This window comes from Chlorocebus sabaeus, chromosome 21 (assembly GCF_047675955.1).
Source record: "Chlorocebus sabaeus isolate Y175 chromosome 21, mChlSab1.0.hap1, whole genome shotgun sequence".
Lineage (NCBI taxonomy): Eukaryota > Metazoa > Chordata > Mammalia > Primates > Cercopithecidae > Chlorocebus > Chlorocebus sabaeus.
The window spans coordinates 3183035-3327213 of NC_132924.1; the positions used below are offsets into that span (position 1 = coordinate 3183035).

The following is a 144179-nucleotide window of genomic DNA, read 5'->3' on the forward strand; positions in this document are numbered from 1 at the left end:
TGTATTTTTAGTAGAGACGGGGTTTCACCATGTTGGTCAGGTTGGTCTCGAACCCCTGACCTCGTGATCCACCCGCCTCGGCCTCCCAAAGTGCTGGGATTACAGCCAGGCCTGAGCCACCGCGCCCGGCAATAGTAGTCAAATTTTAAGAAGAAAGAAGCAACAGGTGGAATAAATGGCAACCATTTAACCCAATATATCCAAAATATTATCATTTTAATGTGTGAGCAATGTGTAATTATTAATGAAGTATATTTAATTTTCACTCTAACTTCCTAGCACATCGCAGTTCAGACCAGCCACATTCCAAGCACCCAGTAGCTACATATACCTAATAATTGTCACATTGAAGTGCAGCTGTGATGTCAGGGTGGGTGAAGGGCCTGAAAATCCCTTTTCTGCCAAAGGTGAAGGAAGAGCCTCTTCCTACCAGCATCTCTCTTTAGTTCCGAGGGTGCAACAGATAATGACCATAGAAAGGGCAGAAGGTGGCCGGGCACGGTGGCTCACACCTATAATCCCAGCACTTTGGGAGGCCAAGGCGGGCAGATCACTTGAGGTCAGGAGTTCAAGACCAGCCTGGCTATCACGGCAAAAACCCATCTCTACTAAAAATATTAAAATTAGATGGATGTGGTGGCTGGTGCCTGTAATCCCAATTCCTTGGGAGGCTGAGGCAGGAGAATGGCTTGAGCCCCAGAGGCGGAGGTTGCAGTGAGCGAGATCATGTCACTACACTTCAGCCCAGGCAACAGAGCAAGACTCTGCCTCAAAAAAAAAGAAAGAAAAGAAAAAAAAGAAAGAAAAGAAAAAAAAGAAAGAACAGAGGGCAGCAGAAATAAAATAACCCCAGGTAGACCACTGCTGGCCACCTGTTTCCCATTTTTGTTGCAGAGATCAAGCAGTGAACAAAGGATGATGGGTCCACAGCAGAAAAATACTCTGTGTCTTCAGATATGTTCACAGTCTTGACCTCTAATGTATAAATATAGAGAAAACAGATGAAAGGTAAACTTATTTTGCCATTTGGCCTTGGCCCTAATGGTCAGGCTGTGGTTATCTGTTTTCTCCTGTGGTTTGTGGGAATGTGTGAGTATAAGCACCAATCACATGCACATATGTCTACATGTATTTATTTATTTCTCAATATTACAAAACATCCAACTTTAAATCAAGAAAAAAAAGTCAGCACTTTTAGGGTACCCACTGTTAGAAGGTAACTAGTAATCAACCTGCCATTAAATTTTGGCATCCTATCTGCACTGGATACCTGTATTAGTTAGCTCTTAGAGCATAACAAACCATCCAAAACTTCTTAGATCATAATCGTGATGGTCAGCCATTTAGGCAGGGCTTGGTGGGGCCATTCTTCTGGCCTCAACTGAACTCCTTCAGACATGTATCATCAGCTGCCTGTCAACTAGGCAGCTGTGCTTCTGGGCATGAGCTTCTGCTTCTGGGATTGTCAACAAGGGGCACCTTGCTTCTCCTCCCCATTGTATCTTATCCTCTAGCTGGCAAACATGGGCTTTTTTCATGGAGATGGTAGCATTCTGAAAAACAATTAGAAGCATTTAAAACGATTTGAGCCTAGGCCTCAAACTAGCACACTGTCATGTTCACAGGTTTCTACCACCTTGAACAAATAAGGCCAGCCAGATCTGGAGTTTGGAAAACAGATCTGGATCTCGATGGGAACGCCTGTAAAAGCACCTGGCAATGGGCATAGAACAGGGAGAATAAAAAATTGCTACCACTTGTGCAATCAGAATCATTCTGTTTTTTGGTTTTTTGTTTTGTTTTGTTTTTGAGTATATGTGGCTTATAGAACTCTTCCACATCAACAAATTGCCCAAACACCCACAGCTATTAAGTGACTGGGCTGAGACTCACTCCCCAGGGCTCTAAATCCTGGAGAGTAACACTTCTAAAATAGAAGCCAGATTCCTTTTAGATTTGTGCCCAAATAGTACTATTTATTATTGGAAATAATCTCAATAAATTACATAAGCACATGGTGGCTCATACCTGTAATTGTAGCACTTTGGCAGACTGAGATGAGAGAATCATTTGATATCAGGAGTTAAAGTACAGCCTTGGTAACATGGTAAGATCCTGTCTCCATGAAAAATACATTATCCAGGAATGATAATGCATGCCTTTATTCCCAGCTACTCGGGTGGCGGGGGCAGGAGGATTGCTTGAGCCTGGAAAGTTAAGGCTGCAGTGAGCCATGATTGGTTACACCACTGCACATTAACCTTTTGAGACCTTGTCTCAAAAAAAAATTAAAATAGCCAGGCATGGTGGCTCAGGACCGTAATCCCAGAACTTTTGGAGGCTGAGGCAGGCAGATCACCTGAGGTTGGGAGTTCGAGACCAGCCTGACCAACATGGAGAAACTCCCTCTCTACTAAAAATAGAAAATTAGTCAGGTGTGGTGGCACATGCTTGTAATCCCAGCTACTCCGGAGGCTGGGGCAGGAGAATCGCTTGAACCCGGGAGGTGGAGGTTGCAGTGAGCCAAGATCGCGGCATTGCACTCCAGCCTGGGCAGCAAGAGCGAAACTCCATCTCAAAATTAATTAATTAAATTAAAAAGAAAATTACAGAAGATTTCCTTTTGTTTGTTTTTTTTTTTTTTTTTTTTTTTCCAGATGTAGTCTTGCTTTGTCACCAGGCTGGAATGCAGTGGCACGATCTCGGCTCATTGCCACCTGCGCCTCCCAGGTTCAAGCGATTCTCCTGCCTCAGTCTCCCAAGTAGCTGGGATTAGAGGTGCACACCACCACACCCAGCTAATTTTTGTATTTTTAGCAGAGATGAGGTTTCACCATGTTGGCGTAATCCCAGCACTTTGGGAGGCTGAACTTTTGACCTCAGGTGATCTGCCGACCTTGACTTCCCAAAGTGCTGAGATTACAGACCTGAGCCACCACGCCTGGCCAAATTTCTAAAAACTTCAAAAACATGCACAATCCTAGAGTATTATGTTTCTTTTTGAGTGTGTGTGTGTGTGTGTGACGGAGTCGCACTCTGTTGCCCAGGCTGGAGTGCAATGGTGCGATCTTGGCTCACTGCAACCACTGCCTCCCGGGTTCAAGCTATTCTCCTGCCTCAGCCTCCTGAGCAGTTGGGATTACAGGCATCCGCCACCATCCCCAACTAATTTTTGTATTTTTAGTAGAGATGGGTTTCACCATGTTGGTCAGGCTGGTCTCAAACTCGTGACCTTGTGATCCACCCGCCTCAACTTCCCAAAGTGCTGGAATTACAGGTGTGAGCCACTGTGTCTGGCCGAGTATTGTGTCTTTAAGAAGGTTCATGAAAAGATGGAAAAAGTCCAGACAAGGTGAGTACAGGTTTCTGATAATTTTAGGATTGTATTGTTTGGACCAGGTAGGAATCGTAAGAATTCTAAAGAAGAGATGGACTTATAAAACTACTAATTTAGGCAAAACAAAAATTAATTAAACATCAGGAAAATAGTCTGCCACAATTTTATGGTACAACTGAAATTTTTTAGATATGCTATTTGAATAAACTCTGTCATTCAAGTCAAATTACCTGTGAGAATCCCTCAGTTATCAGTGCTATGGACCTAAATTGGAGAATAAGTCTGGTATTAAACAGGACATAAATTCAATGTTAAGTGTGGATTCATGGAGAATCTAGACAATCAATAGCCACTGTTCATTAATGAGTTCTTAATGTTTCCATTATTGAAAACTCTGTATTCCATTAATCATCACAAAAGAGATAAAATAATATAAATTAAATAAAAATTAAAGGCTGGGCATGGGAAGCTGAGGCAGGAGAATAGCTTGAACCCGGGAGGCAGAGGTTGCAGTGAACCAATATCACACCATTGCACTCCAGCCTGGGTAACAAGTTATATATAAATTAGATGAGTGTGTGCGTGTGTGTGGTGACTATTCTAAATTACTAAAATACATTAATTTTTTTTGGTCGAACATAGTATCCTGAGAAGACAATCAAAACTTCATGTACTACTGAAGTACATTCTACTACCTGATGGGCCATTTAAACATTTACAGAGAAATTTTATTCAATTATCATTTATAATGCATATTTTATGGTAATAGTTTTCTCACACAAGAAGGCTGATGTTATAATACTAGCTAAAAGGATATGAGGAAATATGTATTCCTCATGGGACATTTCTAAAAAAGTCTTCAATAATAAAAATACTTATTTCACTAGACAAGCTGTAAATCTGTTAAATAAGGTATTACAGATACAATAGTATTGAGCAAAGCTAACTAAATTGACTGGATTGCTCTTGTAATTGCAGGTTGATGACAATCAGATCCACTTAGAGTGGGAAAAATTTGTTGACCCTTATAAAATAGTAATTGGAAGGCCTATGCACCCCATGATAGAACCTCATGCATCTTCTGCTACTGAAGTCTAATATGACTAAATGCAGCAAGGTTTTAATGCATTATGGCAAAATATATTGTCATAAGGTAACGAAAGCTTTTAATACTCTAATGACTAAGAACAGTGTAATCCTTTATAATCTAGAACCTAAAGATTGAGTCTGCTTGCCATCTACACTGCGGAAACACTTTAGGATCTTGAACCTTGGGATCATAATCGTACAACTCAGAAGGGCCCCACCAAACTGGAGATCTTAAGGTAAAGCTAACCAGCGAAGTTTCTCCTTAAAAGCAGACAGCAATCTTGATGTAGGTAGCTTTTTTTTCACAAGATCAAAAATAAAGCCATCTCTGCCATCATGACACTCTTAGTTCGAAGTGTTTTTCTCATGGCTGTACAAACAACAGAAATAAAAAAGGGTTCTTCACCAGGTCCCCTCCCTGGCAACCAAGGTGAAGTGCTGGGCGCCCTTAGGCATGCAGCTGGCCAGCGGGGAAACTCAGGACATCGTGGACCAGGTGAGGGCCCAGCTTGAAGAGAAAGAAAAGAAGTTCCCTGTGTTTAAGGCTGTGTCGTTCAAGAGGGTTGTGGGGACAAACTGCTTCATCAAGATGTACATTGGTGACGAGGACTTCATACATTTGGGAGTATTCAGAAGTCTCCCTCACAAAAACAAACCCTTGATCTTGTCTAACTACCAGACCAACAAAGTCAAGCTGACCTATTTCTTTTCTTTCTTTCTTTCTTTCTTTTTTTTTATTTGAGGCGGAGTCCTTCTGTCTCTCAGGCTGGAGTGCAGTGACAGGATCTCAGCTCACTGCAACCTCCGCCTCCTGGGTTCTCCTGCCTCAGCTTTCTGTGTAGCTGGGATTACAGGCACGCGCCACCTCGCCCCCGGTTAATTTTTGTATTTTTAGTGGAGACGGGGTTTCACCATGTTAGTCAGTGTGGTCCCGAATTCTGACCTCGTGATCCACCTGCCTTGGCCTCCCAAAGTGCTTAGATTACAGGAGTGAGTCACCGCGCCCGGCTAATTTTTGTATTTTTAGTAGAGACCAGGTTTCACCCTGTCGACCAAGTTGGTCTCAAACCCCCGGCCTTAAGTGATCCGCCTGCCTTGGGCTCCGAAAGGGCTGGGATTACAGGAATGAGCCACCGCGTCCCGCCCAGCTGACCTATTTCTAATCCTGATTTTGGACAGGGCCCTTCAGCCAGAAAACTGATACTTAAAATCATTCTTTTTTTTTTTTTTTTTGAGATGGAGTCTCACTCGTCACCAGGCTGGAGTGCAATGGCGCGATCTCGGCTCACTGCAACCTCTCAACCTCTGCCTACAGGTGAGGGCCACCACGCCTGGCTAAGTTTTGTATTTTTTAGTAGAGGCGGGGTTTCTCCATGTTGGTCAGGATGGTCTCTGTCTCTTGACCTCGTGACCTAGCAGCCTTGGCTTCGCAAAGTGCTGGGATTACAGGCCCGCGCAGAGAAGCGTTTTGAAAGGACAATAGGCCTGGCGCGGTGGCGCACGCCTGTAATCCCAGCACTTTGGGAGGCCGAGGCAGGCGGATCACGAGGTCAGGAGATAGAGACCATCCTGGCTAAGAAGGTGAAACCCCGTCTCTGCTAAAAATACAAAAAATGAGCCGGGCGTGGTGGCAGGCGTCTGTGATCCCAGTTACTGGAGGCTGAGGCAGGAGAATGGGGTGAACCCGGAAGGCCGAGCTTGCAGTGAGCGGAGATGGCGCTCACTGGGCGACAGAGTGAGACTCCCTCTCAAGAAAAAAAAAAAAGAAAAAAAAAAGGGACATAGAATAATGTGGAGAAAATAGCTGAGAGATGAGTTTAGAAATCAAAGCCCTAGGCCGGGCGCGGTGGCTCAAGCCTGTAATCCCAGCACTTTGGGAGGCCGAGACGGGCGGATCACGAGGTCAGGAGATCGAGACCATCCTGGCTAACACGGTGAAACCTCGTCTCTACTAAAAAATACAAAAAACTAGCCGGGCGTGGTGGCGGGCGCCTGTAGTCCCAGCTACTTGGGAGGCTGAGGCAGGAGAATGGCGTGAACCCGGGAGGCGGAGCTTGCAGTGAGCTGAGATCCGGCCACTGCACTCCAGCCTGGGCGACAGAGCGAGACTCTGTCTCCAAAAAAAAAAAAAAAAGAAAAGAAAAGAAATCAAAGTCCAAAACACAGTACTTATTTTTTTATAGAAAAAAATTTGAATACTTTTCAATAGAGAAATTGAATTTTACAGAGTTTAATTGAGCAAAGTATTATTTGCAAATCAGGCAATCTGCGGGCCCAGAGTAGGCTCTGAGACTTTAACACAGCCACACAGCCACATAGTACAAGAAGATTTATAGACAGAGCAAAGTAACATACAGAAAATGAAAGTGAGGTACAGAAACAGCCAGATTGATTACAGCTTGAGATATGTCTTATTTGAACATAGCTTGAAAAGTTGATGTCCTTTTATTGGCATAAACACAGTAGTTGGTACACAAATCACGAATGGGTTACAGTCTATTTACATATCCAGTTAAGTTTCAGTTTACTATGTACAGTTTACTGTGGTACTATGTACTATGGCAATTAGCAATTGCCATAACAGAATTAAATAAATATTTCTTATGGTCATCTGCTACAAGCTAATTAATTAGAAAAATTGGATAATGACTTTATGCTTTATGACATGTTAAGTGTAAATGGTTCCAATCAGTATAAACATACTAAAGTATTTTCGACTTTGAAAGATCCAAGAATGATTAAATCCTTCTGAACAAGTGTTTATAATAACTAAGATTATAGCCCTGTAGTTACAAAAATAATAGAAAAAATGAAGTTGTAATCTCTGAGAACAACGTTCTTCAAATTATTTGAAGTTTAAAGGCACTGGGAAAAGGGATTACTAGAGATGTCATTTTACTATGTTTCCCAATAATGTATTATTACCATTTGTTACCTGCAACCTTGATTAAGGTGGGATAGGTTACGGATGGTGGCAGGATATACTTCATTCAATGCACAATTATTTAAACACACTAAAGCCACTTTTGTTTGATTTAAAAAATTATGTTCATACGGACTAGGTGTGGCTTGCATTCCAATGGTTGGGACTCTTTCACCTAAGACTGAGACTTGGTGGTCTTCAGTTCACCATCTTCTAGTTGCAATGATAAGTGCACGAGTAAGATCAAGATTCAGAGGAAGAGGAGATAGTCAAGAGGAATCTGATTTGGTTGCATTCATGACTTCTCAGAAGCACCATCAATCTCAATAAAAGAAACCACTGCGGGACGCGGTTGCTCACGCCTGTAATCCCAGCACTTCGGAAGGCCGAGGTGGGCAGATCACCTGAGGTAAGGAGTTCGGGCCAGGCGCAGTGGCTCAAGCCTGTAATCCCAGCACTTTGGGAGGCCGAGACGGGTGGATCACGAGGTCAGGAGATCGAGACCATCCTGGCTAACCCGGTGAAACCCCGTCTCTACTAAAAAATACAAAAAGCTAGCTGGGTGAGGTGGCGGGCGCCTGTAGTCCCAGCTACTCCGGAGGCTGAGGCAGGAGAATGGCACAAACCCGGGAGGCGGAACTTGCAGTGAGCTGAGATCCGGCCACTGCACTCCAGCCTGGGCGACAGAGCAAGACTCCGTCTCAAAAAAAAAAAAAAAAAAAAAAAAGGAGTTCGAGACCAGCCTGAGCAACATGGAGAAACCCTGTCTCTACTAAAAATACACAAAAGAATTATCCGGGTGTGGTGGTGCATGCCTGTAATCCAAGTTACTTGGGAGGCTGAGGCAGGAGAATCCGTTGAACCCGGTAGGTGGAGGTTGTAGCGGGCTGAGATTACGCCATTGCACTTCAGCCTGGGCAACACGAGTGAAACTCAGTCTCAAAACAAAACAAAGCAAAAATCCACTAATTGAGAATTAGGATATTGAACTTGGACAAGAGAGAGAATACAATATACACCTGTGATTGAGCAACATAAATTAGAAGGTGATTGCCAGAAATTGGGTCTGGAAAAGACTGGGAGTGAGTGCAAAGATGGCCCTGATGTAAAAGGGAAGACTCCACCTAATCTGAAGCATGCTAAGATTACAGAAGCTTGAGATGGACAGCCATAAATTAAAAAGAAGACAAAGTGGTTGGTCACAGTGGCTCACGTCTGTAATCCCGCCACTTTGGGAGGCCAAGGCAGGTGGATTACAAGGTCAAGAGTTCAAGACCAGCCTGGTCAAGATGGTGAAACCCAGTCTCTACTAAAAATACAAAAATTAGCCTGGCATGGTGGCGGGCACTTGCAATCCCTGCTACTCAGGAGGCTGAGGCAGAGAATTGCTTAAATCCGTGAGGCAGAGGTAGCAGTGAGCGGAGATCATGCCATTGCACTCCAGCCTGGGTGACAGAGTAAGACTCCGCCTCAAAAAAAAAAAAAAAAAAAAAAGAAGCAGCACACACACGGATGACGTCACATTGAAAATTTGACTGAAATTTTGAAAATACTCTCAATTAAGTTTGAGTTTTCACTGAAGCAAAAAAAAAAAAACTAGTATCTTAAAATTAACTGTATTTTATTGTCCTAAAGTGCAATTGGTAAAACCAATTTACTTCTTTAAATTTCAAATTTTTCTGACTATAATGCAGTAGACTATGACTCTAAACATTTCCCTATGCATTTTGTGGGTATTATGACTTATTATAAAGTCAATCACAAAGAGAATCTACACTTAAATTTTCTCCTTGCATCTTAAATTTCAGTATCTATAATTCTCCATAAAAAAGAACATGATAGGCTGGGCGTGGTGGCTCAAGCCTGTAATCCCAGCACTTTGGGAGGCCGAGACGGGCAGATCACGAGGTCAGGAGATCGAGACCATCCTGGCTAACAAGGTGACACCCCGTCTCTACCAAAAAATACAAAAAACTACCCGGGCGAGGTGGCAGGCACCTGTAGTCCCAGCTACTCGGGAGGCTGAGGCAGGAGAATGGAGTAAACCCAGGAGGCGGAGCTTGCAGTGAGCTGAGATCGGAATACTGCACTCCAGCCTGGGCGACAGAGCGAGACTCCGTCTCAAAAAAAAAAAAAAAAAAAAAAAAAATGAGAGGCTGGGCATGGTGGCTCACGCCTGTAATCCCAGCACTTTGGAAGGCCAAGTCGGGTGGATCACCTGAGGTCAGGAGTTCAAGACAAGCCTGGCTAATGTAGTGAAATCCCGTCTCTAGTGAAAATACAAAACTTAGCCGGGCGTGGTGGCAGGCGCCTGTAATCCCCGCTACTCAGGAGGCTGAAGCAGGAGAATCTCTTGAATCCGGGAAGCGGAGGTTGCAGTGAGCTGAGATTGCGCAATTGTACTCCAGCCTGGACGGCAAGAGTGAAACTCCATCTCAAAAAAAAAAAAAAAGAGACTGGGCGCGGTGACTCAGATCTGCAATCCCAGCACTTTGGAAGGCCGAGGCAGATGGATCACCCGAAGTCAGGAGTTCAAGACCAGCCTAGCCAACATGGTGAAACCCAATCTGTACTGAAAATATAAAAATTAGCTGGGCATGGTAGCGTGCGCTTGTGGCCCCCAGCTACTCGGGATGCTGAGGCAGGAGAATTGCTTGAACCAGGGAGACAGAGGTTGCAGTGAGTCTAGAACACTCCGCTGCACTCCAGCCTGGGTAACTGAGCAAGACTCCATCTCATAAATAAATAAATAAAGCAAATCTAACAAAGAACTTTTCATAGTTTTAATGCAGCCAACAATTGATCAAATGTTTTTTTATAATGCCACAAATGACGGCATAACATCAAGTGATTTGAGAGTTAAATTACCTCAACATTCATATTTTAAAAATTTAAAATGCTTTTAAAGCAAAACAAGAAAAGTCAAATATAACTATAGCGCCTCAAAAGATCAAACTCTTGCTTCTTTTAGTCTTACATAAAAGTAAATGATATATTTTAACTTTGGATTACTCTGTATAATAAACACTGTTTAGAGTAATGTCTGAAAATGTTAGTGCCTTAGTGCTTTCTACTGAGAATTATCTGATGATTACTTCTACTTGATTTCTAATTTTTTTTTACATTTACTGAACTTGAAGAATATTATTTAATGTGAACACTCTGGTGTTTTCTAAGGTATGCTTCTCAGAACAAATGGTTTTTCTCTATTTATTAAATTATTCATAGGGTCTATCTAAAATACAAATTTCCTAAAGTTGAAGAAAGTGTCAACAACTGTTTGAGGGTTTCTCTCCAGTATAGATTCTCCTGTGTACAATAAGATATAAGTGAAGACATTAAACTCAACTTTTCAAAATCAGGAAATGTAACATTAAAAAATGAGATGAATCTTAACAACATAAATAAAGTATACAATCACAAAAAACAGATACTGTTTGAATCCACTTATATGAGATAGCTAGAAACAGAAACGAAAATGATATTTTGAAAAAGATAAATAATATGAAATTGGGCAGTTGTTTCAGGGGCATTGAGTTTGGTTTAGAAGATAAAAATGTTCGCCAGGCGCGGTGGCTCACGCCTGTAATCCCAGCACTTTGGAAGGCCGAGGCGGGTGGATCACCTGAGGTTGGGAGTTCGAGACCACCCTGACCAACATGGAGAAACCCCTTCTCTACTAAAAATACAAAATTAGCCAGGTTTGGTGGCACATGCCTGTAATCCCAGCTACTCCGGAGGCTGAGGCAGGAGAATGGCTTCAACCCAGGAGGCGGAGGTTGTGGTGAGCCGGAGATCGTGCCATTGCATTCCAGCCTGGGCAACAAGAGCGAAACTCCATCTCAAAAAAAAAAAAAAGACAAGTCTAGAACAAATGTTCTAGAAATATGTTGCATAATAATGTCACTATACTTAAAATGACTGAACTATACATTAAAAATATTTAAGACTGTAAAATTTATAGAGTTTTCATCACTATTGAAAATAAACAAAACCTAAAAAAATGCAGAATTATAAAACTTTTCTAAAATTACTCTGAATCACAAACTATTTTCTTCCCACAAAAATGATATGGATTCACCAATAAACAGATGTAGAAATTGGGACAACTTTTATTTCTACTAGTCTAGAGAGGATAAAACAACCATTGATCACCAACCAAAATCAATACACATAATAAAAAAAAAAAGGTGGGCCGAGCGTGGTGGCTCATGCCTGTAATCCCAGCACTTTGGGAGGCCGAGGAGGGCAGATCACAAGGTCAGGCATTTGAGACCACCCTGGCCGACATGGTAAAACTTTGTCTCTACTAAAAACACAAAAATTAGCCCGGCATGGTGGCATGTGCCTGTAATCCCAGCTACTCTGGATGCTGAGACACAATGGTCTCTTGAACCAGGGAGGTGGAAATCGCAGTGAACAAAGATGGTGCCACTGCACTCCAGTCTAGATGACAGAACAAGACTCCGTCTCAAGAAAAAAAAAAAAGGTGATATTTATACAGGCAAACAAACACATAGATAAACTGCCAACAGACAACTTGAGTCAAGCAACATATGTTAAGTGATATATGACATGCACATTTCACTTTTTTCACACTTTCTTAAAGTGTATAAAGTTGAATATTCCTATTAAAATTATAATACATAAATAAAAACTAAAACTCAATCAAATTATGTAAGTTGACCTATCCTGAAATTTGAAAAACAGAAATATAAAATTGCAAGACAAATTGAAAAGAAACTTTAACCTATAAAATCCTGAATAAAAATAATATACTACTAAACAAATATTTTTCTAGATAACTATAATTTTTTTTTTTTTTTTTTTTTTGAGATGGAGTCTTGCTCTATCACCCGGGCTGGAGTGCAGTGGCACGATCTCGGCTCACTGCAAGCTCCGCCTCCCGAGTTCACGCCATTCTCCTGCCTCAGCCTCCCCAGTAGCTGGGACTACAGGCGCCCGCCACTATGCCCTGCTAATTTTTTACATTTTTCGTAGAGACGGGGTTTCACCGTGTTAGCCAGAACGGCCTTGATCTCCTGACCTCGTGATCCACCTGCTTCAGCCTCCCAAAGTGCTGGGATTACAGGCGTGAGCCACCACGCCCCGGCCAATTTTCAACTATGACTGGAAATGCATAAAGAACACAAATTTTAAATCATTAATATTATAGTAATAGCAACAACATTTAACCAAAAACACATTCTAATAATAATTATTGTTCTTATTATTTTTTTGAGACAGAGTCTCATTCTGCCGCTCAGGCTAGAGTGCAGTGATCTTGGCTCACTGCAACCTCAGCCTCCTGAGTTCAAGGGAGTCCCCTGCTTTAGCCTCCTGAGTAGCTAGGATTACAGGAGCATGCCACCATGTCCGGCTAATTTTTTGTATTTTTGGTAGAGACGCGGTTTCACTGTGTTAGGATGATCTCAATCTCCTGAACTCATGATCCGCCCACCTTGGCCTCCCAAAGTGTGAGCCACAGCGCCCGGCTGCTTTATAATTATTTACTGAAAACTTTGATAAAAATATTTGGAATAGGCATTAAATAATACCAGAAAAACTTCTTTGTTATTAATATATTGCTGCTCTTCTTACACAAACTGGAAAGGCTATAATCCATCCTTAAAAAAGTAATTAAAACCCTTTTGTTTCTAAGTGCAGAAATACTATGAATATTATAAAATGTGGTGTGCCGGGCGCAGTGGCTCACGCCTGTAATCCCAGCACTTTGGGAGGCCAAGGCGGGCAGAGCACCCGAGGTCAGGAGTTCGAGACCAGCCTCAACATGGGAAAATCCCGTCTCTACTAAAAATACAAAATTAGCCAGGCGTGGTGGCGGGCGCCTGTAATCCCAGCTACTCGGGGAGCCTGAGGCAGGAGAATCGCTTGAACCTGGGAGGTGGAGGTTGCAGTGAGCCGAGATCGTGTCATCGCACTCCAGCCTGGGCAACAAGTGCGAAACTCCATTTCAAAAAAAAAAAAAAAAAAATGTGGTATGAAACACTGATATATTAAAGGAACAACTGGGGCCTGGGCACGCTTGCTTATGCCTGTAATCCCAGCACTTTGGGAGGCGGATGCAGGCGAATCACAAGGTCAGGAGTTCCAGACCAGCCTGACCTATATGGTTAAACCCCGTCTCTACAAAAAATACAAAAATTAGCTGGGTGTGGTGGCGGGTACCTGTAGCCCCAGCTACTTGGGAGGCTGAGGTGGAAGAATTGCTTGAACAGGGGAGGCAGAGGTTGCAGTGAACTGAGATTGGGCTGCTGCATTCAAGCCTGAGTGACAGAGTGACACTCCATCTAAAAAAACAAACATAAAAAACTTTCTTATTTTATGACCCCTAACTTTTGGATGTTACAGAGAGCCAATGCAGCATCCAAAAGAGTGATAAACAGGATTATATGCTATGTTAAATTAATAGGAAGCATTGTCAGATTAAAAACGATGTTTGGGCTGGGCGCGGCGCCTCATACCTGTAATCCCAGCACTTTGGGAAGCCGAGGTGGGCGGATCATGAGGTCAGGAGTTCAAGACCAGCCTGGGCAACATGGTGAAACCCCAGCTCTACAAACAATGCAAAAAAAAAGAATCAGCCAGGCATGGTGGTGGGCGCTTGTAATCTCAGCTACTCAGGAGGCTAAGGCAGAGAATTGCTTGAACCCGGGAGGCAGAGGTTGCAATGAGCTGGGATTGCGCCACTGCACTCCAGCCTGAACAACAGAGCAAGACTCCATCTCAAAAAAAAAAAAAAAAAAAAAGGCGCTTGACTGGGTGCGGTGGCTCACACCTGTAATCCTGGCACTTTGGGAGGCCAAGGCAGGTGGATTGTGTGAGCTCAGGAGTTCAAGACCAGCCTGAGAAACATGGTGCAACTTTGTCTCTACTAAAAATACAAAAAATTAGCCGGGCGTGGCAGCATGCACCTGTCAGCCCAGCTACTTGGGAGGCTGAGGCAGGAGAATCACTTGAACCTGGGAGGTGGAGGTTGCCGTGAGCCAAGATTGTGCCACTGTACTCCAGCCTGGGTGACAAGAGCGAAACTCCATCTCAAAAATAAATAAATAAATAAATAAAATAATGTTTGATCTTCTTTATCTTGTATTTTAATAAATGTTATTAATAATTATTCTAAAATTGTATGAAATGTCTGCAAATGTAATATATCTGAGTGTATGTTATTAATCATAATTATGGTTAGTATGATAAATTATTGTAGGCCGCAGATATAATCAGTTTCTTTTCATTTGTTCGTTTATCATCATTTAAAGCCATTCCCATAGCCAATGGTTTAATTATAATGTAGTTTGTTTGTTTGAGACAGAGTTTTGCTCTTGTTGCCCAAGAGTGCAGTGACATAATCTTGTCTCACTGCAACCTCTGCCCCCTGGGTTCAAGCGATTCTCCTGTCTCAGCCTCTTGAGTAGCTGGGACTACAGGTGCATGCCACCACGCCCAGCTAATTTTTGTATTTTTAGTAGAGATGGGGCTTCACCATGTTGTCCAGGATGGTCTCAATCTCTTGACCTTGTGATCTGCCCGCCTCGGCCTCCCAAAGTGCTGGGATTACAGGTGTGAGGCACCGTGCCCGGCCTTAAAATCATTCTTAGTCGACCAGAAGCATGTACTTGGGATCACAAAATAAATCGCATCTCTGTGCTGTGCCACTTGGGGTGGAAGGGGCAGGATTAAGCAGCTTCTCTTGCATTTTTGTTCCTAAATTTTATTGTATTCATTTTTTTTCTTCCCAGTGATCTTACTTTCAAAATATTTTTGAAATATATATATTTAAAAATTTTTTTAAAAGGGGGTTTCTTGTGTGCATTCATAGAGTATAGTTTTACATGCAGAGGATTTTGCAGCCAAGCTTATATATATGAACAAATTTATGCCTTGATAGGCAAAAGATGAAGGGCCAATGTGGGTGAGAAATTTTTATGAAATATTTGTTTTCTCATAATATCAGAAACAGAATATTCATCCACTGCTCTTACCTTACTTCACAAGTTAAAGAGAATTTATTCAGAATAGGTTAAAGAGCATTGTCAGGAGGCCATTACTCTTCTGAATGGGCATCATTTTATTATGGTTTAGAATAAATGAGGAAATGGTGAAAAATTTATCCCCCATAATAGACTCTATAGCAGATTCTACTGTAAAGGCTATGGTTACACAATAGACTTTAAATTTTCTTACTAAAGTTGTTCCAAATAGTAGAATTTCTCTAGATTACTTACTGGATAAACAGAAAAGCATTAGCAGTTGCTAATACTTGTAGTTGCACATGGAGAAATATATCAGATGTTACAGAGATTCCGTTGTAGGAGATTATTTAACAGGCTGCTTGGTTAAAATGAGTAGACCATTTATCTAGCTAATTATTTGATCTATTTAATTTTAGTTGGTTGGTTCATGGAGACACTGGCTTTTTAAAAAGCATACTTCAAACTCCTGTTATTATCCTCCCTGATAGTCAAAATAGGAGTCTCCCTACTACACTGTATTCTCTCAAAAGTTTTAAATGTTTGCATGTGGTCTCCTGTAGAATGTCAAATAGTCTCTCCTTAACTGGAATGACAAAAACTAAAAGACATACGTGACCATGAGGACATCATAACCTATGAATGACATGATAAGGAAAAAAACCAAAATAATAAAAACTTAAAGTTGCACTAAGGCCCTGAGTTTTGGTCACACTCTGACCTATATGAGAACTTAACCGAAAAGGGGATATTTTTTAACCAAAATTATTAGAGTCCACCATTCTGGACTGCACTTGTGCAATAGGTCCAAACAGACCAAATCAAACTAAAGTGGAGTCACTTATGCTAAAGTGACTCCATAATGAAGTAACATAATCAAAGTAAAAATTTAAATAAATAGATCCTAAAACAGACCAGATTTTTTTTTTTCTGTAAACAGCAGATTTCAACATGAAGAACTCCCCTTTACTGTAAGCCTTTTATTTTTTATTTTTTTATCTATTTTTATTTTTTGAGACGGAGTCTCGCTTTGTCGTCCAGGCTAGAGTGCAGTGGCACGATCTCGGCTCACTGCAAGCTCCACTTCCCGGGTTCATGCCATTCTCCTGGCTCTGCCTCCCGAGTAGCTGGGACTACAAGCGCCCGCCACCGCGCCTGGCTAATTTTTTTGTATTTTTAGTAAAGACAGGGTTTCACCACGTTAGCCAGGATGGTCTCGATCTCCTGAACTCATGATCCGCCCGCCTCGGCCTCCCAAAGTGCTGGGATTACAGGCGTGAGCCACCGCGCCTGGCCTACTGTAAGCCTTTTAAAAAAATAAGAACTTGACGTCTTTGTTTCCTTCCACTTTACAAACCCACAGTTCTGCTATTTTACAGTGGAATATGAGACTAATTAAGTAATTTTTTTTTTTTTTTGAGATGGAGTTTCACTCTTGTCACCCAAGCTGTAGTGCAGTGGCACGATTTCAAGACAAGGTTTCACCACGTTGACCAGGCTGGGCTCAAACTCCTGACCTCAGATGATCCACCTGCCTTGGCCTCCCTAAGTACTGAGATTATGGGCATGAACCACCACACCTGGGCAATAAGTACATTTTTGATGGTGCTAAATTGGTATCAATGCCTAAAATTTTGGTCTAACTTTCAAAATTGAGAAGATGAACAAATGAGAGAAATTGTTTAATTATAGCCTAAAGCTGCCCACTTCCATGATTAATTTTGGTCAGTAGGGCTTTTTGTACATAGTAAACTGAAACCTAACTAGATATATGTAATTAGGCTGTAACCCATTCTTGTACCAACCACTGTGTTTTTGACAATAAAATAACATAAACTGTTCCAATCATGTTCAAATTAGACAAATTCAAAGCTGTAATCAATCTGGCTGTTTCTGTATCTCACTTTCATTTTCTGTGTGTCACTTTGATTTTTCTGTCTATAAATCTTTTTCCAGCATGTGGCTGTACTGGAGTCTCTCTGAACCTACTCTGGATCCACAAATCATTCTTCGCTCAATTAAACTTTGTTAAATTTAATTTCTCTAACTTTTTCTAAGTTTTAGATTTGTTTTGTGATGAAAAACAAAGATGTGTTGTTGGGCATTGATTTTGAGAAGCAAGGTGTGCTTCAGCCCTACAAGTAGAAGAGCCCCCTAAGAATCACAGCTGCCCAGTCAACAAGCAGCTGATGACACATGTCTGAAGGAGCTCAGCTGAAAACAGAAGAATGGCCCACTGAACCTAGTCTAAATTGGTGATCATCTCAATTATGAGCTAAGAAGTTTTGGCTGGTTTGTTATGCTGCAATAGCTAATTAATACATGCACCCGGTGCAGACAGGATGCTAGGATTTAATGACAAGGTGGATTTCTAGTTACCTTCCAACAGTGGGCCCCATAAAGGTACTGATTTTTCTCCTTATTCAAAGTTGGATGTCTTGTAAGAGAATATTACATAATGCAGAAATACATGTAGACATGTATGCATGTGATTGGTGCTTATACTCACACAGTTCCCCACACCACAGGAGAAAACAGGTAACCACAGCTTGACAATTAGGGTCAAGGGCAAATAGCAGAATTAGTCTGTTTTTAATTCGAGGTAAAGACTAGGGACATGGCCTAGCATGGTGGTTCACGTCTGTAATTCCAGCACTTTGGAGGGCTGAGATGGGTGGATCACCTGAGGTCGGGAGTTCGAGACCAGCCTGACCAACACAGTGAAACCCCATCTCTACTAAAAATACAAAAATTAGCTGGGCATGGTGGCGGGCGCCTGTAATCCCAGCTACTCGGGAGGCTGAGGCACTAGAATCGCTTGAACCCGGGAGACAGAGGTTGCAGTGAGTTGAGATTATGCCATTGCACTCCAGCCTGGATGACAAGAGCAAAACTCTGTCTCAAAAAAGAAAAAGAAAAAAAAAAAAAAAAAAGAAAGACCAGGGAGGGATCTGTAGACATAGAGCTTTCTTATTCTGTGGCCCCATTGTCCTTTGTTCACTGTCTGATCTCTGGAAGAAAGGTGGACAACAGGTGGTCTTCCTGTTGTGATTTTATTCCTGCCGTCCTCTGCTCTTTCTATGGCCACTATCTGTTCTACCCTTGGAACTGAAGAGAGATGTTGGTAGGGAAAGACTTTCTCCTTATTTATGGCAGGAAAAGGATGTTCAAGCCCGGTGTGGTGGCTCATGCCTGTAATCCCAGCACTTTGGGAGGCTGAGACAGAAGGATTACTTAAGGTCAGGGGTTCAGCCTGGCTGACAAGGGAAAATTCCATCTCTACTAAAAATACAAAAATAAGCCAGGCATGGTGGCACATGCCTGTAATCACAGCTACTCTGGGGAGGATGAGGCAGGAGAATCGCTTGAATCCAGAAGGTAGAGATTGCAGTGAGCCGAGATTGCACCACTGCACTCCAGCCTGGGCCTAAGAGCGAGACTCTGAAAAGAAAAGAAGAGAAGAGAAAGGAAAAGAAAGAAAAAAAGAGAACAGAAAGGAAATAAAAATAAAAGAAAACAGCAAAGGGATGTTCAGGATTTCATCTTCTGCTGTCAGAGCTGCACTTCAATGTGGCAGCTATTGGCCACGTGTGGCTACTGGGTGCATGGAATGTGGCTGGTCCGAACTACGATGTGGTAAGAAAGGTAAAATACATAGTTTTAATGTTTTTTTCCCAAAATATATATAGTTTATTAATAATTACATACTGGTCACATATTAAAATAATATTTTGGATATATTGGGTTAATTAAATTCCTACAATGAATTCCTTCTGTTTATTTTTTCTTTTTAAAATTTTCCTTCTAGAAAATTTAGAATTCACATGTGGCTCACATTCAATTTCAGAGGATTGCCTTTTTAAAAAAAATGTCAGGCTACCCGCTCAAAGGACAAGAAGCCAGGGAGCTCATAAAATTGGAAAATTTTAAACAATTGTTATTGCATTATTTTTATGTGTGAATAGCCACATATTATTTATAAAGGCAAACGACCTTATACGCAAGGTTATATGCAAATACCCTCTGGGGTGGGCCTGGCTCCACTCAGGGAGGAAGCCCTGCATGAGAACGCTGCAGCTTGAATTTCACTCTTTCTTCGTTCAGCCCAGCAGCTGAGCACATATTCTGTCACTCAGGGCATTAGGGGGTGGAGCCCTAAACATTATCCAATCAGGGACGCTGGAATGGGACCCGTCCAATCAGGCACGCAGCTGGAGCGGACAGGACGGCTTCCGGGATTTGGCGGGGCCTTTGTCTCTAGCTGCAGCGGGAGCTCCAGGTCCAGTCTTCACTGCTCTGTGTCTTCTGCTCCTAGAGGCCCAGCCTCTGTGGCCCCGTTACCTGCAGGTATTGGGAGATGCACAGCTAAGATGCCAGGACCACCTGGAAGCCTAGAAATGGTGAGAGTGCCGGGTCCGACACCCCAGGAGAGGGGGAGGGGCTGGTTGGAACCGGTCGGAAGTGACTGTGGCAGGACTCCAGCCTCCCAGCACTGGGCTCCAAAATCCGCGGCCCGAGTTGTCCTTGGCGCAGCTCGGCCCTCGGTCCCCTTCAGCCATAAGATGGCGGCTGGGCTGACAGCCGGACCCCGGGCGTCCTGTCTCCTCCCTGTGCAGTGACTGTGCCTTGGCCTGTAGCCCTCGCTGGGCAGCTCTGCAGCCGCAGTGCCGCATCTCTGCCTGATAACTCGCAGTACCAGGTTCATAATGGGAAGAGCTTTGGTCCGTGGGGTCCCAGTCCCTCCTTTTTTCTATTAAAAATTCATGGAAGTCACCGCAAAAATATTTAAAAATGTAATAGAAGAGTGGTTCAAAAATCGTAGAGCACCCAGCTATGATTTGTAATTTGTGGTCCATGGGAGGGGCTTGAAGGAAAGACTTTTAAGTGGTATGTGATAAATAAAACCAAATTCAGTAATCGGTTAGGTACAGTTACATAGCTTCTTAATTTGTACGATCAAGGTGGAAATTTTCTGATTATGTAATCGGAGGGTACTTGGCAGTTTACAGTTGGTTAAGCATAAATTTTATTTCCCCCAATGTAACAATTTACAAAAAAAAAAAAAGGATTTGAGTTAGATTTTTTTTTTTTTTTTTTTTTTTTGAGGTGGAGTCTCGCTCTGTCGCCCAGGCTAGAGTGTGCAGTGGCGCGATCTCGGCTCACTGCAAACTCCGCCTCCCAGGTTCACGCTATTTCCTGCCTCAGCCTCCCGAGTAGCTGGGACTACAGGCGCCCGCCACCACGCCCAGCCAGTTTTTTGTATTTTTTTAGTAGAGACGGGGTTTCACCGTGTTAGCCAAGATGGTCTCAATCTCCTGACTTCGTGATCCGCCCGCTTCGTCCTCCCAAAGTGCTGGGATTACAGGCGTCAGCCACCGCACCCGGCCCTAGTGTACATTTTTGATACTGTATTTTAATTAATCATTGTTTGAGAAATCATTGGATGATACTTTTTAAAAGGTTTGTTTTCTGTTTGTAAAAATTTTCTATAAGAAGAAAGCAAAGAGTAATCCCCGGACACTAGTGTAAAAAACCTCTGTGCCTCTTTTCCTTTTATCTTCCCTAGTCACAGAGATCTTACCAGAATTTTGGGGGTCAGGGTTTCCCTTTGGAAACTTTATGGGGTGATGTGTCCTCGGCCACCCTTCAGATTTTTCCTGGTCCTGGGTTTCAGTACTGTCTGGGAATAAACCATGATACCCACTGTGGCTATGTCTGCCAGAGTGCCTAATGAATATCAGCTGGTGGGTCATTTTCTCCCGTAGGACTGCCTGAGGTACAAAGTGTAGCCTCTCCAGGGAGCAGGTGGACGCCCTGGGGCTGAGAGAAATCTGGTGTACACTTCCTTGGAAAAGCTGACCCCTTGAGACATTACGATTGTCTTCACCCAACTCAGCTTCTGTTTCTTTGGGACACATTGCTGGTCAATCAGATGCTGGTATTAAGGGAAAAACATAGAAATAATTTCTGCCTTTGGGATTCTCTAAAGGGGCAGAAAAATAGTGCAAAAATGATGAAAAAAGAGTGAAAGACAAATAGTGAAACATTTGTAGAGGAAATTAAAAAGTAAGAAAATATTTACAAATGGTATAGAAGAGGTGAGTTTCAGAAAAAAATTAATATCTACGTATATTCCATTTGTTAAAAATTCTCATGTACTATTTTGTTTTCCAGACCGAGTTTAGTAATTGTCACAGGTAGTTTTTTTTATGGCTGGATAATTTCTTTTCTTTTTCTTTCTTTCTTTTTTTTTTTTTTTTTTTTTTGGGAGACAGTCTCATTCTGTCACCCAGGCTGGATGGAGTGCAGTTGCACGATCTTGGCTTACTACAACCTCTGTCTCTCGGGTTCAAGCGATTCTCCTCCCTCAGCCTCCTGAGTAGCTGAGACTACAGGCGCCAGCCACCACGCTCAGCTAATTTTTGTATTTTTAGTAGAGATGGGGAGTTTCACCATGTTGGCCCGTCTGGTCTCAAACTCCTAGTCCTAATCAAGGTGCTCTACCCACCTTGGCCTCCCAAAGTGTTGGGTTCACAGGCGTGCCGCATCCAGCCTAGCTGGGTAATTTCACACAGAATTACAGGCCTTAACTTTTAGAATGCTAGCTATCTAGGGAAAAAAATAGAGAACATCTCTCTTCCATTTTGGCTTTAGAAAATGAATACATTTCCGGCCGAGTGGCCGGGTGCAGTGGCTCACGCCTGTAATCCTAGCACTTTGGGATGCCAAGCGGGGGGTGGAGCACTTGAGGTCAGGAGTTCGAGGCCAGCCTGGACAACATGGTGAAGCCTTGTCTCTACTAAAAATACAAAAATTAGCCGAGCATGGTGGCACATGCTTGTAATCCCAGCTACTTGGGAGGCTGAGGCAGGAGAATTGCTTGAACCTCGGGGGCAGAGGTTGCAGTGAGCCGAGATCGCACCACTGCAATCCAGCCTGGGCGAAAGAGTGAAACTTCGTCTCAAAAAAAAAACAGAAAAGAAAAGAAAATGAATACATTTCCACCAGAAAATGTGGTAGATAATTGGTGAAGGTACATAGATTCTTGAAAACATTAGTACCTCTTTTTGCAAGGTGAATTTGTGACATTGAATATTTCTAGTCTATACCCTGTTATCTTGATTTCTGAGTTTCATGCTAAATTTTATGAGATAAAACTTGGTACCTCCTAGAAGTGTTTCCATATGACTAATTGTTTACTACATAATTTTTAATGGAAATAATAAAATAATACATTTATTATCTAAAAGGAATACTTTTGCTTTTCCTATTGAGATGTAAAATGTAAGCATCTTCAGAAAAGTCCTCCCTGACCAGGCACAGTGGCTCAAGCCTGTAATCCCAGCACTTTGGGAGGCTGAGGTGGGTGGATCACCTGAGGTCAGGAGTTCAAGACCATCCTGGCCAACATGGCGAAACCCTGTCTCTACTAAAAAATAACAAAAATTGGCCAGGCGCGGTGGCTCACGCCTGTAATCCCAGCACTTTGGGAGACTGAGGCGGGCGGATCATGAGGTCAGGAGATTGAGACTATCCTGGCCAACATGGTGAAACCCCATCTCTACTAAAAAAAAATACAAAAAAATTAGCCGGGCGTGGTGGCAGGCGCCTGTAGTCCCAGCTACTGGGGAGGCTGAGGCAAAATGGTGTGAACCCGTGAGGCAGAGCTTGCAGTGAGCAGAGATTGCGCCACTGCGCTTCAGCCTGGGGGACAGAGTGAGACTCTGTCTCAAAAAAAAAAAAAAGAAAAAGAAAAAAATACAAAAATTAGCTGGGTGTGGTGGCAGGCGCCTGTAATCCCAGCTCTACTAGGGAGGCTGAAGCAGGGAGATTGCTTGAACCCAGGAGGTGGAGGTTTCAGTGAGCTGAGATCTTGCTACTGCACTCCAGCCTGGGTGAGAGTGTGAGACTTCGTCTCAAAAAAGAAAAAAAAAAATTCCTTCCCTTACTTGAGCACTGTGTTCAAGTAATTTTGCTGAATGTTCAAACTGTTAGTTTCAAAAGCGAAATGAATAACTCAGACATGAAAATTAAAGCTTGAGCCCAGTGACTCCAAGCTAAGGCTAATATTGACCCTGCAAAAGGCCTAGCTCTTTTTGGGGAGCCTCCCCTGCAGATGTCTCAGGCTGCTCACCCCAGCCACGGAAGAAGCCTTTATACTGAGAAAAGCTACAGAGCCCTGGAAAGCTGAGGAGGCACAGGCAGATGCAGTTAAGGTTAAGATGGAAGGGGATTGGGAGGGTCTTACTAAAGATGAAGTTGTTTTTTTGAGGCAGTTTCTGGACTTTGTAAAATAAAACGCAGATTTATGTAAAAAAAATTTATAATTTCAAAGGAGGAAGCACCAACTATAAATCTTTAAAGATTGCAAAGTTTAGGCAGACTAGAGCTTGCTTTCTTTCTTCTTTTTTTTTTTTTTTTCAGTCAATTTTGAGATTTATTTTGGTAATGTTGAGGACACACTGGGGAGAAAGAGAGACAAGTCACAATAGGATCTGTGTCCTGTGCTTTTTCCAAAGAGTGTTTTGGGAACTTCAGTATTTAAAGAGGAAAGAGCAAGTGGGAGGGCCGTGAGGCTCTGATTAGCACTCAGTGAATCTATATTTTACATGTGCAAAGAAAGGGTTCAGGGGAAGTCAATCATGCATTCCCCTTTCTCTCTCTCCCTCAGTAAATCTACATTTTATACAAGATAAAGTAAGCATGTGAAATTACAGCTATCTGTTTGGGAATAAAAGGAAGCCAATCTTTGCATGACCCAGTCCCCAGCTTAACTTTTGGCATAGTGAGTTCAGCGTCCCAAGAGTTTATTTTCCTTGCACATGTATCTATAATTTTTGATGTTACCAAAGTCAAGGGCAAAGTTTTCATTAGGAAGTTGGCAACTTCTAGAAAAGGCTTTATTCATTTGAGGGGCTGTAAGGTACATGGATGTGCTTTGGTCAGGAATAGGCCGAGGCAGACATCCGGGCCAGAGTGACTCAGCAAGTTTGGAGCACAGGCATATAAATCCACTTGGTTTTTTTGTTTGTTTAGATTTTTGTTGTTTTTGAGACGGAGTCTTGCCCTGTCGCCCAGGCTGGAATGCAGTGGTGCGATCTCAGCTCACTGCAACCTCTACTTCCTGGGTTCAAGCAATTCTCCCTCAGCCTCGTGAGTAGCTGGGATTACAGGCGCCCACTACCACACCTGGCTAATTTTTTATATTTCTGGTAGAGGCAGGGTTTCACCATGTTGTCCAGGCTGGTCTCAAACTCCTGACCTCAAGTGATCCACCCACCTTGGCCTCCCAAAGTGCTGGGATTACGGACTTGAGCCACTGTGCCCAGCCAGGGAGGACTTATTATATAGTCACAGTTATGTAGCCATAACATGGGAAGGTTCATCACCTGACTCAGAGCCACTGTTGTTTGTAAAAGGTATAACTGCCCTGGTGATACTGTACATACGCCTGACGTCCAAAGAGAGAGAGTGAAGTTTTTGACCCTGTAAGGGAGAGCCAGCCTTGCAGGCCAGGGAATGCAGCTGCAGGCATGGGAGCGGCAGGAGTCCCAGAGCCCGAGCAGGCAGAGACAGACGGTGTAAGAGAGCTGCTGAATAAAACCATATTTCATCTGCCTATGGCCCTCTGTCTGTTCTTTCAGCTATCTGCCACCCATCCACCCACACTCCCTTGGGACCTCAGCTTGGGCTGGACTCTGACTCTTGGCATGACAGGGGCTGGTGTTAGAGTGGGCATGCTTGCTCACTTTGATCCATCTCAGGTTGCAAAAGTACTTTTGTTTTTTCATTCAGCTTGATACATAATATGTTTAATCAAAAAGGCAGGCAGGCAAGGTGTCCACTGATTTTTCCGCAGACACCAAAACTACTGCATCATTTAAATGTGGGCTCAAGTCCTCAAAAGTCTCTTGTTTTCCAGGCTCTGTGCTCTCATGCTTCTGAGCCTTTTAGAGACCCTGAGGTTTTATTGTATCCTGGCATGACTGACTTAGTCCCTGCTTCTCTGCTGCATGTCACTTGGGCTTAGCGAAGAGAGGTCACAGAGACCTGCAGCCCTGGGAAGCCAGTGTTTGGTGGGGGAGGCAGAAAATTCCAGTTTGATATGGGCTGGCATCCTTGCACAAGATCATGTCAATTCCTTCCTGGAAACCATCCTACTGATTGAAGAATACAGTTAACCTGCCTGCTGGCCCCAGCCTCCAGTACCCACACAGTCTGGTTCCTGCCTCTCTGTCCAAATTCATTTCCCAACCCTCTCCCTCCACCTGCTAAGCCCCTGCCACAATGGTCTTTTTTCTTCAAACTTGACAAGCTCATTCCCACCTTAGAGCCTTTCTACTGGGTGTTCCTTTTACCTGGAATGTGCATTCCCAGATTTTCTCCCCACTTAAAAATCAGCTGAAATGTCCCCTTCTCAGGCAGGGCTTCCCTGACCACTCAACCAAATCACCGCCACTTTGCATGTTACTACCATGTTTTGTTTCCTTGTAATTATCCAAGCTTTCTTTGTTGTCTCCTCTCTCTGGAACATATGCTTCTTTAGGTTGGGAGCTCTGTCTGGTTTATCACTGTAGCTCTAGTGTACTTTTTGGCACATAGGAGATGCCCAGTGAATAACTGCTGAATGAAACAGTCACTGAGATGAGGGAGTGTGTCAGGAGAATGGTGCAGATGGCAGAACTGTCTCAGACTGTTTTCTGTGGGGAAGAGGCCCCAGCCAGAGGCTGCTGGGTATAGGGAGCAGGGAGAAAGCTGGAGAGATCCAGGCTTAGGTCAAGGATTTGACCCACTGCCTGGGGCTGGAAATAGTGTCTACATAGCACTGTCCTGTAGGACTTTCTGTGATAATGGCAATGTTCTGTGTCTGCACTGTCCAATAAAGCTACTTTTGGCTACTGACCCGCACTTGAATGTAGCTAGTGCAACTAGGGAACTGATTTAAATTAGATTTATGGGAAATTGAATTTATTTAACAAATGCACATTTAAACAGCCACATGAGACTAGGGGCTACTGTTGAACAATGCAGCACTAGAGACACTCACCTGGGACCCCTAAAGCCCTTTCATTCTGAGTCGTCAGCGTCTAAGTGCTGGAAGCTGGGTGGAACTCAAGAAGCAGCAAGTGGAGGCTCCATCCGGAAGGCCCTGGCTGCTCTGAGTGTCCTGAGAGGCAGCCCTGGTGTGCTGATCAGAATGGCCACTCCAGCCGCTTCAGCAGCAGCCCCCGTTACCTTCTAGGGCCTCAGGACAAGGGCTTTCTTTCATAGGGAGGAGGAAACAAGATTAAAAACAAGGTGGGAGGGGAATGGCAAATTGAAGGACAAAAAATTCAATTCTAGATGAGAGAATTGTTTTACCCTGAAGTCAGCATGTTCTTAGGAGGGACATAAAATGGGGTTCTGTGTTGGCTCAGACTGAAGGTAGCTCAATGTTCAGGAGCCTGTGGGAAGGAGAGAAACTTAAGTTTGATTAAAAAGTATTTTATTTTGAAAACTGAAGGCAAATTCAGCTAATTTTTTATAACGAAAATAATGTGCGGAGTCTGCTTCTGGCTACGTGTCAGGTAAGAAAAGAGAGCACCCACCATCTAAGTCATAATGGGAAGGGTGTTTCTTTTCATAAACTGTTCCTGGAGAACTCAAAGCATAAAAGAATTTTATTAATCACAACTTTTTACCAGGATTATCTATGTGCTTCATCCTTCCTCACCTTTATTCTTTGTCGTCCTGTACCTTTTTCCATGGACTTTTTTGGGCCTTTTGGTATCTTTTATAATAAACTGGTCAACATAACTACAGTGTTTTGTTTAGTTTTGTAAGTAGCTCTATCAAATTATGTAATTGGAGGGAGTTTATAAGAGTTGCCAATTTTTAAACAGTAGGTCAGAAGCATAGATGGACCCGTGAGGTTTGTGACTGGCCTCTGGAGTGAGGATAGTGTTGTGAGACTGAGCCCTGAATCAGGGTCTGTGCTGACTCTGGATGGTGTCAGAATTCAAATGTTAGACAATTAGTTGGTGTTGGAGAATTGCTTTGTGTTCAGCAAATACAGATTTGGTGCCAGAAGGAAAATATCACAGAGGCCTGGCCTGGAATGGAACTCTGGGTGTCTGGAAATGAGAAGCTCTGCTCTCCTGTACACAGGCTGTCACACTACGCCATTGTCCTGGAATTCCAGGTCTTTTCCCAGGGTGAGAGAGGACTGAAAACTTAGAGGAAATAAGCTGTGATAACAGGCCCCCTTTTCCCACAGCTGCCACCCCAGGATTCCTACCCACTCACAAACATACCCACTGGAAATTGATGTGTCCACACTCCTCCCAGGACTAGGCACCACCATCAGGAATTTCACCACAGCATTTTTGATCCTAGTGTTTTTTTTTTGCCAAAAATCCACAAAAGTGTTTACAGTCTCCTGCATATCCCCACCCCCAGACACTGAATCTGCAGCAGCAACCTGCTTCCTCCACAACCAATGGTTCTGTACCACCTGTTCATAATCTCATCTGCCTGCCCAGACACAGAAATAAACGAGTACAGCCCCACGTGGGCTACTATCTGTAGGACAAACCAGTCCTTCCACCTACATTGCACTCTCCCCCACCCATGGATTTTATTCCTTTTAACTTTTATTTTTGTTTCAGGGTCAGGGTAAACGTGCGAGTAGTTATATAAGCAAAATTGTGGCGTGGGGGTTTGGTGCAGATTATTTTGTTACTGAGGTACTATGCATAGCATAAACAGGTATTTTTTCTAGTCCTTTTCTATCCTCCCACCCACCACCCTCAACTCGGCCTGTGTCTGTTTTTCCTCTTCTTGTCCTCCGCCTCCTGGGTTCAAGTAATTCTCCTACCTCAGCCTCCTATACTACAGGTGCATGCATGCAACCATGGCCGGCTAATTTTTGTATTTTTAGTAGAGACGGAGTTTCACCACGTTGGCCAGGCTGGTCTTGACCTCCTGACCTTGTGATCTGCCCGCCTCGGCCTCCCAAAGTGCTGAGATTACAGACATGAGCCACCACACCTGGACAATTTTTATATTTTTAGTAGAGACAGGGTTTCACCATGTTTGCCAGGATAGTCTCAATCTCCTGATGTCGTGATCCGCCCACCTTGGCCTCCCAAAGTTCTGGGATTACAGGTGTGAGCCACCGTGCCCGGCCTGCCTTATGGTAAAATTTTTAAAATTCCTTACAAATTTTAAGTAGTAGACCTTTGTCATAAGCATATTTTGCATATATTTTCTTTTTATTGTGTAGGTAGGTTGTTTATTGATAGTTTGCTTTGCTGTGATAGTTTTAGTTTCTTTAGGTCTTATTAAGTTTTGCTTTTGTTGCAATTGCTTTTGGTATCTTCATCATAAACTCTTTGCCAGTTCCTATGTCAATAATATTTTCTTTATCCAATTGACATAGGTATTTTAGATTTTTCTTTCAGAATTTTTTTACCATTTTATGTTCTACATTTAGGTCTTCAATCACCTGGAGTCGATTTTTTTTTTTTTATATGGTGTAAGGAAGGCATCCAGTTTCAGTCTTTTACATAGTGCTAGCTGGTTTTTCCAGCACCATTTATTAAATAGGGAATTCTTCCTGCATTGCTCTTGTGAGATTTGTAGAAGATCAGATGGTTGTAGGTGTGTGGCATTTCTGGGCTCTCTATTCTGTTTCGTTGTTCTATGAGTCTGTGTTTGCACCAGTATCATGCTGCTTTGGTTACTGTACCTCTGTTGTATAGTTTGAAGTCAGGTAACGTAATGCCACCTGCTGTGTTCTTTTTGCTTGTAATTGCCTTGGCTATTCAGGTTTTTTTTCGGTTTCATATACATTTTAAAATACCTTTTTTTTTTTTTTAGTTCCATGAAGAATGGTTTTGGTAGTTTGATAGAAATAGCATTAATTCTGTAAATTTCATTTGGCCGTATGGCTATTTTAATGATATCAGTTTTTTCTATCCATGAGCATTAAATGGCTGCCCATTGGCTTGTGTCATCTCTGACTTCTTTAAGAAGCATTTTGTAATTTTTGTCATAGAGATTTTTCACCTCCCTGGTTAGCTGTATTCCTAAACATTTTATTATTTTTGTAGTTATTATGAATGGAATTTTTTTTGATTTGGCCTTTGGTTGAATGTTGTTGATGTTCAGGGATGTTACTGATTTTTGTACACTTATTTCGTATCCTGAAACTTCTACTTTCTATTTTGTGTGCATAGATTTTCTAGTTCATGTTCATAGAAGTGTTCATAGTCAATAGTTATTTGTATTTCTGTGGGGTCAGTGGTAGTGTCTTTTTTTGTCATTTCTAATTGTGTTTATTTGGACCTTATTTCTTTATTATTGCAGCTAGTGGTTTATCTTATTATTATTTTTTTTTTTTACAAAGATTTAACTCCTGGATTTTTTGGTCTTGTATATTTTTTTCTGTTTACATTTTCAGTTCAGATCTGATTTTGGTTATTTCTTGTCTTCTAGCTTAGGGGTTGGTTTGCTCTTGCTTTCTCTCCTTTTATTCATGGTGTTAGGTTGTTAAATTGAGATCTTTCTAACTTTTGGGTGCGAGCTTTTAGTGCTATAAATTTCTCCTTAACACTGCCTTAGCTGTGTTGCAGAGATTCTGGTATGTTGTATCTTTGTTCTCATTTTTTGCAATGAACTTGATTTCTGCTTTAATTTCATTATTTACTCAAAAGTCATTCAGGCCCAGGTGGCATAATTTCCATATACTTGTATCATTTCAAGTGGTTTTTTTTTTGTACTGAATTATATTTTTATCAAGCTGTGCTCTGTGTGTGTGGTTGGTGTAATTTTTGGAATTTGCTGAAGGTTGTTTTATTTCTGATTGCGTGATCAATGTTAGAGTGTATGTCACATGGTAATGAGAAGAATGTATAGTATGTTGTTTTTAGATTAAGAGTTCTGGGCCGGGCGCGGTGGCTCAAGCCTGTAATCCCAGCACTTTGGGAGGCCGAAGCGGGTGGATCACGAGGTCAGGAGATCGAGACCATCCTGGCTAACATGGTGAAACCCCGTCTCTACTAAAAAATACAAAAAACTAGCCGGGCGTGGTGGCGGGCACCTGTAGTCCCAGCTACTCGGAGGCTGAGGCAGGAGAATGGCGTAAACCCGGGAGGCGGAGCTTACAGTGAGCCGAGATCGCGCCACTGCACTCCAGCCTGGGTGACACAGCGAGACTCCGTCTCAAAAAAAAAAAAAAAAGAGTTCTGTAGGACTATTTGTCCAAGTGTTGAGTTTAGGTCCTGAGATCTTTGTAAAGTTTCTGCCCTAAGAATCTAAGAGTGTCTGTGGGGTGTTGTAGTCTCCCACTATTATTGTGTCAGAATCTAAGTCTCTTCATAGGTCTCTGAGAACTTGCTTTATTCATGGGCATCCATAGATTTTTTTTATGACACCTTTCTGTATTCTGCTTTTTCTCTCTGTAAACTTTCAAGGGCACACAGTGTGCCCAGGGCCACTCCTTAGATGCCTGAATCCAGTGTCTACTGAAATTCAGATATTCAAGAGCATGTCTAAAGACTTGGCTGTTATAGGAGAAAATAAAAATAAGAGGCTTTATTTTCCTGCCTGAAAATAAGGAAGGCTATTATCCTCATCTCTCTTTTCTTAAAGCATTTGGATTATATGTACTTTTTTCCTCTGCTTTATTGAAATATATGTCAATCATATAAATCATATTAACCTCGGTGTAGCTAAATAAACGGTTCAGTATATAACAGTGGAGTTGGAATTGAGCCTTGGTTTCTATTTATTACTTCAGAACAATTAGCATTGTCAGGTGAAGCATTTGTAGACAACCTATAATCATATACTTTTTTTTTTTTTGAGATAGAGTGTTGCTTTATCACTCAGGCTGGAGTGCAGTGGCAATCTCAGCTCACTGCAACTCCATCTCCCAGGTTCAAGCAGTTCTTCTGCCTCATCCTCCCGAGTAGCTGGGACTACCAGCATGTGCTACCACGCCTGGCTAATTTTTATATTTTTAGTAGAGACAGGATTTTGCCATGTTGGCCAGGCTGGTCTCAAACTCCTGACCTCAGGTAATCTGCCCATCTCGACCTCCCAAAGTGCTGGGATTACTGGCGTGAGCCACCACGTCTGGTCAACATTAATATAAATTAAAGAATATTTTCTACAATAATATAAATATAAGGCCACAATATTTACTTTGAACGAAACCCTTAGTCATTTTAATATTATTATTTCTACTTTTTGAATAAAAAGTGTTTTAACAGAATTATGGTTAAAGAAAATTTTCACGAATCTTACATTATGACCAGTACATTAAAATTATTTATATTTAGATACTTATCTCTAACATCCAAATAAAATTTAGTACCATATTGTTACAGTAGATGTTAGTCTTACATACTTATTACTTATCCAGTAGGGGTAACAGTAAGTAAGCATGATTTTAGTGTCTTTTTTTTTTTTTTTGAGACGGAGTTTTGCTCTTTTTGCCCAGGCTGGAGTGCAATGGCACGATCTCAGCTCACCGCAACCTCCGCCTCCTGGGTTCAAGCGATTCTCCTGCCTCAGCCTCCTTAGTAGCTGGGGTTACAGGCATGTGCCACCATGCCTGGCTAATTTTGTATTTTTAGTAGAGACGGGGTTTCTCCATGTTGGTCAGGCAGGTCTTGAACTCCCGACCTCAGGTGATCCACCTGCCTCGGCCTCCCAAAGTGCTGGGATTATAGGCGTGAGCCACTGCGCCCGGCCATTTTTGTGTCTTTATTTCAGTAAGTTAGAATGCTGCTATTAAAGAACAAATAAACACAAACGATCTGACCACCAAAAAACTATAATAGCTCTCCTCTTAACTGTGTTGCAAGCTCAAATATATTCTACTATATAAACAAAATCAGATTCTAATTTTTCATCAAAAAGTGCTGGTGGTGACCGGGCACAATGGCTCATGCCTGTAATCACAGCACTTAGGGAGACCAACACGGGTGGATCACTTACGGTCAGGAGTCCGAGACCAGAATGGCCAACATAGTGAAATCCCGTCTCTACTAAAAATACAAAAATTAGCCAGGTGTGGTGGCAGGTGCCTGTAATTCCACCTACTCTGGAGGCTGAGGCAGTAGAATTGCTTTAACCTGGGAGGCGGAGGTTGCAGTGAGCTGAGATCATGCCACTGCACTCTCGCCTGAGTGACAGAATGAGACTCCATCTCAGAAAAAAAAAAGTACTGGTGGATGTAGTCAGATGTATTCCAATAGAATCCCCATTTCAATGGCTAAAAGATGAGAGAGCAGCAGAGATGGAGGAATCTTATAAAATTCTACTGAGAATATGCTCCCTTCTTCATAATGCTCATGTTTCTCATGCTGAGAGTAGCTGTGTAATTTGGGTATTTAGAGATAAATATTTTATAGTGAAATATTTTCTGGCTGACTTCATCAATCTTACATATAATCTGAGTGTTTTCTCAAGATACATTTAACTTATTTTTTTCTCTCAATATAATCTTGCTGAGACTGAGAGCTGTTTTTTTCTCCAGTGCTTTGAGTGTCTGTTTCAGAAGCCATTTTAGCATTTCACAGTGTCCATGAATGAGGTGGGCTGTCACAGTGGAACTCTTGGAGCTATCTTTTTCCAGACTCATGCTGGAAATCCAGCAGAACGTTTTCCATGTCACCATTATAAATAGAAACAGCCTAAAACACTGTTCCCTTTCTCCTTATTGTGAAGGTGCGATCCTACCCAGGAAGCCTGCAGGCTCTCCTCCTGCAGCTCAGGCTTCATTCTTTGATGTGGTGCTGGAGTGCTGCTGTGGCAATTGGGGTTCATGTGAGATGTGACCTGCCAGCTGTTCACCCTGTATTGTGGGTTGTACCTCAGTGGCAGAGGGTAGGGATCAAGAGAAAACTCCAGCCACCAGGAGAGGGCATGCAGAAGTTCTGTAGTCCAACACTCGGGGAGTAGAGAGCCATTGCTTCAAAATGTAAATAGCCAAAATGATAGCACCCTTTTCAAATGTTTCTGTAGGAGACTGAGAGCCTACCTTCAGCAGGCACCTGGTTTTATATTGCAAAACTACCCTCTGTCATGAAGATCTTAAAAGTTTATTTTGTAATTATATGTAACAAATTGACATACACAGATGGCCTCCCCAATTACCAGGTGAATTCAGAAAGAACTATGCATGACATGGTGCTGTAAGTTTTTCTACTCTTGGGCTAATTATGGTGACCATCTTTCTGTCTTTGCAATCTGTTAAGCAGATTGACCTTGATGCATGTCAAATTCTGGATTATTGTGTAATGTAACAGTTTTATTTCTGTTCAGTCATTGTGGAGTTGCTCTAAGGCTGGAGAAAATTTGTCTTTTAATTATATTTCCCAAGAACGGTCTAGAATTACCAGACATGACATAAACATATAAGGTGCCAACCAAGCTTTATTCTAGAGGGTCCTTTCCCTCTCAGGCTTCCAGTCCATTCACAGTTGTGCTGCAGAATGCATGCTCTCCCCTAAATATGCAGGCAGAATTGTTTCTCTGCCTGTTTGATAATCTGTAGTCCTCTATAGTCACTTTTAAAGAGTCACTTTTAAAGAGGTTAGACCAAATTTCACAGGGCAGCAATCAACCATTTTACCTCTTTCAGTGACTCTTGTATCTTCAGACCTGAAACTGATTCAGAGACCATGAGGCTCACAAACTTAGTAACGTGTGCAGTGAGTAGAAATGAGAATCTCCGCTTTCTCTTTCCTCGTGTTGCTAAAATGTCCATAAATCTGCAGGTAACACCAGCCACTACTCCATTTATTCAGGACCTAAATCTGAACTCCAAATTCTGAATCTGGATCTTGAGATTTTGGGAAAAAATAAAACATTTTATCTGAAAAATGCATGTCCATTTACTTATAAGACTCAGAGACATTTAAATGAGACCACAATTATGTCTTTCTTGCTTCTTTTAGCAAGAAAGATTTATCTCTTAAAACTGCTTACTATAGCCATAAGTAGCTATAAATTAAACTAATAATTCCACGCTGGATACTATAACCCACACCCTATAGCTTAACAATGTATAGCCAATTAGTAATCAATTTTATTTTTGTAAATAAGAATTTCTAACAACTTTATATCAGTCAAGTCTCTATCCCTCTATTTTTGCCTGTACAAATCTACTTGTAACTGCTGCTAATCAAAGTGTAAATTTTGGACAATTTGAATCTTTACTCTCAAGTTACAGTCTTCAAGCTTGACCCAAATAAACTGTCTACTTATGTTCATGTTGCCTCAGTTTTTTTTTTTTTTTTTTTTTGTGACAGACTCTTGTTCTTATTGCCCAGGCTGGAGTGCAATGGTGCAATCCCTGCTCACTGCACCCTCTGCCTCCCAGGCTCAACCAATTCTCCTGCCTTAGCCTCACAAGTATCTGGGATTACAGGCACGTGCCACCACGCCCAGCTATTTTTTTTTTGCATTTTAAGTAGAGACGGGGTTTCACTTTGTTGGCCAGGCTGTTCTTGAACTCCTGACCTCAGGTGATCTACCTGCCTTGGCCTCCCAAAGTGCTGGGATTACAGATGTGAGCCACCATGTCCAGTGTCTCAGTTTTTTTTTTTTTAAATTAAAAAAAAATTTTTTTTAGGTAGACATACCATTTAGAATGTGCTAAAACAGCCTCCGTGAGGGGAAGTCTCCTTTGGTTGTACCCCATTTGCTGTAACACCCAAGAACGCAGAGAGCTAGGTTAATCCCACCTAGAATCTGCACGTAATAAGGTTTGGCCTCTGCCTGGGATTTACAATACAGGGCCAGACTTAGGATTGAGAATGTACAGAAAACCAACAGGAGGCATGTTCTGCATTGTGAGATGTCAACATAGACATTCTAAAGTTCCCTTCTGAGAGTATGGCTGCTTGAGCTTTTCTGATCTTATTCAGTGACCTGCTACAGTTTTGTGAGAGGCACCAGGTGTAAATAGAATCTCATGGGAGAATCCGTAAGTGTAAACAAGCATCTTAGGAGTGAGAGATCAAGGCCACAGAGTATCCAAAGCCATGACCACAACTATATCTACCTGTAAAATGTGGTACTGGAGTAGAGTATTCTTGTCCTTCCTCTAACCCAAGAGCTAGCTCATCAGGTGATCCAAATTCTGGAGCTCCACCAGGGCAGTTTCATTCTTTTTTTTTTTTTTTGAGACGGAGTCTCACTCCATTGCCCAGGCTGGAGTGCAATGACATGATCTCAGCTCACTGCAGCCTCTGCCTCTCAGGTTCAAGTGATTCTCCTCCCTCAGCCTCCCGAGTAGCTGGGATTACAGGCACATGCCACCATGCCACACTAATTTTTGTATTTTTAGTAGAGATGGGGTTTCACCATGTTGGCCAGTCTGGTCTCAAACTCCTGACCTTGTGATCCGCCCACCTCAGCCTCCTAAAGTGCTTGAATTACAGGCATGATGAGCCACCGCGCCCGGCTAGTTTCGTTTTTTACATAGGATCACCCTGAGTCTCTCCTGCCTGGCACATCATTGGGTCATCAGCCCAGGGTCATTGGGAACCCTCTTACAATCACCTGGGCATCTTTGAGACATTTGAGGTTGTCCAGAGCAGAACTGTGTCAGGCTGACAAGAGTGGTTAATTATGCTTCTGTCTCAGTGTAAGAGAAATGAGTCAGTCTGCATTTGTTCCTCCTCTCATACAAGAGATGTCTTGGTTGGTACCCAGATGAGAGTTTCTCAAGTTTCCTGGTACTTGGGTGAAAAAAAAAGAAAGGGTCTGGAGACTCAAATAGATAAACTAATTGCTTCCATTTTATATGGCCATTAGAAAATAGTTGAAGCAATCAGTGTTCCTACCATGCAGGAACTTTAAGTCTAGACTAGTAACTGGATAAATGGTTGAATGAAGCATTATATGGTTGGTACAATGTGTGGAAAAAAAAAAACTTGGCCTTTGGCCAGTTTCTTTATATTGTTGTGACTTCTGATGTCATCACCTGAAGGGATATTTATGAACAGAAGAGTTGTTATTGTTTGTATTCTTTTTTACTTTCCTGTTAATACATATTTATGTTCTAATAAAATTACTCTAGAAAACCTTAAGGAATTTGTTTAAATTACTTATTGACATGGCAGTGGCTAAAAGAAATTAGAGTTACACAAACTCTATAATGTAAGTTTCTCTTAGGTAAGCTAAAAAAAAATCAGAACTGGAAATACCTCAATGGCGTAGAGAGCAGAATTCTACATAGGGTCCACTCCCTCCCCCAGTTCTAAGATTCACTCTTTTTGGAGGCCTTATTTAGGTCTGGCCCCACTGTGGAGTCTTGCCTCACCAAACTGATTAGAAGAAATTAGTTTTGGCTGGTGAGTCCTGCAGCCTTTTTAGAACTGGTGCCCATAGCTCTTGGAAACTCAGAAGCAGATGAATGGGAAAAATAAAGTATTTATTTTGGGGCCTTAATTTTTTATTTTTTATTTTTTTTAATCAAAACCAGGACTTGCTGACATGTTCCATGTAACAACTTGTTTTCTGTTACTGCAGATTTAGTAGTTGCTCCATAAGCCACAAAAAAGTAAATATAAACACAATAAAAAATTTTTCTAAACTACATTAAGCTTTTCTGTATCCCTCTCATCTGTCTATATTTAGCTTTTATTTTATACATCTTCAAAAAAAAAATCAATGACAGAAACAGAAGAAATAAAAATCCTGGGCTCTTTATCCTGAGATTTATTGAACACCTCATACCAACTCCCAGGGTGTTATGAGGATTAAATCAAATAATGTATTTTTCCCAGCACAATGCTCTGTAACACTTGAGGACATAGCACTTGCTTAATAAACGTTACGTTAGTGCATGTGTACATGTTGTTTTCCGAATGCAGACTCATTCAAACGTTGCTCCCTTTTGTTTCCTCTGTAAACTTTAAAGGACCAGCAAAGAATATGATACTTGAGGATGGAGATTGGTTGTCTTTGTGTTGTGAGGAGAGTGCTGAGTTTAAGGGAGTCTGTGCTGTGCCTGCTTTCTCCAGCTAATGCTGATAATGAGCCCAGGAAGAGCAACATCAGCATTGACAGGGGATTTGTTTAAAACACCCATTCATGGACCCTTTCCAAACCTGCAGAATCACATTACATAGAGTGGGACCAAAACTATCAAGTGATTTATAAGCTCATTAAAGCTTGAGAGGCAATGCTTAGCTAAGTGGTTATCAGCCCAGGCTTCTAATTAGGATTACATGGCTAATTTAAAAAATCTTACTTGTGCCCTTTCCACAGGTTCTGTTAATTGTTCTTGGTGGAAGTATCCATATTGTTCTAAGTAAGGGCCTCATGTGACTCTTAAAATGAGGACAGAGTCAAGTATGAGGGGTTCAGGATACATTCATGAGAGATAAGTTCCACCTTTGCATTCAGGGTTGGTCACAGGGCCTGTTCTGTTCAGGTTTGGTAGAGACAGGTCAGTGTGGCCCATATTGCCATTATTGTAGCAGAAATTGGTGGTGTCTGTGCCAGGGGAGGGCACCTGAGAACAGGAAAAGGAAAAGGAAAATATATATATTTAAGAGACGGAGTCTCACTCTATCGCCCAGGCTGGAGTGCAGTGGCACTATCTCAGCTTACCGCAACCTCTGCCTTTCGGGTTCTAGCAATTCTCCTGCCTCAGCCTCCTGAATAGCTGGGATTACAGGCTCATGCTGCCATGCCCGCCTTATTTTTTTGTATTTTAGTAGAGATGGGGTTTCACCATGTTGCCCAGGCTGGTCTCGAACTCCTGAGCTCAGGCAATCCACCAGCCTTGGCCTCCCAGTGTGCTAGGATTACTGGCCTGAGCCACTGTGCCTGGCCGAGAAACTTATATTTTTATCTTCATGGAGTGTCTCATTGTTCCTGAATCCCTTCTTGTGTAAAGGACAGAAGTGGGTGAACTTTTTCTCCAGGTTTTGGTTTTTCTGCCTGTGAGTGTGGCGGTAGCAGGTAAACAGGGGGTGCTAATACCTTTAGAGGCATGTTCTCAAGATACGAGTGTAATTTGTCCAGAGAATCTCATCTGAGAAGGAATTCCAAAAAAGGAGAAAGAGGAAGAATTGGTTCTTTTTTTTACTTAAACCTGTCTCAGATCAAGAGCTGTGTCCACTCTTCCTCCTGGAATACCATGTGTTTAGTACTTGCAAACCTTTCTCTGCTTGATCTTTTCCTCCCTAATGAGCTAGTTTCAATTACTTTAAAAATTCATTATAATAGTCAAGTGTCTCTGAAAAATATTTTTCCTATGTACCAGAGCCGCCTTTATATTCTCTGCATCGTGGCTTCTTATGTGCCATGCAGAATTCTCATTATGAATTTATAATCTGCAATATTAAAAATATTTCCTTTGTAGCTGTTGAATTATGGGAATGTGTGGATACTCAAGATTTCTACGGGGGAAAAGCTGGGGTCCTTAGTAAAGAAAAAGAACACGTAATGTTGAGGATCCACCTGTGTTCTCCATTAGCTCTATACAGAAAAGGACCAAGAAAATGCTTATTTAAACAGAATGGCATTTATCACCCAGGAAGTTCTGAAAAAATTTTTAGGAGATTCCTGCTCTCTAGGGTGCTGAAGAAAGACTACTTAAAATCACTAACAGTACAGTAAATAGGAGACATCTCTATTTTGAACTTTGCATAAAATTGATGTTTCTTTATGGTTAAATTTAGATTATAATTTACTTTTCGGGAGCAGTATTCCAGCAGTGATGCTGTGTTCTTTGTGCATCAGCACATCATAAAAATTTGTTCCTAGTACAGTTGATTTAATGATTCACTTGGCTAAAGAGCTCTCTGACAAGTGTTTTTTTTTATAGAGTTAATTACTTTTCTCTTCATTAGTAAGTATCTTCATACAGCTCTTGTGCATAAATTATCACATTTGATTGGGCAGCTGCCTTTTTTTCTTAGGTTTTATTTGCATATATGTCTTTGGAAGATGAAGGCTCTCATCTTTATTTACAAGCCAGAAAAACTGGGAAAAACACAGGTTCTTTTTTGTTTGTTGGTTTTAGATGGAGTCTCACTCTGTTGCCCAGGCTGGAATGCACTGGTGCAATCTCAGCTCATTGCAACCTCCGCCTCCTGGGTTCAAGCGATTCTCCTGCCTCAGCCTCCCAAGTAGCTGGAATTACAGATGCACACCATCGTGCCCGGCTAATTTTTGCATTTTTTTTAGTAGAGATGGGGTTTTGCTATGTTGGGCAGGCTGGTTTCGAACTCGTGACCTCAGGAGATCTGTCTGGCTCGGCCTCCCAAAGTGCTGGGATTACAGGCGTGAGCCACTGTGCCCGGCCAACACAGACTCTTGTACTTAGTGGATGTTTGACAAAATATTCTTCTTGGGCCAAAAACATTGGCATTACTGGTGAGCTTGTTGGAAATTCAGAAATTCAAACTTTATTCTAGATCCTTAAAAAAAATCGGCATAATAAGATCTTCAGTTTATTGTACACATTAAAATTTGAGCTGTACCTTACTAACTCAACGTGTCTTTTCCATCTGAAAAATATATACAACTCGTCGTGTATGATGTAAATATAGCATTCAAAAATTTACACGTTTGTATTCATGTCTTTTTATACTTTTTCATTCAAAAAAGTATATATACACTGATGTTGTGGATCTTGTGCTGTTCTGTTATCTGAGTTAAAAAATACATTAGATAATATTTCTGCATTTAAATTTATTTTATTGTATGATTTTAGTCACTCCTTTAAGTCAGAATCAGTTTTCTATATTGTCTTACTTTGCCTTGAGCCAAAATAAAAATTCTGCCCATGGTTATTTAGTAAATATATATGTGTGTGTGTGTGTTTTTCAGGGACCATTGACATTTAGGGATGTGGCCATAGAATTCTCTCTGGAGGAGTGGCAATGCCTGGACGCTGCACAACGGAATTTATACAGGAAAGTGATGTTTGAGAACTACCGAAACCTGGTCTTCCTGGGTGAGGATAACTTCAACACACAATTCCTAATATGCCTTAAAGGTTTTATTTCTCTGTTTTTGTATAACTTGTGGTAATTTGTGCTTTGCATAAATGAGTTTCAGATCCCTGTTTTCAAGAAAACCTTTGAGATTTGTCCGTGTAGAAAGAAAATTTCTTTGTTATGTTTCATCTTGACCTGAACTTCACACATTCCTGAGCTGATCTGTATCCTTCACTTTAGATTAGTGGTAATTACAGAAATGTGATGGCATAAAATGTTGTTGCCCACACCTTAAAATTTAATTGCCACCACCAATTTTTGATTCAGTAGTACTGGGTAGTGAAATTAAAGACCTACAAATTTTAAGTATTTTCTCACTATTTAGAAATGTCTTATAAATTAGTAATTTGGGATTAATTTACTAGAATATGCTATGACATTCTCTTTACTGAGCACATTAGTAGGTCAGTAATTGGAGGAGATGAGCAAGATTCATGTTATTTATTTTTAATAAAACAGGTATTGCTGTCTCTAAGCCTCACCTGATAACCTGTTTGGAGCAAGGAAAAGAGCCGTGGAATAGGAAGAGACAGGAGATGGTAGCCAAACCCCCAGGTAGGTGAGAATGATAGCGAATACAACAGATGACACAGACGAGAGGTCCAAAGGTCAAAGAGAAAGTCAGTTCTTGACATGGAATTTGGGAAGCTATGTTCCAGAGAAAGTAGTTTCTGGGAAGCTCAGTTTCTTTTCTCTTGTTCTCACATAGGGGCATCTTCTTTCTTATGCTCTTAAATTCTCTAAAAATTCTACTTCCCCATCAGTGATCTTCCTTCAAGTTTACTGTGAGCCAGAATCCTCTTTGTGGCTTATAAGAGACTGCACAATCTGACTGATGTTCCATTGTTTTAGGGACACACAAATATCTGCAAAATTTTGAGAAACTCTTATTTTTTAAGTTCTCTTTTTACATCATGTCTGAAATATGTGTGATTAGTGGTTTCTTTTCCATTTTTTGATTCATTTTTCTGCACACTTTGTCTTGTTTTTATTTAGTCTTTTTTTGGTAGTCTTGAAATATAGTTTGAAATTATAATGTCCTTCTTTGTTCTTTTTCCTCAAGATTGCTTTGACTATTCAAAGTTTATTGTAGTTTCATATAAATTTTAGGATTTTATTTTTCATTGCTGTAAAAAAATGCCACTGGAGTTTCGATAGGGAGTTCATTGAATCCATAGATTATTTTGGATAATATGGCACTTTAACAGTATTTATGCTTTCAATCCATAGACATAAAGTATTTTAAAATGTATTTGTGTTGACCAGGCACAGTGGCTCAACTGTAATCCCAGCACTTTGGGAGGCCTGTAATCCCAGCACTTTGGGAGGCCAAGGCAGGGAGATCATTGAGGTCACGAGTTTGAGATCAGCCTGGCCATCAGGGTGAAATCCCATCTCTACTAAAAATACAAAAATTAGCCTGGCCTGATGGCAGGTGCCTGTAATCCCAGCTACCCAAAAGGCTGAGGCAGGAGAATTGCTTTAACCCAGGAGGTGGAGGCTGCAGTGAGCTGAGATTGCACCACTGCACTCCAGCCTGTGTGACAGAGACTCTGTCTCAAAAAAATGTAATTATTTGCCTCTTCTCTAATGTATTTCATTAATATATTTTTATTGTAAAGATTTTTTTACCTCCTTGTATAAATTTGTTCTCAGAAATAATTTTAATGCTAGTATAAATAAGATTATTTTCTTAATCAGATTAGTTTGCTTAAGTGTATGGAACTTAAACTTGTATGTTAATTTTATATTTTGCCAAATTACCTAGTGTATTAATTTAAACAGGTTTTAGTATAGTTTATAATTTTTTATATACAAGAGCATGTGATCTATAAGCAGCAAGTTTTTACTCATTTGTCTTCAATTTCAATGAGTTTTAAAACTTTTTGATTAATTCTTCTGCCACATACTTGCAGTTCTATGTTAAAAGTATTTACAGTGGGTACAGTATAGTTTTGCACTGGTGTCTGAATTTAAAGGAGCAAACACCTCTTTAAGTTTTTATAAACTGGTTTCAGGAGGTAAAGATTTTTTGTTGTTGTTGGGTTCTCAGGGTGATGAGATGCCCTCTGGGTTTGTAGTAGAGAGTGGTGTAGCTTGGTCACAAGGCTGCTGGGTCTGCACTAGGGCTCACCTTTAGTTGGCTTAACAGGGGCTTGGGTAATTGTAATTTCCATTATATTTTGGAACAGACCAAATATTTTTCTGGATGTTGCTCTGTAGGGCAGACAGTAGGGCACGTTTTCGTAATTGGGTCTATATATGGTGGGCCTTATATCAGAATGTGGATGAGTATGGCTTTCACTGAGTATCAAAGAGGTTTTTTTCAGATCACTGTGTGGGTTCCTATATAGGCAGAATAGGCCATGAACTATAGCTCAGGGAGCTGGAACTGAGTCATTAAACTGCTTCAGAAACCACAGTAAAGGACAAGGTCTGCGGGCCTGCCTGCGTGGCTATAAATGGGTGTCTTCCTACAGGCTTCCGGAGGGCAGGTCTCTCCCAGTCTGTGGCTGGGAGGAGTTTGGGATGATTAGAGAGTAAGTTCAGAATTCTCAGTGGGACTAAATTTGGTGGGCCATTTCCTGGTCGGTAGCTTAGAACGGGGGTCCTGTATTTTTCCACCTGAATGAGGGCTTGCCTTCTGAAAAGAACGCTCCTTAATCTTAGACTGTAGCAGAGTTTCACAACACCTTCTCTGGATCTCAAAGCTCTCTTAAAGGCACTTATTTTTTTTTTTTTTTTTTTTTTTCTTTTTTTTTTTTGAGACGGAGTCTCGCTCTGTCGCCCAGGCTGGAGTGCAGTGGCCGGATCTCAGCTCACTGCAAGCTCCGCCTCCTGGGTTCACGCCATTCTCCTGCCTCAGCCTCCCGAGTAGCTGGGACTACAGGCGCCCACCACCTCGCCCGGCTCGTTTTTTGTATTTTTTAGTAGAGACAGGGTTTCACCGTGTTAGCCAGGATGGTCTCGATCTCCTGACCTCGTGATCCACCCGTCTCGGCCTCCCAAAGTGCTGGGATTACAGGCTTGAGCCACCGCGCCCGGCCTATTTTTGAGATGGGTTTTGGCTTCATAACCCAGGCTGGTCTTGAAATCCTGGCCTGAAGCAGTTCCCCAACCTAAATGTACCGTGTAGCTTCCATTACGGGTGTGAGCCATGGCTCACATAAACGCATTTTGTCAGGGATGGCTGATAAATTTTCTTGTTGTGGGATGATAAGCAAATAGGGAACCTTTTATTTATCCATCTTACTGATGTCATTCTCCCTATATATTACTTTCTATTTTCTATTTCAAATTTTTCTGTACTTTAGGTTCAGACATTTAGGACAATATGCTAGAATTTACATGATATGGCTGATGTTACTTATATATTTAAGTTTGCTGCAGGCAAACAGGAATTATAGTATTTTCATCCACTTTCTTAAGCATATATCTAAATAACAACATAACTAATTTCTAAGTTTTTTATTTTATTTTATTCTATTTTGAGAGGGAGTCTCGCTGTGTCGCCCAGGCTGGAGTGCAGTGTTGCAATCTTGGCTCACTACAAGCTCTGCCTCCCGGGTTCACGCCATTCTCCTGCCTCAGCCTCCCAAGTAGCTGGGACTACAGGCGCCCGCCACCACGCCCAGCTAATTTTTTTTTGTATTTTTAGTAAAGACAGGGTTTCACTGTGTTAGCCAGGATGTGCTCGATTTCCTGACCTCGTGATCTACCCGCCTTGGCCTCCCGAAGTGCTGGGATTACAGGCGTGAGCCACCGCGCCTGGCCGCATTTGTTTTATATATAAGAAGTGCTAACCATATTCTGCAAAATATATAATTTTTAAATTTAGCAATGCAAGGCTATTGTTTTGCTCCGAAGGTTGAATTACAGCAGTTTTATTTTGTGTAAGAATAGCATATATTTAAAACAAAAAATTATTAATTTCTTTTAAATTCTTATTTATTATAAATTTATTGTTAGAATCTTTATAATTGTACTGTTTTCTTCTGAAATTTTATTGCAACACAGCACATGCCAATGATTTGAAATACCTGCTTTCCATGAGTACACACAGTCAAATATTGTAATTATCTAGACAAATTCTTTTTTAATGGTACATAAATATTGCAAACCAGATTTTGTGAGTAAACATTTCTCTAGTTATTGTTTTGTAGTTCCATATTAGTGTTTTATTTAGTGTAGGTTTTTAAACATCAGTTTATTGTGATTTTTTTGTTTTACTTATATATTTAGACATTTTGCAATTCTGTTTATAAACTTTAAGTCAAAATGGGGTTTAATTAAAAGATAAATCAGCTGGGTGCAGTGGCTCAGTCCTGTAATCCCAGCACTTTGGGAGCCTAAGGTGGGCGGATCGGAGGTCAGGAGTTTGAGACCAGCATGGCCAATATGGTGAAACCCCATTCTACTAAAAATACAAAAATTAGCCTGGCATGGTGGTGGGTGCCTGTAGTCCCAGCTACTTGGGAGGCTGAGGCAGGGGAATCTCTTGAATCTAGGAGGAGGAGGTTACAGTGAGCTGAGATCACGCCACTGTACTCCAGACTGTGTGACCGAGTGAGACTCCATCTCCAAAAAAAAAAAAAAGATAAATCAACCATATGTCTATCACAATCAGTTTATATATGTGTGTGCTTTTATCTACAAATATGACCTCAATTTTGGTTATGGCTTATTTTGTATATATTCTTTCTTAGCTGATTTTCAGTGGCTGTCCTATCATCTCTAAGTGAGTAGTCATGGAAATCGCCTTCTTTTCACCATGTGTTTAATGATGAATATGTATTTCTTTTGCATGAGAGAAACACTTTTGTGATTTGAAGATAATTTTTGAAAAGATACATAATTCTGTATTTTTTCAGTTTTTCTTTAAAAAATTGTGAAAATATAACATAAAATTTACCATCTTAAATTCATTGAAGTGTACATTTCAGGGCCAGGCATGGTGGTGGCTTACATCTGTAATCCAGGGATTTTGAGAGGCCAAGACAGGAGGATCACTTAAGCCCAAAATTTGGAGACCAGCTTGGGCAACATGTAAAGACCCAGTCTCTACAAAAAAAAAACACATTTTTTAAAGACAGGCATGGTGGTGTGCACTTGTGGTTTCAGCTACTTGGGAGATTGATGGGGGAGGATTTACTTGAACCTGGTTGAGGCTACAGTGAGCCATAATTGTGCCACTGCACTCCAACTTGGGTGACAGAGTGAGATCCTGTCAGAATAAAAGTTGTATATTTCAAGCCTGTTAAGTGTATTCACACTGTTAGGCAAAATACTTCTAAAAGTTTTACATCTTGTAAAACTAAAACTCAGTACACATTACGTAACAACTGCCCATTTTACTCTCTCTTCAGCCCTTGACAGACACCCTTCCACTTTCTGTTTTTATGAGTGTGACTACTTAAGATAATCTCATAGAAGTAGAATCATACAGTATCCATCATTTTGTTACTGGCTCATTTTAGGTGAGATAATTCTCTCAACATTTATATTAAAATGGGGCAAGATTTTCTTTGTTTTTTTGAGACAAAGTTTTGCTCCTGTTGCCCATGCTGGAGTGCGATGGTGCCATCTTGTCTTACCTCTGCCTCCCAGGTTCAAGCAGTTCTCCTCCCTCAGCCTCCCAAGTGTTTTTTTTTTTTTTTTTTTTTTTTAAGGCTGAATAATATTCCACACCCGGATTGCTTCAGCGTTTTGGCTTTTTTTTTTTTTTTTTTTTTTTTTTTTTTTTTTTTTTTTTTTTTTGAGACGGAGTCTCGCTCTGTTGCTCAGGCTGGAGTGCAGTGGCGCGATCTCGGCTCACTGCAAGCTCCACCTCCCGGGTTCACGCCATTCTCCTGCCTCAGCCTCCCAGGTAGCTGGGACTGCAGGCGGCCGCCACCACCCGTGGCTAGTTTTTTGTATTTTTTTAGTAGAGACGGGGTTTCACCGTGTTACCCAGGATGGTCTCAATCTCCTGACCTCGTGATCCGCCCACCTGCCCCCTCGGCCTCCCAAAGTGCTGGGATTACAGGGTGAGCCACTGTGCTCGACCGGCCTTTTTTTTTTTTTTGCGATGGAGTCTTGCTCTGCCTCCCAGGCTGGAGTGCAATGGCAGGATCAGATATCGGCTCACTGCAGTCTCCGCCTCCCAGGTTCAAGCGATTCTCGTGCCTCAGCCTCCTGAGTAAACTGGGATTACAGGCACCTGCCACCATACCTGGCTAAATTTTGTGTATTTAGTAGAGACGAGGTTTCACCATGTTGGCAAAGCTGGTCTCAAACTCCTGACCTCAGGCGATCTGCCCGCCTCGACCTCCCAAAGTGCTGGAATTACAGGTGTGAGCCACCGTGCCTGACCATGTTTTGGCTTTTGTGAATGCTGGTACAAGAAGCATAAATGTTCAAATATGTCTTCCAGGTCCTGCATTGCATAGTTTGGATGTAGATCCATAAGTGGGATTGCTGTGTTTAATAATAATTCAATTTTTAATTATTTGAGGAACATTTATAACATTTGTCAATAATGGTTGCATCCTTGTTTTGCACCAACTAACATGGATTTTATTTTCATTGCATCATCAACTGGGTGTTTTCTAGAAAACTTTTAGTGGCTATTATAATGGATGTGAGAGGATTCTGTTTTTCATCATGACTTTCATGCATTTGTCTACAAATTAGTATTTTTGTGTATCCTTTCAAATGCTTTTTTGCATTTGTATCATTTTGATGAAAATTTAGTTCAATTGTTTGTCCAATTCTAAGTCATTATTCAACTTTATAATTCAGTTTTAATAGTTGTTTATATATTCTGAATATTAACTCTTATCACATGTGATTTGCAGATATTTTCACCCATTTCCTAAGAGGCATCACTACTCTTTTGAATGTTTTCTTTGATTTGCAGAAATTTTGAAGTATAGTGTAGTTCAGTTATTCTATTCTTCTCTTTGTTGCTCATGCATTTAATGTCGTATCTAAGAAAATGGTGCCGATACGAATGTCATGTTTTTCCCTATGTTTTTTCTAAGAGATAGTTATTTTTTAAATTTCTGAATATTTTATTTCAAATATTCTTTGTATATAGTTCAAGGAAAGGATTCAGCTTTATCAGCGTAGATAACCTGATTTCAACGTTAGTTTTTGAAAAGATTATCTTTTCTCTATTATGCGTTAATTGTGACTTAGTGAAAGATCATTTGATCATACACAAAAGCGTTCTTTTCTGGGCTCTCTATTCTGTTTTTTTTTTTTTTTTTTTTTTTTTTTTGGAGTCTCACTCTGTCACCCAGTCTGGAGTGCAGTGGCGCTATCTCAGCTCACTGCAAGCTCCGCCTCCCGGGTTCACGCCATTCTACTGCCTCGGCCTCCCAAAAAACTGGGACTACAGGTGCCCGCCACCACGCCCGGCTAATTTTTTTGTATTTTTCATAGAGACGGGGTTTCACCATGTTAGCCAGGATGGTCTGGATCTCCTGACCTCGTGATCCACCCGCCTCAGCCTCCCAAAGTGCTGGGGTTACAGGTGTGAGCCACTGTGCCTGGCCGTCTATTCTGTTTTTTATCTCTTTATATGTCATTGTGTCAGTGCACCACATTGTTTTTACTGTTGTAGCTTTTAATATGTTTTTCAATCAGGAAGTATAATGCTTTTTTTTCATGGTTGTTTAGCTAGTTATAGACATAATCAAGACAGGGTCTCACTTCATTGCCTAGGCTACTTTCAAACTCCTAGGCACAAGCAGTCCTTCTGCCTTGGCCTCCTGAAGTTCTAAGTTTACACATTTGAGCCACTACACCCAGCCTGTGTGTTTCATTTTCATATATTTTTGGATTTGCCAATTTTTCCTTTGCTTTTAATTCCTAGTTTTATTAAGTTTTTTTGTTTGTTTTGTTTTTTTGAGACGGAGTCTCGCTCTGTGGCCCAGGCTGGAGTGCAGTGGCGTGATCTCAGCTTGCTGCAAGCTCCGCCTCCTGGGTTCATGCCATTCTCCTGTCTCAGCCTCCCCGAGTAGCTGGGACTACAGGTGCCCACCCCCATGCCCGGCTAATTTTTTTGTATTTTTAGTAGAGACGGCATTTCACCGTGTTAGCCAGGATAGTCTTGATCTTCTGACCTCATGATCCGCCCGCCTTAGCCTCCCAGAGTGCTGGGATTACAGGCGTAAGCCACCGTGCCTGGCCCTTATTAAGTTTTTGTTAGAAAACACATAGTGTATGATTTTGGTGTTCTTAGATTTATTCATCATTGTTGTTTTGAGACAGGATCTTACTGTCACTCAGGCTGGAGTGCAGTGGCATAATTTTGGCTAACTGTAGCCTGAGCCTCTTGGACTCAAGTGATCCTTCTACCTCAGCTCCCCGTGTAGCTGAAACTGCAGACATGCACTATCATGTCTGGCTGTTTTTTTATTATTATTTGTAGGGATAGGGCCTCACTGTGTTACCTAGGCTGGTCTCAAACTTCTTGTCCCAAGTGATTCTCCCACCTTGGTCTCCCAAAGTGTTGGGATTATAAGCATGAGTCACTGCACCTAGATGTTATTGTTAAATTTAGTAAGACCCATTATGTGTTGTAACAGAATACACTAGGTGCAAATAAAAATATTATATATTCTCTTGCTTTTGACTTTTTTTTTTTTTTTTTTTTTGAGAAGTTTTTTTATGAGTCTGTTAAGCCTAGTTGGTCTATGCTATGGTTTGGATGTCCATGTTCTCCAGACCTCTTGTTGCAATGTAATCCTTAATGTTGGATGTGGGACCTGGTAGGAGGTGTTTGGGTCATGGGGGCAAATTCCTGACGCCATCCTCTTGGTGATCAGAAAGTTTACACTCTGTTAATTCAAATGAAAGCTGTTTCATTAAAAGAACGCGTTTCCTTCACCTCACACTTGCTCTGTCTCTTACCATGTGATATGTCCAGTTACTCTTTGCCTTCCACCATGATCGTAAGCTTCCTGAGACCCTCACCAGAAGCAGATGCTGGCACACACTTCTTGTACAGTCTGCCAAAATGTGAGCCAAATAAACATGTTTCTTTATAAATCATCCACTCTCAGCTATTCCTCTATATGCAAAATAATCAGTACAGTCTATAATATCTAAGTTTTCTGTTTTCTTATTGATCTTTTATCTTAATTTTCTATTATTAAAAATAGGATCTTGATATCTACAATTATTATGTTGCTATGTATTTCTTTCTTCACTTTTGTCAATATTTGCTTTATATATTTTGGAGACCTGATGTTATTAATACACATACATATAGATAGATAAATATGATAGTTATAGATTCCTGGTAAATTGACCCATTTTACTTACCATTATATAATATCAGTCTTTAATTAATGCTACAACTTGATTTGTTTGTGTTTTTGTTTTTATGAGACAGAATCTCACTCTGTTGCCCAGGCTGGAGTGCAGTGGTGTGATCTCGACTCACTGCCACCTCTGCCTCCTGAGTTCAAGCAATTCTCTTGCCTCAGCCTCCTGAGTAGCTGGGATTACAGGTGTGTGCTACAATGCCGGGCTACTTTTTGTATTTTGGGTAGAGATGGGATTTCATCGTTTTGTCCAGGCTGGTCTCGAATTACTGACCTCAAGTGATTCGCCTGCTTTGTACTCCCAAAGTGCTGGGATTACAGGCGTGAGCCACCAAGCCTGGCCAAGTACTTGATTTAAAGCATATTATATGTAATATAAAGGTGACCATCTCACCCAATTGTGGTTACTATTGGCATGAAATAAGATTTTTTTTCATTTTGTTACTTTCAGTCTATTTGACTCAATGCTAAAATCTATGCTTTTTTACTTAAGCCATTCAGGCGACTTATTTCTTTCTCTCTCTTTCTTTCTTTCTCTCTTTCTCTCTCTCTCTCTCTCTCTCTCTCTCTCTCTCTCCCTCCCTCCCTCCCCCCCCTCCCCTCCCCTCCCTCCTTCCCTTCCTCCCTTCTTCCTTTCCTTCCTTCCTTCTTTCTTTCTCTCTTTCTCTCTTTCTTTCTCTCTTTCTCTCTTTCTTTCTTGGGGCCTTACTCTGTCAACCAGGCTGGTTTGCAGTGGCGTGATAATTAATGGCCTACTGCATCCTCAACTTTCTAAACTTAGAAAATTCTCTTACTTCAACCTCTCCAGTAGCTGGGTTACAAGTAAGCACCATCACATCCAGTTAGTTTTTTTGTATTTTTGGTAGAGACAGTGTTTTACCATGTTGTCCAGACTGGTCTCAAATTCTTATTATTTTTTTTAAATTTTATTTTTCTATAGGTTATTAATGTTTGGTTACATGAGTAAGTTCTTTAGCCATAATTTTTTAGATTTTGGTGCACCCATCACTTAAGCAGTATTCACTGCACCCTATTTGTAGCCTTTTATCTCTCACCCCCCGCCCCACCCGACCCTCCCAAGTCCCCACAGTTTATTGTATCATTCTTATGCCTTTGCATCCTCATAGCTTAGCTCCTATGTATCAGTGAGAACATACGATGTTTGGTTTTCCATTCCTGAGTTACTTCATTTAGAATAATTGTCTCCAGTCTCATCTAGGTCACTGCAAATGCCATTGATGCATTCCTTCTTATGACTGAGTAGTATTTTATCCTATATATATACCACAGTTTCTGTATCCCATTGTTGATTGATGGGCATTTGGGTTGGTTCCACAATTTTGCAATTGCAAATTGTGCTGCTATAAATGTGTGTGTGCAAGTATCTTTTTCAGATAGTAACTTCTTTTCCTGTGGGTATGTACCCAATAGTTGGGTTACTGGGTCAAATGGTAGTTCTACCTTTAGTTCTTTAAGGAATCTCCACACTGTTTTCCATAGTGGTTGTACTAGTTTACATTCCCACCAGCAGTGTAGAAGTGTTCCCTGATCACCACATCTATGCCAACATCTACTGTTTTGTGGTTTTTTGATTATGATCATTCTTGCAAAAGTAAGGTTGTATTGCATTATGATTTTGATATGCATTTCCGTGATCATTAGTGATGCAGAACTTTTTTTTTTTTTTTTTTGAGATGGAGTCTCGCTCTGTCACCCAGGCTGGAGTGCAGTGGCCGGATCTCAGCTCACTGCAAGCTCCGCCTCCCGGGTTTACGCCATTCTCCTGCCTCAGCCTCCCGAGTAGCTGGGACTACAGGCGCCCGCCACCTCACCCGGCTAGTTTTTTTGTATTTTTGTAGTAGAGACGGGGTTTCACCATGTTAGCCAGGATGGTCTCGATCTCCTGACCTTGTGATCCGCCCGTCTCGGCCTCCCAAAGTGCTGGGATTACAGGCTTGAGCCACTGCGCCCAGCCAACATTTTTTCATATGTTTGTTGGCCATTTGTATATCTTCTTTTGAGAAATGTTTATTCATGTCCTTAGCCCACTTTTTGATGGGATTGATTGTTTCTTTCTTGCTGATTTGAGTTCATTGTAGATTCTGGATATTAGTCCTTTGTCAGATGTATACATTGTGAAGATCCTTTCCCACTCTGTGGGTTGTCTGTTTACTCTGCTGACTGTTCCTTTTGTTATGCAAAAAGCTCTTTTGTTTAATTAAGTTCCAGCTATTTATCTTTGTTTTTATTGCATTTGCTTTTGGGTTCTTGGTCATGAAATCCTTGCCTAAACCAATGTTTAGAAGGGTTTTTCCAATGTTATCTTACAGAATTTTTATAGTTTCAGGTCTTAGATTTAAGTCCTTAATCTATCTTGAGTTTATTTTTGTATAAGGTGAGAGGTAAGGATCCAGTTTTATTCTCCTACATGTAGCTAGCCAATTTTCCCCAGCACCCTTTGTTGAAAAGGGTTTCTTTTTCCCACTTTATGTTTTTGTTTGCTGTCTCAAAGATCAGTTGGCTGTAAGTACTTGGGTTTATTTCTGGGTTCGCTATTCTGTTCCGTTAGTCTATGTGCCGATTTTTATACTAGTAACATGCTGTTCTGGTAACTGTGGCTTACAGTATAGTTTGAAATCAGGTAATATGATGCCTCCAGATTTATTCTTTTTGCTTAGTCTTGCTTTGGCTATGTGGGCTCTTTTTTCGTTCTGTATAAATTTTAGATTTTTTTTTCTAATTCTGTGAAGAATGATAGTATTTTGATGGGAATTGCATTGAATTTGTTTATTGCTTTTCGCAGTATGGTCATTTTCGCAAGATTAATTCTACGCATCCATAAGCATAAAACGTGTTTCCATTTGTTTGTGTTGTCTGTGATTTTTTTCAGCAGTGTTTTGTAGTTTTCCTTGTAGAGGTCTTTCATGTAATTGATTAGGTATATTTCTAAGTATTTTATTATTTTTGCAGCTATTGTAAAAGGGGTTGAGTTCTTGATTTGATTCTTCATTAGGTCACTGTTGGTGTATAGAAGAGCTACTGATTTATGTACATTAATCTTGTACCTGGAAACTGCTCAATTCTTTTATCAGTTCTAGGAAGTTTTTGGAGGAGTCTTTGGGATTTTCAAGGTAAATGATCATGTCACTAGCAAACAGTGACAGTTTGACTTTCTCTTTACTGATTTGGATGCCCTTTATTTTTCTTGTCTAATCGCTCTGGCTAGGACTTCCAGTGCTGTGTTGAAGAAGAGTTGTGAGAGTGGACATCCTTGTCTTGTTCCAGTTCTCAAAGGGAATGCTTTTAACTTTTTTCCATTCAGTATTATGTTGGCTGTGGGTTTATCATAGATGACTTTTATTACATGGAAGTATGTCCCTTGTATGCCAATTTTGCTGAGAGTTTTAATCATAAAGGATGCCAGATTTTGTCAAATGCTTGTTCTGCATCTATTGAGATGATCATGTGACTTTTAACTCTGTTTATGTAGTGTATCACACTTATTGACTTGCATATATTAAACCATCTCTGCATCCCTGGTATGAAAATCACTTGATCATGATGGATTATCTTTTTGATATGTTGTTGGATTCGGTTAGCTGGTATTTTGTTAAGGATTTTAGCATCTGTGTTCATCAGGGATATCAGTCTGTAGTTTTCTTTTTTATCATGTCCTTTTCTGGTTTTGATATTAGCGTGATGTTGGCTTCATAGAATGAATTAGGGAGGGTTCCCTCTTACTCTGTCTTGTGGAATAGTGTCAATAGGATTGGTACCAATTCTTCTTTGAATGTCTGATAGAATTCTGCTGTGAATCTGTCTGGTCTTGGACTTTTTTGGTTGGTAATTTTAAAATTACTATTTAAGTCTGGCTACTTGTTTTTGGTTTGTTCAGGGTGGGAGGGTTTTATTTTTCCAGGAATTTATTCATCTCTTCTAGGTTTTCTAGTTTATGTGTATAAAGGTATTCATAGTAGCCTTGTATTTTGTATACATAGATGTATGTATACATAGATCTTTTGTATTTCTGTGGTATCAGTTTGTAATATCTCCCATTTTGTTTCTTATTGAGGTTATTTGGATTTTCTCTCTTATTTTCTTTTTCTTTTTTTTTTTTTTTTTTGAGATGGAGTCTTGCTCTGTTGCCCAAGCTGGAGTGCAATGGCGTGATCTCAGCTCACTGCAAGCTCTGCTTCCCAGGTTCATGCCATTCTCCTGCCTCAGCCTCATGAGTAGCTGGGATGACAGGTGCCCACTACCATGCCCATCTAATTTTTTGTATTTTTAGTAGAGATGAGGTTTCACCTTGTTAGCCAGCATTGTCTCAGTCTTCTGACCTTGTGATCCGCCCACCCGGACCTCCCAAAGTACTAGGAGTACAGGCGTGAGCCACTGCACCCGGCCTATTTATCTTTTCAAAAAAACAGCTTTTTGTTTCATTTATCTTTTGTATTTTTTTGTTTCAGTTTCACTTAGTTTTGCTCTAATCTTGATTATTTCCTTTCTTCTGTTGCATTTGGATTTGGTTTGTTCTTGTTTCTCTAGTTTCTTGAAGTGTGACCTTACAGTCTCAGTTTGTGCTCTTTCAGTCTTTTCGATGTAGGTGTTTAGGGCTATGAACTTTCCTCTTAGCACTACCTTTGTTGTATCCCAGAGGTTTTCATAGGTTGGGTCATTATTGTCGTTCAGTTAGAATAATTTTTAAATTTTCATCTTGGTTTCATTTTTGACCCAATGATCGTTCAGAAGCAGGTTATTTAGTTTCCATGTATTTGCATGGGTTTGAAGGTTTTTTTGGAGTTGATTATAGTTTTTTTTTTTTTGAAACGGAGTCTCACTCTGTCACCCAGGCTGGAGTGCAGTGGCATGACCTTGGCTAACTGCAAGCTCCACCTCCTGAGTTCACGCCATTCTCCTGCCTCAGCCACCCGAGTAGCTGGGACTACAGGTGCCCACCACCATGCCTGGCTAATTTTTTTGTATTTTTTCGTAGAGACGGGATTTCACTGTGTTAGCCAGAATGGTCTCAATCTCCTGACCTTGTGATCTGCCTGCCTCGGCCTTCCAAAGTGCTGGGATTACAGGTGTGAGCCACTGCGCCCGGCCGATTTCTAGTTTTATTCCATTGTGGTCTGAGAGAGTGTCTGATATAATTTCAGTTTTCTTTTACTTATTGAGGCTTGTTTTGTGGCCTGCATGGTCTGTCTTGGAAAAAGTTTCACGTGCTGTTGAGTAGGATGTGTATTCTGCAGTTTTTGGATGGAATGTTCTGTATGTAGTGTTAAGTCCATTTGTTTCAAGGTATAGTTTAAGTCCTTTGTTTCTTTGTTGATTTTCTGTCTTGATCTGTCTAGGTCTGTCAGTGGGCTTTTGAAGAAGTCCCCCACTCTTACTGTGTTTATCACATTTTTTAGGTCTATTAGTAATTGTTTTATAAGTTTGGAAGCTCCAATGTTAGGTGCATGAATGTTTAGGATTGTGATGTTTTTCTGTTGGACAAGGCCTTTTATTATTATTACTATTATTTATTTATTTTAAGATAAAGTCTCCCTCTGTCGCCCAGGCTGGAGTGCAGTTGCGCAATCTTGGCTCACTGCAACCTCCCCCTCCCGGGTTCAAGCATTTCTCCTTCTTAGCCTCCCAAGTAGCTGGGATTACAGGTGCCTGCCACCATGCCTGGCTAATTTTTGTATTTTTAATAGAGATGGAATTTCTCCATTTTGACCAGGCTGGTCTTGAACTCCTGACCTTGTGATCCACCCGCCTCAGCCTCCCAAGGTGCTGGGATTGAACCAGCCAAGTCCTTTTATTATTATATAATGTCCCTCTTTGCCTTTTTTAACTCCAGTTGCTTTAAAGTTTGTTTTGTCTGATAGAATAGCTACTCCTGCTTACTTTTGGTGGCCATTTGCATAAAATGTCTTTTTCCACCCCTTTAATTTTATGTGCGTCCTCATGTGTTAAGTTAGTCTCTTGAAGGCATCAGAGGGTTGGTTAATTCTTATCCATTCTGTATCTTTTAAGTGGAGGATTTAGGCCACTTACATTCAATGTTAGTATTTAGATGTGAGATACCATTTCATTTATCGAGCCATTTGTTGCGTGTGTACCTTGGTTTTTGTTTTTCTGTTTTTGCTTTTTAAATTGTATTTTTGTTCTATAGGTCCTGTGAGATTTATGCTTTAAAGAGGTTCTGTTTTGGTGTACTTCCAAAATTTGTTTCAAGATTTGAAACTCTTTTAGCAGTTCTTGTAGTAGTGGCTTGGTAATGATGAATTATCTCAGAATTTATTTGTCTGAAAAAGACTATCTTTCATATGTGATGCTTAGTTTCACTGGATACAAAATTCTTGGCTGATAATTGTTTTGTTTGAGGAGGCTGAAGATAGATAGGGCCCCAGTCCCTTCTAGCTTATAGGATTTCTGCTGAGAAATCTGCTGTTAATCTGATAGTTTTTACTTTATAGGTTACCTGGTGCTTTTGTCTCACAACTCTTAAGATGTTTTTCCTTGTCTTAATTTTAGATAACCTGATGACAGTGTGCCTAGGTGATAATCTTTTTGTGATAAATTTCTCCGGTGTTCTTTGTGAATCTTGTATTTGGATGTCAAGGTCTCTAGTAAGGCTGAGGAAGCTTTTCTCGGTCATCAACCCAAATGTGTTTTCCAAACTTTTAGATTTCTCTTCTTTCTCATAAATGCCAATTATTCTTAGGTGTGGTCATTTAATATAATCCCAAACTTCTTGAAGGCTTTGTTCATATTTTCTTGTTATTTTTTCTTTGTCTTTGTTGGATTGGGTTAATTTGAAGACCTTGTCTTTGAGCTCTGAATTTCTTTCTTCTACTCATTCAATTCTATTGCTGAGACTTTCCAGAGCATTTAGCATTTCTATAAGTGTGTCCAGTGTTTCCTGAAGTTTTGATTGTTTTTTATGTTATCTATTTTCTTGAATATTTCTCCCTTTGTTTTGTGTGTTGTTCTTTGAATTTCCTTGCACTGGGCTTTGCCTTTCTCTGATGCCTTTCTTATTAGCCTGATAACTAACCTCCTGAATTCTTTTTCAGGTAAAACAGGGATTCCTTCTTGGTTTGGATTTCTTGCTGGTTAGCTAGTGTGATAATTTGGAGATGTTAAAGAGCCTTGTTTTGTCATATTACCAGAGTTAGTTTTTTGGTTCCTTCTCATTGGGGTAGGCTCTGTCAGAAGAAAGGTCTAGGGCTGAAGGCTGTTTTTCAGATTCTTTTGTTCCCTTGATTTAGTATTCTCCCCTTTTCCTATGGGTGTGGCTTCCTGAGAGCGAGCTGTATTGATTGTTATCTCTCTTCTGGGTCTAGCCACCCAGCAAGTGTACCAGGCTTGGCCCGGAACTAAGGGTTGTCTGCCCGAAGTTCTGTGTTGTGAACTGTTTGTGGGTTTCTCAGCTGTGGATACCAGCACCTGTTTCAGTGGAGGTGGCAGGGGGGTGAAATGGACTCTTCTAGTGTTCTTAGCATTGGTGATTTAATGCTTTCTTACTGTGCTGGTTGACCTCCTTCTGGGAAGTGGTGCTTTCCAGAGAGCATCTGCTGTGGTAGTACGGAGAACAACCCAGTGGGTGGGGCCTTACAACTTCTTAGAGTATATGCCCTTTGTGTTCAGATCCGAGGGTGGGTAGGGAAGGACCACTGGGTAGGGGCAGGGCTAGGTGTGTCTGAACTCAGACTCTCCTTGAGTGGGTCCTGCTTTGGCTGCTTTTGAGGATGGGGTGAAGTTCCCAGGTCAATGGATTTATGTACCTAGGAGGATAATGGCTGCCTCTGGCAAGTCATGCAAGTTGTCATGGAAGTGGGGAAAAGCTGGCAGTCACATGCCTCACCCAACTTTTACACAGTCCAAAGGGCTGGTCTCACTCCTACTGTGCCCCACCTAACAGCACCAAGACTGTTTTCAGGCAGTTAGCAAGCAGGGCTAAGAACTTGCCCAAGGCCACCCACCTGACTGTGAAAGAAAAGGGCATTAGTTCTTCCCCAGCCTGTGACCTGTGGAGTCTGCAGGATTGATCTGATGAATTTGGGCCCTTTGCCAAATTCTGGCCCAGAGGCTTCTCAGCTGGTTCAAATTGTCACAAATTTCAGCTGGAGGTTTTCTTCTCCCTGTGATGTTTTTCCCGTGCCTGTGGCTGCCCTCCAAAAAGATCCTTGTGATGCCAGGAAGGAATGGCCTGCTTGCGGACCCGGTGAGCTCCTAGGGCCTTTTCTGCTGCTTCTTCCACCCCCATATTTCATTTGGCTCTCAATTGACTCACCTCCAGGTAAGGTCGGCATCTTCTCCCACAAACTAGACCTTCAGTTTTCCCAGTGGGGGTGCATGTTCAGAGGTGGAGGATCTCCCTTTTCCACTTCTGCAGTTTGGGCACTCACAGTATTTGGGGTGTCTCCTGAGTCCTGTAGGAGCAGTCTGCTTCATTCAGAGGATCTGTGGGTCATTTTAGGTTTCCTGATTTATTCCTGCAGTTATTATGAAGCTAAAATTTATGATGCAAGCCTCCACACAATGCTTCGTTTGCCCGAGTTGGAGCTGCAATCTAGTCCTGCCTCCCATTCACCATGATGCCCCAGATTTGTGCTCAAACTCTTGAGATCAACTGATCAGCCCACCTTAGCTTCTCAGAGTCCTGGGATTCCTCTTTTTTTTTTTTTTTTGAGACAGAGTTTTGCTGTCGTTGCTCAGGCTGGAGTGTGATGGCGGATGGTGCGATCTCGTCTCACCACAACCTCCGCCTCCCGGGTTCAAGGGATTCTCCTGCCTCAGCTGCCCTAGTAGCTGGGATTACAGGCATGTGTCACCATGCCTGGCTAATTTTGTGTTTTTAGTAGAGACGGGGTTTCTCCATGTTGGTCAGACTGGTCTTGAACTTCTGACTTCATGTGATCCACCCGTCTTGGCCTCCCAGACTGCTGGGATTACAGGCATGAGCCACTGTGCCTGGCACCTTTTTTTATTAATTAGTTTAATTAGGCCGGGCGCGGTGGCTCAAGCCTGTAATCCCAGCACTTTGGGAGGCCGAGGCGGGTGGATCACGAGGTCAGGAGATCGAGACCATCCTGGCTAACACAGTGAAACCCCATCTCTACTAAAAAAAATACAAAAAACTAGCCGGGCGAGGTGGCGGGCGCCTGTAGTCCCAGCTACTGGGGAGGCTGAGGCAGGAGAATGGCGTGAACCCGGGAGGCGGAGCTTGCAGTGAGCCGAGATCCTGCCACTGCACTCTAGCCCAGGCGGCAGAGCGAGACTCCGTCTCCAAAAAAAAAAAAAAAATTAGTTTAATTAATGTATTTTTTAAATGATTGCTTAAAGAAATGAAGTTAGTATTACCAGTTTATTGTTGTTTTATGTGTTCCTTGTAGATATGTTTTCTTTTTCATTGTTCATTTTAGTGCTTATTTTTGTTTGTTTTATTTATTTATTTATTTTTTGAGACAAGGACTTGCTCTTGTTGCCCAGGCTGGAGTGCAATGGTGCGATCTTGGCTCACTGCAACCTCTACCTCCCGGATTCAAGTGATTTTCCTGCCCCATCCTCCTGAGTAGCTGGAATTACAGGCATGTGCCACCACACCCGATTAATTTTTGTACTTTTAGTAGAGAAGGGGTTTCACCATGTTGGCCAGGATGGCCTCGAACTACTGACCTCAGGTGATCTACCCGCCTCGGCCTCCCAAAGTGCTGGGATTACAGGCGTGAGCCAGCGTGCCCTGCTAATTTTTGTTTAAGTTTGTTGTGACATGCTTTGACTATTTTCAAATTTTATTTCACATACTTTCTGGAAATACTGTTGTATGTGAGTGAGAGAAATGCCACACTTTGAGACAAATTTAAGAGTCCTTTATTAGCCGGCGACCAAGAGACGGCCAACTGCTCAAAATTCTCTTGGCCCTGAGGAAGGGGCTTGATTTTGTTTTATACTTCGGGTTAGGAAGGGGAGGGGGAGCTCAGTTGCAGCAATTCTACAGAAGTAAAAACATGTAAAGAAGTTAAAAAGACAAATGGTTACAGAGCAACAAACAGTTTCCAGGTGCAGGGGCTCTAAATATTTCATAAGATGTTATATATGGGGATTCTGCGGACACAAACTCAAGGCTTTATGGTGTTATCTCTTGAGCAAAATCCTGGGAACTTAGTACATGGCTTGCTTCAGTACCTTATCAGTTAATTGGACTCTGATATGTTGAGAGTCTGCTTACACAAGTTAACTCCTTGAGGAAGGGGGGTGGGTAAGGAGTCCTTGAAGCCTTGTAAATGAAGGAGCCAAATGGAGTTGGTCTGGCTTTCTCAGCTAAGGGGACAGCCTATTCACGTGGAAACAAGGCTAGGTGATTAAGGGAGAGTCTAAAAACAAGGTTAGGTATTACAGTACAATGTAATTATCTTGAAAAGTGGAGATTACATAAAACATCTTAAAGTGAAAACAATATATTTTAATTTCATAACAACTTCAATTTAATACAAAAACTATTATATTTTCCAGTTTTTTTATTGATGTTAAAAACTGTATTATTTTTTATTGGGTATCGACATATTTATGCAGATTTATTTTTAGTTTCTATAGAATAACTTTAAAGGTTTTATGCTCCATCATTATGAGAGTAAAGAATTCTATATGTGTGTGTATATTGACATTTAATAGCTTTACATTTATATATAGTTTTATGATGCTGTCCAGCATCATTTTTTTTTTCTTCAAAATAATGTAGTCATTTTAGCATTTCTGTGTGTTTATATGCAGAGTCTCACTATGTTGCTCAGGCTGATCTTGAAATCCTGGTCTCAAGTTATCTTACTGCCTTGGCCTCCTAAAGATGTAGGATTACAGGCATAATCCACTTTGCCAGGTCACTATGTAGCCCTTCATGTAGAACTGTGCTAGTCATAATGAATCATAACACTGTCACCTTTTATTTTGAAAAGTCTTTATTTTTATCTGTTTTTAAAGTAAACTAATCTTGAATCAAGTATTATTGGTTAGGAATTTTATTGCTACATCAAAATTTGGGAAGTTCTCAGGCTTTTTTGTCTACAAGTAACCTCTACATTACTTTTTCCCTACATTGTTCTTCTAAGAGTTTTTAAATGAATATATTGATGTACTTGATGGTGTCCAATAAGTTTTACATTTCATGTTTTAATTTTCTTTTGGAATTTTATATTTTTGTGTTACATATTTTAGGATATGCCACCTCAAACGAGTTAATTGTTTTGGTTTTTTAGTTTATATTATAATTGAGTATGCCAATATTTAACTCTGTAAAATTTAAGACAGTGTGGAACAAAGTCAAATATGAATCAGCCATATGTCTACTACCAATATAACAATCTCTGTGTTTACCTGTATAAATATTTTCCCTGTTCTTTTTATATTTCTGGTATAGGTTTGTTGCGAATGGTTATTTAATCTTGTCTAGGTGAGCAGTTATAGAAATTCTTCTAGTTTCAACATCTATTTATTCATGAATCTGTATTATTTTTGTATGGGAGAAAAACTTTTCTATTTAAAGATAATGTAGAAACTGTCATAACTCTGTGTCTCTTTTAGGTATTGTCTATTTTTACTTGTCAAAAACATATAACATTTACAATAGAATATTTTTAAATATTTATTTTAGTCCTATTATATTGACATTGTTATGCAACATATTCCTAGAATGTTTTTATCTTGCAAAGCTAAATATCAATACCCATTAAAAAACTATGAATTTTACCCATTTCCTGGCACTTTTCAAACACCACTCTGTTTTCTCTAAGAGTGTAACTGCTTCGTATATCTCATACAATCTCTCTTTTTGTGACTGGCTCATTTTATTTTGCACAATGTCATCAAACTTTATAGTTGTTAGAATATTTTGTGCTTTTTAAATACTAGGTGATATTTAAGTATTTTATATTTTAAATTATATCTACTGAGTAATTTGGTGACAAATTTGCACTGCTTTTACCTATTGGCTGTCAGTAACAATGCTGCAATAATTACAGGTATGCAAATGACCTATATGATCATATATGAGAAAGTTTATATATGTGCCGCATTCTGTTCTACTAGTATACATTTTTACTTCTGTACTCATACCAAATTGTTATAATTCTGTAGCTCTGTAATGTGTTTCAAAATCAGAAACTGTATTGCCTTTAAAATTATTTATTTTATTGCAGATTTTTGGGTACTCTTATCTCTTAAGACTTTATATACTTTGGGGGTTGCTGTTTCTGTTTCTTCAGAAATGCAATGAGAAATTTGAACAACATTGCATTAAGTCTGTAAATTACATTGAGCAGGATGGACATCTTCACAGCATGAATTATTTTAACATTTCAATAAGCATGTTCAAGAATGTAGTGTTTAATTTCTATGTATTTGTGAATTTTTCAGTTTTTTCTTCTTATTGTTCTATACTCTCATTTTGGTCATAGAAAGTAATCTATAAAAATTTAGTTTTAAATAATTTGTTAAAATTTCTTTCTTGGTCTACCAAGTTGTCTATCAAGGAGAATGTTGTAGGAGGTATTGAGAAGGCTGTTTATTGTGATGTTGTTGAGGAGTGTTCTCTATGCCTCTGTTATAAATAATTGTTTTATACTCCCTTCAGGTCCTCTGTTTCTTTACCAATATTTTGTCTTTTTAAAATCTTTATTACAGAAAGTGAAGTATTAAAATATTCTACTATAGTTATATTGCTCTCTATGTGTTTCTTTCATTCTGACAATATTTGCTTTATATATTTGGAAACTTAATGTGAGATACACACACACACACACACACACACACAGACACACAAAATCTCCTATATACAGATTTGTCATTGGTTCCCGGCAAATGAATCTATTATTGTTTAATATTCTTCTTTGTGAGTCAGTCGTGGTGGCTCATGCCTATAATCCCAGCACTTTGGGAGGCTGAGGTGGGTGGATCGCCTGACATCAGGAGTTTGAGACCAGCCTGCCAATATAGTGAAACCTCGTCTCTACTAAAAATACAAAAAATTAGCTGGGTGTGGTGGCAGGCGCCTGTAATCCCAGCAACTAGGGAGGCTGAGGCAGGAGAATCGCTTGAACCCGAGAGGTGGAGGTTGCAGTGAGCCGAGATTTCGCCATTGCACTCCAGCCTAGGCAACAAGAGCAAAACTCCATCTCAAAAAAATACAATAAAATTCTTCTTTGTCTATTTGGAGTTTGACTTCAAGTATATTTCATAAAATACAACAGTTGACCTCAGATGTGTTTTGTGTAATATTTTGACCTCTTCTCTCATTTGATTCATATTTACATGAAATGTCTAGTTTTGTCTTGCCACTTTCAGTCTCTGTTTATCATTAGATCTTTCCTGACTTTTGTAAAAAGGCATGTTGGATCTTGGTTTTTAAAAAACTTTTTTTTTTTTTTTTTTTTTTTTTTGAGACGGAGTCTAGCTCCTTCGCCCAGGCTGGAGTGCAGTGGCGCCATCTTGGCTCACTGCAAGCTCTGCCTCCCGGTTTCACGACATTCTCCTGCCTCAGCCTCCCGAATAGCTGGGACTACAGGCGCCCACCACCACGCCCAGCTAATGTTTTGTATTTTTAGTAGAGACGGGTTTTCACCGTGTTAGCCAGGATGGCCTCAATCTCCTGACCTCTTGATCCGCCCTCCTCAGCCTCCCAAAGTGCTGGGATTATAGACGTGAGCCACCATGCCTGGCCTTAATATTCTTTAATAATCCCTTTAATGAAAGTATGTCTCTTGATTGGAAAGTTAATTTTACATATATATATATTTGGATAATTTTCTGAAAGAGAAAGACTTACTAATGTTATTTTATTGTTTTATTTGATTCTTTTACCTTTGTCTCTGACTTTCTCTTTCTGTCATTCTTGGTGTCTTGTTGATTTTTGTATTGAAATGCTTTCACTTCCTTCCTATTTTCTTTTGTATATCTATACAGATATACAAACTTTGTTATTAATGCTGCTAGTTATTTCTGTTATTAATGCTGCTAGTTCTTCTTTTATGTTGTATATTTATTAATATCTTTCCAATTTGAGAGAATAATTAACGTTTTCTGCACCATTATAATAATGTTAAGGAATTCTATTTGTGTATATGCATATCTTTTTCATAAAGTTACGTATTTTTATATAATAATGTGTTGTTTTCTGTCATGTTATTTTCAGTGGAAGAAACTGCTTTCAGCATCTTTTATATGTAGAGAATTTGCAGTGCCAATATACTTTTTCAGTATCTGGTTATTTTGGAAGTTTTTTTTTTTTCTCCTCCATTTTGTAGGACAGATTTGCTGATGGTATTTTTCTCATTTGGTATTCATGACTTTGACTATATCACACACTTCTCTTCTTGCCTGCAAAATTTTCTTGACAAATTTACTGGTTATTTAAAAAGACTATGCTTGTAAATGACATATCATTTTTATACTGCATCTCACAAGATTCTCTTCTTGTCTGTGACTTTTGAAATTGTGTTTATATATGTGTTTGTTATAAATATCATTGTGTGTATCCTAATTTGTTGAGCTTCATTTGTACATTTTTTTTTTTTTTTTACTTTTAGGATTTTTTGGTTATTTATTTTTATATTTTGCTTATGTAGTTTGTGTAATTTTATAGATTTGATTTGTAAAATATATTCATCGGAGTCTAGGAAGTGGAGTAATTTGTTATTTTTATGTCTTTCAGTTATATATTCTCATTTCACTGAAGACCTTTGGCCAGAGCACAGTATAAAAGATTCTTTTCAAAAAGTGATACTGAGAGGATATGGAAAATGTGGACATGAGAATTTACAATTAAGAATAAGCTGTAAAAGTGTGGATGAGTCTAAGGTGTTCAAAGAAGGTTATAATGAACTTAACCCATGTTTGACAACTACCCAGTGCAAAATATTTCAGTGTGATAAATACGTGAAAGTCTTTCGTAAATTTTCAAACAGTCATAAGATAAGAAATACTGGAAAGAAGATTTTCAAATGTAAAGAATGTGGCAAATCATTTTGCATGCTTTCACACCTAACACAGCATACAAGAATTCACACTAGGGAGAATTCCTACAAATGTGAGGAATGTGGCAAAGTTCTTAACTGGTTCTCAGAGCTTATTAAACATAAGAGAATCCATATGGGAGAGAAACCCTACAAATGTGAGGAATGTGGCAAAGCCTTTAACCAATCCTCAACCCTTATTAAACATAAGAAAATTCATATTGAAGAGAAACCCTTCAAATGTGAAGAATGTGGCAAAGCCTTTAGTTTATTCTCAATCCTTAGTAAACATAAGATAATTCATACTGGAGACAAACCTTACAAATGTGATGAATGTCACAAAGCCTTTAACTGGTTTGCAACCCTTACTAACCATAAGAGAATTCATACTGGAGAGAAACCCTTCAAATGTGAAGAATGTGGCAAAGATTTTAACCAGTTTTCAAACCTTACTAAACATAAGAAAATTCATACTGGAGAGAAACCCTACAAATGTGAAGAATGTGGCAAAGCTTTTAACCAGTTTGCAAACCTTACTAGACATAAGAAAATTCATACTGGAGAGAAATCCTACAAATGTGAAGAATGCGGCAAAGCTTTTATACAGTCCTCAAACCTTACTGAACATATGAGAATTCATACTGGAGAGAAACCCTACAAATGTGAAGAATGTGGCAAAGCTTTTAATGGGTGCTCCAGCCTTACTCGACATAAGAGAATTCATACTAGAGAGAATACCTACAAATGTGAAGAATGTGGCAAAGGCTTTACTTTATTTTCAACCCTTACTAACCATAAGGTAATTCATACTGGAGAAAAATCCTACAAATGTGATGAATGTGGCAATGTTTTTAACTGGCCTGCAACTCTTGCTAATCATAAGAGAATTCATGCTAGAGAGAAACCCTACAAATGTGAAGAATGTGGCAAAGCTTTTAACCGGTCCTCACACCTTACTAGACATAAGAAAATCCATACTGGTGAGAAACTCTACAAACCTGAAAGATGTGACAATAATTTTGACAATACCTAAAACCTTTCTAAACATAAAAGAAACCATCCTGTTGAGAAATCCTAAAAATGTGAAGAATTTGACAAAGCCTTCCAATGATTGTTACACTTGCTTGTAGGTAAGATAATTTATACTGGAGAAAATTTTATAAGTATAAAGAATGTGACAAAACTTAACCAATACTCACATCTTATTGCACAGGAAAGCATTTTTACTTGAGAAAGATTGTACAAGTATAAAGAATGTGAAAAAGTCATTGATATTTTTTCACATCTTAACACCAGAGAGTTTATACTTAATAAAAGCATTATAAATGCAATTACTGTCAGGAAATTTCAGAAAATATAACACTTTAAAGTGAAGAAGCATATTTATTTTGAAGACAAACATAACAAATATAAGGAGCGTAGAAGGGTTGTAGTACCTTTACTTGTATTACAAGTCTTATTGTACACATTTTGTGCTAGAGAAAAACGCGGAAGCAGTTGCTCAAACTTTGTTCAACATCAGGGAATTTATATTGGAGAAAAATCCTGCAAATGTAATGAATTTGGAAAAACATTTTTTTTTTGAAAACTACAGAGTAGAAAACACGAGTTTATATTGAAATGTGTTTTTATATTGAAATGTGTTTTTGCAGATGCAGTAAATATGAAAAATATTTAATCCAAAATTGAGTCTGTAAATATTAAAGAATTTACAGTAGAAATAACTAAGGCACTGACACTTTAGACATTACACTAAAACAGAGTGTTAAGTATTAAAAAATCTATAAGTTGTTAGATTATTTGTAAATAACTTTAGAAGGAGTAGAAGATTCTTTGGAGGGTTATAATTACATTGAAAGTATACTTTTTTTCTTGAAAAAAATATAGCTTATTTGAAAAGTAAATAATGAAATTCAACCCTCAAATTACTTTATCTTCATTCCTATTGTATTCACATGTGAAAGCATGTGATAAATTGTTGCTGTGTCAGGTATAGGAGAGATTATTTTTTATTAGATGGGCATTATTTATGATTTTTTCTGTGGAAGAGTATGGGCATGAAAATGTAGGTTCATGTTGAAAATCTAAGTGCAGAGGCCCTTGTTTACTTTTCATGTTGAGTGATACATGAGGTAGGTGTTCAGACTAATATTTTGCATCATAGTGAGAGAAAAGCATTTTTAATTTTACTTTAAATTAAATGTAATTAAATTACTAGTGAATCATTTTACTAATTGTACTTTTATGCTATAAATGCAGTACGTTTGAAAATTTTTAGATTATGTATAAGCTTAATTTTGTAATTAAACATTTCTTTAACATGTTAAGACTATTGTGCATTCAATGAAGTGTTATTATACCATTAACTTTAACCTTTTTCACTTTACTCGAGGGAGGTAAAAGAGAGTAATAATATGTTATTTGGTCATGAGATATTATTCTTTCTGTACCTGGCTTATTTCAGCTAATATGCTGTCCTCCAGGTTAATTGATGTGATCAAAAGTAATAAAATTTTCTTTTAGATTCCACATAGCAAAAGCAAGAGTAAGCCACAAGAACAAATCTGGAGGCATCACACTACCTAACTTTAAACTATACTATAAAGCCATAGTCACCAAAACAGCATGGTGCTGATATACAAATAGGCACATAGACTATAAACAGGTATGCAAGTATCTTTTTTCATATAATGCCTTTTTTTCCTCTGTATAGATACCTAGTAGTAGGATTACTAGATCAAATGATAGATCAACTTTTACTTCTTTAAAAAAACTCCACACTGTTTTTCAGAGTGGTTGTCCTAATTTACATTCACACCAGAAGTGTAAAATTGTTCCCTTTGCACTGCATCCCCACCAACACCTCTTATATATTTTTAAATTTTTAAATTTTGGCCATTCTTGCAAGAGTGAGTTGGTATCATATTGTGGTTTTAATTTGCATTACTCTGATAATTAGAGATGTTGAGCATGTTTCCGTATGTTTCTTGGCCATTCGTATATCTTCTTTTGAGAATTGTCTATTCATATCTTTAGCCTACTTTTAAATGAGATTGTTTTTATTTCTTGCTGGTTTGTATGAGTTTTTTGTAGGTTCTGGATCTTAGTTCTTTGACAGATGTATAGATTGTGAAGATTTGATCTCACTCTGTGGGTTGTCTGTTAACTTTGCTGATTATTTTTGCTCTGCAGAAGCTTTTTAGTTTAATTAAGCCCCATCTGTATATATTTGTTTTTGTTTCATTTGCTTTTGGGTTCTTGTTCATGAAGTCTTTGCCCAAGCAAATGTCTAGAAAAGTTTTTCGAATGTTATCTTCTAGAATTTTTACTGTTTTAGGTCTTATATCTATCTTGAGTTTATTTTTGTATAAGTTGTGAGATGAGTTTCCAGTTTTATTCTACATGGGCTTGCTTAAACATTCCTGCATTATTTGTTCAATAGGGTTTCCTTTCCCCATTTTATGTTTTTGTTTGCTTTGTCAAAAATCTGTTCGCTGTAAGTATTTGGTTTTATTTCTGGGTTCTCTATTCTGTTACATTGGTCTATGTGCCTATTTTTAGATCAGTACCATGCTGTTTTTGTGACTATGGCTTTATAGTATAAAGTTGTGTAAACTTTAGGATTGTCTTTTCTCATTCTGTGAAGAATGATGTTGGTATTTTGATGGGAATTACATTGAATTTCTAGATCGCTTTTGGCAATGTAGTCATTTTGACAATAGTGATTCTACCAATCCATGAGTATGGGATGTGTTTCCATTTGTTTGTGTTGTCTGTGATTTCTTTTAGCAGTGTTTTGTGGTTTTCCTTGTAGAGGTCTTTCATGTCATTGTTTAGGTATATTTTTAAGTATTTTTTTTCCAGCTATTGTAAAAAAAAGTTGCATTCTTGATTTAATTCTCAACCCAGTCACTACTGGTATATAGCAGAGTGACTGATTTGTGTACGTAAATTTTGTATCTAGAAACTTCGTTGAATTCGCTGGTCAGTTCTGGGAGATTTTTGGAGGAGTCTTTATGGTTCTTTAGGTATACAATCATATCATCAACAAATAGTGACAGCTTAAATTCCTCTTTGGATGCCCTTTATTTCTTTCTCCTATTTGATTGCTCTGGCTAGGACTTCCAGTGCTATGTTAAATAAAAATGATGAAAGTACACATCCTGGTCTTGTTCCTGTTTTCAGAGAGAATGCTTTCAAAATTTCCTTGTTCAGTGTTATGTAGGCTGTGTGTTTGACATAGATGGCTTTTATTACATTGAGATATGTCCTTTGTATGCAGATTTTGTTGAGGGTTTTAATTATAAAGGAATGCTGGATTGTGTCAAATGCTTTTTCTGTGTTTATTGAGATGATCATTGTTTATAATTCTGTTTATGTAGTGTATCATGTTTCTTGACTTGTGTATGTTAAATCATCCCTGCATCCCTGATACAAAACCCACTTGATCATAGTGGATTACCTTTTTGATATGTTGTTGGAATTCAGTTAGCTAGTATTTTTTTTAAAGGATTTTAGCATCTGTGTTCATTAGGGATATCAGTCTGTAGTTTTCTTTTTTGGCTATGTTCTTTTCTGGTTTTGGTATTAGGGTGATGCTGGCTTCATACAATGAATTATGGAAGGTTCCCTCTTAATCTGTCTTGTGGAATAGTGTAGAATTCTGCTGTGAATCTGTGTGGTCTTGTACTTTTTTTATTGTTAATTTTTTAAATTATGATTTTTATCTCACTGTTCAGGGTTTCTGATTTTTCCTGATTTAAGCTAGGAGGGTTGTACATATGCAGGAATTAATTCATCTCCTTTAGATTTTTGTGTTTATGTATGTAAAGGTGTTTATGGTAGCCTTGAATGATCTTTTATATTTCTGTGATGTCAGTTGTAATATTTCCTGTTTCAAGTTAAACTTATTTAGATATTCTCTCTTTTTTTCTTAGTTAATCTTGCTAATGGTCCATCAATTTTATTTATCTTTTAAAAAACCAGATTTATGTTTCATTTATCTTTTTTTTAAAAAAAAAATTTTATTTAGTTCTGCTCTGATCTTGATTGTTTCCTTTCTTCTGCTGGGTTTGGGTTTCGTTTGTTCTTGTTTCTCTAGTTCCTTGAGGCGTGACCTTAGATAGTCTATTGTGCTCTTTCAGACTTTTTGATGTAGACATTTAAAGCTATGAACTTTCCTCTTAGCATGGCCTTTGCTGTATCCCAGAGGTTTTGATAGATTTTGTCACCATATCATTCCATTAAATTTAAAAAATATTTTTATCTTGATTTTATTGTTGAAGAAGCAGGTTATTTAATTTCCATGTATTTGACTGGTTTTAAAGGTTTTTGTTGTTGTTAATTTTCTATTTTATTCCACTGCGGTCCTAGAAAGTACTTGATAACATTTCAGTTTTCTTAAATGTATTGAGACTTGTTTTGTGGCCTATCGTATGTTCTGTCTTGGAGAAAGTTTCATGTCCTGATTAATAAAATGCATAGTTTGTGGTTTTTGGCTAGAATGTTCTGTAAATAGCTGTTAAGCCCCTTTGTTCCACGGTATAGTTTAAATCCATTTTTTCTTTATTGACTTTCTCTCTTGATGACCTATCTGGTACTGTCAGTGGAGTATTGAAGTCCCCCACGATTATTATGTTTCTGTCTATTTAATTTCTTAGGTCTAATAGTTACTGTTTTATAAATTTGGGAGCTTATAAAGCCCCTTTTTCCACTTTTACAGTTTGGGCACTCAGAATATTTGGGCTGTCTGCCAGGTCCTGCAGGAGCAATTTGCTTCCTTTAAAGGGACTCTGAATTCTCCTGCCTTTCCTGGTATATTCCTAGAGTAGTTCTGTTGTAGTTTTAGCAATGCAACAAGATTTAACAGGTTTTCTTTTGTTTGAGATAACAGTTAGAGGTTTTTGTTTTATTTTTATGAAAATTAAAAAGTACGAACACAAAAGTGAGGTTGGAGTGAAAGTTTAATAAGCAAAAAAAGAAAGCTTTTTGCTAGCAGAGAGGGGTTTCTGAATAGGGGTTCCCCCTATGAGGCTGGAGTTCAGGGTTATTATGGTCTAGGAATAAAAAGAAATGTGCTTAGTTTGTGGGCTGTTTTGGAGAACATGTGACTTAGCTTGGCCTGGGACTAATTAGAAAGCTTGGGCTGAGATCTTGACCCAGGACCAATTAGAAGCTGAAATGATGATATATAGATGCCGCTTAGCTTGGCCCAGGACCAATTAGAAGCTGCCATGATGATATATAGATGCTGCTTAGCTTGACCCAGAACCAATTAGAAGCTGAAATGATGATATATAGATGCTGCTTAGCTTGGCCCAGGACCTATTAGAAGCTGAAGTGAAAGCTTGGCCTGGGACTTTGGCCTGGGACCAATTAGGGGCTGAAGTGATGATTTATAGGAGCCGCCGTAGAGTTTAAATAAAGGTGAGTGCCCACTGGAGCCCACTGTGTTTATGCCCACAAAAGGAGTAGAAACTTTTTGTGGAGCCCTCTGATTATATAAAGGATAAAGGCATTTTATACTAGGCCTTGCTTTTTATTTGAGTGAGCTAGAGGTTTGTGCAAGCTTTTTTTTTTTTTTTTTTTTTTGAGACGGAGTCTCGCTCTGTCGCCGGGGCTGGAGTGCAGTGGCCGGATCTTGACTCACTGCAAGCTCCGCCTCCCGGGTTCACGCCATTCTCCTGTCTCAGCCTCCCCAGTAGCTGGGACTACAGGCACCCACCACCTCGCCCGGCTAGTTTTTTGTATTTTTTAGTAGAGACAGGGTTTCACCGTGTTAGCCAAGATGGTCTCGATCTCCTGACCTCGTGATCCGCCCGTCTCGGCCTCCCAAAGTGCTGGGATTACAGGCTTGAGCCACCGCGCCGGGCTGTGCAAGCTTTTATTTAAATAGGCTAGAGGTTTTTTTATTTGTGCAGCTGTGGGCATGTTTTTAGGCACAATACTTTGTGCCAGTTTTTTTATTGATGCCTGCAGCTTGAGTTTTTTTTTCCAGGTTGCATTTTACATTTGTGGGGATGAGGCAGTGACTCATGGGCTGGGGACTTTTCAGGGACCTTTCTCTTGCTGTATACCTAAGGCAAGCAAACTTCTTTGAGTCCCCACTCAGGAGTGGAAACCCTAACTACTTTTACAGAGATTAGACATTAGATTTTTTTGGGCTACTTTTTGCTGGAAAGGGGCAAAGGGAGCAGTAGCTAGGATTTTTTGGGGGGGATGCTAGTTTAAGGGTTTTTGGAAGAGGTGCACATTTGTGTGTGTGTTGTGTGTGTGTGTGTGTGTGTGTGTGTTTGCATTGCTGTTTGGAGCTTGATAGCCTTTAGGTGGAAAGAAACAATTTGGGTTAGTAGAGGATACATATTAAAATGAGAGAAGGTGGGTAAGGACAGATTAAAAATTTTGAAGCTGCTGACATACCCAGATAATTGGTGGCAATAGTTACGCTTTCTAAGATTTGGGTGCATGAGGCTTGGCTTTGGTTAGCTTTTTTGATTTTGCTTTTTTAGAAGGGAAACCTTTGGGTTATGGGCACCTTATTTATTTTTATTACTTAGCAGGATTTGCAGTATTATTGTTTAGAACTAGAATATTTAGATTTTTACATAATTCAATTTTTTTTTGTTTTGTTTTCTTTGAGCCACAGCTAGAGATTGCTGGTTGGCTAACTAAAGTTTCAAATACAGGCAGAAATGTAAAAATAACTAATGCAACTAGAAGTTAATGATAGATGTATTATAAGTTTTAAGACTTTTTTTAGTTTTTATTTTTGTTAAAATGTATAATAGGAATGAGTTATTTGTAAAATAGACTTTAGTTTTATATTTGACTGGGATGATTTGCATAAAGTGCAACAAAAATAATTACCTTTACATAGGCTTTTTGATTGGCTTTGATGGAACTTTGTTTTATGAGAAATTTTACATAGGATTTCTTTTTTTTTTTTTTTTTTTTTTTGAGAAGGAGTCTCGCGCTGTCGCCACCTCGCCCGGCTAGTTTTTTGTATTTTTTTAGTAGAGACGGGGTTTCACTGTGTTAGCCAGGATGGTCTCGATCTCCTGACCTCGTGATCCGCCCGTCTCGGCCTCCCAAAGTGCTGGGATTACAGGCTTGAGCCACCGCGCCCAGCCCATAGGATTTCTTAAAGCCAAGCTTAGCCATGGGTTTGTACCCTTAAATACTTAAGAGTTGGGTAATTTTTTTTTAAGGTTTTAGAAGCACAGGGATTTTAGGATTTTTTACTTAACACAGTTTAGGAACCCTATACAGAGACTGTGTAGATAAGGTACGTGGCCAGTTTCTTTTAAGGGGATTTTATTGGTAAGTTAAGCTTGATTTTTTAAAAGAGAAATACACTCTTTTATTTAAAGCTTTGGTAAAACAGCAAGTTTTTTTTTTTTATTGTGTTTTGTTGCAAAAGAAAATGGATTTTTGTTGCGCTGATGGAAACAACTATATTGTTGTAAGTCAAGAATAATTTAGTTTTTAGATTTTAGAGGAACTAGGCTGAGAGAAGCAAATGCATTTTAAATTTTATTTACAGGAGTATACCTTGCTTGTTAAAAGGTTTTAAGAAATTCTTACTTTGAAAAGCAAAATAAAGATTAGTTGTTGTTTTTTTTTGAGATGGAGTTTTGCTCTTATTGCCCAGGCTGGAGTGCAATGGTGTGATCTTGGCTCACTGCAACCTCCACCTCCTGGGTTCAAGCGATTCTGCCGTCTCAACCTCCCGAGTAGCTGGAATTACAGGCAAGCGCCACCACGACCGGCTAATTTTGTATTTTTAGTAGAAACTGGGTGTCTCCATGTTGGTTAGGCTGGTCTTGAAATCCCAACCTCAGGTGATCCACCTGCCTTAGCCTCCCAAAGTGCTGGCGTGAGCCACTGTGCCCGGCCAAGATTAGCAACGGTTTAAGAAAAAGTTAAAAACATTGCTTTGACCGGGCGCGGTGGCTCACGCCTGTAATCCCAGCACTTTGGAAGACTGAGGCAGGTGGATCACGAGGTCAGGATATCGAGACCATCCTAGCTAACACAGTGAAAGCCCGTCTCTACTAAAAAATACAAAAAAAATTAGCCGGGCATGGTGGCAGGTGCCTGTAGTCCCAGCTACTCTGGAGGCTGAAGGAGGAGAATGGTGTGAACCTGGGAGGTGGAGCTTGCAGTGAGCCGAGATCGTGCCACTGCACTCCAGCCTGGGCGACAGAGCAAGACTCCGTCTCAAAAAAACAAAAACAAAAACAAAACATTGCTTTTGTTTTTTATTAGTTTATTTTGTTAACTTTTGTTTTGCGTGATATTTATAAATATCTTAGCTATTTATAATTTTTGTTTTGTTATGAGAAACCTGCATTGGAGAGCATTTGTTAAAGTTTTACAGCTAATTATAAACCATTTTTTGAAGTAAATTAAGATAACGATTGTTTACAAATGACAAAATGTTTAGGGTGGTTACAGTTAGAAGCACAATTGACAAAGGAATTTGGTTATTTTTGTAGCTTATAATAACATAACCTTAATTGTGATTGATGGTGCACATTTAGACATTAGAATCTTATACATTTTATATGGTTTTGGAACATATGTTAATGATATTTACTAAAATATGACCTGAGGAAGATATTAATTTGACAGTTTTATATACCCAAACTTGTTAAATAATTTTGTTAACCTCTGTTTTGGATGCCCCAGGAGCCCCTTGCAGCACTCAAGAGCTAGACATTAGAAAAGACAACTTTGAAACTGAAATTTGATTTTGTGAAGTTTGTTGAAGATGTTGGAGGTTTAAAACACTTGATATTCTGAAATAAAATTTTAAATTACCATAAGTTATTTGTTTTGCTAAAATGATGACTTAAAATTTGAAAAAGCAAAACTTTTTATTAGCTCTTATTATTACATAAAAAGTTTGATTGGCCAGGTGTGGTGGCTCACGCCTGTAATTCCAGCACTTTGGGAGGCCTAGGATGGTGGATCACGAGGTCAGGAGATCGAGACCATCTTGGCCAACATGGTGAAATCCCATCTCTACTAAAAATACAAAAGTTAGCCAGGTGTGGTGGCAGGCGCCTGTAGTCCCAGCTACTCAGGAGGCTGAGACAGGAGAATAGCTTGAACCCAGGAGGTGGAGATTACAGTGAGCTGAGATCATGCCACTGAGCTCCAGCCTGGGTGATAGAGCGAGACTGTATCTTAACAACAACAACAACAAAATTTGATGAAAAGAAAGAAAGCTAAATTTTACTTTTGCATACTGTTTATGTTAACCCCAATTTTAATGAAACCTTATAAACATTTTTCTTTAATTTTAACTAATTAGACCATGAGGTGAGAGTTTTATAAACCTTTTATAACCCTTTACAAATTTTGCTAAAGAATAGATTAGTGCTTTATTAAAACCTTGTGTTTGTATTTTAATGCTTAATTTGAAAAACTATATAATATCCTTTTGAATTTTGTTGATATGTTTACATACAGAAGTTTTTTGCAAGATTTTTACAATTCTTTTTTTTTTTTTTTTTACAATTTAAAGCTTTTGCTTTAAGACTTATTTTTAGGCAAAATGTACTTTTAAAAAAGATCTTACTAAAAACATTTTACTGTGTTTGCATACCTTGTAAATTTATTTTTAGTAGTTTTAATTATATGTTATAATGGTAACTTTCAGCAGTTTTTAACTTGAATGTAAAACCTGGTAAATTGTTTTAGTTATGTGCTAGGTGCAGATTTTGACTATTTTTTTTGCATAGTTAGGGGCACATATGCTTTTTGGCCTTACTCATTGTGAAGCAGGCAAATAGAACAGTTTTTAAAGGCCAGAGGAGCAGTTTACAACCTTAAAACATTTAGCAAATTTAATATTTGACCAGAATAATTTTGGTTACCTATTTACATTTTGAAGACATTTACACTTTATTAATAATTTTTGAGACTGATTTTATTTTTTAAAGATTAAAGTTACATAAACTGAAAGGTACCACAGCCTTTATTTTAAAAAAATTGATTTAAGCACTTATTTTTAATTAGAGCTTTTTAAAATAGACATTACACACACAACACGTGTATAACCACACAGAAAAAAAAAAAGATTTAGTAGTTATAAGATTTTTTATTTGCCAATTTTTAACTGGATTATTGGCCTCTGGGTAAAGCCTTTTAGGAACAAGACTAGAAATACAGTTTTTATTTACAGGTCTAGGAATACAGTTGTTAGGGATTTTATGAGAAAATTTTTTTAAAAATGAGATTTGTGCTTTTCTTGTTTTTAAGAAGTTTTAGGCCACCAGAGAGAGATAACTTTAGGGCCTTTTAGGAATGGACCAAGAATAGCAAGGCACAGTGGAGAAAATTAATTTAGTTGACCGAGAAGAAACTAAATTACTTCTTGTTTTGTTGTTTGTTTGTTTGAGACAGAGTTTTGCTCTTGTTGCCCAGGCTGGAGTGCAATGGCACAATCTCGGCTCACTGCAACCTCTGCCTCCCAGGTTCAAATGATTTTCCTGCCTCAGCCTCCTGAGTAGCTGGGACTACAGGCACACGCCACCACACCCAGCTAACTTTTGTATTTTTTTTTAGTAGAAACCGGGTTTCACCATCTTGGCCAGGATGATCTCGATTTCTTGACCTTGTGATCTGCCCGCCTTGGCCTCCCAAAGTGCTGGGATTACAGGCATGAGCCACCGTGCCCGGCCCCTTAAGAAACTTTTTTTAGAAAAGATTTATGAAGAGAAAAACATAAATGCTTTTAAAATATATTTATAGCTTGGATATTTATTTTTAATAGTGCTTTTTTTTTTTTTTTTTTTTTTTTGAGACCAAGTCTTGCTCTTGTCTCCCAGGCTGAAGTGCAATGGCGTGATCTCAGCTCACTGCAACCTCTGCCTCCCAGGGTCAAGCGATTCTCCTGCCTCAGCCTCCCGAGTAGCTGGGATTACAGGCGCCCGCCACCATGCCTGGCTAATTTTTGTATTTTTAGTAGAGACAGGGTTTCACTATGTTGGTCAGGCTGGTCTCGAACTCCTGACCTCGTGATCCGCCCTTCTCAGCCTCCCAAAGTGCTGGGTTTACAGGGGTGAGCCACCGCGCCTGTCTGCTTTAGTGTTTTTTGACAAGACTAGACTTAAGTACCTTACTGAAGTTTGAGCTGAGCTTTAGATTTGGATATTTAATATTTTTTACCTGCTAGAAAATTAAAAAGAACCTTAGTGCCTTTTTGAAAGACCCTCTCAGTTGGGGCACAGAGGAGAGTGTTGTTTACAAACTGCAAAGTTTTAAATTGAGGTTGAGCAAAATTAGATTTTTGGAAACTAACTGTTTTTGCAATTTGTTTTTGTTTGTTTTTGTTTTTAATATTAGGGACTGCCTGAATAATAAACCTATTTTTTATTGAGTTGGGATATAGTAGGTGTTTTTACGAAAGCTTTTTTTAGGCTATTTAAAAAAGGCGGTGGTGGGGGAGCATTATTTGGTTTTTGATTTAGCAAGGACAGTTTGGAGTTACTAAGAGGTTTGGTTTTGGTTTTTTGCAAGCTTTTTAAAATGCACATTAGAAAGTGTTTTTTTAAAAATTACTTATTGATGGGATTCCCAAGACTTTAATTAGGGTTTTTAAGGGGCATTGTTTTATTTTAATTGGGAATGGGGATCTTATTATTGTGAGTCATAATTACCACATTGGGTTTACTGGAAAGCAGTTATCTTCTTAGTGTAAATAAAAAACAGGCTTTCCTTAAGTCTAAGCATACAGATCTTTTAAGATTGCCACTGTGTTTAGATATGAATAAAATTCATAGGTTTGTAGTAACAGAAATTTTAATTAGTCTTCTAATAGAAGTGAAAAATCAATAAAAATAAGTTGTTAAATGAGTTTAAAAGAAACTTCACGTGTTTCTTAAACGTTTAAAACTATGTTGTAAGTGACTGATTAGTAATTCCAGTCTGTTTCATTTTTAGTCACGTAGCGAGTATACAGGAAATTATTAGCTGTCATTTTTTATTGTTAGATCATGGTTAATATTAAGCCTGAAAACAAGCTAGCCACATCAGTAGTTTGTAACCCATGTTAATTCTAATCAGTCAGTCTGGGGCTATAAGAGTAGTTAAATGTTTTTAATACTATTGTTGGCAGATTCATATACAGCATAAATATAAATATTATGGAAACATTTTTTATTGAGTATTGCTCTTTAGGACTCCAGTAAATTTAAATGTAGTTTAAAAATATATATTCATGCTTGAACCCAGGAGGCGGAGGTTGCAGTGAGCTGAGATTGCACCACTGCACTCCAGCCTCGGCAACAGAGCGAGACTCCGTCTCAAAAAAAAGTATGTGCATGTATATATGTGTGTGTGTATATATATATTCAAATAACTTGTTTCTCTAACAAGTGAAGGAAATCATTTACTTAGACATTTAGAGAGAATTTTACTCAAAACAGTTGCTTTATAGCCTTTTAAAGTATTTTATTATTTTGGACATTAAAAATCAAGAAAATTTATTCTTGAGTGTTGGGTTCATACTGTTCATAACGTTAAAAGTTTACTAACCCATATCACTAAATGAGCAAGCCATTTGAAATTTTATATATATATATTTATATTATATATATATATTTCCTGGAATTTTAAGATGAAAAAACACTTTTTTCTCTGGCCCAAATTCTTACAGTTTATGTCTCTTTTTTCTAAGAAAAGTATTAATAGTATTTTTAAATGGCAAATCAGAGTTGTATACATTTATGGGGTACAATGTGATGTTTTAATATACGCATATAATATGGATGGCTCACGCCTGTAAATCCCAGCTATTCAGGAGGCTGAGGCAGGAGAACCACTTGAACCCGGGAGACAGAGGTTGTGGTGAGCCGAGATCGTGCCATTGCACTCCAGCCTGGGTGACAAGAGTGAAACTCCATTTCAGAAAAAAACAAAAAAAGGAATAATTAAGTTGAGTTGAATAACATATCTATCACCTCGCTTACCTATCCTTTGTGGTGAGACATTTGAAATGTACTCCTAGTTCTTTTGAAATACACAATATATTGTTGTTTACTATAGTCACTCTCCTGTGCAATCGATCTCAAAACCTATTTACCCTATTTGAAACTTTGTACCCTTTGATGAACAACTCTCTGTTTCCTTCCAACCACCCCCAGGCTCTGGTAACCATTACTCCACTTTCTACTTTTTTGAGTAAAACTTTATTAAATTCTACATATAAACGAGATTATGCAGTATTTCTCTTTCTGTGTCTGGCTTATTTCATCTATCATAGTGTCTTCTAAATTTATCTATCTTGTTTCAAATAATGGGATTTACCCTTTCTTAATGCTGAATAGTATTTCATTGTTGATACCACATTTTTAAAATAATATAGATATATATTTGTCTATTGATTGAAAAAGTCATGTCTTCTGGAAAAATATTTCTGTGTTAAAGCATGTATTAATGTAATTCAGCATATATTATTAAAATTAGCTAATTTCTACTGAGTACTGACCATAACACTATTTATGTGTTAATAAGTTTAATTCTCACAGTAACTTAATAACATAGATATCATTATTTACCCTCATTTTACCAGAGGAAGAAGCAGAGCCACTGAGAGAAATGACTTGCTCACAATAGCAGAGCCAATATTAAACCACAGGCAACTTTGTCTACAGAGATAACACTCTTGAGTACAACAATAAAAAACTTCAAACAGAAAGTAACTATTTTAAACACTCATTTTAAATACAAAATTTTTAGAAATTGAACAATTGGATACATTTTCATTGTTACATCTGTGCATGAATGTATAAAATAGTACATTAAAAAGAAATAATTTAAGCCAGAAAAAAATTAGTTAATATTTGTCGTGAATAAAATTGGAAAGTAATTAATTGTGGTTTACAGGTATTATCTGTGTTTACTTAGATAACAAAAGAAACTGAAAGACTAGGTCGGGTGCGGTGGCTCACACCTGTAATCCTAGCACTTTGGGAGGCTGAGGTGGGTGGATCATGAGGTCAGGAGATCAAAACCATCCTGGCTAACATGGTGAAAGCCCGTCTCTACTAAAAATACGAAAAATTAGCCAGGTGTGGTGGCGGGCGCCTGTAGTCCCAGCTACTTGGGAGGCTGAGGCAGGAGAATGGCGTGAACCCGGGAGGCGGAGCTTGCAGTGAGCTGAGATTACTCCGTGCCACTGCACTCCAGCCTGGGCCACAGAGCGACACTCTGTCTCAAAAAAAAAAAAAAAAAAAAACTAAAAGACTACTTTAAAAGTCTATTCAGGTGGATGGGCAAAATTCTAAGATGATCCTCAAGATTCCCAGTCTGTTTCACACCTGCCGTGTAATCCTTTCCTCTTGAGTGTAAAACTGTCACTGTGGTGTGAAATTACTCATAAAATTAGGTCACTAATGTGTTGCCTTTGTGGCCATCAAAAGGGAGATTATCATGATTGGGCTAAACTGAATCAGAGATGCTTTTAAGAGAAAGGGATACATAATAGAAAAACACTTCAGCTGACCTGGAAGTAAGTGATTTCTAGCTGGGCCATGCTGTAAGCTGCTTATGGTAGCTGTACGGCAGGAAATATATTTGTATATTGGTATCATTCCTGCCTCCCACATGGTGCTTCCAGTAGGGAGGACAGGAGGATCTCATGGCAGAGGGGAAAAAAAAGGAGTCTAATTTATGCAAAAAAAAAAAAAAAAAAAAAATCACCTCTCATCTGAGATAACCTAAGATAAACAGAGAAGACAACACATGATTACATCAATGGGAGGAAGAAACAACCTGGATGAAAGAGCTCACTGGCACTATGGAATGACATTTAGTAAGCCGTAGTGAATGATCAGCCTCTGGAACATCAATAGTCTACCAACAAGGGATCTCATTCTTACTATAATTAAATCAGCATGTCTGCACCATTCTGGTAGCCCAGTTTTACACTACTCATTACAAGCATACCATGGAGACTAGTGTGTACCCTCCTAGAATTGAACTTATTATGAAAAAGCATACCTAATTATTTGTACAATTGAAATACCTTGAAGACATAATAAATTTATTAATAATTGATATCTAATTACAGGATTTTACTATACTGTAATACAATATTGTACTTTAAACACAATATGATTATGTCTAGAATGCATGGAGTTATGTATATAGTTTTTCTTAGTTTAACATGATAAAAGTAACAATTGGATGAAACATTGGAAGTAGAATAAAATTCATCAAAACCACATTTTTTCAATGGGTTGGCATAATTGCTATGCTTTTTGAAATGGCCTGATTACTAACACGGAGCAAAGACATGATTTTCGCTTTACTCCATCATTATGTTCTTGACCTTTTAAAATCTAAAATTCTGGCTAAAGGATTCAAAGGGAGTGTAATTTAGATGGCTCCCTCGGGTTTCCAAGGCAATACAAGAATTTTGATGGGCAGAAAAATGCATGCTACATAACACATTGCTCTTCTCTGATTTACCTTAACACTGAAAGATTGAAGATTGCAAATCTAGTCTCTCAATTTAGAGTAAACTGACAAAAAATTTATTTTCCAGCCAGACAAATAATTATATAAAACTAATGGGTAAAAGATGCCATTAGCTGCCAAAAAATTGTATGACTAGATTCAGGAAGCATCTGGACATGCAAATAACAGCCCATTAAATTAAGACCCTAATAGGTGCATGTGAAAAGCATTTATGTGCAATGTGGTGCACGTCCTTTTGGCACCTTTTTCTGTGTCTTTGCAGAGATACCAATTTTTTCTGAGTGACTCAGGGTGAATACTGGGCACTGAGTGCTGTATTCAGAGTGATTACTGTGTACATGGTTAACACATTTCTTCCATATTACAAAAAAAGTATGAATCTTTGCCTCAAAGGCTTTTAGTAAAAGATTGTTTTTAGTACTCAATTTGGATTCATGGAAAATTTTCACATTCCAGATAAATCAGAAAGTTAAACATAAACCAAATTCCATAAAACATGAATGAGATAAAATCTTCTTAGCTAAAAAATTGTATATTAATAAATTTAGGGAAAAATGGAAAACCAGTACTTTAAGCCAAATAACAGTGTTTGGCACTTGAATACCACCCAAACAAGTGCTCTTCATCGTCATCGTTAAAACAGCGATAGCAGCATGTTCTTTCCTGACACCAGCTGGCCTGTTTTCTACTGATAGAAACGGAAGAAGACATTGAAATAGTGAAAGAGGGTGATATAAATGAAATACTTATATAAAATACAACTTTTAATAAAAAGTAGCATTTGATGTTGCACAACTATAGATGAGACTATTAGTATGAGGTCATAATAGTATTGACAGAATAACTTCACAACATTCTTATTTAAAATAATGTTTTTCTGCTGTATATTTGCTATCTTTTGGTCAAATATTACCCGAGCTCAATAGAGATCAACAAAAGTAATATTTTACCACAAGCACTTTATTATTGAGGCATATACTTATTTTGTTTAAAATATGTTAGCTTTTTAAAGAAGATTTATGATTTTTTTAGTGTGTTTTTATTGCTAGGAAGTGGCTGTCCTGCCAGGATACTGCTATTCTCAGCTCTACCCATATTGACTAGTAATGAGTGGAAGTGATGTGTGGATAAGAAGCAAATGTGTCTTCTCTGACACATTGTTTTCATCCATTGGCTAAAGAAGAAGGAAGATGCAGATAGAAAATGAAAGAAGATACAATCCTTGAAAGATTAAGGCTTCTTAAGCAGACAAAAAACTCACAGATGACCAGGTGTGGTGGCTCACCCCTGTACTCCCAGCACTTTTTGAGGCAAGGTGGGAGGATCGCCTGAGGTTAGGAGTTTGAGAGCAGCCTGACCAACATGGTGAAACCCCATCTCTACTAAAAATACAAAAATTAGCTGGGTGTGGTAGCACACGCCTGTAATCCCAGCTACTTAGGTGGTTGAGGCAGGAGAATCGCTTGAACCCCGGGAAGCAGAGGTTACAGTGAGCCAAGATCGTGCCATTACACTCCAACCTGAGCGACAAGTGAAACTCCTCCTCAAAAAAAAAAAAAAAAAACCTTCCAGTTGATTTCTCAGGTATTGGCAGAATCTGTTTTCTCCGTAGCATAAGAATTCTTGATATACCACCTTTAGAGGTACTGAACAAAACTGTATGTATGTGCTGAAGTCTGGATTTATTTATAAGCTCATTAGAGACTAAATCATGGCAACATATTATAGTTCATTATTTTTGTCTAAATTCTTGTTGAGCCGCATCCGTCTGTATATGTAATACTGAGTTGCTAACAGCTTCTTTATACTAAGCCACAACTCATTTTACCTGGTGGTTTCATTTGAAATGTATGAGCTGTATTATATAACATTCAAATAAGTAATAATTTAATTCAAAGACTATGGAAAGAAGAGTCATACAGGCGCACTGATAGTCATACAGGCACACCGAGAGTGAATTGGAATCTGGCACCTGACACTGATAAACAGGTTGAGCAGATTCAACTAGATCTAGTGCCACTGCACTCCAGTCTGGGCAACAAAGCGAGACCCCATCTCAAAAGAAAAAAAAAAAGGCTCACAGACGATGGTGATGTGAGCAAAAAATATATTATTCTAAGCATCTGAAATTTTAGTGTACAACCTGCATTGCCTTAACAGATACATTATTCGGTTTTGATTCTTCAGGATATGATTCAATCCCCTGGTGAATCAAAACTGAGAGGAGAATAACTTATTTGTTAAGGTAGGAAATGTAGGGAAAACATTGCTTTTTTTCCTCCAAATTTCTGGTTTAGTAAGAACTTGTTTATTTTGAGAAAAACAGGTCCCAAACATCAGGCTACTCACAAAAATAACCCACAGTATCAACCTTAAAAAGCAAATCTTAAGACTATAACACTATTTTTCTAGAGGATGCATTTAACATGCCAACTCATTCACAAAAACACATTGTTATATTTGTGTTGAACTGCCCCACAAATCACACTTATGTGGGGGTGTAGCGCACATACTTCTAACTCAAAGCTGCTTTTAGCAGCTACGCAACTAAATGAGATTGCTTTTGCAGTTAGGGAAGCAACTACTGAAATTATGTATGAATGAAAAAAACTTTCTGCATAACAAGATAATTTTGGAGACAGTTGATAAAAACCATGCATCCGGCCGGGCACAGTGGCTCATGCCTGTAGTCCAAGCGCTTTGGGAGGCTGAGGCAGGGGGATCACGAGGTCAGGAGTTCAAGACCAGCCTGGCCAACATGTTGAAACGCTGTCTCTACTAAAATTAACAAAATAAAATTAGCCAGGCATGGTGACGCGTGCTTGCAATCCTAGCTACTCCGGAGGCTGAGGCAGGAGAATTGCTTAACCTGGGAGGTAGAAGTTGCAGTGAGGCGAGATTGCACCACTGCACTCCAGCCTGGGCAACAGAGCAAGACTCCATCTCAGGAAAACAAACAAACAAAAATACATCCTTTTTATTGTTAAGTCATAAAGAGGTTTCAAAATTAAAAGCAAAAATTATGGGGTAAGACTTAACAAAACTACTAGGAGTGTCAAAGGAGGTGAAAGTGGGACTTAGGTGCAGGGCAATATGAATTAACATGGGAAGGACAAGGACAGTGAGCATGTGCTGAAGATACTAGAGGAGATCTGGTAAAAAATTTGATCTTAGAGAAGCACGTAGGTAAACAAATATTGGGATAAGATTTCTAACCCCCACTATGTGCTTAAGAGTCATTTTTGCTGTTGGCACTGACTGTCATCCTCTACTTCCTCAGCCTCTTTTTAATCATCCTTGGTCAACCCCAGTTGGCCATTCCCCATCTTCATTATCATCATCCAGTAGATCCCCCTCCTCAGCAGAGTCATCTGCGCCCCCCTCAGACTTCACATTAATCTCATTTTTCTTCACTGAGCTCCTGCTCTGTTCCTCTTCTCACTTATCATTCTTCATCTCTACTGCTTGTCTGCTCTTTTACATTTTTCCAGGTTTTCCAGGAGTGAATCCACTTTTTATCTGGGTCAGTTCCTTCTTAATGGCCTAAAGGTCATCTCTTTACAACTTTCCAGACTTGGAAGATCCCTGCTGTCCACTCTTAGAATTGAAGCCACTTTTGCCCCTTCATGAGGTGTTTTCTGATACACGCTGATGTTTCAAGGGCACTACAGGCTGAGCAATAGGAGGAGAAGGAGGAAAATGTGCTGGGTAATTGTACATCCTTTCAAAATAATCCCACTGAAAGTCACAGTCCAAGTCAAAAGGAGCTGAATAGAGGCGATGGAGAAGGGTGTTCTGTTACTGACCCATACATCTTCGCTGCAGATCATTTCACACCTGCTTTTCCTCTGTTCACTTTTGGCTCTGCAGCCAGGTTAATATGTAAAACCTGGCCAGCAATTATTACGCCCTTCTCTCTTCTATAGCAGCCGGGGCATTTCTCTCATTTACCTATTGAACGAAGGCAAAGCCCTTATGAACAGTGCAACCCACAATTTTGCTGTTTGTCGAAAAGACTGCCTCCACATCGGACATCTTGACCACAAAAGTGTTGAGATTTCCAATGAACACATGGGAGTTCATGGAGCGAGGATCTGTTCTGTTGGTAACATTGCTGGCCATTGTGTTTGATAAGGTTTCCACAAAGCCAAAAACAGGAGGAAGGAAGGAGAAGAGATTCAATTCTGAGTCTCCTACTCCCAGGTTCTACGAGGAGAAGCCGACTGCTGCTTGAGGTCGGCAATGTAGCCACAACCGCTCAGTCTTTGTCTCTTCACAAAATCAGACCCATTTTTTCTGACCAACATCTCCTCCACTCCCAGCCCCAGGCAATCATCATTCTACTCTATGCTTCTATGAGTTTAAACCTTTTTACACTCTATAGAGAAATTATATTATGAAAGTTTTTTTCTGTGTCGTCTTATTTAGCATAATGTTCTCCAGGTTCATCAATGTCGTTGCAAATAACAAGAGTTCCTTTTTTTTTCCCCCACAGGGCTGAGTAGCATTCCATTGTGTAAATATACCACATTTTCTTTTTTCATTCACCTGTTGATGGACACTTAGGTTGATTCCATACCTTAGATATTGTGAGTAATCCATTTCCTTCCTTTTCTCTCATTTGTTTTTATATCTTTTTTCCTTTTTTTTTTTTTTTTTACATTCAGGAGTATTTTATTTTTAAGATATAAGTTATGAATGTTAAATGCCTTCATTTGAGCTTCATTTGGGTCATTAGCTGTGTTCCCAGGGGAAACTATTTTACATCCTTGGTGTAAGAATTACAGAAAGAGGAGAGAAACACGAAGGGTGGCTTGACAGTCAACAGGGACAGGTTTATTTTGAATAAACCTAGAGGGGCAGCTGGCTGAGTTAGGTCAGAGCCACATTCTTTTATAGACTAAAAATTTTTAAGGATTCAGGGTGGGAGAGTTAATTGGAGGCTTGGACAGCTTCTGTGTCTCTTTGTTGTGCTTATCTGGGAGGGAGAGTTGTGTGTCTGTTCCCATACATCTTTCTGCAGCTGCAGGCATATCCCCCCAGTCTGCTTTTAGCTTCCCTATCTTAGTGCACCCGAAGGGGAAAGAATGTGCTTATTAAGGCCCACTGTGTTACTGGGGCCCATTGTATGAAGGTGAAGTTTGGCAGTTACTCAAGAGACTTTCCCCCCACCTCCCTCTGTGCCCAAGCTGGCTGTTTTTGTTTTTGTTTTCTTTGAGAGGGAGTCTTGCTGTGTCACCCAGGTTGGAGTTCAATGGCGTGGTCTCTGCTCACTGCAACCGCCACCTCCTGGGTTCAAGCGATTCTCCTGCCTCAGCCTCCCGAGCAGGCGTGTGCACCACACCCAGCTAATTTTTTTGTGTTTTTGGTAGAGATGGGGTTTTGCTATGATGGCCAGGCTGGTCTTGAACTCCTGACCTCGTGATCCGCCCGCCTTGGCCTCCCAAAGTGTTGGGATTACAGGCGTGAGCCACTGTGCCCTCCCTGAGCTGTCTTACCTGTATTTTACCGTCTGCTCTTTCTGGCTGCTTGTAGTTAGAAGAGAAGTGATTTCTTTGAAATGCATGAGGCTAGAAAGGGAGCTAGAACTTAAAGTGGCGGTGTTTGTCTGAGCTGACGGTGCTCCTGCTGTATCACTTGGAGCTTCAATCTTCATTATTAATAAAAAGTACTATTCCCCCAGGACTGTTTTAATTCATACATGGTAGCTATAAGTATTTTTCACTGAAAGCCTTGTCTGAAAATATTACAGTAAATATTTAAAAATAAGAACAAAATCATTTATATTTCAAAGTTCCTATATTATAGTTTAGTGGGTATATTTTGTCATAGTTAATGTATTTATTTTTTCCAAAAAATGCCAAAATAAAAATTTTATTATTTTTTCTGGAATAACAGACTAAGAGTTTCTACATTGTGACTTTGCTAATTTTTGCATATGGTGTTAACTGCTACCTTTGAATTTAGGTTGAATTTTAAACCCACTGTTGTTTTGTGTAATAGTTGGTTCTTTTGGGGAATCACATACATTAATATGGACTGTTTGGGGTAACTTAATTTCTCCTTTCTTTCTGTTATTAAATCTGGAACTTTAGAAATGACTAGGATTCAAATAAAGTTGATTTGATTTGGAATCCAGCAACAGAAAATCCCAGAAAAAACTGAAGGACACAGCTACTGGATAGTGCCTTTCAGTGAGATATATACATGAAACAGAGTTCAGTGAAATTTATAAAATTATTGCAAGTTTGTCGAATTTAGAAACTAATTGCCTACAATATATTAGGCACTTGTCTTAGTTTGTCTATGGCATCCTTAGCTTGAGAAAGCTGACATTACTGAAAATATTGCTACTGTAATAAACTTTGGAACAAATATTTATGTGCTAGTAAACATTTGCCTTACTTCTTAAATACCTGTCATCCTGGCTCAGTCCTTTTGGCACAACTCTATAATTCCAGAGACTTTCACCAATGTTCATTTTATGTTTATTTTTACATAGTAAGCTTCACAGTTGACCATCATTATATTGGGATGCTGCAGGCAATTCCTGAGCCTCAGAGCTGAACATTCTACCTCATCCGTCTTATTTCACATGCTCTGTTGTGTTTCTCTCACTCTATATTTGAGCCTTAATGAGGCCTCAGTTGGGACGAACCAGAGGAATGGGTTGCCATATATGTTGGGTTGAGAATCAGGATCCTTTTGAGAATAAAGACTTTACATTTATTATTCATAGTACAAAGTAGTATTTTTAAGATGCAGACTTTTTTTTTTTGAGGCAGAGTCTTGCTGTGTTGCCCAGGCTGGAGTCCATTGGCATGATCTCGGTTCACTGCAGCCTCTGCCTCCTGGGTTCCAGCGATTCTCCTGCCTCAGTCTCCTGAGTAGACTAGCTGAGATTACAGGCATGCGCCACCACGCCCAGCTAATTTTTTGTTTTGTTTTGTTTAGTAGAGACGGGTTTTCACCGTGTTAGCCAGGCTGTTCTCGAACTCCTGACCTCAGGTGATCCGCCCACCTCGGCCTCCCAAAGTGCTGGGATTACAGGTGTGAGCCACTGAGCCCGGCCAACATGTTTTAGTCTAATTAAATATAGATGATTTTATCAGTATGCCCATATGGTAAAAATAACTGTATCAAGTCCATCAAATGTTCTGCTTTAGACTCTCCCAACACAAAGATCAATATATATGAATTGGATGCTAGTTTTGTTTTGTTTTTTAGTGTAGGTTATTGTTTTTATTTTTAAGATTTTTTTTTTCTATTTTATGCTGATGTTAAGCTACACAAAACTTACCAAAAGGTTTATTTTATCATCTTTATTTTTTTACGAAAAGTTCCAGCACTTAAATATTGAAAGTGATATTCTGGATTCCCATTTTCCAGGTGATGTAGTTTGCATTTATTAGTACTACCTTTCAGTTTTTCCTTATGTGGTGCAAGATTGTAAAAATGCCTTCCAGCTGATTTCTTAGGTAACAGTAGAATCTGTTTTCTCAGACAGCATAAGAATTCTTGATACACCAACTTTAGAGGTATTGAACACAACTGGATAAATATGATGATATCTGGATTTATCTATAAACTCATTAGAGGCTGACTCATGGCAACACATGTTATAGTTCAATATTTTTGTTTAAATTGTTGAGCCACATCCATCTATATATGTAACACTAAGATTGTAACAGCTTCTTTATACTAAGCCAGAATTCATTTTACATGGTGATTTTATTTGAAATGTATGAGCTGTATTATATAACTTTCAAATGAGTAATACAAATTTAATTCAAAGACTATGGAAAGAAGAGTCATACAGGCACACTGACAGTGAATTGGAATCTAGCAGGTGACAATGATTAACAGGTTGTGTGGATTCAACTAGACCTAAATCCCTGAAACAATATTAAAAGACAGAATTTTAAAATTAAAAACATTGACAATTTAACAGGCCTATAATATTTTTAAAAATGTTTACCCATCATCAATCAATATTAAGTTAAACTAGAAAATTTGGAACATACTATACAAAAAAGTGAAATAAGTCAACTATCCCCAGGCTTACTCTGATCAAAATAAGACTTTAGCATATTTGAAAACACCAAATTATTTTGAAAAATATTCATTTTGAACAGATCTTTTATATATATTACTTCTAAATAAAACCTAATACTAATAGGTTTGATTTATGAAATATTTGTTTATGTCTATCATTGTAGTTAAAAATTGAGATATTATATAAACATACTGTTTAAATAATTTTGATTACAATATTTGCTGTTTTAATTGAGTACCAGTATTCATACAGTATGGCAAATTCAGGCTTATTGTATAAAATGGCAAAATAGTATTTTACTTTTTGTAAAATGCAAAATGGTATTTTACATTTTTTGACTATTTTGGCATTTTATAAAATAAGCCAACATTTTTGGAGACATTTTTAAAGAAGCCAATCTTTTCTAAAATAAAATTAATACATCAAAAACTAGACATAAATGTCATACATCGTTTGCTGAATCCTACAGTAATCTGTAAAGTTTGTATACATCAATGTTAGATTACCTAAAACATAATAAAGTTTGTATTTTACATTATATTTAATATACAAAAGTCCAAAATATATCCAGACAGACAAAAATTGTGACTGCCACTTTAAAAAACGAATGTTCTTCCGAGCATGGTGGCTCATCCCTGTAAGCCCAGCACTTTGGAAGGCCAAGGCAGGCGGATCACTTGAGGTCAGTAGTTTGAGACCAGCCCAGCCAACATGATGAAACCCTGTGTCTACTAAAAGTACAAAAATTAACTGGGAGTGGCGGCAGGCACCAGTAATCCCAGTTACTCGGAAGGCTGAGGCAGGAGAATTGCTTGAACCCCAGAGGCGGAGGTTCCCGTGAGCGGAGATCGCGTCACTGCAGTCCAGCCAGGGCAATAGGACAACAACTCCATCCCAAAATAAATTAAATTTAAAAACCAAAGGTTTTAGCACAATAAAGAACGTTAAAATGTAAACTATGACAGTTTGGATTAAAAATATGATAAATGACTTTATTTGCACTTGTATTAAGAATCACCTTTTTTTTTTTTTTTGGAACACACTGGAAATGCTGCGGTGGTAACTTGCTGGGTGATGACTGGGATGGTATTTACTATCCTAGGGATGGTAGGGTCCAGTGGACTAGAATTGTTAGCACCTGACCATGTTCACTGCTGTCCTTTCTCTCCCTAAGTTCGTTTCTCAGACTCCATCATCAACTCCGTTTCTATCGTGGCGTGAACGGTTTTTCCCTGCTTTAGCATCTAACTTTGATTTCTGCTAATTTTCATTGATAGTTTGTTTTTCTTGTCCATCTCTGGTGCTGGCTTTGCTGTTCCACTTTGAGGAGTTCCGGCAGCTTCACCCTCAGCTACTCCAACAGTCCGTCCGTTTGGCTCAAACTCTTGCAGTTCTCTCGGTTCTTCTGTTCCTGGCGTCTGAGATTTGTCAGCACAGTCCGTCCGTTTGGCTCAAACTCTTGCAGCTCTCTCGGTTCTTCTGTTCCTGGCGTCTGAGATTTGTCAGCAGAGCCTGGTTTTCAGGGACCATGGCTACCACCTCCTCCCGCCTGCGGGGCGGCTCCTGCACTTCTGGTGGGCGCTGGTCCCAGCCGCCGCCCTGCCAAACACAGCAGGAACCGCAGCAGCAGCCGGAGCGCCCGCCACCGGGGTCGCCCAGGCCAGGGACGCCTCGTCTGTAACCCTGGGTCGAGGCCCAGATCGGTGCACAGAAAGCCGATGTCAACTAGAGCATTTCCCACAGCTGGGCGAGCCCTCCTCAATCTGCGGAGCCAGTTCCTGCTACCAGCTTCATGCTGCCACCGCCCCTTTCATTAGAGGGACGCACAGGAAGACACAAGGCCACAGACCACCGTGGAAGAGTCCAGGGGAAGAAGGAGGGGCGGGGCCCGGCAGCTTCAGGCCCAGGGCATTGCGGTGCGCCTCATGCCTAAGCAGACAACCACTGCCACGGCGAGGAGGACAGAGGGGCCCAGGCTCCCCCAGGCAGCCTCCCTCTGCGCCAGGAGAGGAGAAAACTGTTTCCTAAAAAGAAGCACAGGGTAGAACTTGCAGATTTGACCCAATTAAGTTTTCATCCTTTTTATCTCTTTTCTCTCTTTTTGCCTTTTCCTTTCAAATTATGCTCACCTGAAGTCAGATTGCATGTTCCATCTTCATGTGGCAATTTACATGTAATCGTAATGGTCACAACTTAAAAAAAATTTTTTTTTTTAAATTTGGAGACGGAGTCTCACACTGTCGCCCAGCCTGGTGTACAGTGTCGCGATCTCAGCTCACTGCAACCTCCGGCTCCCGAGTTCAAGCAATTCTCAGGCCTCAGCCTCCTGAGTAGCTGGGATTACAGGCATGCGCCACCGCGCCCGGCTGATTTTTGTATTTTTAGTAGAGATGGGGTTTTGCCATGTTGTTCAGGCTGGTCTCAGATTCCTGGCCTCATGTGATCTGCCCACCTTGGCCTCCCAAAGTGCTAGGATTACAGAAAAATTTCAATTTATTTTACCCAAGAGTGCTGGGTTAACATTAAACTTTTAATAGTGCTGACTGCTACGGTTTATTACTCTTTGATTCTATTAACTAAGCTATGGTAACTAATAATAATGTCTTAATTTGCATAGCTTGACAGTTTACAAAGGGCATGTAATTATTCATTTAACCAATAAATGTGTGTTGAGCACACACAATGTGTCATCCTGTTTGCTAGGCTTAGGAAATAAAATGAAGAAAGTATTGATCTTCACTCTCATAAAACTTTGAGTCTGGCTTCATGAAACCCTCACACACTCCTGAGAAGTGAATACCTCTGAAGTCTCTTATTAACCTCTTATCCAAAGTAACCACCATCTGAATTTTGTGTTATTAATTTTTGCAATTTTATCTATAAACCATATACATTTTAGTGTTGCCTGTTTTTTGCGTTTATATAAATTTTACCATTTTGTATCTGTGACTTACTTTATAATTTTTTATTATTTCATGTTGCTTAGCATAGTTGTAGTTGTCCATTTTCACAGCTGCATAGTATAAATATACATCAATTTATAAATCAATCTTATTGCCAGTGGATATTTGTGAATTCCAATTACTCCATATTTTTACCAACTCTTTGAATTACTAGACATAATTTTTTGACAAAATGGTGAATTAGAAAGGTGTATCATTTATAGTTTTAATTAGCATTTTCATAGTTACCAATGAAGTTGGAATTTTTCGTAAGTTTATTGATCATTTGTATTCCAAGACTTGCCATCTCTCCTATATTTAATGTCTTTTTCTTATTTAATTCATACATAGTCTGTTTATATATATATAAAATAATTATTATTATTTTTGAGACGAAGTTTCTCTCCTGTTGCCCAGGCTGGAGTGCAATGGTGCGATCTTGGCTCACTGCAGCGTCCGCCTCCTGGGTTCAAGTGATTTTCCTGCCTCAGCCTCCCAAGTAGCTAGGATTACAGGAGCACACCACCACACCTGGCTAATTTTTTTGTATTTTTAATAGAGATGGGATTTCACCACGTTGGTCAGGCTGGTCTTGAACTCCTTACCTCAGGTGATCCACTCGTGTTGGCCTCCCAAAGTGCTGGGATTACAGGTGTGAGCCACCATACCCAGTCTGTAATATATATTTTTAAAATACCAATCTTTTATAATATGTCTTTTAAAAATATTTTCTCCCAATTATGCTTTGCCTTTGCATCATCTGTAGTAAAACGTTTATGTTATTAATAATCAAAAGTTTAAAATTGATATAGTCTAACATATTTTATGCATTATTTTTATCTTGTGCCATGTTTAGAAAATTTTTACCCCAGTTATGATACAATATTTTCCTGTATTTTCTCCTAAAAGTTTTAATTTCTTAATCTATGTGAACAATTTTTTTGTGTGAGTTGCTCTTCAGGTATCCAATCTACCTAGGTAGAACCAATTGTTTAGGTACTAGTTTATTGATTAATTCTTCTTTGCAAGTATAATTGCATAACTAATTTCTCATTTTAATCTGTTGACTGGGACCACAGATGCAATAGTTAACAAAAATGTTTACAGCAGCATCATTATCATGTTTATGACATTAAAAAACAAGCTTTTAATAGTTTATGTACATTTGCTGTAGTTTATTTTAGATACCCTGTATATTTACAAAATAAAATAACATCTTTTATTTCTAGTTTGCTAGAAGGCTTTTACCGAGCTATTTTCTGTTCCTATTTTATATACACGTATAGATTTTACAGTGTTCAACTTATCCTGTACTCCTGAGATAGTCTTAGTCATGGTTTTACTTATTTTATATATAATGTGAAAGGAAATTAAATTTGGGACCCCAAACTCATTTAGTTGAAGGGAAAAGTCAAGCTGGGAACTGGGTCTCACAAATCAGTCTCCCCCTTTTGGTTCCTAAATAAGATGGTCACAAGATGAAAAGCTACACACCTCCCCCATATTTTGCACACAAGAAAATTCCTGGTGAGATCGTAAAACTTCACCATGGCAGTGCAACTTGATAACTTATCTTTACAGGTGCAGTCACCCTGGCCCGCCAGACACAAATGCGTATCTGATTTTTTTCCTACCCCATTTTGTCTGTTATGTAAAATGCAGATTCCCCACATTTTTCCTCTGTCCCCTTTTATGTAAAAAACTGTGCTTCTCAATATCCTACCCTTTCCTCTTTAAATTTGGAGCCCTCAAAATCATTTTCAGAAAAAGGCATAGACCTGTCTCCTGGGTGTGTCCTTAACTTTGGCAAATAAATCTCCTAAAATGATTGAGATGTGTCTCGTTGTTTACTTCAACTGACATCTGGCAACCACAGAGGGATCCTGACTGAAAGTGACCTGGCCTGTGGCAGTTCACCTTTCAGTGCTTGGTACCAGCTTGGGCACCTTATACCCCGAACCAACAGGACAATTTGCAGAAGTCTGGGACTTCTTTTCTCCAGGGATCCCTGATTTTCCAACGTTTTTCAGCTGGGAGTCTGAGGTTTATTTGCTGTTAAAAAAACCTTTTTTGGTAGGAGTTTTTCCATCAAGGAAGGTGAGCTCATTTGCTTCTGCATCGGGCAGAGAGTCATCTCCAGCATGGGCCCCATCAATAGGTAAGAAACTGGTTTGGGATTCGGCCTTGCAAATTCCCTTCCCTTCCCTCCCCTCCCCACCCCTCCCCTCCCCTTCTGCCTTGCAAATTCCCTTCCCTTCCCTTCTGCCTTGCAAATTCCCTCCCCTCCCCTCCCCTTCCCCTCCACTCCCTTCCCCTTCCCCTCCCCTCCCTTCCCCTTCCCCTCTTCTCCCCTCCCTTTTCCTTTCCTTTCGTTCTTTTCTTTCTTCCTCTTCTTTCTGTTTTGTTGTTGAACTTTTTTTTTTTTTTGAGATGGTGTCTCACTCTCTTGCCCAGGCTTGAGTGCAGTGGGGCAATCTGGGCTCACTGCAATCTCTGCTTCCCCAGGTTGAAGCGATTCTCTTGCCTCAACCTCCCCAGCAGGTGGAATTACAGGCGCATGCCACCACGCCTGGCTTTTTTTTTTTTGAGACAGTCTTGTTCTGTTGCCCAGGCTGGAGTGCAATGGTGCAATTTCGGCTCACTGCAACCTCCACTTCCTAGGTTCAAGCAGTTCTCCTGCTTCAGCCTCTTGAGTAGCTGGGACTACAGGCACACATCACCATGCCCAGGTAATTTTTGTATTTTTATTTTTAGTAGAGACGGGTTTTGCCATGTTGGCCAAACTGGTCTCAAACTCCTGACCCCGTGATCTGCCTGCCTCAGCCTCTCAAAGTACTGGGATTACAGGCGTGAGCCACTGTGCCTGGCTTAATTTTTGTATTTTTAGTAGAGACAGGGTTTCACCATATTGACCAGGATGGTCTCGATCCCTTGACCTCGTGATCTGCCCGCCTCAGCCTCCCAAACTGCTGGGATTACAGGCGTGAGCCACCACACCCACCTGCAAATTCTTTTAAATGACTAAAATAGCATTAATCACCAGCTGGTGTTAATTTCCTGCCTACACTTAGAGCACTCAGAAACTGTATATTTTGTGTGATCATTGTTAGTTATGCTTAACTTTTTTTTTTTTTTTTTTTTTGGTGTGTGTTGTATATGTGTGTGTTTTGGTCCTTTCTCTTATCAGATCTGACCAACTTTGCACCCTCTAGCTCATGAGTTTGTAATCTTCCACTCTGAAGAAATAGAGCACCTTGCTCCCCTCAGCCTTCTGGGGCATTCTCAGATGACTGGGAATCATGTGAGGGTGTCCAGGAGAGATGCTCCCTAAAACGTGCAGATGTTCTAAATAGGTTTCCCCTTTCAGAAGAACATATTCAGGATCCAGCCTCATCTAGCAGAGGCATATAATGAGCCAAACCCTACTGCACCTTGAGCCCCTGACACACTGGTGCCAATTAGCTTCGACGCAGGTGGGCTGAACCAGTTCAGAGGGTAACGGCTCTGAAAAGCTAGGTCTGAAAGCAGCACATTTTGGGTTTGACACACGTCTCTACTTGATCAAATCCGAAGAGGAGCTCTAAATTTTGAGGAACGAGGCCTCTAAGACCCCGGGTGCTGCAGAAAATAAGGTTCTGCCTTTAGAAACTCTGCTGGGTATATGCAAAATGCTTATGGTAAATCGCATTTAACCAAGTGGACCACCACAAAGCAGATTCTAAATTCCAATGGCCTAAATGGAGATCTTTTGAGATACCTAAATTAGTGTACCTGTGAACCAGGATGAAAAATTCAGGCACAAATCTAAGCGGCCAGAATGGGAGAGTTATTTTTAGTGGTATTTGGAGAGTAGCAAAAGGGGCAGACTGCCTCACCTCCCTACAGGAGGCGAACAAGCAACTTAGATATACTAATCAAGAACTCTCTCATCTTATCTCTCTCTTTAAAAAAATGCTCAAAATCCCTTACTTCCCCCTTGGCACCACCCCCTCCTCCACCTACAGCCCCACTCTACCCTGTCCTCTCTGAACTTCCCAGACCAGACCTGTCCCTTCTTCTCCTGCATGTTTCACACTTGCTCAACAGAAGGCAATCCGGAATCTGACTTAAAAGACCTCCCTGAAATCCCCAATGGCAGTGTCTCATCTGGAAGATGTAAAAAAGAAGGACCTTCTCTCGTGATTGCCTCATTTCAGGAACAATCAGTAACAGGTAGGGGAACCCAGGTTATTATCTACTAACCTTGGTCAAAGACTGAATTAGGAAGCATAATTTAAAAAATTCCCACCAGGGTGCGGTGGTTCATGTATGTAATCCCTGCACTTTGGGAGGCTGAGATGGGTGGATCACCTGAGCTCGGGAGTTCAAGACCACCCTGGGCAACATGGTGAAATCTTATCTCTACTAAAATACAAAAAATTAGCTGGGCGTGGTGGCATGTGCCTGTAGTCCCAGCTACTCGGGGGGCTGAGGCAGGAGAATGGTGTGAACCCGAGAGGAGGAGCTTGCAGTGAGCTGAGATCCGGCCACTGCACTCCAGCCTGGGTGACAGAGCAAGACTCCGTCTCAAAAAAAAAAAAAAAAAAAAAAAAGGGATTCTCTTAGGCTGAAATGAAAGAAAAGGCAGTAAAATGCAACTCAGGGAGACTAGGGGTGCTCTGAGGAAGTACACAAGTTTCATCTCTCCAAATATTCTATCCTGACCAACAAAATGAGAGCTTAATATAATAATAAACCATGAGCTTAAAACTGTTACAGGAAAGGTGTCCTGATCCAGACCCTGAAACAGGGTTCTTAGATCTCGTGCAAGAAAGGATTAAGGGAGAGTCTGCAATGCAAAGTGAAAGCAAGTTTATTAAGAAAGTAAAGGAATAAAAGAATGGCTACTCCATAGAGCAGCCCTGAGGGCTGCTGGTTGTCTTTTTTTTTTTTTTTTTTTTTTTTGAGACGAAGTCTTGCTCTGTTGCCCAGGCTGGAGTGCAGTGGCCGGATCTCAGCTCACTGCAAGCTCCGCCTCCCGGGTTTACGCCATTCTCCTGCCTCAGCCTCCCGAGTAGCTGGGACTACAGGAACCCGCCACCTTGCCCGGCTAGTTTTTTCTTTTGTATTTTTTTTCAGTAGAGACGGGGTTTCACTGTATTAGCCAGGATGGTCTTGATCTCCTGACCTCGTGATCCGCCCGTCTCGGCCTCCCAAAGTGCTGGGATTACAGGCTTGAGCCACCGCGCCCAGCTGGTTGTCCATTTTTATGGTTATTTCTTGAAGATATGCTAAACAAGGAGTAGATTATTCATGCCTCCCCTTTTTAGACCATACAGGGTAACTTTCTGATGTTGCCATGGCATTTGTAAACTTCATGGCACTTGTGGGAGTGTAGCAGTGAGGATGACCAGAGGTCACTCTTGTCGCCATTTTGGTTTTGTTGGGTTATGGCTAGCTTGTTTACTGAAAACTCTTTTATCAGCAAAGTCTTAATGACTTGTATTTTGTGGTGGCTTCCTATCTCATCCTGTGACTTAGAATGCCTTAACCATCTGGGAATGCAACCCAGTAGGTTTCAGCCTCATTTTACCCAGCTCCTATTCAAGATGGAGTTGCTCTGGTTCACGCACCTCTGATATTTCCCCCCTCCCTTTTATAAGAGAACCGTTAGCCCTAAGGGTTTCAGAGGGATGAAGAGCCATCTTCTGTAACTTCTTCAGCTGAATAGGGGTGATAATATTCCTGCCTAACTATGAGGGTCTCTTGCATTCAGGGTAGAGAGGAGCTCAGTAAGAAAGCATCAGTATGGTAAGATCCCTTCATAACTCTTGAGTTTCAACAAAAGGTAGTATCTGGCACATTAAGAAGTGTTTAGTTTAAGAAAACATTCAGTAAGCTTGTCCTGTATTTCTACACAGAGTATAACAGCAATACATTTCACAGGAGTGAGACAAAATAAGTAAAGTTATTCCAAGTAAACTAAATTAGAAGGCTTTCCATGAACTGGGCAACTGTTGAAACCAAGCTTATATAGGGTTGCTAGCTGATTGCAATGTGCCCAGAATTAGAATATTGATCCAGATTTTTTTTTTTTTTTTTTTGAGACGGAGTCTCGCTCTGTCGCCCAGGCTGGAGTGCAGTGGCCGGATCTCAGCTCACTGCAAGCTCCATCTCCTGGGTTTACGCCATTCTCCTGCCTCAGCCTTCCAAGTAGCTGGGACTACAGGCGCCTGCCACCTCGCCTGGCTAGTTTTTTGTATTTTTTGGTAGAGACAGGGTTTCACCGTGTTAGCCAGGATGGTCTTGATCGCCTGACCTCGTGATCCGCCCGTCTCGGCCTCCCAAAGTGCTGGGATTACAGGCTTGAGCCACCGCGTCCGGCCGATCCAGATTTTTATATTACCTATCCCTCTTGTTTCTTCTGAACAGCAGTCAGAGATCACTGGTTGGTTCACAGGAATAAGAAGGGTTAGCCTAAATTGCAGAAATAAACTTAAAAACAACTAATGAGACTAGAATCTAATAACAAGTATACCATAGTTTTTGAAACATAATATCCCTCTCTCCAGTTTCCCATTTTTACTAAAGACAAATCATGGTAAGACTAATTTGCTTTATTATACTTGGCCTGATTATTTGTATGAAGTGCAGTAAGAATAATTATTTTTCACATAGGCTCTTTTTAAATTGGCTTTGATGGAATCCTGTTCCATAGAAGGAATCTTAGATTGAGTAAATTCCTCTCCTCTTGGGGTCCCAAGATAACTTGGGGCTTCTGGACCTGTAAGAAAGAGACATTATTTACTTACCACAGGTAAGAAACTATGTACAGGGACTGTTGTAGGCAAGGTATCAGCCCAGTTCCCCAAAGGGCTTTTACTGGCTCTACAAGTCAAGTTTGATTCCTTAAGGAAAAGCACATCATTCCAGTCAAAGCCTTGGCAAAATAGCCAGTTTCTCCAATTGTGTCCTGTTGTAAAAGAAAACAAATTCTTACTGCACTTATGCAAATAACTATATTGCTATAAGTTAAGAACACTCAAAACTAGTTTCCAAATTCTGAAGAAATCAGGTAGACAGAAATAAATATGTTCCAAATTTTGTTCACAGGAGTACCTCAACTGTTAAAAGCTATAAATAGCTCAAAAGAAAAGTTTCCTTGACTCTGAAAAACAAAACAAAAGATCAGAAGTGTTTTAATCAAAGTTAAAAATACTACTTCAGTTTTCTATTGGTTCAGTTAATTCAGTTAACTGCTGTTAACCGAACATTCCATTCATGAACATTCCACCTCTCAGTGAGAGTTCTAAAAGTTGTTTCCTTTATTCTAATGTTACAATTTCCAAAGTTATTAGAAACGTGCATTTAAGAACATCTGCTAGAGTTCTATAGTCGATTATAAGCCATCTTCTAAAAAGGATTAAACAATTGTCTATGGGTAATAAAAAGTTTTAGGATAGCCACTATTAAAGCTACAACTGATAAGGAAATTTGGTTACCTCTTTGGCACACAAAATTTTACATAAAAAGTATAATTATTAATAACATACACTGTCATATTAGAATAATAGAAGTTTCCCATAACTTTGGAACATATACTAATAACAAATTTATGCAAATATAGTCCAAAAAAAGCAAACCACCATTTCGAATTTGATGCTTCCTGTAAGATTTTTATACTACATAAGCCAAATTTCATCTTTACATTAATGTACTATTAATGTCAAACCCAATAAACCTTATAGACATATTTACCTAATTTTAATGTTTAACCATAAGGTAAGATTCTTATAAACCTTTTATAAACCTTTACATTGTTTGGTGTGAAAGAGCAGATCAGTACTTTAAGAAAAACCTATTGTGCTTTTATTCCAATGTTTAATTCATGGAAAAACTGAATAATACCCCTTTAACTTTAGCCAATATGTCCACACACAGGATCTCTTACAATTAATTTTTATAAATCTTTCACAACTTGTTTAAACCTTTAGTTTTTTTTCTTACTGAAAACAACCTTTTGGCCGGGCGCGGTGGCTCAAGCCTGTAATCCCAGCACTTTGGGAGGCCGAGGTGGGTGGATCACGAGGTCAGGAGATCGAGACCATCCTGGCTAACACGGTGAAACCCCATCTCTACTAAAAATACAAAAAAATTAGCCGGGCGTGGTGGCAGGTGCCTGTAGTCCCAGCTGCTCGGGAGGCTGAGGCAGGAGAATGGCGTGAACCCAGGAGGCGGAGCTTGCAGTGAGCCGAGATAGTGCCACTGCACTCCAGCCTGGGCGACAGAGCAAGACTCCGCCTCAAAAAAAAAAAAAAAATTATAAAAAAAATTATAAAAAAAAGAAAACAACCTTTTAACACTTCAATCTAGGCAGAAAAAAACCCCATATTTCCATGACTTCTTATAGTCTTTCACCAAAAACACCTTGTATGTAGAATTGTTTCTTTAGTAGTTTCAATTACATGTTATTATGTTAACTCTTAGGAGCTTTTATTTTTGGTGAAAACCTTGGTAAGGGATTTTAACTGTGTACTAGGTGTGGATCCTAGCCTAGAACACACCAGGCAGAAGTGCAAATAAGGGCTGACTCTCCAGCATAGCTAGGGGGCATGGCTAACTCCACAGGTCCCCAGGCCTTATCTCAATTAAGCAGGCAAGTTGTACAGTAAGAGTTATATTGGCATTTTATTAAGCATTTAGGAGGCCTAACAACCTTTGAATTGTACAACATTTTTTGCATAAACTCCCTTTCACAAATCCTTTCAGGAGTTACACAGACTATTTGAGGCATACTTGGATTTTTTGACTTGCCCTAAACATCCTCCTTTTAAACAAGCAGTCATTTGACTTTAGAACAAAAATTTACTATACAAGATCCTTTCTTTTAAAATCTCTTTCTTTATAATCTTCTTTGTATAGCTAGGGGGAATGGGTAATTTCACATGTTCCCAGGCCTTATCGAGAATATAATGGCTTTAAGGTAGGTAAATTGAACAATTTTTAAAAGTTAAAGAAGCAGTTGATAACCTTAAAGCATTTAGCAAACTTAATATCTGACTGGCATAATTTAGACTAAATGTTTTTATCTTATCAATAATTTTTATTTATCAATAATTCCCCCCCGCCAAAAAAATCTGAGATCGGGCATGGTGGCTCACACCTGTAATCCCAGCACTTTGGGAGGCCGAGGTGGGTGGATCGCCTGAGGTCGGGAGTTTGAGACCAACCTGGCCAACATGGTGAAACTCTGTCTCTACTAAAATCCCAAAAATCAGCTGGGCGTGGTGGCACATGCCTGTAATCCCAGCTACTTAGGAGGCTGAGGCAGGAGAATTGCTTCAACCTGGGAGGTGGAGGTTGCAGTGAGTGGAGATCGCACTATTCCACTCCAGCCTGGGCAACAAGAATGAAACTCTGTCTCAAAAAACAAAAACAAAAACAAAAATTTGGTAAATTTTTATTTCCAAAAGATTACTAAAGTTACATGAACTACAAGACATTACAGTTTTTATTTTGCTTTTATAATATTGCATTTAAGCACTTATTTTTGTTTCAACCACTTAATTACAGCCCTTATAAACATTATACACAACACATATATAGCTACACAGAAAGACAGAAGATTACTACAGTAGTTGTAAGATTTTTCATTTGCCAGTTTTTAAGTCTTAATTGGATTACTGACTTTAGGGTGGAGCCCTTGGAAGAATAGGGCCAGGAAAGGGGTCTCTGGTGCCTCCTGTTTTTCCCAAGGAGTCCAGGCTGTTAGAGCTTGAACATTCACTTTTAATTAAACTGATATTAATCATAGCACTCTTTAATAAAGTCCTTTCAGAATTTTTTATGCTAAATGCCTGATATTTCTGGCTTTTTAAACTTTACCAAAGATAACTGCCCACGTGCTTAGACAAAGAAAAATTTAAGACAGTCTGCAGAGAAGAATAGAATAGACAAGGGCATGCAGATATTAAGCCAAAAACAACTTACTTCCTAAGTGGGGAATCAAACCCGGACCTTCACTGTGAAAGTGCAAAAACCTTAGCTACTGAGCTACAGTACAAGGCAGTCTTCATCACCTTTCCCAGAAGGAGCCTAGAGTAGTTAATTTTGAGCTTGCAAAGGCTTTTAACTATTTAACATGATTTTTAGAGCTAACTATGACATGAACCCTAAAATTCCTGTTCCCTGGAAGGAGAAAGTACCACCACATGATTAAAAGGTAACGCTCCCAAGGACAAAAAACAAGTTGGAGACTTCATCCAGTTTTTTGTTTGTTTCAGGGACCTGCAGCCGACTTTGTTACTGACCAGCTTGCTGGCACGTCTTGAAAAGCGGCTTACAGTCCAGGCATGGTGACTCATGGACTTTGAAAGGTCAAGGCAGGTGGATCACGAGGTCAGAAGTTCAAGACCAGCCTGGCCAAGGTGGTGAAACTCCATCTCTACTAAACAAAACAAACAAACAAATAAATAAATAAATAAAAATAACCAGGCATGGTGGCGGGTGCCTGTAATCCTAGCTACTCAGGAGTCTGAAGCAGGAAAATCGCTGGAACCCAGGAGGTGGAGGTTGCAGTGAGCCGAGATTGTGCCACTGCACTCCAGCCTGGGAGACAGAGTGAGACTCCATCTCAAAAAAAAAAAAAAAAAAAAAAAAAAAAAAAAAAGCAGCTTCCAGGTGTTCTAAGCCCGTGTTTTATCCTGAAGTACCCCTTGACACAGAAAAACAAATTTGTAGCACAAAATACACCAGCTTAAGACTAGCCTTAGAATTCTTTTTTGCATTAGTCAAAGTTTTACAGAGGAGATAAACACACATTTATTTTTTTGAGACAGAGTTTTGCTCTTGTTGCCCAGGCTGGAGTGCAATGGTGCAATCTCGGCTCACTGCAACCTCTGCCTCCGGGTTCAAGCAATTCTCCTGCCTCAGCCTCCCGAGTAGCTGGGATTACAGGCATGCGCCACCACGCCCAGCTAATTTTGTATTTTTAGTAGAGACGGGGGTTTCTCCATGTTGGTCAGGCTAGTCTCGAACTCCCAACCTCAAGTGATCTGCCCATCTTAACCTCCCAAAGTGCTGGGATTACAGGCATGAGCCACTGCACCTAGCCACACTTATTTTTAATTTTTATTTTTAACCATTCATTCAACCATTTGCACAGAGGGAGAGAAGCCAGAAATCTGGTAAGAAATTTTTACCCTTTTGCCGGCATGCCAGGCTTCTGGGTTCCTTTACCCTGAGTGGCCCCAGTGATCAGGCTTGTGGTACCACTGCCCTGGGGGCCAAGCCGCATCATAAAGTTTTTTTTTTTTTTCATTCTGGCCAGAGCAAAATACGTGTGATAAAAATAGCCATTAGCCATTCTGCTTAGTACCCAATATCAACTAACAAGGCTTAAATTTTCCTACAGATGGGCCTCATCATCTTTAATTCAACCTCCAACTTGGAATTTCAACACGTGGTCTCTGGACAAGAAGGTTGCCCTGAGTAACAGAAAAGATAAAAAAAAGAAAAGTAGAGAAGGAAAGTATTGCCTGTGGCAGGGTGGGGAAGGCAAAGAGCTTAGGGAGGCCAGAGAAAAGACCCACTCATGTGGGTCGACAATGAAAAGTTCAGGTAGCCGCTTGTTGGGAGCAAAGGGATGTTTTCCAGCGGTCCCATCAGCTCTCAAGTTTCCCCTTTTAGGGACGAAAAAGCTCCCTATGTCGCACAATCCTGTACATGCCTAACCCTGTCACCCACAGCCATCAGCAAAGACTGCAGTTTAATCCAAAGAGAATAGTAGTTAACATCCTATAGTGCCAAACCTGTTCTTACCTGAGAGGAATTTTACTGAAAAGGACCTCTAACCCTCCTAAGTCAGGCCTCTAACCTGAGGTCAGTCAAGCATCCTTGCCTTTTATTAGGAGGGTCCTCTAACCCACTGTGTATTAGGGAGACTCTAACTCCCCTAAGTTGGGCCTCTAACCCAAACCCATTCTTTATGCGGGTAACCCAAAGTCACCCAATCAGTGCTGCAGTCTATTTCCTTTGGGTTGGGAAGGTTTCTTCAGCATTGTCCCTTCCAGGTTTGCCAGAAAGATGTTACAGGACCCAAAGGTAGCCATTGGGTCAGGGTTTCTGCACTATAGCCCCTTCTGTGGTCACCAGAAATAAGTTACAGGAAAAAAGTCCCAATCCAGACCCCAAAAGAGAACTCTTGGATCTTGCACAATAAAGAATTCGGGGACAGTCCACAGTGCAAAGTGAAAGTAAATCTATTAAGAAAGGAAAGGAATAAAAAATGGCTACTCCATAGACAGATCAGCCCCGAGGGCTGCTGGTTGTCCATTTTTATGGTTATTTCTTGATGATATGCTAAACAAGGGGTGGATTATTCATGCCTCCCCTTTTTAGACCATATAGGGTAACTTCCTGATGTTGCCACGGCATTGGTAAACTGTCATGGCACTGGTGGGAGTGTAGCAGTGAGGACGACCAGAAGTCACTCTTGTTGCTATTTTGGTTTTGGTGAATTATGGCCAGCTCCTTTACTGCAATCTGTTTTACCAGCAAGTATTTACAACCTGTATTTGGTGGTGACCTCCTATCTCATTCTGTGACTTAGAAGGCCTTAACCATCTGGGAATGCAGCCCAGTAGGTCCCAGCCTCATTTTACCCAGCTCCTATTTAAGATGAAGTTGTTCCGGTTCATAGGCCTTTGACACAACTGCCTTAATTTACACAGGCATGACTATATCTCTGATAAATCCCACCTTATTTAAAAACCCCATTCCTTGGATAATGAAAGAATTAACATGGTAGGTGTGTCTAATAAAGGATCTTATGTTTTAAGTCAAAACCTATACCTTATCATTTTATGGGGTTCAGATCCCTTGCCGCAGGCTCTAAGTGTGACATGCTGAGTAGGTCACATATGTTTCTTATATGCTCTGCAGTCTCTGTCAATCTTTTGGGCTATGATATTCTCAACATCCACGATGCCCATATCTCTTTTTCATCAAAAGGTAAACTTTTTTTTAATAATTGGAGCCAGGGGACCAAAAACATCAAATTAAAAATTGTCCTGACAATGTACCACAATTTAGTACTAGTAATGTTAAAACATCATCTTTTAACCAGGCAAATAAAAAATGAGACAGAGGAGGAAATATTAGGGGATAAGAGAAAATATTGGAATAAAGAGCAGGAAACAATAAAACTCCTTTTAGCTTCTCTAATTTTTCTGTTACCCCCAGAAGTGGAACACTTGCTCAAGGATGTCCCCTCCCACTTATGGTCTCAGTCAAATACAGATATAGAAAAAAGTATTCTGAGCCACTCCAATAAAGGTAGAGATAAACCCCCCAAAACCCCTACCCAACCTTAAACAGTATCCTCTATGAAAGGAAGCCATAGATGGACATGCCCCTATAATACACAATTCTCTGAAATAGGGGCTCATTATTTCCTGCACAAGCCCCTGCAACAACCCTATATTCCCAGTAAAAAAAAAAAAAAAAAAACAAGTGGGAGAGGATGGAGATTTGTGTAGGACTTGACGTCAATAAACATGTCATATTACCCAGGCACCCAATAGTCTCCAACCACATACCTTTCCATCAGTTATACCCACTACCAGCCAGTGTTTCTCAGTGTGGATCGCTGTAGTGCCTTTTTTAGTATTCCTGTAAATCCAGACAGCCAGTATTTGTTTGCCTTTACTTGGAAAGACCCAGGGCTCAACACTCAATTCAGTAGATGACCTTCTCCTTTGTTGAGACACACTGTCTTTCTCCCAGGAAGATAGCCTATATTTACTCAAAGAGTTAGCCACCAAGGGACACAAAGTGCCTGAAGACAAACTTTAGCTATGCTTATCGCAAGTTAAACATTTGGGGCATATAATCTCCATCAAAGGACTGATTAGTAACCTGACAGAGTGAGAAGAATTTTAGCTTTCCTAATGCCCATCACTAAGAAACAACTTAGAGGATTTTTGGGCCTGTCAGGCTATTGAAGAAACTGGATACTACTAAATAGACAATCTAAGGTCACATCTCAAGAAACCAGAGAAACAAGAACAAACCAAACCCAAACCCAACAAAAGAAATAAAATAACCACGATCAGAGTAGAACTAAACAAAATTGAAAAAAAAATTCAAAAGATAAATGAAGGCTGGGCACGGTGGCTCACGCCTGTAAACCCGGCACTTTGGGAGGCAGAGGCAGGCGGATCACAAGGTCAGGAGATCCAGACCATCCTGGCTAACACCAGGAAACCCTGTCTCTACTAAAAATACAAAAAAAAAAAAAAAATTAGCCGGGCGTGGTGTTGGGCCCCTGCAGTCCCAGCTACTTGGAAGGCTAAGGCAGGAGAATGGCGTGAACCTGGGAGACAGAGCTTGCGGTGAGCAGAGATCGTGCCACTGCACTCCAGCCTGGGCAACAGAGGGAGACTGTCTCGGGAAAAAAAAAAAAAAAAAAGATAAATGAAACAAAAAGCTGGTTCTTTGAAAAGATAAGTAAAATTAATAGAACATTAGCAAGATTAACCAAAAAGGGAGAAAAATCCAAATAAGCTCAATCAGAAATGAAAAAGGAGATATTACAACTGACACCACAAAAATGCAAAAGATTATTTACGTACATAAATTAGAAAATCTAGGGGAGATAGATAAATTCCTGGAAAAATACAACCCTCCTAGATTTAATCAGGAATAATTAGAAACCCTGAAGAGACCAATAACAAGCAACAAGATTGATGGTAATTAATCAGTTACCAACAATAACAAAGTCCAGGATCAGATGAATTCACAGCTGAATTCTACCAGACGTTCAAAGAAAAATTGGTATCAATTCTATTGACAGTATTTCATAAGAGGGAATTTTCTAAGTCATTCTATGAAGCCAATATCACCCCAATACCAAAACCAGAAAAGAACACAACCAAATAAGGAAACTACAGACCAATATTCCTGATGAATGTAGATGTAAAAATTCTTAACAAAATATTAGCTAACTTAACAGCATATCAAAAAGATAATCCACCATAATCATGAAGGTTTTATACCAGAAATGCAGGGATTGTTTAACATATGCAAGTCAATAAATGTGATACACCACATCAACAGAATTAAAAACAAAAATTGGCCGGGCGTGGTGGCTCACGCCTGTAATCCCAGCACTTTGGGAGGCTGAGGCAAGAGGATCACAAAGTTAGGAGATCAAGACCATGCTGGCTAACACAGTGAAATCCCGTCTCTACTAAAAATACAAAAAAATTAGCCGGGCGTGGTGGCGGGTGCCTGTAGTCCCAGCTACTCAGGAGGCTGAGGCAGGAGCATGGTGTGAACCTGGGAGGCGGAGCTTGCAGTGAGCTGAGATTGCGCCATTGCACTTCAGCCTGGGCAACAGAGTGAGACTCTGTCTCAAAAAAAAAAAAAAAAAAAAAAAAAAAAATCACATAATTATCTCAATAGATGCAGAAAAATCATTTGACAAAATTTAGCATCACTTTTTAATTAAAACTTTCAGCAAAACTGGCATACATGGGACATACCTCAATGTAATAAAAGCCATGTATGACAACGACACACTCAACATAATACTGAATGAGAAAAAGTTGAAAACATTCTTCAAGAACTGGAACAAGACAACGATGTCCACTCTCACCATTTCTCTTTAACATAGTACTAGAAGTCCTAGCCAGAGTAATCAGACAGGAAGAAGAAATAAAAGGTATCTATCCAAAGCAGCAAAGAGAAAGTTAAACTGTTGCTGTTTGCTGATGATGTGGTCGGATACCTAGAGAACCCTAAAGACCCTTCCAAAAAGCTTCTAGAAGTGATAAATGAATTAAATGAAGTTTCAGGATACAAAATTAATGTACACAAATTAGTAGCTCTGCTATATACCAACAGCCACCAAACTGAGAATCAAATCAAGAATGTGACACTTTTTATAATAGCTGCAAAAAAACAAAAACCAAACTTAAAAATATACCTAAACAAAAACATGAAATACCTTACAAGAAAAACTACAAAACCCTGCTGAGAGAAATCATTGATGACACAAACAAATGACAACACATCACATTCTCATGGATGGGTAGAATCAACATTGTGAAAATGACTATACTGCCAAAAGCAATACAAAAATTCAACGCAGCTCCCATGAACTCATTCTTCACAGAACTAGAACAAACAATCATAAAATTCATATAGAACCAAAAAGGAGCTCACATAGTGAAAGCAAGACTAAACAAAAAGAACAATCTGGAGGCATCATATTGCCTGACAGCAAACTATACTATAAAGCCATACTCACCAAAACAGCACTGTACTGGTATAAAAATAGGCACACAGACCAACAGAACAGAATAGAGAATCCAGAAATAAACCTAAAGACTTACAGTAAACTGATTTTTGATAAAGCAAACAAAAACATAAAGTGCGGAAAGGACACCCTATTCAACAAATAATGCTGGGATAATTGGCAAGTCACATGTAGAAGAATAAAAATGAAAACTCATCTCTCACCTTATGCAAAAGTCAACTCAAGGGGGATAAAATACATAAATCTAAGATGTGAAACTATAAAAATTCTAGAAGATAATACTGAAAAAAATTTTATAGACATTGGCTTACTCAAAGACTTTATGACCAAGAACCTAAAAGCAAATGCAACAAAAACAAAGATAAATAGATGGGGCTTAATTAAACTGAAAACCTTCTGAAAAGCAAAATAAATAATCAGCAGAGTTAACAGATAACCCACAGAGTGAGAAAAAATCTTCACAATCTGTACATCTGACAAAAGACTAATATCCAGAATCTACAGAAAACTCATACAAATCAGCAAAAAAAAAAAAAAAAAAAAATTCCATGAAAAAGTGGGCTAAGAACATAAATAGACAATTTTCAAAAGAACATATACAAATAGCCAACAAGCATATGGAAACATGTTCAATATACCTAATTATCAGAGAACTGCAAATCAAAACCACAATGTGATACCACCTCACTCCTGCAATAATGACCATAATCAAAAAATAAAAAAATAGGACATGTTGCCAGGGATGTGGCAACAAAGGAATGATTTTACACTTTCAGTGTGAATGTAAACTAGCACAACCACTATGAAAAACAGTGTGAAAAAATTTTTAAGAACTTAAAGTAGATCTACTGTTTGATCCAACAATCCTACTACTAGGTATCTATCCAGAGGAAAAGAAGTCATTATATGAAAAAAGATACTTACACACACGTTTATTGTCTATATGTCTATTTGTATATCAGCACCATGCTGTTTTGGTGACTATAGCCTTATAGGATAGTTTGAAGTAAGGTAATGTGATGCCTCCAGATTTGTTCTTTTTGCTTAGTCTTGCTTTGGCTATGTGGGCTCTAAGAGAATACAATTTTGTCATTTTCAATCACATGGCTAAACCTGGCAGACAGTACATTAGTCGAAATTAGCCAGGCACAGAAAGATAAATATCTCATGATTTCACTTAGACATGGATTCTAAATAACTTAATCTCATTGAAGTAGAAAATAACATGGTGACAACCAGATGCTAAGATATTTAGAAAAAAGAGGGGTTGGAAAGATATCTGTTAAAGAATACATAATTATAGTTTGTTATGAGGAATGAGTTTAAGAGATTTATTTTGCAGCCTGGTGACTTTAATTCATAATAATGTATTTTTGAATAATGTGAAGACAAGATTCTCTCACTAGAAAAATGTTAACTATGTGAGGTAAAGCAATTAAGAATTAAGCATTTGATAACGTATACGTACTTCAAAACATCATGTTTGGCCAGGCACAGTGGCTCACGTCTGTAATCCCAGCACTTTGGGAGGCTGAGGTGGGCGGATCACAAGGTCTAGAGATCGAGGCCAGCCTGACCAACATGGTGAAACCCTGTCTCTACTAAAAATAGAAAAATTAGCTGGGTATGGTGGCACACGCCTGTAGTCCCAGCTACTTGGAAGGCTGAGGCAGGAGAATTGCTTGAACCCGGGAGGTGGAGGTTGCAGTGAGCTGAGATCGCACCACTGTACTCCAGTCTGGTGACAGAGTGAAACTCCATCTCAAGAAAAAAATAAAATAAAATAAAATAAAATAAATAAAATTTAAAAACCATGTTTTACCAAATAAATACACATTTTATCTGTCATGTTAAAAATGTATTTTTAAACATTATAAGAGGATAACAATGTTTCAAATACTGTGTTTTTGTCATAAACTTGGTTGAATGACACCAAAAATATATGATTTTTGTGCTGTTTTTGTCACTTAATTTGTCAATAATAAGCATAAGAACTTTGAGACTTAATAGCATGTTCTGGACCCAGCACAGTACGTGGGAGAAGCCAATGTACTATAGGACTTTTACTTAAAGCTTGGGAAACCTGGAATTTCTGGTGCAGACTGTAACAATATGAAAAACACTAAAAGGTCAGGTGTTGCTTATGGTTCCATGACTACCCACACAGTAAACAAGTTTCCTTACAAATTAACAGAAAATATTTTAATCCAAAAGCTGCCATGATGTCCAAAATTTTTCCAGAGAAAATGACAAGGGAGTTGGCTACAGTTAGGTGACTTAAAATGAATACTGTAGACTGAACTTTACTCCCCCTAAAAATTTTACATAGAATAAGAGAAAAATCTCTCCAAATTGTAACATCAACATGGAAAAAAATATTATTCCAAATTTCAAACCCACAAAGTTCGTTTTATTATTTTGCAACACTTCACATTTACATGTAAAACTAAAAAAGAAAAAACTGCATGGAAACATAAGATGTGCTATAAGTGTATCATAAAAAATTATATTTAAAATTCTTCACTCACCATTAACTCTTAAGAATTTCTAAGACATATTTTCTAGCAAATTTTATATATGCCACAATTTGTGTAAGAAACTAATAAAACTTTTCTTTTACACACATAGGAAAACAATGCTAACTGATTTAATCCTCTCATCTGTGGACAGTGTATGCCTATTATAGTAATTAACTGATCTCAACGTTATATTAATAAACAAATTCTCCAGTTAAAACCAATTTTTTAGTGCATTAAAAAATACCAACTTTCTCATCAGAACCTACAAAATACCATGTGAAATGACATGGCATGAAGACAACAGTGAGTAAACTGTAATCATAACACAGAAAAAGGAGAAGGGCTGTAATGCAGACATAGTTGGAATACAATAAAATGACAAACAAAACAAGATAATTAGAATAGAAGCAGAATTTGTTTAAATTCAGCAAAATTCAGCTTTGCAGCCTGTAATAAATGTTCTTTTCACAAGAAGAGTTAATGTTATTTCTTCACAATTCATATTTTCCATCTCTGACTTGAAGTTACAAACTAAATCCGGCAGAAATATTTATGGCTTATTATGGAGCATCTGTTACACAGCAAGCACTTTCATGTTTTTTTGCTACACTTATATTAAAAAAAATCCTCATGACTTATAAAGCCTCCCCAGTACTTACCTGAACAAATCGGTTCAATAGATAAATTTACTTGTGTCAATTATAAAAATGAAACAATAACTAAAGAATAGTAAACTTGGCCAGGCGCGGTGGCTCATGCCTGTAATCCTAGCACTTTGGGAGGCTAAGGTGGATGGATCACCTGAGGTCAAGAGTTTGAGACCAGCCTGCCCAACATGGTGAAATCCTATCTCTACCAAAAATATAAAAAGTTTGCCAGGTGTGGTGGCACATGCCTGTGATCCCAGCTACTTGGGAGGCTGAGAATCACTTGAATCTGGGAGGTGGGGGTTGCAGTGAGTTGAGATCATGCCATTGCACTCCAGCCTGGGCAACAAGAGTGAAACTCTGTCTCACAAAAAAGAAAGAAGGAGAGGGGGAGACAGAGAGAGAGAGAGAGAGAAAGACGGAAAAAGAGAAAGAAAGGAAAGGAAAGAAAAAAAGGAAAGAAAGAAAGAAAAAGAAAGAAAAAGAAAAGAAAGAAAAAGAATAGTAGGCTTATACAGGGTTCTGCAATTAAATGGAATATTCTAACTAAAAACATAATACACTAATTTTGGAATTACATCTAAAAATTATTTTGTGTGCACTACTACATTTCATTAAAATCATTCATATAATCCCTTACCAGCTCATATAATGAGTACTTTATATACTATATAACAAATAAATTATAACATACAAGATAATTATGAGTTTAGCATGAGTACCAGGCAAGAAAAAAAAATTGCATGGGGAGATTCTGAACCATAAGCCTTAATATTTTACAGTAATGAATTCAATAGAAAGCAGAGATCATAGATTTGTTTCCAGCATTTTTGAAGTTTTTAGTTTGCTAGTAAATTAGCTTATGAAAATGCTTTGTTTCAATATTGCTTTTTACTCTGAAAATACGTACAAACTCATACTTACACAAACACACTTACTTCATAATTTACTTTCACCTAACATTTATCTTTATAGTAATATATATGTATATGTTTATGTAAATAAAAATTAAAAGTCTGTGTTTCCAGGAGAGGGCACATATTCACAGAAAAATATAATAAAATTTAAAAAAATATTTAGGACTCAGAAATGTATAAATTTTATGTATATGTCTATGTAATTTTTATTATGACCTAAAATGACCTGGTAGTCACTAACAGTTTAATTGTACATTTTAATATAACTAGAAGTGGTCGGGCGCAGTGGCTCAAGCCTGTAATCCCAGCACTTTGGGAGGCCGAGATGGGCGGATCACGAGGTCGGGAGATCGAGACCATCCTGGCTAACACGTTGAAACCCCGTCTCTACTAAAAAAAAAATACAAAAAACTAGCCAGGTGACGTGGTGGGCGCCTGTAGTCCAGCTACTCGGGAGGCTGAGGCAGGAGAGTGGCGTAAGCCCGGGAGGCGGAGCTTGCAATGAGCTGAGATCCGGCCACTGCACTCCAGCCAGGTCGGCAGAGCCAGACTCCGTCTCAAAAAAAAAAAGAAGTATACAATTGGATGTTTGTAATACAAAGGATAAATGCTAGAGGTGATGGATACCTGATTCCCCCAGACGTGATTATTATAGATTGTATGCCTGTGTCAAAACATAACATAGGACGGGCGCAGTGGCTCACCACTGTAATCTCAGCACTTTGGGAGGCTGAGGCGTGTGGATCACCTGAGGTCAGGAGTTTGAAACCAGCCTGGCCAACATGATGAAACCCCATCTCTACTAAAAGTACAAAAAAATTAGCCGGGCATGGTGGTACATGCCTGTAGTCCCAGCTACTTGGGAGGCTGAGGCAGGAGAATCACTTGAACCCCAGAGGTGGAGGTTGCATTGAGCCGAGATCATGCCACTGCACTCCAGCCTGGGCGACAGAGTGAAAAACAAAACAAAACTAAACTAAAACTAAAACTAAAAAATGTAACATATATGGCATAAATATATGCACATACTATGTACCCATAAAATTAAGAAATATAAATTTAAATAAAAAGAAATAAAAATTTAAGTGATGGAAACAATGTTCTTTAACTTATTTGCAGTTTAAAGCCACTAGCAAAAGAGATTACTGGAGATATTATTCCACTATTTTACCAAATCACATACTGTTACTATCTTTTACCTGCACTCTTGAGTAAGGTGGAATAGGTGAATGTTAGTGGCATAATAACACTTTATTGAATGCACAATAGTCTTAACATGTTAAAAAATGTACAATTAAAGAATTAAGTTCACACATAATCTAAAAATTTTTAAATGTACTCCATTTTACTGCATAAAAGTACAATTAGTAAATTGGTATTTAATTACTTTTTTTTTTTTTTTTTTTTTGAGATGGAGTCTTGCTCTGTCACCCAGGCTGGAGTGCAGTGGCGTGATCTCGGCTCACTGCAAGCTCCGCCTCCCGGGTTCATGCCCTTCTCCTGCCTCAGCCTCCCAAGTAGAGGGGACTACAGGCGCCCACCACCATGCCCGGCTAATTTTTTGTATTTTTAGTAGAGATGGGGTTTCACCGTGTTAGCCAGGATGGTCTCGATCTCCTGACCTCATGATCCGCCTGCCTTAGCCTCCCAAAGTGCTGGGATTACAGGTGTGAGCCACCGCGCCCGGCCACACATTCTTCACATTTTTAAGGTTTTACACCTGGATGATTTTTTGTATATTTAGAAAAGTTGGAGGTGTTGTCAAAATCATTGTCATATCTTTTAGGTTTGTAGAGTTTCTCATCAATATGAATTTTTTTATGTCTAGTAAGGTTTGAGGAACAGTTAAAAGCTTTGCCATATTTGTCACATTTGTAGTGTTTTTCTCCTGTATGAATTTTCTTATGATCAACAAGAGTTGCAGGCTAGTTAAAAAATATTGCCACATTCATCACATTTGTAAGATTTCTCTCCAGTATGAATTGCTTTATGATTAGTAAAGGTTGAGAATACACTAAAGCTTTTGCCACATTCTTCACATTTGTAGATATTCTTTCTAGTATGAATTCTCTTATGTCATGTAAGGTAGGAGGGCCCATTAAAACCTTTGCCACATTCTCCGCATTTGTAGGGTTTCTGTCCTGTACGATTTCTCATATGTTCAGTAAGGTTTGAGGACTGGGTAAAAGCTTTGCATCATTCTTCATATTGTAGGATTTCTCTCCAGTATGAATTGTTTTATGTTTAATGAGGTTTGCAAACTGGTTAAAAGCTTTGCCACATTCTTCACACTTGCAGGACTTCTTTTCAGTATGAGTTTTCTTATGTTTAGTAAGGTGTGAAAACTGGTTAAAACCTTTGCCATATTCTTTACATTTGTAGGGTTTCTCTCCAGTATGAAGTCTCTTATGGTTAGTTAGGGTTGAGAACTGGTTAAAGGCTTTGTGACATTCATCACATTAGAAGGGTTTGTCTCCAGTATGAATTATCTTATGTTTATTAAGGATCAAGAAGACACTAAAACCTTTGCCACGTATTTAACATTTGTAGGATTTCTCTTTAGTATGAATTTTCTTATGTCTAATAAGGGTTGAGGATTGGTTAAAGGCTTTGTCACATTCTTCACATTTGTAGGGTTTCTCTTCTGTATGAATTCTTTTGTTTAATAAGCTGTGATAACCAGTTAAAAACTACCACATGCCTCACATTTGTAGGAATTATCTCTAGTGTGAATGCTTTTAGGTCATGTTAGGTGTGAAAACATGCAAAATGATTTGCCACATTCTTTACATTTGAAAGGTTTCTTGTCAGGATGTCTTATGACTTTGAATTTAAAAATATATGAAAGACTTTCATATATTTATCACATTGAAATATTCTGCTCTGAGTAGTTGTCAAACATTTGCTAAGTTCATTATAACCTCGGTTGTGCACCTTACACTCATCCACACTTTTACAGTAAATTTTTATGTCTTTACTGTAAATTTTTATGTCCACATTTTCCATATCTTCTCGGTATCACTTTTTGGAAAGAAGCCTTTATGCCTTGCTCTGGTCAACGATCTTGGGCATAATGAGAACACATAACTGAAAGAAATAAAAATTAAAAATTTCTTCACTTGCTAGACTTAAATGAATATACTTTACAAATCTAATGTATAGGCTAAGTGTGGTGGTTCATGCTTGTAATCACAGCACTCTGGGAGGCCGAGGTGGGTGACTGACTTGAGGTCAGGAGTTTGAGCCTGGCCAATATGGTGAAACCCTGTCTCTACTAAAAATACAAAATTAGCTGGGCATGGTGGTGGGCACCTGTAATCCCAGCTACTCAGGAGGCTGAGGCAGGAGAATTGCTTGAACCCAGGAGGCAGAGGTTGCAGTGAGCCAAGATTATGCCATTGCGCTCCAGCCTGGGCAACAGAGCAAGACTCTGTCTCAAAAAATAAAATAAGTCAAATGGAAGAAATGTACAGGAGAAAAAAAGGAATGGTGAAAGATGAAGCACATAGATAATCCTGGTAAACAGCTGTGATTAATAAAATTATCCACCCTTTGTGTTCTTCAGGAGCAGTTTACAGAAAAAAACAACCTTCCCATTTTGACTTAGATAGTTTAAGTACTCTCTCATCTTACTTACCACATAGCCAGACATGAACTCTCCAAGTCTTTTTCTAATTAAAAAATCAGTTGGATTTGTCTTCAGTGGTCAGAATAAAATACTTCTTAATCAAAGTTTATCCCTTTCCCACAAGCTTCTGAACTTTGAGCTACCCTCAGTCTGAGCCAACACAGAACCCCATTTTATGTCCCTTTTAAGAACATGCTGAGTTCAGGGTAAAAACTGTTCTGATCTAAAATCTAATTATTTTCACCCTGCATTTTCCATCCCCTTCCCACCTCCTTTTTATTTTATTACCATTATTCTTTGAGACGGAGTCTCACTCTGTCACCCAGGTTACAGTGCAGTGGCGCAATCTCAGCTCACTGCAAGCTCCGCCTCCCGGGTTCATGCCCTTCTCCTGCCTCAGCCTCCCGAGTAGCTAGGACTACAGGTGCCCACCACCATGCCCGGGTCATTTTTTGTATTTTTCGTAGAGACGGGGTTTCACTGTGTTAGCCAGGATGGTCTTGATCTCCTGACCTTGTGATCTGCCCATCTGGGCCTCCCAAAGTGCTGGGATTACCGGCGTGAGCCACGGTGCCTGGCCCCCCATCCCCTCTTTAATCTTGTTCGCTCCTCCCTATAAAAGAAAGCCCTTGTCTGTCGAGACTTTGCAGTCCTTAAAGATCACATAGTTGGCTCTTCCTCCTGTTGCAATGCTTCTTTGGAAATCAAATTTTTTACATAAATCTAACTTTGTTTTAATTTACAATATTTAGGAACTGCCTCAAAACAGTAACAACTTTATCTTCAGTAAAACCCTCCCAATCCCCTTCCATCTTAACCTTAACTGCAACTGCCTGTGGGTCCCCAGCTTTCTAGGGCTCTGTAGGTTCTCCGTATAAAGGTTTCTTTCACGGCTGGGGTGAGCAGGCTGGGACACCTGCAGGGGAGGCCTCCTAGAAAGAATTAACTGGACCTTTAATAACATCCTTTTGCAGGATCAATATCAACCCTAGCTTGGAGTCACCAGGCTAAAGCTTTGATTTCCATGTCAAAGGTACTCACTTGGTTTTTGAAACTAAGTGTTTGAAAAATCCAGCACAATTACTCAAACACGGTGTTACTATAAAGGGAAGGAATTTATAAGCTGCTTACATTTCACACCTCAATAAGAAAAGTAAAAGTATTTATTCCTTTCAGATAATAAATGTATTTTATTATTTCCATTAATAATCATGTAGCAAACAACTAGTCATATGGGAACACTTCTAAGAGGTACCAAGTTTCACCTCATAAAATTTAGCATGAAACTCAGAAATCAAAATAACAGGATATAGAACAGAGATAGTCAGTGTCACAAACTTACCCTGCAAAAAAAGAAACTGATGTTTTCATGAATCTATGAAACTCACCAATTAACTACAACATTTTCTTGTGGAAATTATTAATTTTCTTTTCTTTTTTTTTTTTTTTTGAGACAGAGTCTTGCTCTGTCACCCAGGCTGTAGTGCAGTGGCGTGATCTTGGCTCACTGCAAGTTCTACATCCCAGGTTGTATTTTTAGTAGAGACGGGGTTTCACCATATTAGCCAGGATGGGGAAATGTATTCATTTTCTAAAACCAAAATGAAAGAGTGATTTTCCCTATAATTTTCCTTGGTGGCTAGTAATCTAAAAGCTAAGCCTTGAAATTCTGTTTGAAATCACTCAGCCATAAAAAGCACACCTGAGAAAATTGTTAAACTCACTCTGGGAAAGGAAAAGGTAAATGAGAATTATTAACAAATGCAATATATGATTACATATTAATTTTTTAAAAACCCACCTCTTTTATGTCCTTTGTAATTATTTTTTTTCTACCTGTCAAGCCCTACTAATAAAATGCAATTTACAGTTTAAAAACTGAAGTCAGGCTGGGTACAGTGGTTCACGACTATAATCGCAGCACTTTGGGAGGCTGAGGTGGGTGGATCACCTGAGGTCAGGAGTTTGAGACCAACCTGGCCAACATGATGAAACCCAGTCTCTACTAAAAATACAAAAATTAGCTGGGCATGGTGGTGTGCGCTGGTAATCCCAGTTATTCTGGAGGTTGAGGCACAAGAATCGCTTGAACCCAGGAGTTAGAGGTTGCTGTGAGCTGAGAGCCCACCACTGCACTCTAACCTGGGTGACAGAGCAAGACTCGGTCTCAGGTAAAAAAAAAAAAAAAGCAAAAAACAAAACTGAGGGTCAAAATAAGTAAACAAATATTTTCACAGTGACAAATTTATGGTGTGGCAGTGCTGATTAAAAAGCAGATGTGTCTGGGCCGGGCGCGGTGGCTCAAGCCTGTAATCCCAGCACTTTGGGAGGCCGAAACGGGCAGATCACGAGGTCAGGAGATCGAGACCATCCTGGCTAACACGGTGAAACCCCGTCTCTACTAAAAAATACAAAAAAACTAGCCGGGCGAGGTGGCGGGCGCCTGTAGTCCCAGCTACTCGGGAGGCTGAGGCAGGAGAATGGCGTAAACCCGGGAGGCGGAGCTTGCAGTGAGCTGAGATCCGGCCACTGCACTCCAGCCTGGGCGACAAAGCGAGACTCCGTCTCAAAAAAAAAAAAAAAAAAAAAAAAAAAGCAGATGTGTCTGAATCATGTGTCAAGTCAGGCCATCCAATCGCTTAAGAGATTCTCCCCGCCATCCTGCTCACTTAAGTGCTCAATAACCTGTCTCTCAGGAGACACTGCACTATGCCCCAGGTGCATCTTACTTTGCATTTTACAAGTTATTGAACCATCTCACTGGGGTCAGTTTTTGTTTGTTTTTTGGAATACTGTTTTTTCTTTCACAAATTTTTCACTATTTGTCTTTCACTATTTTTCCTCTGTTGTACTTCTTTCACAATTTTTCCTCTGTTGTACTTCTTTCACAATTTTTCTGCCCCCCATACAGAATCCAGGGAGCAAAAATTATTTGTGTTTTCCCCTCAATACCAGCATCTGATTATCTGACCAGCAATGTGTCTACAAGAAATGGAATCTGGCTTGAAGACAATCTTAATGTCTCAAGGGGTTAGCTTTTCAAAAAAATAGTACACCAGGAGATTCCTCTCAGCCCTAGAGCATCCAGCTGCTCTTTAAGGGGCTACACTCCATACCTCAGGTTTTCCTATTGGAGACAATGACCTAGGAGCTGAGAGTCAGTAGAATTACAGCAGACATAGCCATGGTGGGTATCTCGGTTTATCCCTAGACAGTACTGAAACCCAGGACCTGTAAAAAACTGAAGGATGGCTGAGGACACATCACCCCATAGTTTCCAAGGGAACCATGACCCAAAAACATTCTGACAAGATCTCTGTGCCTAGGAAAGATAAAAGAAAATGAGACACAGACTTTTTTTTACAATAGAGTGTCTATGGATTATTCTTTCCTTTCTTCTTATGAGAAATATTTACAAACAGAAAACAAATGTTTTAAAAAGTGCCATCCAATACTTTGTCATAATGATTAATAATGATTAACACAGTATCAAAAATGTACACTAAAGAACAAACAGTTGATCATGCAAATTAGGGAGGGGAAGTTGGCATTTGGGAATGTCAGAAGGAACTGGAAATTTAGTATTTTACTGCAAGCCAGAGTTAGGACGAAGGATTAGGGGGTGGGGGGTAGACTTGAGACCCTGTTTGGGACACATGTGAAAAATGCAGGGTAAAATCTGTCCCCTGTGGAGTGTGAACATAATTAAATGGCAGGCAATTAGACTGAGGTGGCTCTAGCCCCTGGATTCCTACTTTAAAAAAAAAAAATCTAACTCAAGTGCATTTTTTGGTCAATTACTATATTGGAGAAAGCAAAATTTAGGCTTAACCAACTATAAACTGCCAATTAACCTCTGATTACATTATCAGAAAATTTTCATCTCGATCATACAAGTTGGAAAACTATGTAACCGTACCTAACCAATGACTTTCTTCATTATGCACCTTAAAATGACTTTTTTTTTTTTTTTTTTTTTTTTCTGAAAGGAAGTCTCGCTCTCGTCCCCCAGGCTGGAGTGCGATGGTCCGATCTCGACTCACTGCAACCTCCGCCTCCACAAGGAGGAGACAGGACGCCCGGAGTCCCTGCTGTGAGCCGGGCCGCCATCTTATGGCTAAAGGGGGCTGAGGGCCGAGCTGAGCCAAGAATTAGGAGTGGGGGTGGGGATAGGGGGTGGCGGGAGGGGAGGAGAGGGAGGAGGTCCGCGGAATTTGGAGCCCAGTTCTGGGAGGCCCGCGTCCCGCCACAGCCACTTCCTAACGGTTCCAACCAGCCCTCTCCCCCTTTCTCGGGATGTCGGACCCGGCACCCTCACCACTTCTAGGCTTCCAGGGGGTCCTGGCGTCTTAGCTGCGGATCTCTCAATACCTACAGGTAACAAGGACACAGAGACTGGGCCTCTAGAAGCAGAGGACACAGAGAAGTGAAGACCTGGAGCTCCAACTGTTGCGAAAGACAAAGGCCGCGCCAAATCCCGGGAACCGTCCTGTCTGCTCCAGCTACGTGCCTGATTGGACGGTGCCCAGCCCAGCGATCGTGATTGGATAATGTTTAGGGCCCCACCCACTCAGGCCGTGAGTAGCAGAAGATGTGCTCAGATGCAGGGCTGAATGAAGACAGAAAGAAACCTAAGCTGCAGCCTTTTCAGGCAGGGCTTCTTTCTGAGCTGAGCCAGGCCCGCCCTAGAGGGTATTTGCATTTAACCAAGTGTATAAGATCACATGCATTTATAAATAATATATGGCTATTCACAAATGCAAAGAATATAATAACCATTATTTAACAAATTCAGATTTTATGACCTTCCTGGCTTCTGGTTGTTGAGCAGGCAGCCTGGATTTTTAAAACGGAGGCAATCCTCTGAAATAAAATGTGAGCAACATGTGAATTTTACATTTTCTGGTAGCCAAACTTTAAAAAAAGAAGAAAGAGTTGGAAACGATTGTAGCAATTTAATTAACTCAATATATTCAAAATATTATCATTTCAATAAGTAATAAATACTTATTACTAATAAAGTGTGTATGTATATGTTTATAAATAAATATTTGAAACGAACTCTGTATTTTACCTTTCTAACACATCGCAGTTCAGACCAGCCACATACCAGGCACTCAGTAGCCACACGTGACCAATAGCTGCTACATTAAAGTGTAGCTTTGACATCTGGAGGATGAAGAGCCTGAACAAATCTTTTCCACCAGAGGTGAAGAAAGAGCCTCTCCCTACCAACATCTCTCTTCAGTTCTAAGGGTGGAACAGATACTGGCCATGTAAAAAGCAGAGGGCAGCAGGAATAAAATAACCAGAGGTACGTCACTGCGGCCCACCTTTTGATGTATCTGTGACTATTTTATTCCTAAGTTATAAACTAAAGATCTCAATCATAAGCTAAAGACTGTTGAAGTAAGAAACTAAATAATACACAAATACTTGCAAAGATATTTATTTGTAAATTGGCATAATTAATATTGTTAAATGTCTGTATTACACAAAATGATCTGCAGATATAATACAACCTTTATCAAAAACCAATGACTTTCTTCACAGAAACATTTAAAAACAATTCCAAAATTTATATGGTACCACAAAGACACTATGTAATCAAAAAAAAAAAAAAAAAAAAAAAAAACCACAACTGAGAACATTATCTTACCAGACTTCAAAATATCCTACAAAGGTATAGTAGCCAAAACTGTATGGTACTTGCATAAAAATTAACACATAGGTTAATGAAGCAGAATAGAGAGACCAGAAGTAAATCCATGCATTTACAATTAATCACTTTTAGATGAAGGTGACAAGTTATCCAAAAGAAAGCTTCTTCAATAAATGATGTTGGGAAAACTTTATAGCCACATGAAAACAATAAAATAAGATCCTCATCTCATACCATGTATAGAACTCATGTAAAATGAATTAGAAACTTGAATTTAAGACTTGAAACTCTGAAACTACTACAAGAAAAAATATTGTTAAAGCTTTATAACATCAGTCTGGGCAATGATGTTCTGGATTTAACCTCAAAATCCTAGAGAACAAATGTAAACATAGATAAATCAGATTATTTCAAATTAAAAAGCTATTACACATCAGCATTTTCAATCAACAGAATAATAAGACAACAAAAACATGTGAGAAAATATTTCCAAATTATACATCTGACAAGAGGTTGAATATCAAAATATATAAGAAACTGAAATGACTGTACCACAAAGAAGACTACTACTAAAAATGAGCAAAAGGCCAAAATAGACATTTTTCAAAAAAGGACATACACATGACAAACAGATATCTTTAAATAAAAGGTTCAAGGTCAGTTATCTTCAGGGAAAGGCAAGCCAAAATATTGATAAGATATCAATTCATTGTTGCTAGAATGACTCTTATTAAAAAGAAAAAGATAACAAGTATTAGTAAATAGGGATGAGAGAATGCTTAAAAACTGTTGGTGTGAATATAAATCAGTAAAGCCATTATAAAAAACAGAATGAAGATTTCTCAAAAATATTAACATAGAACTACCATATGATGCTGCAATTGCACTACTGGGTCTAAATCCCAAAACAAAATACATGTGTTGAAGAGAAATCTGCACTTCTATATTTATTGCAGAACTCTTCACAGATTCATAGCATAGAATCAATCTAGGTGTCTATCATTCAATGAGTGAATAAAGACAATGTGGTATATATTTTTTGTTTGTATATTTTTTTGTATAAACATATATATAATATATGTATATTTTGGGTTATATTTTAGTATATATATTTATATATATTTTGAGCATATACATACACACAAAATAAGAAAATCCTGTCATTTGCAATCATATGGACGAAACTAGAGGAAATTATATTTGTTAAAGTAAGCCAAGCACAGAAAGATTAATAACTCATAATTTCAATGTTGTTCACTTACCTAAACAACTTGATATTATTAAAGTAGAAGTTTTGTGGTGGTTACCAGATTCTAAGATAATTAAAGAAAGAAATGTATGTGGAGATGTCTGTGAAAAGATACATAATTACAGTTGGCTAGGAAAAATAAGTTCAAAAGGGCTATTGTACAGAATAGTGACTATAGTTGGTAATGATGTATAGTGCCAAGACCAGCTCGACTGGGGAGACCCTAACCCAGTGGCACTAGAGGAATTAAAGACACTCACACAGAAATATAGAGTTGTGAAGTGGGAAATCAGGGGTCTCACAGCCTTCAGAGCTGAGAGCCCCGAACCCAGAGATTTACCCACATATTTATTAACAGCTAGCCAGTCATTAGCATTGTTTCTATAAATACTCAATTAACTAAAAGTATCCCTTATGGGAAATGAAGGGATGGGCCGAAATAAAGGAATAGGTTGCGCTAGTTAACTGCAGCAGGAGCATGTCCTTAAGGCACAGATCACTCATGCTATTATTTGTGGCTTAAGAATGCCTTTAAGCAGTTTTCTGCCCTGGGTGGGCCAGGTGTTCCTTGCCCTCATTCTGGTAAACCCACAACCTTCCAGTGTGGGTGTTATGGCCATCATGAGCATGTCACAGTGCTGCAGAGATTTTGTTTATGGCCAGTTTTGGGGCCAGTTTATGGCCAGGTTTTGGGGGGCTTGTTCCCAACATGTCCCCCTTCTTTGATTTGCAAATCGATAAAGGCAAAGACAGCTTTGTCACAGTGAGCTACTTCTTGCAGGAGTCAGGATCCACACTTGCAGACTATAAAAGAGAAACAACACAGATTAAAAGCACAATCATCATTGAAATCACAGAGCTTCCAAGTGTTTTATCCATTGTAATGGGTTACTAGCTGCTAATCTGTCTGAAGCTCCTTCAAGCACTCCAGTTCCTGGCATTAAGGTCAGGTGTGCCTGGGATGCTTTAAATATTTGTTCTTTAATTTTATAATATCCAAAGACAAGTTTTTAGAGTGTCCTTCTAGATGCTTTTTTTATTCTTTCCCAAATTTTGATCTCATTAAGAGCTATTAATAGTTTCCACAAATCCTTAATGTTTAGCTCCTACAGTGGGCCATATCATTTGAGGTTGAGGTGCCACTATACTGCCATGGTTCCAGATAATAGGAACTCTTGCCAGGTTCAATTTTGTTTACAAATAGATTTATGAGAGTGGTATGCCTCAATTATAGGAGCAGATTTATTATGGTAAATACTGAGATCAGAAAGCACGTGTAACTGTGTCATAGAGTGATTACATCCAGGTATTATTACCAGCCAGGATTGATAAATATGCCCAGTAAGTATAATTGTTCTCTGTGTCAGCCCTTGTCGAAGGAATACTCACAGCCATGGTGATAACTGCTATCATAGCTACCATTAAATTACTCTTTGTGACTGGTTGTCCTGCTTTCCTCAGGTTTTCTTCCTCCATCTGTGACAGCTTCTTGATCCGTCCCCAGGTGGGTGGCTGTGTTCGACGGGTGTTGCTCATGACAGTTGGGGTTCCCCTCAGCGTCAGCCTCAACATGGCTGCAACTTAGGGGTCCTCAGGATCCTCCCGGAATCTGGCTCATGAAAAGGTTTCAGGTGTCTTGATGGTATCCAAATTGGCTGTTGATTTTGGCCTGGAGAATCACAAGCATAACCATAACCTCTACCCCATTATTATCTTACCTATTTCCCAACTTTTTGCTATCAGATCTCTCCACCAAATCAGTTGTTCTGCTTCTGTCTTTGTGGCTGTTTCTGTAGATGTTGTTCAGCTGCTGATAACATCTGGCCTTCGGGCAGGCTCGAAAAATTTAAAGTTAATAATGCTAGATTTAGTTGCATCTGTGGGGTTCCATATTCTCCAATTCCCCTTTTCTGCTTTTGCAACTGCTGTTTTAGGGAAAGATTCATTCTTTCCACTATGGCTTGTCCTTGAGAATTGTATGGGATACCAGTAATGTGTTTAATATTCCACACAGAGAAAAATGTAGCTACAGCTTGGTTAGTATAGCCTGGGGCATTATCTGTTTTAATAGAAGCTGGAATGCCCATCACCACAAAACACTGCAAAAGGTGACATTTAACACAGGCAGAAGACTCTCCTGATTGGCATGTAGCCCAGACAAAGTGAGAAAAGGTGTCCACACATACATGTACATAAGCTAGTCTCCCAAATGAGGGAATATGTGTGACTTGCATTTGCCAAAGAAAGTTAGGTTCCAATCCTCGAAGATTAACTTCTCCTGTAAAAGATGAGAAATGTACCATTTGGCAAGTTGGGCATCACTGGATAATAGCTTTAGCTTCTTTCCAGGTAATGCTGTATCTGCATTTGAGACCAGAGGCATTAACATGGGTTAAATTGTGAAAGTGTCTAGCATTAGATATTGCATTAGCAACTAGGTGATCAGCCATTTGATTCCCTTCAGTTAAAGGTCCTGCAAGAGGTGTATGAGCCCTAATGTGAGTGATGCAAAAAGTGTGCATTCTACTTCTAACTGCTGTTTGCAATTGGGTAAATAAAGTCATCAGTTGTTCATCTGTATGAAACTGTAACTGAGCATTTTCAATTAACTGTGTGGAATGAACCACATATGAAGAATCAGAAATCACATTAATAGGCATATCAAAAACAGTCAGTACCTCAATTACAGCTACAAGCTCTGCTTCTTGAGCTGAAGTATAGGGCATCTGGAAAACTTTACCTTTTGATCCAGAATAAGAAGCTTTACCATTACTAGACCCATCTGTGAAACAATGAAAGCACTTAGTAGGCTGCAGGTTGTTTACTGCAAGAATTGTAAATGCAAACCTTTCACAGTCTTACTTAGCTAAAGGGATAGTAAAGAAATAGTCTTTTAAATCTATGACTATTAAAGGCCGATAATTTGGAATTATAACAGAAGAAGGCAATCCTGGCTGTAATGCTCCCATAGGTTGTATAACTGAATTGATGGCTCTTAAGTCAGTTAACATTCTCCATTTACCTGATTTTTTCTTAATTACAAAAACTGGAGAATTCCAAGGGGAACATGTTGGAGCTCTGTGCCCATTCTCTAATTGTTCAGTAACTAATTTCTCTAAAACCTCCAGTTTCTCTTAGCGGCCATTGTTCTATCCAAATTGGCTTATCTGTTAACCATTTTAAAGGTATAGGTTCTGGAGGCTTAACAATGGCCGCCATCAAAAATGATATCCTAATCTTTGGCAGGAACTTTGCCTTTCCACTTGAAGTGGTTTTTTCAAACCTTGCAAAATTTTTTCTAGTGCCATGCCAGGGACATGCCCCTTTTAATGCATTGTATGTTGACTCTGAGGGCTATATAATTGTTCTGGAATTAGAACTTGTGCTCCCCATTGTTGTAATAAATTACCCCCCATAAATTTATAGGTACAGAAGTTATAATAGATTGAATAGTTCCAGTTTGTCCATCAGGCCCTTCACAATGCAAAATATAACTACTTTGACATACTTCAGGGGCTTTACCAACTCCAACTACATTAAATTGAGTGGGTTGAATTGGCTATGCGGACAGCCAGTGCTGTAGAGAAATGATTGAAATGTCTGCTCCTGTATCTATCAAACCTTTAAATTTCTTTCCCTGAATAGTTATTTCACAGGTAGGACGTTTATCAGTAATTTGATTTACCCAATAAGCTGCTTTGCCTTATTTATTTGTGCTTCCAAATCCTCCTGTTCATTTAATTTCACTTTTTCCCATTCACACATACTGCACAATCAGGAGCTGTGCTATACGTTCTCCTGGCTCTGCTTTCCAGGGAACAGAAGTGGATATAACAATTTGAATTTCCCCATTGTAATCTGAATCAATGACTCCTGTATGTATTTGTACCCCTTTTAAACTGAAACTAGATCTGCCTAGAAGTAATCCTATCATCCCCACTGGCGAGGGTCCACAGACTCTGGTTGGGACCTTTTGCAGGGGTACCCCAGGCAGAACATTCACAGCTTTTGTGCAGCATAAATCCACTGTGGGACTATAGGCTGTGGCGGGCGACAGACATTGTACAGGGGTGAGGGAATGGCCTGAGTTGGAAATGCACATGTTTAGAATGGGACCTGGGATGGGTCTCTCGTGGCATTTCCTGAAATCAGGTTCCCATCTTTATCAAACTTAGAGTGGCACTGATTAGCCCAATGTTTTCCTATTTTACATTTTGGACATATTTCAGGCTCGGCAGTTTTCTTTTTTCCCCTATCTGGTGGCCTGACTCACTGATTTTTTCTACATTCTTTTTTAGTATGACCATGCTTCCCACAGTTAAAACAAGCTCCAGGAAATGGAGTATTTCTGTTATCCACTCTCAGTTCTGCCATTGCCTGTGCTAGCAGAGTAGCTTTATGCAGATTACCTCTGATATCATCACAGGCCTTGATATAACCAACTAAATGTGCTTTCCCTCTGATAGGTCGCAGAGTAGCCTGGCAATCGGGATTAGCATTGTCAAAAGCTAATAACTGCAACACTATATCCTGAGCAGTTGAATCTGCAATCATCTTTTTAAGAGACTCCTGTAACTGAGCTATAAAATCAATGTATGGTTATTTGGGTCCCTATTTTATAGCACTAAAGGAAGGGTATTTTTCTCGACTTGAAGTGATTTTTTCCCAAGCTCTAATGCACACTCCTCTAAGCTGTTCTAAGGCATCATCCTGCATGACCAGTTGTGCATCTAAACCAGCCCAGCCACCAACCCCCAAAAGTTAGTCTGCAGTTATATTAATTCGAGGTTGGGCCTGGGCATTGTGGGCAGCCTGAATGGAAGCTTCATCTACCCACCAAGTTTTAAATTGTAAGAACTGAGCAGGAGTTAGACAAGCTCGAGTAAGAGCATCCCAGTCAATAGGAATCATTCACCTGGAAACAGCAACATTCTTTAATAGTCCCATTACAAAAGAAGAACCTGGCCCATACTGATTTATAGCTTGTTTAAATTCTTTGAGTAATTTAAAAGGAAAAGGCTCAAATGTAACTATAATATTTCCCTGTTGATCTGGGGGGTGTATCCTAGCAGGGAACTGCCGAGCCTCTAAATCTCCCTCTTGTCTAGCTTCCTGAATTCCTGCCTCAATAAAACTAAGAGCAGTTGTTCGAGGCACTGCTCGAACAGTCACTGGGGCAACTACTTTTCCCCCAGTGTCCTCCAGAAAAGAAAGATCTGGAGGTTCCTTTTCTTCAAAATAATAATGAGGGGGCGCAGAAGGGTAGGGATGAACCTCTCCCTCCTTTGCTGCTTTTGCTTTAGCTGGCAAATAAATCTGATCTGTAACCTCTTCTGTTACTTCATTATATTTCACTTCCTCCTCATCATTGGTGTGAAAAAGTTCCAAGGTGGAATGAACCACAGCCCACACCTGTCCCATTGCTACCCTGATGCTTCCAAGCTCCCCTTCTTATTCACCATGGAAACTACTTTAAGAGTATTTAGGTGTCCTCCAGCTAGTTCCACGTTCTCCAACCATCCCTCCAGCAACCCTCCAACCTGGATTTGAAACCCCATGATGGACACCACTTGCCGAGACCAGCTTGGTTGGGGAGACCCTAACCCAGCAGTGCTGGAGGAATTAAAGACACACACACAGAAATATAAAGATGTGTAGTGGGAAATCAAGGGTCTCACAGCCTTCAGAGCTGAGAGACCCAAACAGAAATTTACCCACATATTTATTAACAGCAAGCCAGTCATTAGCATTGTTTCTATAGATATTTGATTAACTAAAAGTATCCCTTATGGAAAACTGGATTAACTAAAAGTATCCCTTATGGGAAACGAAGGGATGGGCCAAAATAGAGGAATAGGTTGGCTAGTTAACTGCAGCAGGAGCATATCCTTAAGGCACAGATCACTCATGCTATTGTTTGTGGTTTAAGAATGCCTTTAAGTGGTTTTCTGCCCTGGGCAGGCCAGGTGTTCCTTGTCCTCATTCTGGTAAACCCACAACCTTCCAGTGTGGGTGTTATAGCCATCATGAACACGTCACAGTGCTGCAGAGATTTTGTTTATGGCCAGTTTTGGGGCCAGTCTATGGCTACATTTTGGGGGGCTTGTTCCCAACAGTATTGCATTTTTAAAAAATGCTAAGACAGTCAATTTTATATGCTCTTGTCACAAAAGTGTCAATGATGTGAGATAAAGCACTTGCTAAGTACCTAGCATTAAGCTTTGACAATGTATACATTTGACAATGTACTTTAAAACATCATATTTTACAGGATAAATAAATTTTATGCATCAATTTAAAAATATGTTTTTAAAAACATTATCAAACAAAAGTGTTTCAAATGCTCTGTGTCTTTGTCATAAACTTGACTAAATCCTATCAAAAGTATATATCTTTAGTTTAGTGTTTTTTTTTGTTTTGTTTTTTTTGAGATGGAGTCTCACTTTGTCACCCAGGCTGGAGTGCAGTGCACAATCTTGGCTCACTGCAACCTCCAACTCCCAGGTTCAAGTGATTCTCCTGCCTCAGCCTCCCGAGTAGTTGGTACTACAGGTGTGTGCTGCCATACCTGGCTAATTTTTTGTATTTTCAGTAGAATGGGGTTTCACCATGTTAGCCAGGCTGGTCTCAATCTCCTGACCTTGTGATCAACCCTCCTCAGCCTCCCAAGGTGCTGGGACTACAGGTGTGACCCACTGCACCCAGCCAGTTTTATTTTTTAAATTTAATAACTATAGAAACTATAATATTTGCCAGCATATTCTAGACCCAGCACAGAACATGGGAAGAGCCAGTGTACTCTAGGGCCTTTACTTTATGCTTGAGACATCTTGGAGTTACTGGTGCTGATGATAATGAGGCAGAAATTGAAAAATAAATGTGTTCATTCACTCTAAGAAAAGTACCAGGAAAGGTAAGGGTTAAAAAGAAAAGAACAACTGTTCCTCTGCTTAGAGGCTCACTTCAAGGACAGTTATAAGACAACACTGTCTGGAAAGCCAAGGCCAAAGGAATGGGCTTCAGACACCATCCCCCTACCAACTGCCAGAACAACGTTGAAGGAAAAAAGAGAAGAGAAAGACAAATTCTTTCACTGTTACTCCTTTCCCTGGTTTCTTAAGCATAATTATGTTTTACAAATGTCTGTATTTAGTCAGTTCTTGTTTTTCTTTTGACACAGTTACAAGGTCACTAGCTATGCAAGGCCACAAGTTATGCTAAGTCAACAGTTACGCTATAGATTACATGACCTGTCACTGTATGATTAACTGCTTTTGTTTTGCCTCTGTAAGTTTTCTTACAAAAACCCTGTTCTGTCTTTGTTCAAGACTCAGCATTTTGAATGTGAATCCACTGAGCCGTTGCATACCTAAAATAAACAATCCTCCTGTTCTTCATGTCGGTCTCTCTGTCCCTCAGTTTCCTGCAACAGTAATAGTATGAAAGACATTAAAAGGGCAGGTCTCATAATTAACTATTCTGTAAACACATTAAATAAATTTGCACCCAAAATCAGTGGAAAATGTTTTAATTAAAAAGCTGCCATGATCTCCAATCTTGGCTACAGTTAGGTAACTAAAAACTGTAGGCATAAACTGCACCCAGTAAAATAAAAAAAAATATTATAAGAGAAAGTTTTCAAGATTGTAATCTCAATCTGGAAAGGAAAGATCATTTTGGATTTTTAGTCCACAGAGGTTATTCTATTATTTTTCCACACTTAACATTCACACTCAAATAGAAGCTTTTGCATGGAAAAATAAGTTGTGGTATATGTGTGTCACCAAAATCTTAATTTAGAATTACTCACTTACCGTTAGGTTTCCTGAAAATTTTATTTGTCAGATACTTTTTCTCTTAAGAGATTTCAAAAATCTGATTTGTTTCTTTCTATGATGCTTACAACAGGCAACCTACTCATGTTCATGCTTTACCTATTCTAACTAATGTTGTATTTACCACATTTTGTGTTGGAAACTCATAAAAAAATGAAAGACAAGTGATGCTAACTGCCTGATTTATGCCTTTTATCTCAATTAAATGATTTAACCATTGCATTGATAGGCTAAAAAGAACCTCAAACCCTTCAGTTAAAAAACAGGTTTTCATCGCATTAAATAATTTCAAACTTCTCATCAGAACCTAGAAAGTACATGTGAAATGACATGGCATGGAGAAAACAGTGAGAAAACTGTAGCCATAAAACAGTCCTTTTTGGAACTGTAGTTTTGGCTGTAAAATGACCATGTAAAGCTTTACTTTTTGTCATATAACTTACACTATGGAGTAAGCATCTTTTCTTGCCTTGAAAAGTCTACGCCTTAAAAAATTGTCATTTTGTTTTCAAAGTCTGAATAAATTTCTAACACTTTATCCTTTGTGCTTTCAATATTATCAAATATTTGTGAGTTTCTGTGATATAAAGGTTTTTCTCAGCACTCCTTTTTTAAAGGATTTTAATCTTTTTTACTACCTCTGTTTTCATGTTGATAATTTTGTTTTCCATTAGGACATTTGGCTGAATATCCAGATATTCTCAAATATCAACAGTGTAAAGATTCTTAGAACTATTTTTTTCTATTAACTCCACTTATATTTGATTCAAAGTTGACATCTATTTTAAGCACTTTTTATTTCTTTTCTGCATGTTTATATTAATGGGTCAATTCTCACTATGGATTATCCATTGTTTATATACTATTAGTCTGGGTTTATCAATCTTAAATCAAAAAGTGCAATACATTTATAACTTTTCTATTTGAAAATAAATAACAGTTTTCCAATTACCAATCACCAGCAGAACTTGAAGATAGTGATGTGATGTGTCTTGGTGCAATGATATTAATCAGAATGAAAAAAAGAATAAAACTCTGGACAAATTCAAACATGGGTAAATAGGGCAATAACATTAAACAGAAACATAATGACTCAACAGTTCTTCCTATGAGAATATATATGAGAATATACTTAGAGAAATTCTATTAAAGAACACATTAAGCTCTATACCATTCCCTTCACTGAAGAAGGGTTTGTAATAACTTGAAACTAACAATAGTTTTAGTGTCTGTGATGGTTTATTCTATGTATCAACATGTCTAAGCTTTGGTACTAAGTTTTTTTGTTTGTGAAACACCGGTCTAGATGTTAGTGTAAAGGTATCTTTCTGACGAGATTTAAATATTTAAATATTTAGCATTTTCTTCAATTGAACAAAGCAAACTACCCTCATAATGTGGCAGAAACTCATTTTACCCATTGGAGGCTTTAAGAGGAAATACTGAGTTCTCCCAAGGAAAAATATCCTAGTTACATAATAACTTTAGACTTGAGACTAAAACATCAACACTTCCCTAAGTATCCAGTGCCACTTTGCTCTTCAGATTTAGCATTGTCAGCCTCAATAATTCAGTGAGTCAATTTAAAAAAATAAGCCCCCCTTTTTTTTTCTAAAGAGGTAATGCCAGAAAGACAGCATACTAGGAAGTTTCAGGCCCCCAGTTCTCTGTGGAAATAAGAGATTAGCAGCAACATATCCACAAAATATCTTTGTGGCAATTCTAGCAATCAACTGAGAAACTGTAGCAACCAACTGAATGCTTAGTTATGAAAAAAAAAACTGCACCTCAAATGCTAGAAAATTCGGTGACATTTTTCACGTGCTTTTTCTCTATCCTGATCTGGTGCAGTGCACTGTAATCTGAAGGAAGGCAGTCAATTCACAATTTCTACCTCATATAAAATGGAATAACTAGAAATAACTTGGATCATTGTAGCTAATTGTTGTACTAACTGAAGTAGTGACTCCTGTTTTATTCAGCTCGAAACACTGATATAAATGAAGCAAAATTTGGATAACAGAATGGAGGCCGCGAAAATCAGCAGCAGGCACCATGTTGTGTTAGATTTGCAAAAATTCTATAGTAATCCAGGGACCTGAAGGCAGCAAGTTACAGTCAGAGAAACAAAATAGAAACCCTAGACTTTTGAGACAAAACTGGCTGTAAATTGATACATGAGAAGTACATTTATCAGAAACTGGAATAAAAATTTACACTAAAAACCCAGGAAGCTTTTGTGAGTTTCTAGCATCTCTACACCACACTGATTAGTGAGAGTTTATTCCTGCAGTAAGCCTGTCTATAACAGTGAATAAAGTGCCTGGGTTTTTTTTTTTTTTCCTGCAAATTATTAACTCTCATAAAAAGATTATAAGGCATATAAAACAGGGAAATATGGCTCAATCAATAGAACAAAATAAACCTTCAGAAAACAAGCCTAAAGAAACATAGACTTATGGATTGCTTTATGAATAATTTAAAACAACCGTGTAGTCCCAGGTACTTGGAAGGCTGGGGTGGAAGGATCACTTGGGACCAAGAATTCAGAGCTGCAGCGACCTATGGTCTTGCTGCTGCACTTTATCTGAGATGACAGAGACATCCTGTCTCAAAAATAGAAGAGAATACTGTGCCCACCAAAGCTAGCCTTCAAACACAAAAAATAATAAAGACTTTTCCAGATAAATGAAAGCCGAGGGAATTTCTTGACACCAGATGTGTCTTACAGAAAATGCTAAGGACAATTCTTTAATCTAAAAGGAATAAACATTGACATGTAACAAAAAAACATCTAAAATCATAAAATCATGAGTAGAAGCCTTAATAGGAATACAGAAAAAACTCAGAATAATACCATAATCATGGTAAGTAAACTGCTTATATTTTAAGTATGGACATAATACAAAAGTACTAGCCACAAGAATAATTATGACAATTGGTTAAGAGATAGGTAATATAAGAAGATGTAATTTAAAATATCAAAAAGTAAGAGTGCCAGGGGGATGGTGTTAAAGTGTAGAGTGTTTTATATTACTTGTATTTGTAATTAAAGTTAAGTTGTTATTAGTTTAAAAGAGCATGCTATAACCATAAGGAGTTTTTGTTAAGCATTCATTATGTTATCTGTAAAACAAAAATCTATAGATACATTAAAAGAAATAGCATAAAATCATAACATGCTACTAGAGAAAATCACTTAACCATAAAGGAAGAGGCGAAGAAAGAAAAAAATTTACAGAACAACCAGAAAAGAAGTAACAAAATGGTAGTAGAAAACCCTTACCTATAAATAATAACCTTGAATGTAAATAGATTATATTATTCAATTAAAAAGTGAAGTATGGCTGAATGGATAAAGAAAACAGGACCAAATATATGCTTTCTATAAAAACATTACTTAATCTACAAAGACACATAGACTTAAAGTGATGGAAAAAGGTATACCATGAAATGAAAACCCAGAAAGAGCAAAAGTAGATACACTTATATTAGCTAAAATTGACTTAAAGTCAAGAATTGTAAAATGCCATTATAAGATAATAAAGAGGTCAATACTACAAGAGTTTATAACAATTGTAAATAAATTGTTAAAAATAAAAAAGTCCTAAACACTGAGGCATCAAAATATGTAAAGCAAATATTCATAAGGTTAGAGGGAGAAATTAGCTGTAATACAATAATAATAGGAAATGTCAACACCACATTTTCAGCAATAAAAAAGTCATCCAGACAGAAAATAAAGAAACAGAAAAATAGAGTTAAACGGCACTGTATGCCAAATGTACCTACAGGACATTTACGGAGCATTTCCTCCGGCATCAGCAAAATATAAAATTTTCTGGACAGGACATGGGATATCCTTTAGCATAGACCATATGTTAAGTCACAATAAAGGTCTTAGTAAATTTATAAAGACTGAAATTATATTAACTATATTTTCTGACCAAAACATAAGAAAACTAAAAATGAATAACAAAAGGAATGGTAAAATCTATACAAATTTATAGAAATTAAATGACATGTCCTGGAACAATGAGTGGGTAAGTAAAAAAATTTAAAAGCAATAAGTTTCTTGAGACAAATGAAAATGAAAACACCACATATCAAAAAAATTTGAGATATAGCAAAAGCAATTATGAGATAAGTTTATAACAATAAACACCTACATGAAAAAGATATTTCAGATAAACAACCTAATAATATATCTCAAAGAACCAGCAAAACAAGACAAAACAAATCTCAAAAAAGTAGTAGAAGGGAAGAAATAACAAAAATCAAAGTAAAAATAGACAAAATAGAGAATTAAAAATAGAAAATACGAAAGATGCAGTTGGTTTTTTGAAATAATAAAATCAACACTTCCTAGTAGACTAAGAAAATAACAGAGAAGACTCAAATAAATAAAACTAGAAATAAAAAGGGATAAATCACAACTGCTACCACAGACATACAAAGGATCACAAAGACACTATTAAGATCAACCGTATGTCAATAAAATGAAAAACTGTGAAAAAATAGATAAATCTGTGGAGACATATAACTTACCAAGATTAAATCATGAAAAATTAGCAAACATAAAAAGACAAGTAATTAGTAACAAGATCAAACTGGAAGTAAAGACTCTCAGGAAAAGCCCAGGGATGAATGACTTTACTGTCAAAGTCTGACACACATTTAAGGAAGAATTATTACAAATACTTCTCAAATCTTTACAAAATATGAAAGAGACAAGCTACAGAATGGGAGCAAACATTTGCAAACTGTACGAATATCCAGAGTATATAAAGGATTCAAACAACTAACCAGCAAACAAACAAACAACAAAACAAAATAAATAATTCAATTTAAAAATGGCAAAATACCTTAATAGATAATTTTGCCAAAGAAGTGTACAAATGGCTGGCAGCTTTATAACAAAATGCTCAACATTACTAACTACAAGGGAAATGAATTGTTTTTGTTTTTGTTTTTTGAGACAGAGTCTCGCACTATCACCCAGGCTGGAGTGCAGTGGCACAATCTGTAACCTCCTCCTCCCGGGGTCAAGCAATTCTCCTGCCTCAGCCTCCCAAGTAGCTGGGACTACAGGCGCATGCCACCACACTCAGCTAATGTTTGCATTTTTAGTAGAGACGGGGTTTCACCATGTTGGCCAGGATGGTCTCCGTCTCTTGACCTTGTGATCTGCCCACCTTGGCCTCTCAAAGTGCTGAGATTACAGGCGTGAGCCACAGCACCCAGCCGGGAAATGAAAATTAAAGCCACAATGAGATACCATCCCACCCTAGTAACAGTGGCTAGTATCAAGAAGACAAAATATAACAAAAACACTTGAGGAGGCAGTGAGAGGAAAACTCTTTGACACTGTTGGTGGGGATGTAGCTTAGTACAATCGTTATAAAAAAAGTATGGTGATTTCTCAAAAAGTTAAAAATAGAGCTAACATATGGTTCATTATTGAACTACTGGTATATAGCCAAAGTAACTAAAATCAGTATGTCAAAAATATATTCGCACTATGATGTTTATTCCAGCACCATTCACGGTAGCCAAGAGATGAAATAAAAATGTGGCCATCAATAAATAAACAGATAAAGAAAGTGTGGTATATATACACAATGGAATATTATTTGGCTATGGAAAGAAACAAAATGCTGTCATTTGTAGCAATATGTGTGAACCTAGATAATATAATGTTCAATGAAATAAACCATAGACTGAAAGACAAATATTGCATGAGCTCACTAATAAGCGGAATATAGAAAAGTTGATCTTGCAGAAGTTAAGCATAGACTGGTAGTTACCAGAGTCTGGAGAGGGGTCTGGGAAGAAAAAGATTAAGTGAGGTCATTCACTGGGTTCAAAGATACAGTTAGATAGAAAAATTAAGTTCTGGTGTTCTATTCACAGTTGGGTGACTCTAACAACTATGGCATAATAACAACATATCTATTTTACAATAGCTAGAAAACAGTAACTTGAAAGTTATCACTATAAAGAAATGATAATGGTTTGAGATGATGAACATGCTAATTACCCTAATTTTATCAAAACACAATGTACATATGTTTTAAAACATAACGCTATACCCTATATTTGGAATTATGTGTCAGCTACAGAATAACTTACTAACCTAAATAAATAAATTTACCAATGCAAAAAATTTCAAGTCCTTGAAGCTGTGTTCTGTGTGTCTCTTGTAAAATACCTTTTCCACTTAACCAGAACGTTTTCAACTTGGCCTTCCCCTTTACTTTCTGCTTGTCCAGAGATTGAAGGTCAAATAGACATCAGAAATTAGGATCATTCTAGGTCTTTTCTAGAGCTGGCAGCTGGCCCTAATCCTGTACATTCCCTGCTAGATTCTCTTAACTATGTGGACACTTTTCAAAGATCTTATTCCCAAAGAATTGCACTCTCCATTATCTCCTGGTAGGCATTTCAGTATGACTACTTTTTGTCCCAAAGAAATCCCTTTGCCTAAAGTTATTGATTTGAAATGCCTTTTATCATGAAGAAATTAACTGCTATAAATAGCCCTTTGGACACCATGCTTGCTGCATCTTGCACGTTTTGTTGAGTAAACATTTTTATTCATCTGAAATATTTTCCAATTTTTAATTTTTTCTTTGACACGTTGGCTATTTAGAATTTCATTGCTTAATTTTCACATACTCAAATTTCCTGATGTAATTAATTTTTAATTTTATTCCATTGCAGTGAGAGAAAATACTTTGCATTTACACAATTATTTTAATTTTTGTTTGTTTGTTTTTTGAGACAGAGTTTCGCTCTTGTTGCCCAGACTGTAGTTCAATGGCACGATCTTGGCTCACTGCAACCAAGATCACCATGGCTCACCATGCCTGGCCAATTCTTTTAATTTTATTGTGTATTTTATTACCTAGAGTATAGTTTATTCTAAAAAACATTCTGGCCAGGCGCGGTGGCTCAAGCCTGCAACCCCAGCACTTTGGGAGGCCGAGATGGGCAGATGATGAGGTCAGGAGATCGAGACCATCCTGGCTAACACGGTGAAACCCCGTCTCTACTAAAAAATACAAAAAACTAGTGGGGCGAGGTGGCGGGCACCTGTAGTCCCAGCTACTCGGGAGGCTGAGGCAGGAGAATGGCCTAAACCCGGGAGGCGGAGCTTGCAGTGAGCCGAGATTCGGCCACTGCACTCCAGCTGGGCAACAGAGCAAGAAAAAACATTCCATGTAAACTTACTAAAAATGTATAGTCTATTCCTGCTATGTGGAACGAACTATATATGTCTGCTAGATCTCAGTGGTTTTGCTTCCTTCAAGTCTATTTAGTCTTTGACCTGTTGACTGTTTTTTAATTCATTATTGAGAGTGAAGTATTTAAATCTCTGTTATTTTTAGATTATATCTTTCTTGCTTTATTTTTGTCAATTTATTTTTTTTTTAGATGGAGTCTTGCTCTGTCGCCCAGGCTGGAGTGCAGTAGAGTATTCTTGGCTCACTGCAACCTCTGCCTCCTGGATTCAAGCGATTCTCCTGCCGCAGCCTCCCGAGGAGCAGGGATTCTTATTTTTACATTGTGTCTAACAATCTTAGTTTTTCATATTTAATTAATTAATCCTTTTATATTTCGTATTATTTATGTAGTTGGATTTATTTTTTCTGTATTATTTTTGTTTTCTACATATCATATGTATATTTTATTTCTTTTTCTACTATTTTGCCTTATTTTGCATTAAGAAAGCATTTTTATATAACGTTGCAATTTTAAAAATCATTTTTAATATATATTTGTGGCTATCTCTTGCTGTTTTAGGGCTTCTGATATACATCTTCATTCATCAGAATCTGTTTTATATTTATAATAACTTAATACTGATGAGTTATACAAACATCAGTTCTATGTATTTCTATTTCTGCTTCTCATTTTGTGATATAAATTTTACACTTATATTGACACATGCTATAAACTTATTATCTTACACTTATTATTTTATATAATTTTATTTTTAAAAATGAGATGAGAAAAGAAAAAAGAGCAAAGATACATCTAAAAATCATTTGATATTAACCTTTTTATTTCTCATTTCTGAATTTTCTCATTTGTTCCAGAATATTCAGCTAATTTTTATTGCAAAACATGTTATCACTCACCTGTTTTGTTTAGTTATTGGTAAGTACATTACACGTATTTGTAATTGGTCCAACAATACAATTTTATTTATATTGTTATGCATTCATTTTTAAAAATAAGAAATAAAAAAATGTATGCATGATGTGTTTTATAATGACATGATTATCTTTACTAGTGCTTTTGTCATTTCATGTAGATTCAAATTGTTCTCTTTGGTTATTTGGTTCTCTCTCTCTCTCTCTTTCTTTTTTTCTCAGAGTCTCCCTTTGTTGCCCAGGCTGGAGTGCAGTGGCACAATCTCAGCTCACTGCAACCTCCACCTCCCAGGCTGAAGTGATTCTCCTGCCTCAGCCTCCCAAGTAGCTGGGACTAGAGGCGCTCACCACCACACTCACCTAATTTTTGTATTTTTACCTAGCTGAAATCAACTCAGTTTTTGTTTACCTGGAAAGGCCTTATGTTGCCTTTATTTTTTATTGATAGCTTTTGCATTCAGAAGATTATTTCTTGACAGTTTTTCTTCGATGAGTAAACAAAAAGATTTAAATGGAATTGAAAGGCTTCCAAAAGGCAACTAAATTATGGTCTAAAAAAATGGATATGAGATTGTTTTTAAATTGAATTGAAAATAAAATTATATTGATGGCAGCTGATGATACGTTAGACTGGGATGCAGAGAGCAGGAAGAATTAAACTTGTGGACAATAGACGTCTGAGTTGTTTGGTCCTGACTTAGGCCAAATGGAGGGCCTTTTTTTTAGCGAATTAAAGATGGATGCATGAGAGCACAGCCATGCTGAAACTAAAGAGCTGAGCGCCTGCACTGTGCTAAGATCCACAGGTTTGTAGAAATAGAACTCACTATTTTAACATACAACAATTTAACATACAATACTAGACTAAGAAAGCAAATAGGCAGTGATAATTATGATTAATGTTAACTTTAGTTTTAATATAATGGTGTTTGATGGGTGTCACAGAAGCAAAAATATGGCCTTTGCTATGAAACGTGTGCCTTACTACTGAGTGTGTAAAGCACTCCTGTGAGTGGAAGCCACAAAGAAATCTGAGGGTCAGGGTGGTAGAATAACCCATTGATACTCCATATCTAAAAAAATAAAATTTCTTGACATGGAGAGTTTGTATCTAAACACTCATTGCTTGAAATAGATGTGCACTTCTATACTCTATAAATGTACCTGGACAAAGTAGTGAGAGGTATAAAGCAGCCTACATTTTGCTCCCATGTCTAGTGCCCTGACTCAGAACTGCGTCCTCTGGAAAATGGAGCACTTTGCCCATTTAGGTCTGATAGAGGTGGCATTTTTCCGATTCTTACAAAGGTGCTTTTGGTCTACTTCTTATCATGAAAATCAGAGATTGCTGGGGAAAATTAGTGAGGGCAACCATGAATTACTTGAACCAGTAGTAATGCAGTGGAAAATCTGACATTGTGTTTTACTGATTTTGAAGGTTGGGTAATTGGGAATTACTGTTTTGTTTATCAAGCCTGTAATCCCAGCACTTTGGGAGGCCGAGACGGGGCGGATCACAAGGTCAGAAGATCGAGACCATCCTGGCTAACCCGGTGAAACCCCGTCTCTACTAAAAAATACAAAAAACTAGCCGGGCGAGGTGGCGGGCGCCTGTAGTCCCAGCTACTCGGAAGGCTGAGGCAGGAGAATGGCGTGAACCCGGGAGGCGGAGCTTGCAGTGAGCTGAGATCCGGCCACTGCACTCCAGCCTGGGCGGCAGAGCCAGACTCCGTCTCAAAAAAAAAAAAAAAAAAAGAACAGACACCATACAACCCGCTGGGCTGAATCTACCTGGGGAAATAAGCTTACACGTGGAAAAGTTGGAGCACAGCTGTTTCTAATGTATTTTCTAGGAATCAAAAAGTTTCATTTTCCCTTGATGGTTCCTTTCTTAAAATCACAAAACCAGAGCTGGTACTATCTTTATATTTGATGTGAAAATTACAGGCCTGGAGGGATGGGCTGACGGCCTTGCTTCCTTAAAACCACACATTGTGAGCCTCATCCCTCAAACATGGACTCACTCTGAAGACTCAGTTGGGTGACTGTTGGTCAGCATTATTAACAGTGAGAGCTCAAGACTCAGGTGAGTGGTGGGATGAGGCAGAATTTTCCCAATGAAGAGTTAGGATCATTCTTTTAATAATTTCAGTCATGTCTCAGTGAATCATATCTAAGTATCTAATATGATTCCAAATGAAAAAAAGCAACTTTATGAATACCGGGGCCATAATGTATTGATCTTATAAATACTTTGTTAATTTTGTAATACTGTATTTAAATCGTAATTGTATTTTATTTGTTATTATACTAGCTTTTTCTCAGTTTAACTTACTGTATATACCTAGCTAAAATTTTATTTTTTGAAACACAAGAAATCTGAACTAATTCATAAGAATTTAGTCATATTTGTTTGTTCTTTTAAAGTTGAAAACACTTAAGTATATTATAATGTTTAGAATCATCTCAAAGCATGATTACTGTTTGATATTTTACATTAATTAGCTTCAGTGAATGACCATAAAATTATTTTGTTTTATTGTGGTGTGGTAGCACATACAGGATTTGGTTCTGGTCACCATGAAACTGTAAACAAATATCTCCTTTCATCATTTATCACATTTTTGTAGAGTTAATCACTACATTACACATGTGAAAGGCAGTATAATGAGAGTAAACTTGACCTGCGTTATGTGTTTACTGAGAGTACTCAGGAGCATCACTGTCAGCCTCAGCAGCCTTAGGTTATCTAATGGTGAGAGCTAAGTTGTGCATTCAGATTTTGAATTTTTTTTTTTTTTTTTGAGACGGAGTCTCTCTCTGTCGCCCAGGCTGGCGTGATCTCAGCTCACTGCAAGCTCCGCATCCCGGGTTCACGCCATTCTCCTGCCTCACCCTCCCAAGTAGCTGGGATTACAGGTGCCTGCCACCATGCCTGGCTAATTTTTTTTGTATTTTTAGTAGAGACGGGGTTTCACCATGTTAGCCAGGATGGTCTCGATCTCCTGAGCTTGTGATCCACCCACCTCGGCCTCCCAAAGTGCTGTGATTACAGGCGTGAGCCACTGCGCCCGGCCCGATTTTGAAATTTTTAATGGGTCACATAAAACCAAATTTTTCTTTGCACTCTAAACAACCTAAAAGTAGCATCTATGGACTTTTTTTTTCCTACTTTGTTTCACCCAGTTTGACATCATATTAATGCAAATTCCATAATTCTTCTGTGGTGTAGTTGTCAGGTTTATCAAATAAAAACATAGAACACAGTTAAGTTTAATATTTGTATTAAAAATGACTTCTGCAATATGTTAAAGGCAATTATCAATTGTTTAGCTCTGGCAGGTGATAAGAATTTTTGAAGATACAATCAATTCAGTCATACTCTATTTGTATGCGCTAATTTATGACAACCGTGATTGTGATGACCAAGATTGCTGATCTCGTCTGGGATCAGCATCAATGCTCTCAAGAGCCTCAGTGGAAAAACACACCATCTGATCATGCAGAAGATTATTCTGTTTCAGTGTGTTTAGGTTATTTACAGAGTAAGGAGAATGAATTAGCATAAACTGGATGTTTTCTAGGGTGAAAAAATAAAATATTAAAATTCTTATCTATGTTATTTAATCTACTTATTTATCCTATATCTTCTTTTGGTGTGTGGTTCATAATATATGGGTTACATTAATAAAACTATATAGATATATAGTTAATAACTCATCTGTACATATATTATTATCTCATGTTCAAATATATTTTTCTAGTACTGAAGTGTGATCCTTAAAATTTGGATACCATTAAGTCTTTAATTTAAAATTACTTTGTGTTTTTTCTGATTTCAACTTGACAGCAGAACTCAACTGTGCTGATGGTGTAGATGTAAAGTGGAAACCTTTCGCTGTTTGTTTCTAAGATAAATGTGTGTACTTATCGGGGGAACCAGACACCAATATTTCAACGTTGGTTCTTTTCTATTTTCCCTAAGTGTCGGCCAGTCTGAGAAATAAAGAGGAAGAGTACAAAAGAGGGAACTTTTACAGCTGAATCTCTGGGGATGACATCACATGTCGGCAGCTTCTGTAATGCCCCCCAAACCGCAAAACCAGCAAGTTTTTGTTACGGATTTCAAAAGGGGAGGGGTGTACGAATAGGGAGTGGGTCGCGGAGATCACATGCTTCAAAGGCAATAAAATATCACAGGGGCAGAAGGGCAGAGCAAGATCACAAAGCCAGGGTGAAATTAGAATTACTGTTGAGGTTCCAAGTCCCGCTGGGCATGCATTGTCATTGAAAAACATCTTAACAGGAAACAGGGTTTGAGAGCAGAAAACCGGTCTGACTAGAATTCTCCAGGCTGGAATTTCCCAATCCTAGCAAGCCTGGGGGCACTACAGGAGACCAGGGTGTATTTCATACCTTATCTTCAACCACATAAGACAGACACTCCCAGTGTGGCCATTTTAGAGACCTCCCCCTAGGAATGCATTCTTTTCCCAGGGCTATTCCTTGCTAAGAAAAGAATTCAGTGATATTTCTCCTATTTGCTTTCTGTAAGAAGAGAAATATGACTCTGTTCTGCCCAGTCTCGCAGGCCGTCAGACCTTATGGTTATCTTCCTTGTTCCCTGAAAATTGCTGTTATCCTGTTCTTTTCAAGGTGCCCAGATTTCATATTGTTCAAACACAAATGCTTTACAAACAATTTGTGCAGATAATGCAATCATCACAGGGTCCTGAGGCAGCATACATCCTCAGATTACGAAGATGATGGGATTAAGAGATTAAAGACAGGCATAGGAAATCATCAGAGTATTGATTGGGGAAGTGATAAATGTCCACGAAATCTTCACAATTTATGTTCAGAGACTGCAGTAAAGACAGGTGTAAGAAATTATAAAAGTATTAATTTGGGAAACTAATAAATGTCCATGAAATCTTCACAATTTATGTTCTTCTGCCATGGCTTCAATTGGTCACTCCATTCGTGGTCCCTGACTTCCCACAACATTTACTTACTAAAGTTTCATAGAAAGAGTAATAACCATTTACTCAACTAGATGTTTCCTTTATAAAATCAAACATATCTGGTGATTTTAGAGCAACATT

General features: G+C 39.0%; 1 protein-coding gene and 1 pseudogene across 1 annotated transcript; one reads left to right on the plus strand and one right to left on the minus strand.

Moving 5' to 3' along the window:
* The first annotated feature begins 19556 nt into the window (after positions 1 to 19556).
* ZNF680 (zinc finger protein 680) lies at positions 19557 to 69636 on the plus strand. The gene is made up of 4 exons (XM_073008740.1): positions 19557 to 19740; positions 40187 to 40313; positions 40816 to 40911; positions 64369 to 69636. The coding sequence occupies exons 1-4, from the start codon at positions 19711 to 19713 to the stop codon at positions 65700 to 65702; spliced, it is 1587 nt and encodes a 528-aa protein (XP_072864841.1). The 5' UTR covers positions 19557 to 19710; the 3' UTR covers positions 65703 to 69636.
* A 14753-nt stretch (positions 69637 to 84389) lies between these two features.
* On the minus strand, positions 84390 to 85294 carry LOC103226017 (heterogeneous nuclear ribonucleoproteins C1/C2 pseudogene; annotated as a pseudogene).
* Between the last annotated feature and the right edge of the window lie 58885 nt (positions 85295 to 144179).

Excerpts from the sequence above, each read along its gene's own strand:
- ZNF680 (XM_073008740.1), top strand. The coding sequence starts at position 19,711 with ATGCCAGGACCACCTGGAAGCCTAGAAATG. Across the intron at positions 19,741-40,186 it reads CACCTGGAAGCCTAGAAATG|GGACCATTGACATTTAGGGA; the intron begins GTGAGAGTGCCG and ends TGTGTTTTTCAG. Across the intron at positions 40,314-40,815 it reads CCGAAACCTGGTCTTCCTGG|GTATTGCTGTCTCTAAGCCT; the intron begins GTGAGGATAACT and ends TTAATAAAACAG.